Source organism: Pelobates fuscus, chromosome 7, assembly GCF_036172605.1.
Source record: "Pelobates fuscus isolate aPelFus1 chromosome 7, aPelFus1.pri, whole genome shotgun sequence".
Lineage (NCBI taxonomy): Eukaryota > Metazoa > Chordata > Amphibia > Anura > Pelobatidae > Pelobates > Pelobates fuscus.
Window position 1 is genome coordinate 125,007,701 of NC_086323.1, and position 144,179 is coordinate 125,151,879.

General features: G+C 43.8%; 2 protein-coding genes across 4 annotated transcripts; one reads left to right on the plus strand and one right to left on the minus strand.

The window, feature by feature from the left end:
* Positions 1 to 20,776: 20,776 nt before the first annotated feature.
* On the minus strand, positions 20,777 to 61,508 carry LOC134568183 (RNA-binding protein 6-like). Of its 2 annotated transcripts, XM_063426554.1 has the most exons (21): positions 61,424 to 61,508; positions 59,233 to 59,325; positions 52,911 to 55,440; positions 51,965 to 52,054; positions 48,344 to 48,410; positions 40,442 to 40,515; positions 34,497 to 34,571; positions 34,012 to 34,072; positions 33,395 to 33,610; positions 33,100 to 33,266; positions 30,943 to 31,040; positions 28,973 to 29,036; positions 28,707 to 28,764; positions 27,895 to 27,986; positions 27,005 to 27,100; positions 26,061 to 26,138; positions 25,472 to 25,789; positions 24,324 to 24,398; positions 22,421 to 22,504; positions 21,893 to 21,978; positions 20,777 to 21,041 (listed from the first exon to the last, which is right to left on the minus strand). In XM_063426554.1, the coding sequence occupies exons 2-20, from the start codon at positions 59,268 to 59,270 to the stop codon at positions 21,898 to 21,900; spliced, it is 4,362 nt and encodes a 1,453-aa protein (XP_063282624.1). In that variant the 5' UTR covers positions 59,271 to 59,325; positions 61,424 to 61,508; the 3' UTR covers positions 20,777 to 21,041; positions 21,893 to 21,897. The 2 variants fall into 2 exon arrangements, with proteins under 2 accessions (XP_063282624.1, XP_063282626.1); XM_063426556.1 differs by lacking the exon at positions 22,421 to 22,504 and having other exon boundaries at positions 20,887 to 21,041.
* A 2,854-nt stretch (positions 61,509 to 64,362) lies between these two features.
* On the plus strand, positions 64,363 to 77,122 carry MON1A (MON1 homolog A, secretory trafficking associated). Of its 2 annotated transcripts, none has more exons than XM_063426568.1 (6): positions 64,363 to 64,545; positions 65,734 to 65,916; positions 67,757 to 68,209; positions 69,572 to 70,337; positions 76,357 to 76,504; positions 76,654 to 77,122. In XM_063426568.1, exons 2-6 carry the CDS (start codon positions 65,784 to 65,786, stop codon positions 76,792 to 76,794), a joined length of 1,641 nt encoding a protein of 546 aa, XP_063282638.1. In that variant the 5' UTR covers positions 64,363 to 64,545; positions 65,734 to 65,783; the 3' UTR covers positions 76,795 to 77,122. The 2 variants fall into 2 exon arrangements, with proteins under 2 accessions (XP_063282638.1, XP_063282639.1); XM_063426569.1 differs by having other exon boundaries at positions 64,363 to 64,516.
* The last annotated feature ends 67,057 nt before the right edge of the window (positions 77,123 to 144,179 follow it).

Genomic DNA, 144,179 nt, shown 5'->3' on the forward strand with positions numbered 1-144,179 from the left:
TTTTATTGTCTCTCATGTAATTTACAAACTTAAAAATGGGAGGTGAAGGGGAATAGCCTAGGGCCTCTTTTCATCTAAATCCGGCCCTGGTAGCATGTAATAATTAACATTGGAAAGATGAGTGTACACACAACATACTTTCTCTCCCCCCTCCGCTAGACACATTGGCGGATCTGGGGGGGGGACACAACGGGGTAATTGCCCCCCGCCCTTCCCCCCCGAGGCCAGATAATGCCAGCCCTGTAATGTTCAAGGACCGGATGAGAGATCCGGGAGAGAAGACCCGGAAGTTCAGCCTGCAGCTCCTCTGGGTCCTTCTCTCGCGAGCATGGAGCGTTGTCGCTGTTACCACGGCAACGCTCCGGATCTGGCGAGAGTGAACTATAGCCCTGGAGCTGCGGGCTAGAGTTCACTCTCACCACTGGGACCACCAGCTATTCTCCACCGGACCACCAGGGATTGAGAAATGTCCCCCCTCCTCCCTCAGTAAAGGTAAGAAGGGAGGGGGTACATAAATGTATTTATTTTTCTATATAAACTTTTTTTATAAAAAAGCCCCCCTACCCTCCTCACTACAAATTCACACAATGCCCCCCACACACATTGCCCCCCCCACACACACTGCCCCCCCACACACATACACTGCCCTCCCATACACACATTGCCCCCCCATACACACACACTGCCCCTGATACACACAGTGCCACCACACACACATTGCCCCCCCATACAGACACTGCCACCCCCACATACATACACATTGCCCCCCCATACACACACCACACCCACACACCCTAAACATTCCCACACTACACTCCCCCCACACACACACTGAACCTTTCACACACACACTGCACCCCTCGCACATTGCACCACTCACACACACCACTGCTCCTATGCCCTACTACAGCCCCATATCCCAGCAGACCCCAGGTAAGTTGTCAAATTGTTCTTAAACGGTTTGACTACTTACTCTGGGAGGGGGTCCCGGCACTCCTGGCACCATAACCACTACACGGAGTTGTAGTGGTAATTGTGTATGGGTTATTTCTTTAGATAATCTACAAGTGCCCCTCCCGAGATCAGACTCTGGATCCGCCACTGGCTAGAAATTTCACAGGGGCACTGTCATTGTGCCTAGCCCTTAGCTATAATTGCAGTAAGATGATAATTAACAATATTATTCATTCTGGCCATATTTAGACAGAATATGATGGGTGTGGCTGTGGTGTACATGGTCAACCAATGAATGTTGTACACATTTGGACAAAATTTATATTGCTAATAGCAATACGCTGAGTTAAAGGGGTGGGTCTCTGTTGCCCCTTGGTTTGTGAAAAAAACAAGTTAAAATGGTTTGACGGGGGCAGAGTCTAGCTACTGAACAGTGCAGTCAAATTTTTGGGCCTAAACTTACCAATTAGGACCGATAAAATCGATATTTGGGGGGCGGAGCCTGACCAGCATCCTGACCACACGCATGGCTGCAGAGCTCCTGCAGTTAAACCCTGAAAACTGCTTAAAAAATAGGCAAAAACAGCTCTCACCCGCACAAGACTACCCTGCCTGAGCTCAGTGTGCCCCACTGAACAAAAGGATACCCGACTTGTGAGAATCGGTGCATGAAATCCACGGATGCATGAACGCGGCCTACAGGCGCGGGAACGTGGGAGAGGCGGCCGATCTCCCCATCCTCTCGTTAGCAGCACCGGTGGCATGATGCTCCCCCCCCCCCGGATCGGTGGGGGTTATCCCGATCCAAGCCTGGTTGCCCATGGGACTGTTCAGGCCCAAACAAAATGGCGACACGGACACGGCAAACCACAAGCCGCACACCAATCAAACCTCCTAGGCGAACACAGGAGTTTTATGAGCGGATCTGCTCCAAACTTTGGACAAAGCTTCATGCCCAGAGGCGACCCTTTCAGATGGCAATTAAAGCGGTAACGGCCTGGATTCGCCCGGCACTCAGGCGCCGTCTGGGCGGATATCCCTCTCGTACCTCCAGTGAGCCTCCCCGCCGGGGACCGGCACGGGGAGAAACAGCACCAGGTATCTTGGGCACCAGCACTTGCGCCCCAATGCCACAGGGAAGGTCCCACCAACACGCCCCACCTGCCCGCACCTCAGCGGCCCCAACTACCCTCCTCAAACAGGGCGCTACTACATCCTTACCAGCTCACAATACCAGCCGCGACGCTGACCGGGAGACAGGAAGGCTGGACGCCGCTGTGCGATGCGGGTGGAAAGCCCCTCCGCGGCCCACTGAGGAGAGAACTCTGAAAGACCCACAGCAGGGCGCCCGCCGCCTCCTGAAGGAAGGCATAGGATGAAGGGACATTGCACCAATCATGACATGCAACTGGGACTACTCAGCTTAAAGGACGGCATGCCACCCAAGACCCCAGACCACAGTGAACATATTACAAACCTTAACATGTTTATCAGTTGTTTAGCATAGTCTATACTAGTTACTCTACCTAGCACATAGATAGCAAGTCAGTCCCTACTTAATGCATATCTCTACTGCAATTGCGCACATTTTCACTAATCTCGTTAATTTTTCACTTTCCACTGATTCGATCCCTACTACTGCCTCAGCTGAGCAGCTTATCTATAGGTGCATTACCAATCTGTATCTAATATGTCTCCCACGCCTGCATGTCAACCAAGTACCATGTTTAATATGCCTCTGTTGCCTACTTTGTTCGTTTATATTCTTAGTTAATCAACTAGCTAATCGAACCATTGTTTAAATACTAAAGCGATGACACTCAATATAACTATTAACCCTAAGCTACTGTTACCAAGCGACAAGTAACGCATAATGACAAATGTAACTAGCCAGTTTGTACCTAGCCTGTTTTATTACCAAAAATCTGTGCGTTTCATCTAAATGCTGCATGACTGTTAACAATTCCGTGTGCTCAAACTGTCTGATTATGCTGTTGTGGCATTATTGACACGCTCATGTTATTTCTGCACAGCAAAAATAAAGAATTAAAAAAAAAAAAAAAAATCGATATTTGACAGCACACCAGGCCTTGTGCACGACAGGGGAACGTGATGGGCTGCAAAAAGCCAAGCAAGGGACCAAATATAGCAGAACTCCTGCGACAGACCCGTGAAGCTGTGAGGCCCAAAATGGCCGATGGCTTATATGAAACATATTCTGAGCTGTCTGACGACTTCTCATCAGGGGGTGAAGAGGCTGACCTACCTCTGGTGCAGAGACCGCTCCTGGGCACCCAAACCACGGACAACGCACCCTTGACAACAGCAGTCCTTAAGTCGCTGCTGGCAGACCTGCAGAGGACACTACAAGCGGACGTCGCAACGCTCCGGTCCGACATCCACGATCTGACGGGCAGAATGGGGGCCCTGGAGACAGCATCCGGCGACTGCAAAAAACAAATCACGGCATTGCAGCAGGAGGTCAAGGACCTCCGACAACAGAACGAGGCGCACGACCACCGGTTTGTTGCCCTGAAGGATGCCCGCCGGGCCAACAATATCAAGATCCGGGGCATCCCGGAAAACATTCCACCAGCAGAGATGCCACACTTACTGAGACGTCTCTTCGTGGCTCTGCTATCACCGAAACAAGCAAGAAACATCACCCTGGACGGTTTCTTCAGGGCCCTGAAGCCAGCTAAAGCACCGACCCCGGCGCCCCGAGACCTTGTCCTGCATTTCCAACTGCACGCGGACAAGGCAGCAGTGATGGCAGCGACCAGAAACTTTTCACCATATTCCTTTGAATCTATGGAGTTGTCCTTTTTTGACGACCTCACTGGAGGCACACTTGCATGGCGGCGATCACTCAGGCCTTTTACTACACTCCTTCAACGGAACGGACTAAGCTACAGATGGCACCAGGCCCGAACGCTGCAAGTCATCCATGGGGACAACACGCATGAAGTCCGAGACCTAAGAGAAGCGGCAACCTTGCTGCCCACTCTGCGACTGCCACAGGACCGGGATCAAGCAAACCACCCAACCATTGGAACCTGGAAGGGGTGACCCCCTTTGTCCCACGTGGAACCAGGGACATTCCCAGCGCTTCAGGGACTACCAACAGGCAGTAGAGTACCTGGATACCCCGGTTGTGTTGTTTTTTTTTCTCCTTGTTTTAACATGTTTTAACATGTTTTAGTCTCTTTGAATAAGTTATGACGTATCCTTACCCTCCCTAGTCAACAGTTTCGCTCCCATAAAATGCAGGTAACTCTACATTTCCTACCCTCAGACTAGCGCCCCCTTTTGCCTCCCCCCTCCCCCCCCCTCCCCGCCTGAACCTAACATGACTTGCCTTGCACGTAAGACATTGCCATAATCAGGTGTAAAAATTCACAGCAAGGCGGCTATTCCCCCACGGTGGCCCAGCAACACCCAGCCCGTACATACCTAACTTACAGCTTGCCTCTAAACGGCAACCTGACCCGAAGTGAGCTCCAACTATGCCATAAGTTAACCTCCGTACCATGCCAAAATAAAAGGTCATAATACATGTGTCTAAAGCGCTAACAACCCCTTAGTGAGCGGCCTGGTCACTTATGCCCCCCCAGCACTCTCAGGCATGCCAATTCTATTAAACGCATATACGGGTGAACTGAACCTAGCCTAACACTTTAACTCATCAAATATTTCATTTATTATTATACAGACCTGTTGACTAGCCATGCTAGAATACAATGTTTTACCAGCGCAGGCAATACGTATGACCTAACGAGGTGCAGCTATTTACTCACCTAATTACAATGTGTTTAACCTGTTTTGTTTACATGCTTTTAACAAAAACAAAACGAAAACGTGCTTGCAATCTCAACTACTCCACTGTTGTTATTGTTGAAAATGAACGCGAGCAATGCCGTTGGAGTACCTCGCGCATCGTTGTAACATTTCTATGCACGGCAAAAATAAAGAATTAAAATTTTTATTTTACAAAAAAATGGTTTGACATAGAAAATGTGAGCAGTGATAGGGTTGTGCAGGCACCATAACCACTGCAATGGTGCTTTGTTAATTTTATTTTCATATTCTCTATGTGCATTTGATTCCACCAGATATCTCTGGTGACTGATCTTGGTGTGTAACATTATATCGTTAGCCCAACTGCTACATTATATGCCTTAATTTGTATTTTTCTCATTTGGTACTAACATATGTTTAGCTATGTTGTAAATAGTGTGTATATTTATTTATTTATTCATAAAATATTTTATCAGGATGGATACATTGAGATTTCTCTCGTTTTCAAGTATATCCTGGGTCCACAAAACATTGCATTGTTACAATAGGATACAATATTACAAAAATACAATATACAAACTATATATATATATATACACACACACACACATATATATAAATTGAATACATAACAGATAATAAATATATTCAACCATGACAGGTGCATTCTGTGCTGAGGTATATTGCCATAGATCTCTTAAAAGATTTTAGATTGAATGAAGATTTGACTGTGTCCCTGAGGTTATTCCATAATTGCGGTGCTCTGTAGGAAAGGAGGATCAGGACACTTTATTTTTGTATTGCAGTATGCTAAATATCGTGCTAGTACTGGATCGGAGGTTATGGGAGGTGGGTATAGCCAGGGAGGGCATTCTACTCAGGTAGGGTGGGAACTTCCCAGAAATGCTCTCATGCACAAGGCTGAAAAGATGAAGAGTGCGTCGGGATTCCAGCGACAGCAAGTTTAGTTTTTTTAACATGTCACAGTGGTGGGTAAAGTAATTACATTCTAGTATAAAGCAGCAGAATGAATTATAAAACATATTAAATTTCATAGGCGTGCGCACAGGGTGTGCCGGGTGTACCGGGGCACACCCTAATCCCCGCGGCCCGAGCTATGGGCCTCCATGGTGGCTAGAGTTCACTCACCACTAGACCACCAGGGATGGCAGCAGCACGGTCCCCCCTCCCTACAAAAAGTAAGAAGGGAGGGGGGCTATTTCCTAAATGGTCCCTTCACCCCCACAGTCCCTCCAAACAAATACACACAATCAGCACCCTCACACACACAGCACCCACACACATACAGCACCCTCACACACACAGCACCCTTACACACACACACACACACACACACACTAACAGCACCCCTACACATACATACACACACACACACACTAACAGCACCCTCACATAACACAGAGCACACACACACACAGCACCTGTACATATACACATACACACACAGTAACAACACCCTCACACACAGCACCCTTACACACACACACTAACAGCACCCCACACACAGCACCCTTACACATACACACACACACACAGCACCCTCACAAACAGCTCCCTCATACACACAGCACCCCCACACACACAGCACCCTCACACACACAAAAATATATACATATATATATATATATACACACACGGTGTGTGTGTGTTTGTGCTTTAGGGTGCACACCCTTGTGCAATAGGCACGCATGCCTATGTTACGTTTATTAAGGTGGGTTTGCGGTGTGGGTGCATACACTATGTCCCCATAATCAATGACCGGCATTAGCATTTGTTGCACTGTTTCCTTACTGTAGGGCTTAGGCAGGATTTGTTTCTGTACAGGGCACCTAGTTTTGGGTAAAGTTTTGAAGAGTTTTTTTCAATGTGAAGGCCAAAGGATAGATTGGGGTCTAGCAACATACCTAGATATTTAAAAGAGCAGACTGCTGTCAGTGTGCTATTTGAATTTGTTCTGATACACAATTGTTGATTTTGTAGTTTACGTAATTTACGTACAGTTCCAAAGATCATTGTAACAGTTTTGTCAGTGTTTAGGAAGAGTTTGTTATACGCTATCCACTTTTCTACCTCTGTGAATTGGTTTTGGAGCACAGCCTCAAGCTGCGGTAGCTTGGGTTTACTAGAGTAGATTACAGTGTTGTCTGCATTCATGTGTACAGTTGAGGATTTGCAGATGTTTATACTTTGTAGGGATCAACGGATTATCTGTCTGGCCAATGTTATCGGACGATATTTGGTATTTTCGGCAATATTGACATCGGCCAATAAAGATACCGATATTGCCGATAATACATACCAGGACCGTCAGGCCCATGATAAGCCCTGTGGTCCTGGGGGGCCCAGCAACCGCTTACTTACCTTCCCAACAGCTCCCTTCAGCTCCCCAGGGTTACCCTGGCAATGCTCCACTCGGCACGCTGGCCGCAAGATTTACACTGGGGAGCTGACGGGAGCTGCTGGGAAGGTAAGTAAGTGCTTGCTGGGCCCCCCACTGCACAGTACATGCCACCGGACCACCAGGGAATATTATAGTATTGGCTCTAAAAAAAATCAATATCAGTCGATCCCTAATACTTTGTATGTATGTTTGATATTGGGATGCATGATGAGCCTTTTTTCACTTAATGAATATGTCAATCGTTTAGTGAATAAGTCTTACGATCGGGTTTCACTTATTGCAATTTTGCACAATTTTTTCTACATCTAGTCTTAGATATACACATGTTTTTATGCATCATTTTATTTGCACTTTTAAAAGATTAGAATAAATTATAGACTTAAAGGAACATGTATTCCTGACCCTATAGTGCAAAACCCACCATTTAGGTGGCTTGCCCCCCCTTAGACCACTTAAAAGTTAATAAACCTCACCTTATTTCCAGCACCGTGTGGGTCTGGTGGCGCTGGCCCCACCCCCTTGGTGACATCAGAAGGGGGTGGTGGCTTGGGTGGTGCCCCGTTCGTTATACGAACAATGTCCTGCGGGAGCATTCACGGATTGCTTCCCACCTCGTTCGGATCCCGAACAAGGACCTCCTCAGTGCCCCTTGGAATGTTCGCACCAATTAATTAGAACATTAGCAACTGGCAACATAAGTGTGAAACCGCAAGGTAAGTAATTCATAAGTGCTCCCCTGGGTGGCCGCCGTTTGTATAGCCGGGCGGCGGTCAGGGGGTGCATTCGTGTCCTGAAAGGAGACGTTTCCCTTGCCTGGTTTCACCCAGGGACCCCACGAGCGGAGGCTGTTCATGGCGGTTACCGTTCTGGAGGTCCCTGAGATTGGTGGGGACACTCTTTGGGGACAATGGCGGTTTGGCGGGCTTTCTGTGGCTGGGAGTCCAGGAGGCGGGAAACTTTCCCGGCTGGGGCTCCCAGGTACAGAGGTTCATGGGATGAAGACCCCCTGGTCACCGGAGGTGGGAAACTCTGAGGATGGATGGCAGGAAAAGGGGACAAATGGACTGGAGTTCTGGATCCGTTCTGCGACCCCTGGGAGGGGGAGTACCCCGGGAGGGGACATTGTCTGTATATGTGATCCACCCCTTGCATGGGGAAAAGTGTAAAGCCGAGTGTGGCCAATAAAGTTGTTGTTGTACCCCCAGGACTGTGTATCGTCCGGTCACTGGGTGGGAAATGGGGCTCTCTGTATTTTAACTGACTTCTTTTTAGGGAAGGACATGACTGAGCAGGGACAACCAGCCGGGTTGCTAGCAGGCCCGCTACAACTGGTGGGATCCCACGTCCCAGCCACACAGAACCAGCTTTCGGTAGTCGAACAGACCCATGGACTGCACCACTCTAAAGAGACAAACATTGCACGACCTGGTGGAAGCCAGAGGGTTATCAGCTGGAAGTCGTAACAAGGCTGACCTGACTGCAGCCCACACGGAAGACAACCTTACACGCAGAGAGGCAGCTGTGCCACAGTCAGAGGGCGAAGAAGATGCTATGCGTAGAGAAGTCACCTGGCACCTGTCACTCTATAAAGAGACCCCCTCAGAGGAAACCATTAATTGAATTCTCTCTGACGTACAAGCATATGTCCTCGCCCAGAAGAATGGGGCAAACCCCCCCCCAACCAGACGAACAACGGACCAGAGAGAGGTCCCCAAAAGGTCCGGTTATCCCGGCCCCAAAGCCCCAATTGCCCTTTGCCGCCTTCAAAGAGTTCAGGGAGGCAGAAGGCATCGACGACTTCTTACAGGATTACGAGCGCCAGTGTCTATTACAGGAAGTCGCCCCCGCTGAATGGGTCACTATTCTGGCCAGGACGCTAACCGGGAGGGTCGCGAATGCCTTCCGAGATGTACCAGCAGACAAGATTCGTGAGTACAAGTGCGTCAAGGAAGTCCTACTAGCCCGGTACGTGGTGACCCCGGAGTCGTACCACAGAAAGTTTAAGGGGACCAAGAAAGGCGAAAAGGACTCCCATGCTGAGTGGGCATGCCGCATCATCCGAGCCACCCAGAGCTGGATGGCCTCACAACAAGCCAAGATCCCCAAAGAGATTCTCCAGTTGTTCATGCTCGAACACTTCTACAACGGGGTGCAGGAATGGGTCAGAGACCAGCAGCCCAAGACCATGACTGAAGCAGCCAAATGGGCCGACGAGTATGTGGATACCCTGCTCTCTCTCAGCTACTGACCCCCCAACCGACTTCTGCTACAACCCAACCCAACCCCACTACCGCGGCTCCCCTTCGGGGCTTTCCGGTCCGGGCAACCCCCCAGAGAGCATTTTCCAGGGCAGACCGGCGATGCTACCAGTGCAACCAGCCCGACCACATGAAGGCAAACTGTCCCCAAAACCGGGGCAGACCACAGTCACAGTCACCCCCATAGCCTCTACTGTACCGCGAGCAGCAGCCCTCTGCTACTAAGATGGCCCCAAAGATTTCCAGAGCCCCAACGAAGAAGCCTGGACCATCCTGCAAGAGGCAAACCCAGTCCATGCCGCCCATGATAACCAGGACCACCACAGACAGCCAGTGCGGCTGAACAGGTGCAAAGTGCAGGGGCTAGGAAACACCGGAGCCACTGTCACTCTGGTGCGACCCCAGCTCATCCCAGAAGAAGAGAGGATGGTGGTACCATCGCCGTCCAAATAGTAGGAGGAAACGTCCACTATCTACCCACTGCTCATGTTCACCTTGACTGGGGCATTGGAGCCCAGAGGGTCGAAGTCGGCCTCATGGATCGGCTACCTGCAGATGTGCTGCTCGGCAATGACCTGGGCCACCTCACCTCCACCTATGTACCTGTCCGGGCCCTCGACAAAGCTCACCCTGTGATGACCCAGCCTCAGGCCCGCAACCCCCGGCAAGGCTCAACATCTGAGGCTCAGGTAGGCACCCACACCCATCCCTACGCCATCGCCCCTCGAAGGCGCCCCCGCAAGTCCCCCTATCTCGGGTCCCTGTTGCCGGCCCTGCACGCAGACCCCCTGGGCCAATCCTCCGACCCCAGTTCCTAGCTCTGCCCTGCACACCCCAGAACCCCTTCCCTGGGATACCCCAGCTGAGTTCGAGAGGGAGATTGTGCCCGACCCGACCCTCCAGGTATGTAGGGACAGGGCAGACTTGGGTCTTGTAGGGAGAGAGGGGGAGCGGTACCTCTGGGAGTGAGGGCTACTGTACCGCATAGCAGAGAACAAGTAGTCAGGTATAGCTCCTATTACCACCAAGCAGGCACCCAGGAAATAGCAACATGGGCTGCTGAAGATAGCTCACGATATTCCCCTGGCAGGGCATTTGGGACCGAAAACTTTTTCTGGCCAGGCATCTCTAAGGACATGAGGCAGTACTGCCAGACCTGGGATGTCTGCCAGAGAGTGGGGTAGCGGGGCGACCGGCACAAGGCCAAGCTCCATCACCTCCCCATCATCGAAGACCCCTTTGGCAGAGTAGCTGTCGATATCATAGGCCCTCTGGCTAAGCCTAGCCCCTCTGGGAAGAGGTATATTCTAACCATTGTGGACTGCGTGACTCGCCGACCTGATGCGAGTATTCTTCCGAATGGGTTTTCCCCAGGAGATCATTTCGGATTGGGTGCTCCCAGTTTACTGCGGCATTAAATGATGATTAATGATGTGCCTGTTTTATGTGCACTACTATCAGTTTTGAGTTACAAAAAATAATTACTTATATACAGCTACATGCAGTTCAACATAAGCAAACATAAATGTGCAAAAGTAAAGGGGGGAAAATGAAAGGCTTTATTAATTAAGCAGTGAATTTTATTGAACTGAAAATGGAATTGCAAAAATAATTTCACTGAATTCAACAATTTTTTTTAACTCTTTATTTTTGCAGTGCAAAGATAAATGTACATGCATTAAAAGACATAGGAACATAAGTAGTAACTAAGCTGCATGCTTTTTCGACTGTGAGATACAGGAACATTGCACTTTTTTTGTTTTTATAAACCATGCATTGTATACAAGAGAAATAACATGTCCAAGAGTGTGGGTTTTCTGAGATCAGATAATACAGTGAAATGCCAAGGACTTAGAAAAAGAAAGTAAAACATACATTTGCAGGCTAAGTTAAGGAGTATTACTTGTGCACACCAAGGAGGCTCTGCCATGGTCTGGTAGCGATCTAGTGGCTAGCGGAGCACCAAGAGACATAGCGATTCAGGCTTTTAAACTGGCATCGCAGCATTCTGCGGCTTTAAGAGTAGCAGTCGGACAGCCGATACCTGCCGTGGGCACCTCATTAAGTTGCAGTTCAGTGAGGAGGTTCAGGCATCGCAGCACCTGACCCATTTGTGAGAATTCCGTTCCCAGACCCAGTTGAACATGTGGGTAGGGGCATGCTGTCGGCTTGATCTTGGTAGGCTGTGTGCTTCAGGCACTTTGCTTGCAGGGTAGGGCGGCAGGTCCCGTGAGTGTGTTACTGAAGTCTTGGTCGGCTTTCCTCGCCTTGGTGCTTGGTCGCCTCCTTGGGTCTGCGAGCGCTGCTAGTCCATTTCTTTCTGGCACTCAGGTACTCACATGCGGCCTCCGCCATTTTAGCTTCAGGCCTCCGGCCCTCGCTGCGGCCTGGTACATCACGGCCTCCGAGTGCGGCTGTGGGGTGAGGACCGGGATCACCCCCCCGGGTCCAGAGGGGGGGGGGAAATCAGGACCGGACCCGCCTGTAGTCCGCTTGTGTCTTTCGGGCAGGATAGTGTCGCGGCGGCCGTCCGCTTCACTCACCGCCAGGCGAGGTCCCACCTGATGCAGCGGGCCCTCTCCTCCGAGGGACTAGAGCTCCAGGAGCAAGCCTCTACTCAGCTAAGGCAGCCCGGGTACTTGGAGGGTCGCAGGTAATCTCGATTTACAGGCTTTGTGTGCCTCTTTTTGCAGGAGCTGAGCTGTCCTGCGACCGCTCAGCTCGGCGGTCCGGCCCCGCCCCCCGAATTCACCAATTTAGCTGTTTTCCTACTTCACTATTTTGGTAGAAAATGTCATTTTTAAAATTTTTTACTAATCACAGTTTAGTCAATATACATTACAAAATGTATTGCCACATTTCAGGGGGGCGGAGCTTGACCATCAACCTGAACAGACGCCACTCTTGTATGCTCCTTTGCAAAAGCCATAATCCAAGGAATATCTCTAAATTCCATGCCCATCCAGCTCCAAAAAGTTACCAGAAAGACTCCTCAACTCATCCTGAAGCGATAGATACCATTATTTGCGGTTCCCAACCAGCCTACTGGGGCCTACCCCACGCCAACACTCCCAGGCCTGGAGGTACTCTTTAGCGGCACCGCGGCGAGAAGAGCGCGGGAAGATGCTTCCCCTGCAAAGTCAGATCCACCTGCCCACATGCCAGCCATGGGCCGCCGCTCTGAGCGACCACAACCCACAGGGCTGCGGCAGACAGCAGGGATATCGGGGCCATGCTACAAAGGCCCACACAACCGAAAAATCGTTCCCGTGGAAACCCCGTGCTCCATCGCCAACACTCACCAACCAGAGCATACTATGCCGGAGACCTCCCTGGACACTTGAATAGAACGTCCACCGCAGCCTGAAAATACCGCCGGCACGACTCCAACCACCAGGCACGACCTGAAAGTGCTGCTGTCGGACTTCCACAAAATTCTGGTGGCGGAAATGGCTCTCATCAAGAAAGATATGCAAGTAATCACAGAAAGAGTGCTGGCATCTGAAAAAGACATCACGGACTTGCAGTCTTACATGTCCGAGATCCAAGACTTAGTGCTACAAGTCTGGACACACGAGAGAAACATGACTGCACAGTTGACAGCCATAAAAGAACGTCAGCAGCGCACAAACATAAAAATAAGGGGCATCCCTGCAGAAATCTCACCAAACAAACTGCCACACTACACCAGACGCCTACTGGCCACACTTCTGCCACAAGCTACAGCTAAGAAACTTACCACTGACGAAATATATCGCTTACCCACAGCAGCAAAGGCGCCTTCAAACATGGCCCGCGACGTGATACTCAGATGCCTAACAGTCCGTGACAAGATACAGATCCTGACTGCTCTTAAAGGTAAAACACCTCTGGCCTTTGAGGGCGCTACCTTAACGTTTTTCCAAGACCTAACAAAAGCTACCCTCATGTGGTGTAAAACTTTCAGCCCTATCACAAGTGGCCTAAGAATGGCAGGCATCACCTACAGATGGGGGACTAACAGATCCTTAGTGGTGAACCGGAATGGAACCCAGCACACACTCACCTCGATGAAGGAAGCACCCACATTCCTGGAGACACTGGGACTAACGACCCCGACTGCCAACCCACCTACCTTGCACACTTGGGACCTTGATCACGTCGCCCCCTTCATCCCGAGGGCCAGGAGTTCCCAGGCTAAGGAACTAAGACTGCCTATGGGGACTGGATCGACGCCAGGTACTTGAACCCCCCCTCCCCCCAATGGAAGCATATTCCAGATCCTGGCATTGTCTCAGCAAGTCTAATGACTGCAAAAATCTTCTTGTTCAACCTTTCTTTTGTTTAGGATTATAGGCTGCTTTTCTGCTATTCTTTTCCTTGTCTGAATTTCTTAATACTCACTACTGTATGACACTAAACGCACAGGACAGCTCGCCTTATACTGTCACAGCATGCCACACATGGTTGAACATAATTATACTGGGAACAGATAGTCCCATCAAATGTATAGAATGGCAACACATACACACCTCCTACCCCCCGGCAACTTGCTTGGTCAGGAGTACCTACGCTCACGGCACAGAGTACAATCAACAGCTTGAGTAGCCACACTAAGGAGAAGCTACACCCAATCACTCTAAGCACGCTAATAAGACCTCACACCTCTATGCACTCACCGCATCCTCATTCCCAACCTCACTAAATGCATGCATGCTGACACCTCTGAACACATAAGAAGGTGCGTTCCTACGCTACCTCCTATTTACCCCCCGGCATCACGGGACATCGGCCATAGGCGAACTACACAGCTAAACACACGATTAGCTATGTTCCCTACAGAGGGACATGGGCCCACGTTCATAGCATGTATAAAATTAATTATAAAAGTTGGTGCAGTTATCCTGTTTTCCACCCATACCAGGTTACGCATTGTCTTATCTCTACCGAATATTACTGTTCAAAGTATGGTTTATGCAATGCACTGCAAAAATAAAGAATTAAATAGTTTTTTTGTTTTTTTAAATGTATATATCACATTTCATATTGATAATATTATAACCACCATTTGTGAAGCATTAGAAATATAGGTGGTTGGCGTGGGCATCAGTTATATGTAATTGGGAATTCCTAATTATTACGAATCGTAATAATTAATTGTAAAATCGCAATTATTATTAACGGCATTTATGCAGTGCCAACATATTCCGCAACCAATTACAATGTTATAAAGCAGGAAATTAAACAACACAAAATTTTACAGGTTGATGAGGACCCTGCTCAAAAGAGTTTACAATCTACAATATATAACAATTACAACTATAAAGTGGAAAAATATGATTCAAATGTAACTTCTGAATATACAGATGTTTAAAGTACACATCAAATATCTAATAAAATGTACAGCCCTAAGGCTTGTAAAATCTATTTCTATTCCCCAAAAACTGCTGCTCCCTGAAAAAACAAAAACAAATTCCACATGGAAATGCAATTAATTTATCTTACACAGAAGTGCGCCTGTCTTTCTATTTTTATTGCAAATTCCCTTTGGGTATATTTTGCAGAGCTGGTTGCTAAGCACCAATGTACTTTAAAACATAAGGGAATATTGTATGCACACATGGCCGGCGCAGCCATAAGGTGGCATAGAGACAGGGGCTGGGAAAGGAGCACAACAGACAGACAGGTGCTGGGGGGAAGTCATCCATAGGGTGCAGGGGAGGGGGAAGGGGGCAAAAAGGCACAGAGAGGCTGGGAAGAGAAACAGACAAGGTGCTGGGAAGGGTAAAAGGAAACAGACCGGGGCTAGGAAATGGACAAAAGAGACAGCGAGTGGCTGGGGAGAAAGAAACAAGGTGCTGGGAGAGGAGACATATAGAGATGTTGGTAAGGGGAGAAAGAGACACACAAATGGGGCTGGGGGGTTGAAAGAGATATAGAAAGGAGCTGAGGAAGAGGCAAAGGAGACATACAGGGGCTGGGGAGGTACAAAGAGGGGCAATGGAAAGGGCAAAAGAGACCGACAGAGGCTAGGGAAGGACGAAAGAGACACATATGGTCTAAGGGGGACAACACCCAGAGGGGCTGGAGGGAGAAGGAGACACACAAAATGGGCTTGGGGAGAAAGAGACATAGAAGGGCTGGGGAAGGAGCAAAAGAGACTGGAGCTGGATGGCAGACACCCATAATGGCTGGGAGAGAAAGAGACACACAGAGGGGCTGGGAAGTGGAGGAAGAGACACATAAAATGGGTTTGGTGGAGAAACAGACACACAGAGGGGCTGGGGGGACACAGAGACACAGATGGGGCAAAATAGATAGACATGGGATTGGGGGAAGACACCCAGACGGTCTGCGGACACACAAGGAGAAACAGAGGGGCTAGGGGAAGACACCCAGAGGGTCTGGAAAGGAGAGAAAATGGTCTGCGGGAGAAAGACATACAGAGGGGCTGAGGAAGGGTGCAAAAGATACAGCCAGGGCCTGGGGCAAATGAGACAGACAGGGGCTAGGGAAGGGTCAAAAAAGACAAACATGGGTGGGATATACCCAAAGGGACTGGGACACACAAAGAGACACAGAGGAGCTGGAGGGGGAAAGAGACATGGTGCTGGAGCAGAACCAGATTGGGGGAAAAAAAAATCAATCCAGGCATTGTGGCCCACTAAGAAGGGGCCAGGCCAGAGAGGAGGTGTTGTGACATCACCAATGACAAGCACACCCCCTCTCAAGGAAGGAAAGAGGGAGGGAGGGAGTAGTGAGGCAAAATTCACCTTTGTCTGTGTATCCAAATATCCTTGCATGAGGCCTGTATGCGCACCTTAAGGTTTTTACTCCTATAGCTTTGTAATGAATATTCCCAAATTATATTGTTTCTTTACATTGTAGTACTGGGCTGCTGTGGCATCTACAGCAGTCATATGTACACTGATTAGCCACAACATTTATACTACTGACAGTTGAAGTGAATATTGATTATATTGTTACAATGGCACCTTTTAAAGGGTGGGATTTCTTGGGAATCAAGTGACCAGTCTATTCTTGAATTTCAAGTGTTGGAAGCAGGAAAAATGCACGAGTGAAAGGATCTGAGTGACTTTGACAGATAGTGATGTCTAGAGCTCGGAGCATCTCCAAAACTGCATTTTGTGTCTCGTGTTCTTGGTATGCAGTGGTGAGTACTTACCAAAAGTGCTGCAAGCAAAGACAACTAGAGCGTCAGGGTAATAGGTGCCTACGGCTTAATGATGCATGTGGGGAGTGAAGATTAGCCTGTCTGGTCTTATCACACAGAAGAGCGAATGTGGGTCAAATTGTTGAAAAACCTGATGCTGGCCATGATAGAAAAGTGCCAAAACACAGTGCATCAGTTTATAATGTATGGGGCTGTTTAGCCATAGATCAGGCAGAGTGCCCTTGATGATCCCGGTCCACGACCATGGCACCTTTTTTTTTTTTGTTTTAAATATGTTTATTAATGTCGCAAACAAAAAAGCGTGAGCAGACATTTTACGAATCTGAAAATAACACATGGTTGCCTGCGCAGAGGCTTATAAATCATTATATACAAGCAATAGAATAACTTAGATGTACATTGACTTTGCAACATATGGTATATCAAAGGCATTTGACAGGTATAGTAACGCATTTTACAGGCTTATTAGTCCTCTGAGCAATACCCATGTCTAACTGTGCGTGGTATGGCGCTTTCAGCGTGGGTAGCCATATACGTAATTTAATAAACATGCAAACAATGAAAGTAAGTGTATATAAACTTCATAACAGATAAAACCCAATTTATGTCTGTATTGCGCCTGATAGCATTGCGCCTAGCTTAAAAGCTCTATTTATATCTAGTAGCATGTTAACATGAGCGCGGCGTAAACACTTGTCCTAGACCAGTTGTTACCTGTGCATGGGCACGTCTATCATGTCAGTTAATGTACGGTGACCTGACTTAATCTATCTAAGTATATGTTTTGTTGACTTCCCTACTAGGGCATAGTGTATGCTTTATAGTTCTCCTCACTAGTACTATACAACAGAGTATGCTGAACCATCATTTAAACATGCAATTGTTCTCATTCTTTGGCCTCCAAGGGCAATGCTGCTTGTCAGGCTTAATATGCTGTAAATAAGACTGCTGTGCAGAAATACATTATTACCTAATTTACCGCCCCGTACAGCACATCGTAGCTAAGTATGTATATTCTAAGGAGCAGTATATCGTTAAGCAGTAATAAGGGATATGAACTTAGACAAAGCTTATAAGTTTTTAAACTAGAATCCTACATGTTCCGTTAGTTCCCCACGGAAATGGGAGCTGATAAGGCATATCTTGGTGAGGTAACTGTACATGGCTGGAACATCATGTCGGCCTGGGTGACCGTCTGTGAGGAGTCTCTTACTGTGTCACCGTCGTACTGTCCCTGGGTCGCCAGGCCTCCATTAGTCCCCCTTGAGCCGACTCCCGCCAGCCAGCCGGGTCCCCCGCGGCACTGTGGGCACTCAGGAGCGCAAACCGGCCTTTGGACCCAACCACAAAATCCGCGGGTCGACCGCTCCCTGCACCTCCCCAGCTGCACGTGAGTCCACTTGGAGCACGCACTCTGCTGTCTCACCCGCTGCCGGCCACATATTTGGCGCTGGTGGCTATTCCCCCTGACCACCGGTCCGTCGGGAGGGGCAGCGTTTGTCCTGCCCCACCGGGCTCGCGACATCAGAGACAAAAGCTCTCCGGGGACCCCACAGACCCGGAGGCTCAGGCGCCCACTCCACTAGCGGTCAGGGGCCTAGCTCGGGGGTCCGTCTGGTGCCTGGAACCTCCAGGGCCCGCACGAGGTGTCCCGGTCAGCCTCCCCTGAGTAGTCTTCTGTGTTCCCTCTCCTGTGGGATAGGTCTGCAGGCAGGCCCCTGTCTGGTGGCCTTTGCCTGTGTAGGGGATCGTGTGGGCCCCACGCGGTATCTACCGCCCTGGAGTGTGTCGTCCCCATACGGCCGGGATTACCCCCACCGGCCGGGGGGGGGAGCGGGGCCGGGCCCCCCTTGCGGCTTTTGCTGTCCTCAGCGAAGAATTGCCGGGGTTTAGATGTCCCTGGCCTGTTGGGCTGTTATCCGTGCTACTACATGTGCCGTGCATGTCCAGGCTTAATGTGGCGTGTAGGCCCGCTTTAGGAGTTTCAATGTTCCCATCTCAGCACCGGGTTCAGTGTGGTATCGTCAGGTAGCTGATCTGTTCCTCTTCGGTAATATGCAGAGGGATCCCGCTTTATCGTATTTTGTGTGCTGTTTTTAGCCGTTTTCCTGGGCTCAAGGCTGGGAGATATGAGGTGCTGCTGCCATTCAGCTTGGCGGCCCGGCCCCGCCCCCGACCATGGCACCTTTTAATGGGGAACTGAGCATCAGAACTAGACTATGGATTAAGTTTGCCTAGTCTTATGACTCATGTTTTCTTTAAGATCAGGTAGATTGTCAGGTGAACGTGCCTAGTTTACCTGGGGAAGAGCTGTCCACCAGATGCACTATGGAAAGAAGGCAGTCTAACACAGGCAGTGTTTTGCATAGAGCAATGTTCTACAGGGAAACCTTGGGTCTTGACATTCATATAGATGTTAGTTTGACACATACCACCTACATACAGATTGTTGCAGAACATGTGCACCCCTTCATGGCAATGGTGTTCTGATTGCAGTGGCCTCAGCAGGATAATGTACCCCGATACATTGTAAAAATTGTTCAGGAATAGTTTGAGGAACATGACAGAGTTCAAGGTGTTGCCCTTTCATCACAATTCCCCAGATCTCAATCAGTGGGATGTGCTGCAACAACAAGTACGATCCATGGAGGCCCCACCTGGCAACTTACAGGATGTAAAAGATCTGCTGGTAATATCTGGTGGCAGATACCACAGGGCACGTTCAGAAGTCTTGTGGAGTCCATGCCTTGACACATCTGAGCAGTTTTGGCAGCACGAGGGGGAGCTACACAATATTACACAGATTGTTTTAATGTTGTGGCGGATTAGTGTATAGGGGAATTAATGTCATTGCCAAATTACCGTACTTCTAAAAAAAATTAAACAGAGGGGTATATAATGTGTACTGTTTGCACAATCTATACATAGAACACACACTGCTCAACATTCCATCCTCAGGACATCTGTACTGTTTCTCAATATCCATAGCAGACTCAAACACCATTCAGCTATCCCCATAGGTCAGTAGCTCATTCACCAAACATTTCATTAGTCTACTCCACCCAATGTTCATCAGATCCCTAAAGGTCACTAGCCTTCTCCCTCTTCCTGTCACAATCCTTTTATTTTGGGGTAGTCCATTTGCCTGGCCCTCAATGGTTATTGGGTGCCCAGATTTCCCCTAAAATATTGAACCTCATTTGATATAACCAGAGGACTTAAATATAAGTTTAAAGGAAAATTCAGTGGTTCTGATGACAGGAATGCCCTTGTGCCTCCAATGTAATTAGTCAAGCCATTTTAGAATGGCTGTTTTTTAACCTGTGGTTTATCACGTGCCACCGTTTGCCTCCAACTACAGCCTACAGAGAACCAGTAGTGCTGGCTTAGCACATTGTCCAATAATGAGCAGTTCTCAGCTTATGAGCTTGTCCTGTATTGCGTGGCTTTGCTCAGGAGAGCTAGCAAGCTCCTAAGCAAGAGCTTCTGGCTCTCTGTTGGCTGTAGTGGAGGCAGGGATGGCACCTGAAAGACCCCAGGCAGGAAGTAAAACCATTAAAAACAGCTTGACTACTTACAACGTGTGTGTGGATTCTGCCAGCATTCTGATATTGGGTACTGGTGTACCCCAGATAAGAAGTTAAACCGTTCAAAAAACAAATTGTCTCCTTAAAATTGGGGGCGCCAGGACAGACAGGGGCTGTAGGGTAATGGCACATGGAGTGTTCCTTTAAACCAAGCTGTTACCAATAGACCTGCCAGCAATAACATATGTATCTGCTTAACATTAAATTGTAGTGAATTAAAAAGCCACAATTAGATTATTTAACTCTCTGTAGAGTGTGTATATTGGCTGAAAATCCTCAGCCACTTTTGGCTCTGGAGAAGGATCTCTGAAAAAGCTACAAATCATGGTGAAACTTGGCAGGTGAGTACTTAATGCACATTGTTTATCTTTTATTATAATAATAAAAAAAAAATCTCTCTCAACAAAATCAAACTTGGAGGCAAGGGTTAATATAGGCTCTGTGTTTGCGCAATGTCCAAAGAAGTACTAACAAGGAATGTCAAACTTCAAGTAAAAATAAAATTTTTGGCTCGCTTTTCTAAATCATATCTAAGGATTCATACAGAATGGGGAGAGAAAAAAACATCAAAAAGGCTAAGAAATAAACACTTCATAGTTTAATAAAAAGCAAATAGCAGCAAAAAAATTCAAAAACAGAAATCAACAGAGAAATGTAAATGGGAACACAGTACATGGCATTGGGAAAGGATGGATTTTTATTCATTCTATCGATGGCCAACTTCTTTGTGTTTTCTTTGTACAATGTTTCCAGCAACCTTCACTTTGGTGCTGCTAGTCTTGCTATCTACAGATCTTCATTTCAATACAGCTGGATAAAGCAGGATGCGAGTTAATCAGGAATAGTGTCTGTCAAAATATAAAAATTCATTAGCAGAATAATGAGGACTGTTCTACAATGTATGTACATTTTTAACGGATTTAAAATAGCATCCAATTTTTTTTAAGAGTATATCTCTGATAGGGGGACCATGGACCTAAACAGCCACTATATATATCACTAATGTTATTTAAAGGGACACTAAAGGCACCCAGACTACTTTAGCTCATTGAAGTGGTCTGGGTTTAGTGTCCCAGCACCCTTTACCCTGCACAGGCAATTATTGCAGTTTTTTTAAAATAAACTTCAATAATTACCTTTATGGGTTTACTCCACCTCTAGTAGCGGTTACCAGAGAGCCACAAGAGGGACTTCCGGATCGTTAGGTGACTTTTGGTCACCTAACGCTGGACACGTCATGCTATACATGAGGACTTCCAGCATCACCGGAAACCGAAACTTGTGGAGCATCTACAGCTATCAACATTCTCTGTCAATTGGATGTTTCTCAAAAAGAATCATTAACCCAATACTCCTCTATGAGGAAAATTGTTATCATACAGGCAGTGATGATGCCAAACATAGACCTTCTATTTTTATAGGTGTTAATGAGGAAATGCCTCTCGTTGCTGTTTCTGTGATAGTCACTAGAGATATGTTCACCGACAAATGTAAACACTGCTTTCTTAGAAACAGTAATGTTTAGATTTGTCAGACTGCAGCAACAGGTTCTTTCCACCAAATCCACTTCATTTAGATGTATTGTTCCTTAGTTTGACTCTAAAGTAAAATAAAGTCTATACATTTGTCAGCTAACTTTATTCTCTACAAAGTAAAACCATAATATGTGTTTCCAGAGTAGGAAATATGAGGTTTTTACCTTTATTACCTGTAGGAGGCACTAGAGACTTTGTGTTTTTTTCTCTCGGGAGATTGGAAATCAATGTCGAAATATTCTGTTTTCTCCTGCCACAGAGCAAAATACACGTTAAAGCATTGTAAACATACTAGTTTTTCCAGCGGAATGAGGCAGCAAAAAGACACACAAAGCAAGTTTAAACATACAAAATTCTAATCTAGAGATCACATGTAGGTTTTGTAGACAGACCAATAATAGTTGATTAATGTCATATCATGAACACTGAGAACAAGTTAGGAACATGCAAGAAATAGTCTACATTTGGTTCTGGTATGAGGTGCAATGATGCAGCAACGTGTGAGCGGTACACGGCTAGCACGAATGTAACAGCATGCTGCAGTGTGAGATGCAGTAATAAAACTATTCGGAAAAGGATCTTAACACGGACAATGATGTTGCCATTAACACTATTTTCTAAAGTGTTGTTGACAAGCCTCACCACCCCAAAGCCAGGCATAAAATATCTGAAAACAGGAAGAGAGACTGCACCTGCCGTCCGCCCTCTTCCTCTTTTTCCAGTTCCTCCAGCTCTTTTTTTGCCTGTTGTAATCTCCTCTGTATGGACTGATTTTCCTGTTAATAATATCCACATTCAGGCTATAAACAGCTTAGTGACACCCCAGCCTTCCCAAACCCCAGGGAAATCACACGAAAACTGAATTTCAAATGTAATCTGCCAGACAAGCTAAGGAGAACATGCCATTTGGCATCTGCATATATAAAACTTGATATAACCTACTTTCCTCATTGGTTATGCTCACAAACAAATTTCCCTCACCTACTTACTCACATGTTTAAGAGCCCATTAACTGCTCGATTCTGTCAATTTATGGAAGAGAAGCTATTTCATTGAACTGTTAAAGTGGATCTGTTACCACTAAGAATTTTTGTCCCAACAAAGTAAAGTGGTACTGTCAATTCTATGAAAACTGAACATTAAAAAAAACAAATAACCTTTAAAGGGACTCCACTGCCAGAAAAGCAATCCTGCAGGATCCTGCAGTGTCCCTCTCCCTCCCATGTTGCTGAAGGGGTTGAAACGCCTTCAGTGACTTACCTGAATCTAGCGCCGATGTCCCTCGGCGCTGGGTCAGGCTCCGCCCATGCCCCTCCCCCGCTGACGTCAGCCGGCGGGGTAGACCTAATGCGCATGCGCGGCAATGGCCACGCGCGCATTAGACCTCCCCACAGGAAAGCATTATTCAATGCTTTCCTATGGGGATTCCGGATTGGGCAGAAGTGGTCTGGGTGCCTGGAGTGTCTCTTTCACCTGTATTAACTTTCAATCTGATGCTCTGGTTTACTTTTTAGTGTTTGTTAAAGATTTAGCTAACTATTTCACAATCCAGTTCAGTCCAGGCACACATTAAAAATGAGACAGTAAAAGCAGGAACATTGTTTAATTTCTCCAATTTCCTGTATACATGCTCTTTGTGAACTGCCAGGTGTCAAGGACAGAGCTTATAACAATTGTTAACAGGGAGCTAAGATGCAGATGCATGTTTTTTAGTGTTATTTTTTTTTACCTTGCAAACACATTTAAATTCTGGTAAGGGACGATTCCCCTTTAATGCCCAGAACCTTTGTATTTTTGTTCCCTTTGAATTGTAACAGACTTGGAAATATTAGGGATTATATTTATATCTGTATAATCATACACATACTTTTATTGAGAATACTTTTTTTTTTTTTTTTTAAATAACTTCTTCTGATGTTCTCAAAACTATATACACTTCCAGCGAAGAGTGGAATTAATGCGGCTGAATACTCCTACAAATCCAATCAATATCAATGACCTGGAAAGCATTAAAAAAGGCAACAAGGCCATTTCAAGGATTGCACCAAGACCCAAAGCCTGTGCTTCATATTAAAGCAATCATCCTTCAACTGTAATAATATGCATTAAAATGGTAATGTCACATCTGAATTTTCCATAAATATATAGTCACTCAAGCGCAAATCATTACAAGTCTTTTGCCTTTTGTTCACGTATTTTTTTTACAAAATGTGGCAAAGGTTTGAGCTTTAAACAGCTTCAACATAGGTTCTTTCCAGTTACCATCCGCTGTCATGAATGATTGCTGATGGGAAAAGATATCTTCTTGCACAATGGACTTGAGATGCATATTGCAAAACCAAGGGAAAACAGGAATCCTATGAAGGATTCCATTGACTGACTTGGAAAAATAATTTATAAAGCATTGTTCTCTACTCGTACTCACGTGCTTGGCCACACTGGTGATGCAACAACCCCAAAAGTGAAAATACAAGTTTAATACAAGAATTTGGCTCCAGTAATGAAACTATTTCAACAAAAGTTCCCAATACCAGATGGAAAAACTAATGATGGCCACTTTGTATCAATGGTTTATGTCCATGCATGTACACTTACCTCTCTTTCCTTCTGATTGAGGTATGCTAACTCTTTCTCAGACTGTTTAATCTTCTGGTGAATAGCCAGGTTTTGCTGCAAAGGGAAAAAAAATTTAACAAAGAAGCAGAAAGACAACATAAAGTTTCCACTTTTTCTTAGTTTTAATTAGTTTATATTTTTAATGAAATATTTTTTTATTTTTTGTGTTAAATTATACACTGCTTTCTTTTGAGACAATTTCAAGTTTATTATTAATCTCGTAGCCATGTTAGGTAAGTCTACGTTTATCTGGTCAACGGCCTAACCTGCCGGTTGGTGCAATGCTCTGTATGAAGCTGCAGCAGCAGGCACGTAAATCCAGCATGATGGTGTCAGCAATGATGTTGGCCATGCTGTAGAGGTGTCTCCAAGAAAGGCCAAAAGCAATAAAGAGTAGAAGGTAGTAGAAGGAGGGGAGTTACAATACTGTAGTACCCTGGATGGTAGCGCTGGAGCGAGAGGCAACAAGTAAAAGATTTTAACAGCTCCCTAAGCAATCAAATATATAATTTGTCACAATATGTTACTGTTTGGAGTAACTGTTATCTGTTAAAGTTAACCTGTCAATAGAGCTAGATGGTGGTTTTAACACTATAGGGTCAGAAATACATGTTTGTGTTCCTAATCCTTTAAGTAAGCCAAAATAAAATTAAAAAGACCAAAAATTAGTCTTCTGAACAGACAAATTAGGTTACTTTAAAGGGTGTGCCAGGCTCCCAAAAGTTAGGTGCAGCATCAGTCATGGTTATGGTGGGTGTTTTTTTTTTTTTTGAACTTAAAAAAATAGTTTTGCTCTATAAGCCCACCCCAATTTGCAATGCTTCCTCAAATGATACAACTGTGTCATGACCTCCTGAGAGGTTTAGTTCAGCTGTTAGCTTCTAAAGAAATTGGCTGACAAAGGTGTTGTGTCCATAAAGCACTGTTGGATAAGATTTTATGAGAAACTAAATACGGCAAAAAAAAAAAAAAGTAACAAGATTGGATGAGTCACTTTTGTTAACAGTGCTCACTGAAGAGGATGCCAAACCTGGGAAATCAAAGCATTTACAGGAACTTATAATAATAAAAAAAAATACAGTACATTTTATCTTAAATTCAATTTTATATTGCAATAGTGTGGTTACCTTGTGCAGGTCAGACAGCAGCTGGTGCCTGGTTAGAGCATCCTTGTTTGGAAACTGTCTGCGGCATAGAAGGCATGCCATCTTTTTCCAATCTGTGAGTTTTTCTGGAGCACTGCTAGCTGTTAAGGCTGGCTTTGGAACTGGTTTTGGAATAAGCTTGGGAACGGAAACAGGGGAAGGTGGTTGTGGTTGTGGTGGTGGTGGACGGGGAGGTGTCTTTTTTTGTACTGGAGGAAGCAGCAGCTGCTCCTGATCCTCCTCCTCTTCACTGTCATCTCCATATTCTCCAATGAGGCCAATCAGAGGGTTTACTTTTGGCTAGATAAAAATATATGGTAAATGCATGAGAAAAGGAGCAAAAGCAGAATCTAGAAGCACAAGAAGAAATATATAGCTTACAGGATGTGAGTGAACGAAATAAAAGGTAAGAACAAAAATACACAGGAGTGAAACGAACAGGATACCTCACATTTGACAGGAGAGATTTCATTTAAATGTGTCCATGACAGATAATCACAAATAGCATACAAAAAATAAAACCACACTTGTGTTCACTCAGTATATACAATGGCACAAGAAGAGTGGTTACCTCTGGAGGTGGCTCTTCTTTCTTAGTTGTTGAAGGAGGTAATGGTTTCTTAAAAGGTTCTTCACTGATGGCTCTCCCCTTGCACAAATCGATACAAAAATATTAATGAAAATTCAAGGTTCACACATCGATACATAATGCTTTATAACTTTGTTTGTGAAGTGTGCCCTCGATGATCAATTTTATAAAACAGTTAACTAATTACACCTTCCTGGTAGCTTGGCTATGCCTGTGATTGGTGTCGTTCAGACTTTGTCTGTGCTGTGGAAGGGCATGCAGCATTCGCAAATACTAGATCTGCAGCTATTGCAAGACAAGATTTTAATATCCCCAAGGAACAAATGAAATGCAAGTTTTCATCTGGGTTTATCTACTCACTTGTTTGCATTATTTTATGGAGTGTTCCTTTAAACACACACTAAAATGTAATTCTCGAAAATATAATTCTCACGCAAGTATAACCTTAAAGTTTTAATCATCTCATTGGGATGATTAAACATCCCTACAAAAAAAAAAAAAAAAAAAAGTAGCTACCAATTGTAAAAATAAATTAAATAAAATCCAAGAGATGTTTTTGTAAAGGTCATCATACAAAAAAAAACAGCAAATTACAAAAAAAACCTCACAGCCAGTAACTATGTGGCTAGGGCTGCTTAACCCCTTAAGGACCAAACTTCTGGAATAAAAGGGAATCATGACATGTCACATGTCATGACCCTGTGGTGCCAGGAAAACAAGTTTGTTTTCCTGGCACTTTAGTGGTCCTTTAAGCTAAAGTTGTCCTGGCATAGAGTATCCCTTTTAAATGCTTTGTTAATGAGGAATCATTCAATGCACAAATGTGTGCCAGCCCAAAAATAGACTTTACTTAAGTTGTCAAACAGTAGCCTCAGAGCAACTTAAGTCAAATTTGGTTGCTGTGCAGTAAGAAAGCAGAAACTCACTTTCTCTTTATCCTCTCTAAAACCTCTTCTCCTCTGAGAGTCACCATCCTGTTCATCTCTATCTGCCTTTCGGGATGTACCCTCATCCCTCTTTCGCTGTAGAGGAAACAACAAATGAGACACTGTTCAGAAGGTTAACAGAAGTCTGATAGTAAAATAAAGAATCCCATCACAACAAGATTATAGCCAGTTACACAAAGTGCATTCAATATAGAGGATAATGTCAGAAAGCTATTCACCAACACAATCATGTGTTTTTTTTTTTTTTAGTGATTCTTATTGTATTTTAATGTGGTCATGCAAATTGCTATACACACTCTCTTTGGTGTCAAAGTTGTTTCCATTCCAATATTGAAAGCTAGAAAACACTGCTTATCGGAACAAATATGATTTGATGGGAACTGACAAATGATGGTTTAGGCAGGGCCCCCTTCACCTACTGTTCCCATATGTCAAACGTATTTTGCGTCTTGTTTTCCTATTGCACAGTGGATTTTGTAGGCGCTATATAAATAATTGTACTTGTAGTGCAACCAAAGGGGGCCCACTGAAAATATTGTTATCCTATTTGTTAAGGGTTATGAAATGCTGAAAAGTAACTGGCAAAGGCATGGTGAAAATGGTCTTGAAATTTTTATTTTTTTTAAAAAATTTTTACAGGGCTTGATAAATTTAAATTGCACATTCTCAGTTGGAAAAGACGGCTCTGCACGCCATGCCTTATTACAGACAATATAAATTTTAAAATCATTTCATATAAGCCACAAAATGATGGTTAAAGTTTAATATGTGTAACTTTATTTTGCCCAGTTTCCTTTGTGATGGGCCTCTGGCACAATGAAATACAAATATATACAAACAAATTAATACATTTATAACAGCAGCTATACCTCAGCCTTAGGGTCATAGCACATGTCTGTCAACGGGTCAATATAGAGGCCTGTTTTTGGATCGAAGACGTAACTAGGTCCTTCATTGTCAGCTGCAAAACAGGAGTGCAATTGTTAATGGCAATATAGATACATGGGCTGATGTTAACAGAAGGAGCACATGACAGTGTAACCTGCACTCTCCTAGTCATAGCACAAGTCAGTTCTTCAACTGCTTCTCTTTTATTCAAGCAAAGCAGCATATTTGAGATAAAACAAAATGCCGTGTTTTATTTTTCTTTACTAGGAAGACGCTTTCTGCTCATTTCTAAACCTGCAATTAACTTAAAAAATTCAATATAGAAATGTGTTAATTACTAAAATAGATCATATGTATTAAGATCATGGATGGAAAGGCCAAGCTTCCTGTGTCAGAAACCCCAAGCCAGAGACTGGGGGCACATTTTCATGTATGAATTACCATAGTCTTTGTCATTTACAGTACCGTGTACTGCCCACCGCTTGAAATAATGTACATTTGTCCCTTTCAGTAATACATGGAAATATATTTACACACTTGGCCTCTCTCCTGTCAGCATTGCCCCCACTTAATTATTTGTCTGAGAATATGAATGCTTGCAAGTTTATGAGAGTGTCACATAATTCATTTTCAAGAATGTCCATATCTGCATTCTAATGAGTGAATAGGTATTTAGTGTGGCGGTGGTGGGATAAAAGGTGGATACTTTCAAGTTTTTTTCTTTTAAACATATAGTTAATAGGTATGAAAACTTTTCTTTTCTACATATTGCATATTACATGTAAGCGCTTACCCTCGGCAGTAAATCCAGTGTATGCAACACCTTTGCGCTGACCTTTTTGTCTCTTACCCTGTAAACGAGATATTGAGAATTTCAGCTACAAGTAGACAAGCATAGTAAATCAGCTTCATAACCTTTTATAAAGGTGAAGAGAAGCGATCAAAATGCAAATTAAGGAAACATAAAATGAAGGGATGTCTCTTTTCACTCGAATATTGACCTCAATTTTTTTTTTTTAGCCTTCTGGTCAGTGTTACTATAAGATAATTGCCGCTCACCTGTCCAGATATATTTTTATTGCCTTTCTGAAATTTGCCTTGCTCATTGCGGTTTGTATCCGTCCTAAAATGTGCATAACATTTAAAGTTAGAAATCTTACAAAAACATAAAACTATATCCAGAATATGTTTGGAATTCATTTGTTACAACATTTTGAAGTACCTCTCATCTAAAACTTGGGAATTCCAATATCTCTCATAAACACGCATTATTATTATTACTATAATTAGACAACTTCTGACCTACTAGACCAGGGGTGCCCAAAAGGTAGATCCCCAGATGTTTTAAAACCGCTTCCATGATGCCATGTCATTCTAACGGCATGCAAAGCATCGTGGGAGTTGTAGTTCTACAACATCTGGGGTCCTTTGGGCACCCCTTTACTAGACCAACAATTCAGCTCACAGAAAACATTTGCCTGGTATATTCAAATATGCACACAAATACAGACATGCTTTATTAAAAGCTAAATATAAGCCTTAACAATATCCAGCTAGAATGAAAAAAAGGCTATATGATATATTCAGAGACAGGAATCTATATGAAACTTGAATCGCAGCGCCACATACTGCCCATATCTTCCACATAGAACATTATTTTTAAATTAATATACAATTAGGCTATGATTTTTTTTATTTTATTTTTACATACTAACAACTAAATCCAAATACGACATTTTATCCAATATCCTGCTGTAGTAAATATATTTACACACACACACACACACACATTATATATTCACAGTTTAGTATGGTTTACGGCGTAGCTACACGCCTCTGTTCAATGGTATAAAAAAAATGTCCAAAACGGTTTATTTTTAGCATCTATCTTGAGTGACACACATGAATAAATCTGGACTACATTTATGTAAGCAAAACACACATTTCCTCGCTTGCAGTTATCAACAAATTGAAATGGAATGCATACATTTGTGGTTGATGGGTTTTCTATCATGTTCTGGGATACAGATATTAACTAAAATTGAAATCAGCAACAACCAGATCAAATTTAGATAGTTGCAAGAAATGTGGACGGCATTTTCTACAGGCCATAAACAGTTAAAACACTCATTGTCACCACTTCTAATCTCTTGTCAAACCTTTTCAATATCTTAGAACTTCTGACATACCCAGTCAGTATCTTAGCTATATGGTACATTGTATATAATCTATAATCTACATACTCTACACCTTGAAGCTTTCTCCCATATCACTATACAGAAAAAAAGAGTTGTTAGACTTAAGATTTCTTCTTGTTCTCGTATTTCTCCCGTTCCCAACATGCCTTTTGAGTGCACATTTCTTAAAGACACTGCTGAGAATATAGAAATGTCATTTATTTAGGCCAACTAGAAAAGTACCATCATATTTTCTTTGAGAATCCCATTCCATTGAGGATTGCACATGTTTTTCCTGATAATCTTCATTTGGACAGCCTACTTGTTGTTTTCTGTGCAACATGGTTATATAGGGGTGTGTGTCTCTCTCTCTCCCTCTCTCCCTCTCTCCCTCTCTCTCCCTCCCATTTGCCACTGAAGCCACATGAAGCCATACCCATTTGCCATATATTTATTAATTTTTTTGTGCTAAAACTATTTGTATCCCAGGACATGATTGAGAACTCACACATCATATATGTAGTCTTCCTGTTAAGTGAAAGAAATAGAAAGAGCTGGTTTGTATTTTGCTAATATATATTGCTTTAGTCAAGTTTCCTTAATATTGTATTAAGTCATATCACTGTTGACACACAAAAAGAAAATCAATCATTGTGGTGTGCAGGTTATAGGTTGTGTCATAGTGTATGTGGAATTTAATAAATCACACACATATATACATACACACACACTATTAAAGACTACTATTAAAGCAGTCTATCAAAAAACAGCCATCTAATTAAATAACTAAAGAAGACTTTGTTTTGATATTTTTTTGATGTGTGCGCAATTCCTGGCAGATTTCAGGGTTACCTCCGTTGTCCAACAGCCAGCTCCACAGATATTTGGTTTCCATCGATAGTGAGTGGCGGACTCATATGACGGATCAGTCCTATGAGACGCACGGCTTCCTAGGAATAGGATGAAGAAATAAACCGGTTTAGCTTGGTCAAAGTGAATAAAGATATTTATCAAGTATGCGGTTTTAACTGCTTATGTACTAGTAAATCTTCAAGCACATTAAAGTGGGAATTAATTATTTGGCAGCTTTAAAGGAAAAATGTCCCTGATTTTTTTTAACATTATAATCCTTTCAACAGTGTTTGTAAACGGACAGTCTCTATGATCTTCCCTGCACAGAAACAGGGCAGACCATAGAGATCAACTGTCTGACCCAAGGTACATGTATGTGGCTGATGGATCCGGTCATATACTAAAAGGTAGGGAGGAGTTTTTATCATTTTTGTTTACATTTACTTCATTAAAATTTCTTTCAAAACCTGATGAAATTATTGTATTAAAAATAGTTGATAGCTGATTAAAGTGGTTATTGGAGATCTGTAATGCATATGGGAAGGCCGCCAACACCACAGTTGTGCCACACCAATGCACCAAGTACATAGCTTTTAATAGACTGCCTTAACCCCTTAAGGACACATGACGTGTGTGACACGTCATTATTCCATTTTATTCCAGAAGTTTGGTCCTTAAGGGGTTAAGCTCTTCTAAAATAACTCCTGACACTTCTAGGTCAATACATTTTTTTATTTCTGTTATTTGCCTAATCAAATTTCATACAAACTCCATACAGCAATAGATAGCCAAGTATTAAGGCCATTAAGGAATGCAATTAATACCACACAATCAATTAAAAAATATATAAATAAAAACAAAACAAAAAAAACTGGGCCGTAGGCTCTAATTTACTCTATTCTACTCTAATAGCAGCCTATTAACTGATGGAAAAAGCCACAGTTTAAATCCATGGTGATTTTTGTCTACAAGTAATTGTCAGGGTGTTCTGTTAAGTAAAAAAAGAAAAACACACCTCTTGGCCACAGATGTAAGGAAACTTACTCTGTTGCCAGGGGTAGGTTACAGAGGTAATAAGGGCTTAACCCCAATTATACAAATAGACAAAGAATACAACTAATGAGGTCAGACGACTCCCCAGAAAAAGGGAGGCGCTGTACCCCACTGGAATTACCTCTAGATTAAAAGATCACCTTATAGGTAAATAAACTTTATTATAAATTGACATACAAAATAGGTGCAACAAAAAGTGAAAAGCGATAATCACAATCAATTAAAAAGGAGGGGAAACCTACATAGCTCAGTGTCAATTGTAGTAACAAATGGAAACAGTGTGAGCTACTAAAATTAAATTTAAGCTATATCCCAGATTGGTATGTATCAAAAACAACAAAATATCAAATTCAAGTGAACGGTGTATAGTATTAGAAGGGAGAAGCACTACACATTTAAATCAATCCACCTCTACAGTAGCCACAGGTCTACAAAGAAATCCTGTTGGGAAGTACTCAAGCTCTCAGGGGTTAAATTGAGTAAGTAGATGTAATTAAAATAATCTTGTTAATGTAGGAAAAATTCTTTGACTTTAATTTGTTGCAAAGCTCAATAATAAAAGGTAGTATCTCTCAACCTTATAAGTAAATAACCTCCATCCTTAGACACACAAACAAGTTATAAAATCAAGAAAATCTCGTATTAGTGCATCAGCACATTGAGGCTCTTCAGTACTTCCCAACAGGATTTCTTTGTAGACCTGTGGCTGTTTGTGGCTACAGTAGAGGTGGATTGATTTAAATGTGTAGTGCTTCTCCCTTCTAACACTATATCCCGTTCACTTGAATTTGATACTTTGTTGTTTTTGATACAGCTTAAATTTAATTTTAGTAGCTCACACTGTTTCCATTTGTTACTACAATTGACACTGAGCTATGTAGGTTTCCCCTCCTTTTTAATTGATTGTGATTATCGCTTTTCACTTTTTGTTGCACCTATTTTGTATGTCAATTTATAAAAAAGTTTATTACCTATAAGATGATCTTTTAATCTAGAGGTAATTCCAGTGGGGTACAGCGCCTCCCTTTTTCTGGGGAGTCGTCTGACCTCATTAGTTGTATTCTTCTCTGTTAAGTATATTGTATCATAATTTTAAATATTCACCTTGTGATTCTTGAGGTCTACAAATCCATAATTGGTCCCTCTGTGATCTGCATGGCGATGATGCTTTAAGATACGAACATCTCGATTAGAAAGACGTACGTAAGATTCCAGAGCCCTGACCACACTCTCATGCCGGCTACTTGGAGAAATGCCCTTCAACATAATCGCTGTAATGAAGAAATAATGAGAGAGGAAGAATGAGAAGAAGAAAAAAAAACTAAAATACAAGATGAGAGGATTTTGTCTACTTTGGAATGGTTCAAATACAATCCGTTATATAATGACCCAGACTTACTTGCACTTTCAGACTCTGCCACCTGTGCTGCTCTCTTTCCCGGTCTTTGGTTAGGCTGCATTATTTTCTCCCGCATAGGGCTTTTTTCCTTCCACTTTTCTGGACTTCTAGCGGTGGAAGCCTGCTTAGCCTTGCGCTTCTTACCTCGTGGGGATGGAGGGATAATGGGCGTCTTGACAGCTTTTAGCAGGTCTCTGGTTGGTAGGTGATCTGTACCTGTACAATAGTAAGATTAACATCACTTTTGCCACTCGGTATCAAAATAAACAAGCTATAATAAAATCAAGAAAAAATGTTGCAAGTAAACAAAACAAATGCCAAAGTAAGAAGAGCAGTTGGAGCAGGAAAGTGTTTCTGGAAGAAACAGAGGCACAGCATACACAAAATGTGAAGGACCATGAGTAAATTATATAGTGGTGTCTGGCTGAGTGGATATGGGACAATAGTTACAAAACAGATTTTCCAAGATTATGCAACTGAATACTACACTACTGGAAAACAGATGGAGAAGAAAGACTAGAAGAAATATCTATATATCTATATATCTAAAAAAAAAAAAAAAAAACCAGAAAAGAAGTTACCTGCAATGGTATAAGGCTTCAAAAGTATACACTCACCTGATCTCAAAGCACTGCACTGCCAACATCTTTCTTTAGACAACACGTTAACAGCATCACACTATAAGAGAACGTGTATGACAATTAACACACATGTAGAGTAACAATCATGCCCAGCTCTGAGTGACAAATTACATTAAGGGAACCAAACGCTGTGGCATCCACAGCTCTTCAGATAATAGATCTTTACGGTTCAGGTTTTAGATACCCTCCTTTAGGCTAAATTAGATCCATGATAGGTAAATATTTCTGGGCGGCTCTTTAAATTCAAACACTAGGACAGGGGTAGGCAACCTTTGGCACTCCAGATGTTGTGGACTGCATTTTCCCCGATGCATTTCCAGCATTATGTCTGGAAGAGATTTATGGAAGATGAAGTCCACAACATCTGCAGAACTGAAGACTGTACCCCAGCACGAAGAGATCCCTAACTAGGTGTATTCTTATTAAACGAGATGAAGGAGATCTCTGGCAATGGTGCTCACCTGTTGGCAGTTCCATCTGTCTGAATTGGGGATGTATTTCAGGGTCACTTTCTTGCCTCTGAACATGATGGAGCCCTGCAGAGCAAAGGAGAGAGATTACATGCCCTGCCTGCTAAAAATAATAATGGGGCACTAAGCCAATGCCACCCTGTAGAGGAACACATTTTCATGGCTGTGAATTTGGAGACAGGAAACAAACCAGGACCTATTCTGCAAAGGACAGGTGGACACCTAAATCACATCACACAACAGAATACTTGGCCATAACAATATAATAAAACATAATAATAGCAGCAAACTGTATACAATATAGGTTGCAGTAAAATACATTATCAAAACAGACAATCTACCCATTGTATCACAGATTAAAAACAATAAAAACACTCCTAGAGTTAGCTATATGTAGGTATGGTGTTTAATAATGCACACTTAGACCATCATGTATTTATTAACAGGCTGTGGCAATACGTAGCTCAAGGAGGACTGTAGAAATACCAACATCGCTGGTCATATTTTCAGTAAAACACAATGAAAAACCAAGACCACAAATTGGGCATTTTATTTATACCTAGAAGATGGATACATACGTGAAGGTGTAGTATATTTCAATACACATGAAATGCTATGTCCCCAAAGGTCTGTTCACTTGCATATTTTCTAGCTTTTTAAATGGATTTTAAAATTCAAAAGATCCATATTTCCAGCTTCTGACTCCAGGCCAGGCGGTTTGCCACTGGTATAATCATACGGTTTAAAACCCAAAGAGGAATGTTGTTGCTTGTATGTGTTTATTCTACAGTCAGATCACAAAAGCTCAGAACTACTGCCATCTTATAGTTGGTTCAATAACTTAACCAATGCAAGGTTAATGTTTGAGACTAACTTGCGTCAGCTGTCCAATCATACAAGTTAACAGGAAAGCTCATTTTTCTGTGGAACGGATACCTTCAAACTTTCCCTTTCAAGGAATTGCTTTCTTCCATGGCCTTTAGTTTTCCAGACACATAAGAAAACAAACTCATTTTACAAAGACCCGAATCCAATAAGCCATCAGTGTGACATGATCAAAGGATAAGTTGATTTCTTCACTCAGAAGGCAATAGACATCTTGCTTTGATGAAGAAGCTGAATATTTTCTGCAATCTTCAATTATGCTGAGTGGATTGTAGACACTTTCCAACACCATATTCATTCCTGGCAAAGCACATGTTCACATGGACGTATACGTGTTGCAGGTGGTGAAGTTAGAGATGGGCATATGTAGATCCTACATATAGTTCAGTAGTTCAGTCTAAAATAAAGTTTTCACCTACATTATGGTTGTCAATCACAGGCGGAATCTAAGGTCAATGACTTGGGCTTCGATTAAGTTTAATTTTTAAGCACAATTTTTTTTTAAATATAATTTTTAGACGTTTTACCCCGAATTAAAATTCTATATGCAAAAAGGTAGTTGACACATGAACCTAGAACAGCAATGAATCAAACATATGCTGTTGAGTCATTTTGTATCACTAATAACTGGGCCTGTTTCAGAGTAAAAAGCAATAACGCAAGTTCCTAACCGTTCAACCACTTATTAAAGCAGAAAAAGATTCATTCGACTTCTAGAGGATTGTCAAACACGAGTAAATGAAGACATGAGAAAATGATAGATTGTAAGAAAAGTGGTTGTAAGTCGTTCATGTGGTTATAAATGACAATTTTGGTCATGTGATAATTGTTGTGAAGCAGATCAATAAAATTCTATGTCCTTGCAGTCTATCTTATCTTAGAATTGTGCAGTAGGGTCTTCTTTACTGCACATATGTTGAACCATATTCTACCACACAACACACCACACAACACATAAAATGGCTGAATGACACCCCCAACAACACAACCATTCTTTTCAGTGAAGGAAAAACAAACAAACCAAAAAACCTCAGATTTCTGCCACGCAGAACCAACTACTTATTTCTATTAGAATGTCAAAATAAATTTGAAAAAAACCAAACCGACTACAAAGAAGCCACTGAAAATGATTAACGAGATAAAAAAAATATATAAAAACAGCTGAGAGGGCATGTAAATCTGCATTAAAAAAAATGTAGCATTTTTGGGGACATTGCAAAACCCAAATCAAAAAGGCATGTTTCATCAAGAAAACCCAAAGGAAACGCAGTTCAGAGCCCGAAGATCCCGAATGTGTGTAAAAACAAAAATAAGTCACCCGATTCAGATGACTGTGTGAACAGAACCATGGAATTAGAAATACGACAAGAAACATACAGAGTGAGTTTAGCATTTTTCTCACTTAGTTCAAACATATAACCAACTGCCGAATAATTAACCGGGCTAGAATTGGGTTGCACCAAGAGGAACACATCGAAAAATAACTACTTCTGCAACGTCTCTTGAAAAGAGTTAATGAACTATATTCTCAGTAATATGTACGAACGCATCAAGAAAAAAAAAAAGAAAAAAAGGAAAATGTAAACTATGCAATGAATATCTTTATAGAGAAAAGAGAAACAGAAATGTAATGATGCGTGAAATATTTGGTCTTGGTGGAAAGATTCGCAGACGAGAACAAGGCGAAAGGAGATGGTACGAATAAAAGTTTCTCACACAGTAAATAAACTTTCAAAACACCACAAAGATTTGTGGTGTTCACAGATCCAAAGTAAAGGTCATAGATGTTGATTTTCAGAAATGGATATTGGAGCAGTAGTTACAGTCAACGATGTTCAAAGATACAGAGTGATAGAGGACTCCCAGCAAACGCACGATTAAATGTGACCCACATAGTAAGTGTTTATACCGTCATGCTTGTTTTAAATAAGCAACACAATTAAAAATAATTATCCTATTCAGAAAAACAGGTCTATCTCATGGAGGCAGTAAACTTTAAAAATGGTTTCTTCTTTTACAGGTCCAACCAAATGTTAAAGACCCCCTTAGAAGGAAACTAAAAATAACTTTTCCTTTTCTTGATGTGGGTTTGGCTCATATCTGAAAATTTTCCAGGCAGCAGAAGACAGCTTCAGTTCGTGTCCACATATACGTCTCCCCACCCCCAACTTCTGTGATGAACTTCTGTAATTGCTCCTGCAATTATCTAAATTATACTTATATGCCACGTGCATAGGTAATGGTGCAAGAAAATCCCAGGGCATTATGTCCATACACACTGTTGGTTAAAAATGGTTTAAGCAAACCACATAAGCCACAGGTTAAAGCAACATTTCCCCCTGGCTTGTGTGAACTGTGCCTGCAACGTGGGAGCATTTTCTGATGATTTCAAAATATAACTTGTCTCCAAAAAAGAAGAAACCATTTTTAATGATTACTAGCATATTTGATAGTCTTATTATAGGAAAGCTGTGTTTTTTTTTTGTATTCTGTGAAGCTGCTTAAGTGACTAAATAAACATATGCGGTAATTTAAATCTATCCATCCATCAGGATACAAACTACTCTTTTCAGTCATTATAAAGCAACTGATGCAGAGATGCAGGCTCCTCTTCCAGCATTTCCTGGTTTACTTATTGGCTACATTTCTCTGAACTGCTTTTGGTAAGGGCATGTCATGGATTAAACTGTATACTCTCTAAAGACCATGTTACGGGTGTAGGTACTGTGTTCCATTTATTGCTGCTTTGCTATGTTACTGCAGATGTTAGTTACACCAATTGTCCTGTATGAGACAGCCAATGGACATTTATTATTAATCATTGACAGACTCCATACAAATAGCAGATCAGTAGGTAGAGAGGCTGTAAAATAAAAAAATAAAAAGATGAGTATGTGGAGGAGTCTGCAGCTCTGTTTCAGTTCCCTATGCACACAACAAATTTTAACTTTCAAACTTAAAGGAACATTCCCATCACCATAACAACTTTATCTAAAAGATAGTGGCACAGGGCCAGTCCTTTCAGCCTCCTCTTTTCCTCCCACCAGCCGCCGCATGATAAGGAATGTTTGTCAGATGGCCAGCGATATGCCGAGAGCATAAACCAATGCATGCAGCATATCACAGGCCACCCTTTGAAAGTCATAGTATGAGCTATTACTCTCAATGGGCAGCAAGTCACAGGCTGAAAGCATCACTTTATTTTTTTCAGCTGATTACTCTCACCCTGCAAACCTCCCTAATTACAGTGGTGGCTGGAGGAAACAGAGGGTGCCAGGGGGGAAACTTTGGGGTTAAACCAACTGAAAACTGTTGAACTCGTTCCCCCAAAAGTAAGAAAGTATTCAGATACACTTGCCACACAAGACCTTCATTTAGCTTATGTTATGTGGGTGGGAGTGTTCCTTTAAAGGGACAGTCAATTGCGACCCCCCCCTCCCCCCCCCCCCCCCCCCCCCCAAAAAAAAAGTTTTAGTAGATATACACCCAAATAAAATATGCATGCACTTAAAATTCTGCAGTTCTTTATTAGGGGTATTTCTAATAACAGCTTGAAATAGCTGCAGTTCTCTTGTCTTTGTAAGCCGTCCCCTTCTAACCACGTCCAGACATTCTGTGGCTGTCCAATCAAAGACTTCCTAATGTGAAGTCTTTGAAAGTCAGGTGCTCTGGGCAGCTCCTGCCTTAGAAAAACAAACCAGGAAGTTACATGTTGCCTGACTGACAGCCACGGGTGTGACTAGGTTCATTTATAAAAGTGACAATTTTTATTAAAACCTGCAGTTTTTGTAAAATGTAAAAAACAAAGGTGGACACACTCTTCACACGTAAAGAACACTTCAGCAAGCTGAAATGCTTTAGGAGTCTTGAGTGTCCATTTAAACATATCTATTACACATTACTGTTTACAAGACTATTTTTTTTTCACTTAAGCAGTTTAACAGAAATATGACCGTTATTATATATACTTTTTAAAGGAACCACTTAAAGCAACCTAAGCACTACAACTTGTTGTAGCGTTAAGCTTTCTAAGGTGCCCTGGCGCCATCCCATAGTTTAACATCAAGCCATTTAAGAAAGGTCTTAGCTGCACTGGTAATGTGAAATGAACACCTTCACTTTATTAATGTACATTTCATCCAACCTGAGTGACACTGATTGGCTGATGGGGGCAAGTTAGGCAAGCAATGTATTCCAGGTGGGCAGAAATTGACAAGAAGTGTTAATTCGGCAACATCAATGCAGCCAAAATAGGGGATCTCTACACCAGGGAGAGTTCAAGCTTATATTAAACCATTCTTTAATGGCCTGAGATTAAATTGAGGGACAGGGACTAAGCCATAATGAACATAACCACTACTGTGAGCTGCAGTGGTTAGGTAGCTTAGGATGTTATTTAAGTGAATCTCTATTCATGATTTTGATCATTATCACAAGGGCACAAAATTTCCACAAGCGATTGAAAACGCACCCCTGGTGAGTACCATGAACCCTACAGGCTTGTAGTGGCGAGTTAATATTAGGCCTGTCTTGTAGCATAGGAAGTGGAATTTTGAGCCTTGCTGACACTTTTTGTTATTTTCTGAACACCTGGTATGTTGTGGGACCTCTCAAGGGTTTGAGAGCTTCTAATTTTTTCACAGTGTGATATGAAGTAGGAGTATTCTGCACAGTATTTGGGCATCCCTTGGTAGATGCTTGATTCAATCAAAAGGCAGTGTAGATAAAGGAAGCTAAATATTGTGAGTGTTACTCATTAAATGTATATCTGAGCTACAAACAGCAAGGTATTTAAAATAACTTGCACAAATCTCACATTGTGATCTATTTTGTGCTTTTATTTTCCAGCAATCAACAGGGTACTTCCGCGTGCCAGTGAAAAGTAACCAAGAAACTGTACTGGTAACACGTGTCTACCCCATTGAGTGCCGTTTGGTCACATGGTGACCTTTCATGGTTTGGAACCCTCCCCATCTTGCTCCATTTCCCTCCCCTCTCCTGCCATCCTCTACATCCTTCAGCAGCAGAGCTGGGTCAGTGGATAAAGCAACCTTGTTGGCTTCCATGCATCGGACGGCCTCTTCCACGAGGGAAAACTCCACGCAGACAGAGCCGAGGCTGTAACCTGGGGACAGCATGTGATACAGACGGGACGCAAGTTAGTACTGGGTTGGAAAACGCACAAAAATTCAATAATTTACTCTCCCCCCCAAAAAACATATACAAAAAAAACAATCCAACGGATAGTTTAGTTAGAGAATCCTAGAAAGCAGCCCACCCACCTATAATTACTTATTTTTACATACAAATGATACAAGTCAATCCAAACTAGTAGGTCAGAGCAAAACAATAAAACTAGAGTTGAACTTAGTCAGAGGGACTTGCCAAGTAATAAACCAAGCAATAATAGTGAGATCCAGAATCCAGCACCAGTAAGGAGGTGTTAATCTTCAATCCTCAGATTCAATATAAGCGTCACTTTTCATGGGCCGCATCTCAGCCATATAGACTGTTTGGCAACAGAGCAATAAAAGAACTTGTAACTAAATATGTATACATGCATGCACACACAAAATGTTTTCCACCACAGAAGCAGTTGCATAAACAGACAGCAAATGTAAAATAATGGAGCTGATACCAAAATAAACATTTAGGTTTTCTTAGAAACAGGAGGAAGTAGCACTTAGCTATAAAAGACTGTCAAGAATGCGTCCAGATCAGAAGTTTACAATAATCTGGAATGACGGTTGATTAAACAGGACACACAGGTCTTACGAGCCATTAGATTTTATATACACACAGCTTCCTCTCGAAGTACATACCAGCCGGATTTCCTGGAAACCCTTCCAAGTATTAAGCTGTAAATATCCAGACTAATTTGTTTGGATCAGAGATGACATCCCAGCTGTTTCCTCAATGTTGCAATGTATGTATTTGAAACACATGCACTATAGATTCTAGAATATGTGCTTTATCACGCTATAACATGGATAGTCAAAAATATAGTCTCACTCAGCTGTTGACAAACTACAACTTCCCAAGACTCATTTGTAGACTAAAGGCTGCCAAGCATCAGTCGGCATTCGACAAAAGCAGGGGGAGCGACGGGGAACCATTTTTTGCCACTTTGTTTCTGTGCCATATTTCCATGACACAACACCTCCAGTGTTTAAAATGTAAGAAATGCCTAAATATAATTAGCTGGTATGTAAAACACCAAGAGAAATACATATATAAAAATGTTAGAGGACTTGTTCTGTATTTTCCTTCAGCAAGAAGCCTACCCTCCCAAAAACTAGGTTTCTATTGATTAAGGACGGAATAGTCCTAAACATGTTGACATGTGAGAGATTTTTGTTCTTTTGTGCGGCTCCCCTTTTAAGACAAACAAGCTTACAATCATAAGGAATTAGCTTCCTCGCCAGGTGTCTCCTCATTAAGGTAAAGGCAACCCCAGTCTGTGATTCTGTTGCACCTGAGAGTCCCCTTTGTAGAACAAACCGGTTAGTTCCCTAAATTCACATATAAAAATTACAGACTTACCGCAGTGTGCTCCATTAAAGATCATATTAAATTTAAAGGGACACAAATACAGCTTAATCTAGTGGTTCTGGTGTCTATAGCCTGTCCCTGCAGGCATTTTAATGTAAACACTGCCTTTTCAAAGAAAAGGCAGTGTTTACATTGCTCTCTGGTACACCTCTAGTGGCGACTCCTCAAACTAGAGGAGTTTCCTGGGTCAATGCTTCAGTGTGCAGCTCTGATGTTCAGCGTCCCCATGCTGAACTTTCCCCATAGAGATGCATTGATTCAATGCATCTCTATGAGGAGATGCTGGTTGGCCAGGCCTGCATTTGGTCCCACCTCCTTGCATTTCCTATTGTAATGCATCGGACTGTCGGAGATTGTAAATTCTGATGCTGTCAGCCAAGGAGGCGGATAAGGGGCAGGTGTAGGGACAGGACCGGTGCTGTTGGACCCACGCCATGCATGAAATAAAGTTTTCCTTACTTTTAAGGTGGGAAAGCGACCTAAATGGTGGTTTTAACAATCTAGGGTCAGGGTTGAAGGGAGTCTTAATCGTACCTGCACTATTACTTTGATTAGAGAATCAAAAATACAAACGATTAATCCTTGGTTATCATCAGGTTTTAGCAGAAATGTGTTATTGGGAATGTAGTCACCACCAAAAATGCCATTATAACATAAGCTCAGCAGAGACATGACTCAAAGAAACACACTTTGACAGCAGATAAGAACCAAAAGGCTCATCAAATCTGCCTATATTACTCATCAAAACATCTTCAAACCTGGTTTTCATTTAATACAAAAATCAGGAGTGTTCTCTTGGGAATGAGCCTAGAACCTGATGCAAACTTATACAACAAACTCAGTGGGTCTAAAGTTGAAGCTCAGAAGACAAATACTGACAACTGGCCAGCTATACTCCCAGTCAAACATATAAATGGAATAATATTCAAGTACAATATAAATGACTTGGTCTGGATTTGTTACTGTACAGAATTACCTGTACAGTCTATGGTTATGGCAAAAAACATTGCACAGCTAGTTTTATTTATTTAGAGAAGTAGCAAGTTTGTGGAGTCAGTTTCCAGCAGTCACTAGCTATCACATATTTTGTTTTCCAACCAACTTCTCAGATGCTAAGATATGTTAAACTGGCTTGGTCATTGGATAATGTCTCTGCACATTCACACAGCACTATAAAACAAGACTTATAGAATTGATACCAATTATCGATAACTGTTAGATCTGTTGAATAACATTCCTTCCAGTGCACAGTGGTATGATGGGTGCTAATAGTTTAGCTCTGTAAATACCCAGTTATGGCGGAGCCTGGCAGAGAACCGGAGCGGACACGCTTTTTCCGAGCTCCGCAATAATCTATGAAATCCGCGAGTTTTATGGGTGATATCGGACAAAAAAACGGTCTACAAACCCTACCTACCACAGAGCAACCAACATGGGCCGCAAAAATAAGAAGCCGAGAGCCGATAAAGACTTTCCAAGTCGGGACATTGGGGAACTGTTCCGCAATAAGCAGAAGGCCGCGTGGGACAAGATGGCGGCCCTCTGAGAGGGATCCTCATGTTCCTCAGAGGACTACTCCGCTGACCCAGAAGAAGGGGCTACCGCGATTCTCAATGCGGGCCCCAGGCACAAGACGCTGGATGACAAGGAGCAGGTTACTGCAACGATGCTGAGGGCGATGCTTGCAGAGCTGCGCGCCAATATCGCAGGTGACATGGCCCACTTCCAAAAGGCGGTAGAGACCGCGACGACTAAAATCGCCCAACTAGAGGCAGCGCATAGCACCCACGAATCAAGACTATCAGCAATGGAGAAGAGAGTGGGAGAGCTAGAAGCACTACACGCCACTACCACAGGCAGATTAGACACTCTTGAAGACGTAAGGAGACGGTACAATCTCAAACTCCGGTGGGGATCTCGGACTTACCTCACTTTCTCCGAAGATTCCTTGCGGCCCACATGCCGCCCAAACAAGCAAAAGCGGTCAAACTCGATGGTATGTTCCGAATTCCTATACCAAAGGGTGCACCTCCTTCTACAACTCCGGACATTATCGTTCGCTTCCCGTCACTGCAGGACAGGGCCCTGCTCCTCGCAGCAGTAAGGGGGAAGAATCCAATCCTGTTTGAGGAAGCCACACTGCAGATTTTCCCAGACCTCACCAGGAACACGCTGGCCTGGCGCCGCACACTGCGCCCCCTCCTACAGATCATGCGGGCAAAAGACATTGCTTACCACTGGGGGATGCAGAGGACCCTCCTATACCAGGTACAGGGAGAATCGTACCGGGTGAACACCCTGCAAGAACTCGAAGACCACCTGGGCAGGCTTGGTTGTCTCTCCCCGAACACTGCTTCTGGGTCTGGACTGGCTCGTATTGACCCGGCTAGAGTCCAGGAGTTCGTACCCCGCACCGCACGGGCCTCCCCAAAACCTGGACCTAAGACCTGACCGCACACTCTGAGACCGCCCCTACAACACTCAGCTGGAGTTTGACAGCTCCTCACTATATCGGGACTTACCTAATGATACCACCGAAATGGACTCTTTCCCTATCGTTGCCTTATAGTAGTGTTTTTTTTTGTTTTTCCTTTTTGCTTCTTTTATTTTTCATCTCGTATACTTTGCTCCATATACACACTCACATCAGCAAAGACACAGTCACATATCGGGGAGGACCCCCCCCCCCCACCCCAACACCCTATGAAGGTCCTTAACCAGTTCGGAGAACTGAACTAACCGGCCCCTAACACTCTGACGCTCTGATACTCTGTCATATGCATGACACATAATCAAACGACCCACGCCCCCCCCTCTCACTTGTATCACCCTACAGGGTCACTGGAATGCCCCTAATCCTGCCCCGGCAGAAGAGAGAGGGAGAACCCATACGTGGTGACACCTCCTGGTTCTTATACTGGTTCACCATACCACCACTGTAATGCCTTTCAAACACTTCCTTTCTTTTTGTTAAAAAATGTGCCATGACCATAATGTCACATATATGTACCATTGTTTGATTAAGAAGCTTACGTACGCCGTTGTGGCACTGTACGATACCTTGTTATTACTTGCGCAACCAAAATAAAGAATAAAAAAAAAAAAAAAAAAAAAATAATACCCAGTTATGATAGAATGCTGGCAGCACAAGGATTGGATTCTGGAGAAGTGGATTCTGTATAACCTGGATGGAAATGATGGCAAGTCCGGGGCCTACCCTGGGTACAAGAACACGCGGGCTGCCGCACGGGACCGGGAAGAAGAACTGTTAGAGCTCTACAGCTCCCCCTGGCTACCTCACAGGTCCCCACAGCACACAGACATAATGGGGCGCAGGACCCAGAAACCTTAGGCTGGCCCCAGCAAGGACTCCCACGATAAAGGGGAGATGCTACAGCGCCCGATGACACCCAAGATGGCGGCCCAGCCAGACACTGGCATGCACAAAGCAAAACCGCCAGCCGCCCTAAACGCAACCAGTGACGCCGATGCTCCCACGACTTTCTTGGAGGCACTGACTGAACAGGACCCTCACGCTTCTGCCACCAAACAAGACATCGCCAACCTCCTAAGGGAGCTGAGACAAATGTCAGCGGCCGACATAGACGCAGTCCGCAGTGATGTGAAGGCGGTGGAGGCTTGCACGCAAGTCACAGAGAACACTGTTACAGAGCTCCAACGGGAGGTATGTGAAATAAGGGATCAAATGCACAGCCTACAGCACTCCCATACTTCCCTAACACAGCGGGTTGATATCACTGAGGACCGCCACAGACTACCCAATATCAAAGTTCCAGGTGTCCCGGATACAATAAGCCAGACAGAGCTGCCACACTACTTACGGCGACTGGTAGAAACGATCCTCCCACACTCACAGGCTAAAAAACTCCAGTTTGACGGCTGCTACAGGATCAACAAATCTAGACAGGTTCCCACGGAAGGCACTCACGACATAATAGTACGCTGCCACTCGGTGTCGGATAGGAACCACCTCTTAGCAGCTGTGAAAGGCAAAACTCCCGTGGACTTTGAGTCATCCAAACTGACTTTTTTCCAAGATCTTTTCAGGAATACCTTGCAATGGCGGAAATCTCTAGGGGCAATCACGAGCCGACTGAGGGCAGCAGGAGTGGAATATCGTTGGCAACTGCCGAGAGCTCTCACCGCCGCAACAGCAGATGGCAGGACTCTTAGACTCACCTCCACAACAGATGCAGCAGCATTCCTTCAAACACTGGGGCTGAGCATACACCCAGAGGCACCTGGGGCTTTTGCCAACGCACAACCCAACGCACCAGCTAGACAGACTCATCACGCATTGGAAGAGGGAAAGGCATCAGACGCAGAGACCTAATACTCTACACTGCCTAAAGCTGTTATTAATCTCCTTTTTGTTTCATTTACTACTGCTTACCATGACGACAGTTGCCTTAACCACAACTAAGCCTTATACACACTCCTCACACACTGTGGAACGTCCTCGGAATACCCGAGCCATAACTAAACCCACAGTCTCTGCCCCACAGACGACCCACTCCCACACTAACGCCCCAATTTACCAAGCTGAGCCCCCCCCCCCCCCCGCAGGCCTCCTTGCTTAGGGGTAAGACATCTACTACACAACGTGACAGGTACCACCAACCACACTTAAGACGGTGTCACAATGACAACGTCAGACCCGACTACCTAGTGACAACTGACCCAACGTACCACTCAACCCAGTGGTACCAACACACCTCACAATTACACATTACCAAACATATCACACATACTCACAGACACGCACGAAGACAAAAATTTAAACGAGGCATTTTACGGTTGAATGTTTAATCTTGCCTTGATTACACGAGTCTGTTAATTCTCAACTTACGCTATATATAATGTATGTGTTTATCACTCTGCCTCAATAAAACAAAGATTGACAAAAAAAAAAAGGAAATGATAGTCTGAGAGCTCTGGTGGCGGGTTAACCCGAGGTACCCCAAGTTCTAAAAGGAGCTACATAGATTGACTCTTTAAAATGTGTATATATATATATTATATTACATTATAAAGCAGGAGTAGGCAACTTTTGGTACTACATCTCGCAATACTCTTAACAGCAATAATGCTGGCAAAGCTCAGGAGAGATGTAGTTCACAACATCTGGAGTGTGGCAGGTTGCCTACACCTGATATAAAGTCTGTGTTTAATTGAAAACAAACATATAAGAATTTTCACAAGTTGTTGAGAGTACGCAAGAAGCTAGCATGAAAGAAGCACTGTGACTGGTTGCAAATTTATATACCATAGCGCTCTTGGTAAAGCACAACATCAAAAGGCAAGTATCTTTATTTTTACTTACATTATCAATTAAGCTACAGATTGCTTTGACCTGGGCTTAAAGGGAAACTATAGTGCCAGGAAAACAAACTCGTTTATCTCTTCCCTCTTTGTCAAGGCCCCCTCCCGTAGCGCTTAAGGTGTTAATAACCCCTTCAGTCACTTACCTGTGTCCAGCGCCGATGTCCCTCGGCTCTTTCTCAGCTTCACCCACGCTTCTCCTCCGCCGACAGGGGGAGACCTAATGCGCATGCGCAGCAATGGCTGCGATCGCATTAGGATCTCCCCATAGGAAAATCTGACGCTGGAGGTCCTCACGCAGAGCGTGAGAATGTCCAGCATCAGATAACGGACCAAGAGTCTGTTTCAATTCCGGATGTCCCTCTAGTGGCTGTCTGGTAGACAGCCACAAGAGGAGGAGTCAACCCTCACAGGTAATTACTACAGTTTATAAAAACTGTACAGCAGAGTTAAGGGTGATGGGTGCCTACAGTGTCCCTTTAACTGGCATCCGATGGCAGACAACTGTAACTTTTTTCTGTAGCAGAATAAGAATATTTCAAGCATTAACAGTGAAAGGGGACTAGCTCATCTGTAGCATCTATAGGAGTCCAGAATTGTATTAATACTCTCTCTTTGAAATTGATATAGGCTGCAATCAACTCCGTGCTTTTCAAGAAGCCACAGGCAGTGGAGTCTGAGTGTCAAAGCTCTACTCAAATGTTACAGTAGAAAAAAAAGTTGCTGTTCTAATTTTAAATTACCCAGGGAGTGCCTAAAAATGAGGGTGCTAATATTGAAGAAGTAAGCACAGTGCTAACACCAAGACAACTTCTATGTCCTGTCTAAGAGAGGCCATCTTGTATTATATACATTCCCTCCAATGATATCAAAATTCAAGGTTGACGAAATTTCATCTAGGTATGTCAAACTGCATCCCCACGCATAGTTATTGGACTGCAACTCCCATCATGTGTGAACTGCAGTCCAACAAAATTTGGTGGTGCCTAGGTTTCACACGTTTGGATTGAAAGACATGTTTAGGAGACAGAGTAGAGATTGGAAAGCAGAGAACTCACCTGGGATATATCCAATGAGATTCACATTTTCTGGCAGCTTGTGCGCAGCGTGAAGTGCACACAGGATCTGAGGAGAAAATAAGTGGAATTAGTACATAGTGAGATACAGGAAACCTACACTAGCCCCCTGCACTCAGAATCTAACTCACAGCTCTCTGTGCTGCAACGTTTACATCCATAAGATTACCAGTAAAGCGTTGCCATCCTTCCCTCCACCACAATAATATTAACCAGTAAATCACCATTTGCGTTATATCAGCAACCTTATCAAATCCTCATCTGCATATATCTCTAACATTACTCAGCACAGAACCACCAGCCTTCACCTCAACATTACCTTATACAGTGCCACCAACAATATCATTACTCTGTAGAATACCACCAGTCTTCATCGCAATAGCATTATTCAGCAGAACACCACCAACCACCTCAATATCATAACTCTGTAGAATACCACCAAAGCTCATCTCAATATCATTACTCTGTAGACTACCACCAAAGCTCATCTCAATATCATTACTCTGTAGACCACCAAACTTAATCTTAAGATAATTACCCAGTAGAACACAGCCATTCTTCATCTCAATATCATTACTCTGTAGAATACCCCCAAAGTTCATCTCAATATCATTACTCTGTAGAATACCCCCAAAGTTCATCTCAATATCATTACTCAGCAGATCACCACACCAGCCTCCATCTCAATATCATTACTCTGTAGACCACCACCAAACTTAATCTCAATATGATTGCCCAGTAGAACAACGCCAACCTTCATTTCAAAATTAAGTCAATCTGCACCACCAACCTTCATCTCAATAACATTACCCAGTACAACACTGCTAGCATTCATTTCAGCATTTGGCGGTACAGCATTCCCAGCCATCAACTCAACAACATTAACCAAACCGCTGACCTGGATCTCAAAAACATTACCCCAGACACCGCCACCAATGTTCATCTCAATATCCTTAGGACTGTCAACCCTTAGCTAAATAATGCCATCACTAATGCACTTGTATTCCACAGTTTAATCCTTCTATTCAGGACATTAAAAACCTGATCACTTAACAGCCTAGTGCCCCTTCTGTCTCAGTGTACCTCAACCTTTGTCATACCAGCAATGGGGCCTAAGTTTGTTTCAGCTGATGCTACTGAAGCATTAACCAGAACAGCAGAGAAAGGTCAGGTTTTGGGACAATGGTAGGGGACTAAGCGCTTCAATTACAAAGTGGTAATGGTGGCAAAAGACCCTTTAACTATCCACATATGCCCTTTTATATAGGTCTCTACATAAATCGTAAGGCAACCTTGTTGTGGACTACATCTCCCTTAAAAAAGCGCTCTTAAAGCTATAATGCTGGCAAAGCATCAGGGAACTTGTCCACATCTGGAGTGCCAAAGGTTGCCTACCCCTGCTCTAGTCAATAGAATGGGGGGGAAAATGAAACAAAACAGGCAGACAGTTAATACAACATAGCACTAAATCTGGGGATAACATATACCATAAAACGTAAATGAAAGCAAGATAAAATCTAAACTAATTTTTCCTTGTGATATACTTTGATAACGCAATGAACTGCAAGGATCACTGTAAAAAATTCAATCAATACAGCTGTAAGGATAGATGAGAATATGTTACAGATTGTCACAATCATGGTTTCAATAAAGTACGGCAGGTGACTAAAGTGACAGCAATTTGTTATCAAAATTTATCTAAACAATTATGATTTCTTTTTAGCGTGGGTTTACTTTATAATTATTCTCTTCTCCCACATCTTTGCATGCCATACAAACTTTTGCAGCAAGAGCTAATAATCAACAGATCAGAGTTAGGCCTCTGTCAGCAGTCTAATGATCAGTCTCACAATCATGAGTCATGAGAAGTAGTTAGTGAGTATAACCGACTGTCGAATAATGAAAGTGGCACATTCACAAACAGTCAACTAGCCATTCCACGATACATAATGTGCGACTAATGGTGAAGAAAAACAAAAATACAATGAAAAGAATTTTGTGCAAAAAAAAATAAAATAAATAAAGTATCAATATGACCACATTCCTTGTTTTTTGGAAACTGGATGAGGTAGGCTAGACAATGTCAAGGAGTTATTTTATAAACTTCCCATTTCATACAACAAAATGCAAAAAAATTACTACGAGGCAAGAGGAAAACAAGTTGATGATGAATGCCTTCAATAATACTGTCCAAGTGAAGAGCTGGAAATGTAGGCTCAATTAGAGTGATGCCATGCTCATAAATGCAAGCAGCTGCAATGATGAGCAGACAGGGCCTGAGCATTTCAGTATGGCTCAAAGTCCCTAATACTACTATGGGCATAAAGACAACAACCCATAAACTAACTTCAGAGTCTTCAATAAGGTTTGAATTAGAGCATGGCATGCACCGTGTTAGACTGAAGGAGCATATTACAGGTGTGTATTTATAACGTTAAAACTTTTTGGTGTTTTGCCCTAGCACAATGGCTATGTACACATCCCAAACTATGTAATTTGTATTTATTTTTATTATTAAAGGAACACTATAGTCACCTAAACAACTTTAGTTTAATGAAGCAGGTTTAGTGTATAGATCATGCCCCTGTTGTATCACCGCTCAATTCTCTGCCATTTAGGAGTTAAATCACTTTATTTCTGTTTATGCAGCCCTTGTAACACCTCCCCTGGCTATGATTGACACAGCCTGCATGAAAAAAGAACCTGGTTTCACTATCAATCATATGTAACTTACCATAAACAATTGTATCTCTTGCTTTGTAATTGAACTTTAATCACATATAGAGAGGCTCTTGCAGGGTCTAGCAAGCTACTAGCATAGCAGGGGATAAGTAAATCTAAATTAAACAGAACTTGCAATAAAGAAAGGATAAACTTTAGAGGACTCTTTACAGGAAGTATTTGGGAAGGCTGTGCAAGTCACATGCATGGAGGTGTGACTAGGGTTCATATACAAAGTGATTTAACTCCTAAATGGCAGAGAATTGAGCAGTGAGGCTGCAGGGGCATGTTCTATACACCAAAACTGCTTCATTAAGCTAAAGTTGTTTTGGTGACTATAGTGTCCCTATAACCCCTTAAGGACACATGACATGTGTGACATGTAATGATCCCCTTTTATTCCTGAAGTTTGGTCCTTAAGGGGTTAAAAGGACTAGTTTTAAGTCCCGGACTCCTCGGTTTTGTTTTGCCTAGAGTTTTTAACCTTTAGTAAATCTACCAAAAAGCTTCAGGGTATTGCAGGAGAAGTCATGATATGAAAGCTATGCCACACCAACATGCAAGCTATCTGTGAAAACCAAATAATTTTCATACTGTAGCACGAGATCAGGTACAAAATGAATAGTACTGCAAACCTTATTGTGTAAAGTTACTCTTTCTCCACAAATTTTAGGCAATGCTATAATATAATATTTTCTATTAAAATGCATATCTACATACCATCAAAAAATAAAAATCCAACAAAATCTAGTATTCCAGGCAACATGTAATGTCCACTTGATTGGAAGGTAGATGTATTAAGTAATGCCTGCCTCCTTGTTTGAAACAAGACTAGCTTCATTGCAATTCAACAGAATTAAAAACATTTAACGTTTTAGTTACCTCTTCTCTAGACCCTCCAGTTGGAAGCCCATCCATCCATAATATTCTGGTGACTCCTTCAGGTAAAGAAGCTCTTCGGTAATCCTTATCCTAGTAGAAAAGTAGAAAAATATGGCTGTGGTCAACATTTTAGCTGCCAAGATGGAATATAGTATACTTTAGAAGGTTTGCCGCATCCCATTCAAGCGTTAAAAAAACCCCAGCAAAAAACACAAAAAAACAAAGCAGTAAAGAACTAAGGAGGTAAAAACAACGAATTGCCCAATGTATAGATAAAATTGTACTCCCACTTAGACAGGGGTCTCAAAGTACTGACCTGCGAACCGTGTTCACGCAGGCCACGGCATAGAGAGTCAACTTCTGTTCAACCTCGGCATTTGGGGTAAGACTGAGTGTAGTTAAAGGGACACTAAAGGCACCCACAGACCACTTCACCTCATTGAAGTGGTCTGGGTGCAGTGTCCCTGATTTCCTTAGTTCTGCAATTTAAAACATTGCCTTTTTTTGACAAAACAGAGGGTACTGTAGTGTGAGGAATACAGCTTTGCATTCCAAACAATATAGAATCCCTTTAAGGTGGACATGAAGGCAGGTTGATGCTGGGCATGCTTATAATATTTCAAAATCAGGCTCCCGCTTTCTCAAATGTTGCGATTGCCCCGATTGTGACAGATTGAGAAAGATGTGGTCTAGTGGAGGTGGACATACAGCCAAGCCTCTCCCCTCTCCATTGGCCTATAAACATATATTTTAACGGTGAGGAAACATGGTGTATCCCAGTACAGAACTGCATAGTATAAGTAGGGCTATAATAAAAGGGCATTATTTAAAGGAGTTTGTCACAAAAGATTGACAGTGGCTAGTCGTACCCAAATCTTTATAAACAATTCAACAATGTACTACTTAAAGCTAGCAAACTTTGAACCAAACATACCACTCAACATACCTTACTACCAGGCAGAATGTCTTCCCGAGATCTCTTATCCATAGACCGTTTCTCTTGGTTGTACTTGAGTCTCAAGTCAACATCATTGTAATCCATATTCCTATAGTCGGCATCTTGCCTTCCTATGAATTCAATCCCAGCATGGCCACTTGCTGTTCGCTTATCTTTGCTAGTTATGGCTTCGTCTGCAGAACTGGGAACTTTGGAAGTGTCCACCAGTGGTTTTACGGGTGGGAGAGACAGTCTCTGTGTTTCAGTTTCCGTTTTAATTGATTTCTGCCCAGCCTGCTGATTCAGCTCCTGTGTTGCCATTCGCAAGAAGTCAAAAAGCAGAGCATTCTTAGCTAAAAGTTCAGGGTTAGCCATACTCTTACCACTTCTGAGATCCTCATCCTTTTTCTGCACATAACCTGTAGTCCGGAAGTCTTGATCTCCACTGCCCCCATCCAAACTCTGAGCAAAATTTTTTTTGCTACGCATATCTTGGTCACGAGAGCCCAACATATCTGATGTTGGCATGTCTCTCAGTGTGTCTGATGCGGTCTTTTTTTCTCCCAAAGAAAGAGATTTAGTGTTAGGTCTGTCTCGGAAGTCCATGTCTAGTTTCCCAGGGTAGCCAGTCAGCTTTGATGCTCCTTCAGTAGGGTCAATTTCGAGGGATTTTTTAATCATGGTAGCTTCTGACTTAGAAGCTGCAATACGGTCTTTGTTGGTCAGAGCTGGAACCTTTCCGTGTTTATAAGATAAGAGAAGGTTTTTATCATCTCTCATTGCAAGGGGTTCTGTCCTTTTTGGATCAGGATTCAGCTGCTTATTGTAATCTATTGTTTGAGAGTCCTCTTGCTTGAGTTCTTTATTACCCTTTCTCTCCTTGTGATCATCACCTTTACTTTTCTTATCTTTGTGTTCTGTGCTCCTTTTATCTGAACCATCTTTATCACGATAATCAGAGTCAGCTTTCTTCTTTTCACGGTAATCAGAGTCGGTAGTGTCTTTACCCCAGTAATCTGCATCACGACTCTCTTTTGCACGGTAGTCTGAATCAGTGTTCTCTCTGTAATCTAGCCTTTGTATTTTTTTCTCTCTGGTTTCAAGTATTGTGCTTTTAACTTGCCCATATTCCATGAGGTTACTTTCTCTATCCCTGCCATCTATATCTGATTCTCCTAGTATGTAACCTTTTTCTGATTGGACATAATTTTGTTTAGCCAGATCTAGAGCATCTCTCTTTTGGTACTCTACATTTTTACCTTCCTTGTAAACTGTACTAGTAGTATCATGCTCTTTAAAATTTCCCCCTACTGTCTCATGCCCCCTAAGGTCCAAGTCAGCAGTATCTGTGTTTTTGTAGTCTATTACCAAAGTACCTCTCTCTTTATACTCCTGATATGTCATCTCCTGCTCTCTGTATTCAGAGACTAATCTTTCTTTTTCCCCATAAGGTAGTTCAATTTTCCTAACCTCACCATAGTCATGCACTGCCCTGCCCCAGTGCTGTAATCCAGCTTCATCTCTTTCCCTATAGTCAAGGCCTCTATCATGCTCTCTGTATCTAGGTGTAGCAGTTTCTGTAGCTCTGAATGCCAGGCCTACTGACTCACGCTCTGAATAGTGAGCAGGGATCCTTCGGTCTCTATAGTCTACGACTGGCACTTCCCTTTGTCTATGCTCCAACGATGCAGCCTCCCTTCCTCGCAGTAACAACTCTGCAGCCTCCCTCTCTCTGAATAACAGCTCTGCAGCCTCCCTCTCTCTAAGTAACCTCTCTGCTCCACCCCTTTCCCTTAAACCCAATGATGCAACCTCTCTCTCTCCAAGTTCAAGCATGGCAGCCAACCTCTGCTTAAACTCTAATGTTACCCCTTCTCTTTCTCTGTACCCCATCTCTGCTGCCAACCTCTCTCTGGTTTTCAACTCTGTTGCCTCTCTCTCTCTGAGAAATGACAACCTTTCTCTGTATTCCAAAGCCTCTCTTTCTTTGGACATAGTAACTGGTGGTAGCCTCTCCCTGAAGGCAATGGCTGATCCTTCTGCACTTCTATAATCCACATCAGGAATTTCCCGTTTAGTTTGATCCACAAGAGACCCCACCCTCTCTCTATAGTCCATATCTGGAGCTGTAAGTGACCTATAATCTTCATCAGGAACCTCCCTCTCTCCAAATCCTAAGGATGTCATATCTGTTTCATTAAAGCCTAGTGGTTTCATCTCTTGAGGCCTGTAATTCCCTGGCAACCTTTCATTCCTTGGAAAACCCTGGCTCATATTTTCATGATAGAAACCACCACTCATTCCTTGTTCATCTTGTGGAATTCCTTCACCTTTCCATGCTCCTTCGGGACCATCCATGGGCCTGTAAGCAAAAGGACCAACTCCTTGTCCAGGAAAGCGTGTATGAGAACCCCTTGTTGTATCATGGAAGGGAAATGGAGGATGTTCTCTGTCTCCATGCCCTCTGTCTCCATGTCCTCTCAGTCTGGGATGAAAGCCCAGTGGGAATCTTGGCGCAAAGGGTTCTTCGATGCGACCCCTGTAAGCATAAAAAGAAAGTTCATAGCCTGGTTTACTAAAAGTGTAACCTGAAATAATTTATGGAATAATAAAGCACACAAATATGGCAAATGTATTCAGGTAGTAGAGTAAACAGGCAAGTAAAATGTAAATATAAGGAATGTCAACTTCCTAGAGTGGCATTTACACACATTTTCCTAAACATTTTTTTTACATTTACACACTTCTCATGAAGTCCTTTTAGAACAAAAGTGATTAAAATTCATATAGTGCCCATTATTGAAATTAATGGATTAGGCAGTCGATGGATAGTTTTGGATATCTACTGCTGAAGGTACTGATACAATGAAGGGGGGAGGGGAGAGGGGACGACAACTTAGATCAACCGCTTAAATAACCACTTAACTTTTCTTTGTAACTCTGATCTTTTACAGACAGCCAAGACTGGAAAATGAAAGTCCACATGAGCTTACTGATTTTAAAGCGGTTTATCTATATTGCTCTAGATCAGGGCTGCCCAAAAGATAGATCCCCAGATGTTTTAAAACTACAGCTTTCATGATGCTTTAGCATTTTCAAGGCATGCAAAGCGTTTTGGGAGTTGTAGTTCTACAACATCTGGGGATCTACCTGTTGGGCAGCCCTGCTCTAGATGATGCTGGACTGCAAGTCCCAGGAATAAGAAAATAAATTCACTTGTAAAATGGTTTTAACTGGTCCAATCAAATGCTTTGCATAGACACTTATGTATTAACTCAAGTAGAGGCAAGCACCTGGAGACACTTCAGTATAAAAGCCTTTGAAAATAGTTTAAAATCAAGTTTGTGTATCCACACTGGGTACAAAAAATAGGGCGCCACTCTTTTGATGTCATAGTTACCGCTCAACAGATGGTAAATTGCATGTAAAAATAAAATCATAGTGTAGTATTTATTAATACAAAAAAAGAAACCAATAAAACCACTCACAAAAGTAATGGCACATTAAGACATCTATCTTCATTGTGCAGACACGTATTATAGCCTCAGATAGGCTTAGTCCCCAATGGAATAAACAGCTGCCAGTAGTACCTTTGGAAACCGGTGGTTCCAATACAAGGAAAGATGTTGAAATTCCTGGAAACAAGTCCTTTTGGTCTGGCTTGTGCTGAAGTTCTCTTCTTGTGGATGTGTTCCGCCTTATCAGAATTTCAACATCTTTACTTGTATTGGAACAACCGGTGTCCAAAAGGTACCATTGGCAGCTGTATATTCCATTGGTTTCATTTTGATCTTCTGTGTATTAAAACACACTACACTATGATTATTAGTTGTATCTTTACATGCCATTTACCATCTATTGTGCGGCAACTATAACACCACAAGAGTGACTGTGGCGCACTATACTGTGTACCCAGTGTGGATACACTAACTTTATTTTACATTTTTATGGGATTTTGGGAGTGATTTTTTTTAGTGGCTTGCCTGCACAGATTTGTTGCACTTGTTTCCACTTAAAATGAAAAGTTTAAAGCGGCACTGTCATGGCCGAATCCCATTATTTTTTTTTTTTAACCCCCCTCCTGCCTCCACTACATCTAACTGACCCCCTAGTTACCCCCAAATGCCCCTAAGCCCCCCATATTACTTATTTTTTATCTTTATTTTCTGCCCGATCTATATTAAGGGCGCCGCCATCTTTGTGTGGGTAGATGAAGTCCCTGTGGGACACGTCATCTGCCCACACTATACAGACTGAGATTCCCGCAACAGACTGAGATTCCCGCACATGCCCAGTAAAACACTTGGACATGCGAACGGGAATTTCATCTAGTCATTCATTCGTCAGAAAGACGAATGAATTAATAGAAAAATCAGACGAACAAACAAACACTGTGTATCAGTGTTCGTTCAGTTTATTACAAGGAGGGAGCTACCGGCTCGCAGCTCCCTCCTTGTAATATGTAACTATAGAAGCGGCAGGGAGCAGTGCTCCCCGCCACTTCATAAGCCCCCCAAGGTCCCCCTCTCTCACTCTATGGGGGTCAATATGACCCCCATAATTACATAAGGGAGATTAAAATCTCCCCAATGCCCCTACTCGCTATACCACGAGTAGGGGCATGTCCACGGTTTGAAAAATAACAATAAGGAGGGGGGGACCTACTGACTTTTTTCCACAAATTATTTTTAAAAAGTTTTTTTCCTATAATTTTATTAATTTTTAATGAGTTTAAGTAATCTAATATGAAAAACTTCCCTTCTCTTTGAGTGGTCCCCCACACTTAATGTTCTCCCCCCGTCCCATAGTGTTCTTTCCCCCCCGTCCCATAGTTTTCTTTCCCCCCCGTCCCATAGTTTTCTTTCCCCCCCCGTCCCATAGTTTTCTTTCCCCCCCCGTCCCATAGTTTTCTTTCCCCCCCCGTCCCATAGTTTTCTTTCCCCCCCGTCCCATAGTTTTCTTTCCCCCCCGTCCCATAGTTTTCTTTCCCCCCCGTCCCATAGTTTTCTTTCCCCCCCCGTCCCATAGTTTTCTTTCCCCCCCCCGTCCCATAGTTTTCTTTCCCCCCCCGTCCCATAGTTTTCTTTCCCCCCCGTCCCATAGTTTTCTTTCCCCCCCCGTCCCATAGTTTTCTTTCCCCCCCCGTCCCATAGTTTTCTTCCCCCCCCCCGTCCCATAGTTTTCTTTCCCCCCCCGTCCCATAGTTTTCTTTCCCCCCCCGTCCCATAGTTTTCTTTCCCCCCCCGTCCCATAGTTTTCTTTCCCCCCCGTCCCATAGTTTTCTTTCCCCCCCCTCCCATAGTTTTCTTTCCCCCCTCCCCCATCCCATAGTTTTATTTTCTATTATCTCCCTCACCGGCCCAAGTGGGCCCACAGCCAGAAAACAGGGCCGCCTCCCCATTGGTCGGCAGGGGAGATCAAAGGATCTCCCCTGTCAGGGTCCCCAGCTACTGCCCAGCATGCCTATGCGGAAAGATAGCCCTGATAGACACACACACACACTTACTTTCAGACACACACAAATTAATTTTATTCCTTGTTGCTCCTACCTTTAGGAGTCATCTGGGTTCTCTCCCCAGGGTCCAGTGGCTTTCATGATCTTCTCTGCTCCCTCGCACTGTTTAGTTATGCGGGGCCGGAATGACGTCATATTCTGGCATCGCCAGAGAGTGTGCACGAGGGAGCAGGAAGATCATCAGCACAGTCAGCGTTCCCTCGCCGCCGCCTGCTTCCTCACCCGGCCGATGTATTGCTGCAGAGTAGGAACCTGCCATCTGGGACAAGCAGGTGCCTACTCTGCCTTGCTACGGAGGCGTCCACCCTGGACCCTGTGACAGGCCATCAGCCTGCTCCGCGCGGCACCCCCACCTCCTGGCGCGGTAATTGCCACTAGAGGTGACACTAGGCAGCAATGTAAACACTGCTTTTTCTCTGAAAAGGCAGGGTTTACATTGAAAAGCCCACAGGGACAGGCTATAGACAGCAGAACAACTACATTCATATGTAGTGGTCCTGGTGACCATAGTGTCCCTTTATTTTTAATGACAAAAATACAATTCTTAAAGCTTTGTAAGATTAAAAAAAAATCTTTTTTAATTTTACTCCTAGATTCAAAGCCCTGATTTAGTGGCTTTTTAAACTTTACAGCTAAGTCTCCATTAAAGACAATGGGACCCACTTTGAGAAAAGAATGTTTATAGTAAGTATGCCAGTGGCTTTAATCCAAATGTACAAGAGACTCCTCCTTATTCCTCAGGATTTTCATTATGTATCTTTATAAGTCTAGACAACAATACTAAGGCTTTACAGATATCAACAAAAAACAGCTCACCTGAAAGAAGGGATGGGGGATCGTGGGCCTGTCCACATTTCCAGTTGCTTAGGAGGCCAGATGTGCAAGTTGAAGTATATGGCATAAGAGATCCTGTAAAGGCCATAAAAGTAACTATAAATGAACATACACATTTACAAATATATAAGGATACAAAGATCTTTAAAATTACAGGCGCACAGGGCCCTTCTACCAATAACCAATCCTTCCCCTAAATCAATAAAATTTAACATACACTTGCAGGCCTCAATAGTGTTTCACCCCAAATAGAACTTTTTTTTTATTTTATTTTTTTTTATAAATCACAGCTAAATAGATGCATTTTATTTGAAAGGCTATCAATGCTACAGCCTGGTACTCACTGTAAATCTCCTGGCATCTCATAATGCTGTGAACAGGTTTGTAAAAGTTTGTATGCATTCCCAATGCCCTTGTTGTTCTTGTATACAATACTTAGATTGAGGTTGACTACTCATTGAGGCCAAGTAAATCTAGGTTCTTGCAATGTCATATTGTATGACTTTACATATCAACCAAACAATTCTAAAATTGGAAAAAATGTGTTGTGCAAAAATGTACTAAACTATTAGCAAACTTTTTAATGAATATTTCTTCCGTCAACAGTTAACTACAAAGAACAACAGATTCTAAAATATGCATTGTACTTTATAAAAAGAACTATATTCATGATTAACAAATAGTGCTATTATACATGATAATATTGCACTGTATTGTTCCATTATCTTACATACTATGTGAAGGTATTCCTAACACTGATTAAAAGCTGCATTATTCCTCTACCTATTAGTGGGCTCCATGGGCCTCATGCTGGAACGGACAACAAATATTGTACAAGGTGGAATACTGTAGAGGAGTCTAAGTGAAGCATATTAGAACACCATACAGTTTTTAATTATGCATTCTTGATCTGCTTCAGTCATAGTCGGGACATGCATGCCTCCTGTTCTTATATTTCCATAGAGATCTGCGCATCTCCTAAAGACTGTAAGCACTTTTGTGCAGGGTCCTCATCTACCTCTAGTTCCTGTAAACATTTTTATTGTTAAATTCCCCCCTTTAATAATATTGTAAAGCATTGCGTAATAAGTTGACGCTATATAAATAGCAATAATAATAATAATAATAATAATAATGTCAGTTTATGGCAACCGTAATTTTTTTTAATTCGTAGTTTATTGAGAGCTTCTTGATTATATAATTGGGTACAGAAAGAAGAGAAGGGAGATAAAACATGTTACAATAATCATGGCACTCAACAACACACCACCACGGTATTTTTTAAGGAAATGTTTCGCTTTGCGAGACAGAAACGCGCAGGTCTCCAGCACTTTTAAAATAAGGTAGCCATGAGCTCCCCTCTGCACTCATGGCTACCGTATTTTGAAAGTGCTGGAGACCTGTACGTCTCGCAAATGAAAACATTTCCTTAAAGGATGACTATAGGGTCAGGAAAACAAAGCGGTTTTCCTGACACTATAGTGCCGTAAGGGTGCCCCACCCTCAGCGCTGAAGGGGTTAAAATCCCTTCAGCTGCTTACCTTAATCCAGCGCAGGGCTGTGTCCTCTCCTCCCCCGCCGATGTCAGCTCCCGAGTGGAGCGTAATGTGCGGCAGGTGCCGCGCGCGCATTCAAACAGTCCATAGGAAAGCATTTCTCAATGCTTTCCTATGGACGTTCTGCATTCTGGATGCGAACATTGTTTACATCTGAAGGGTTAAAACCTGAAGGACCTGGCACCCAGACCACTTCATTGAGCTGAAGTGGTCTGGGTGACTATAGTGTCCCTTTAACCCCTTAAGGACCAAACTTCTGGAATAATAGGGAATCATGACATGTCCCACATGTCATGTGTCCTTAAGGGGTTAAAAAAAATACCTGCCTGCATTATCACAAAGTGGTGTTAATAATATGTATTGGACAAGGGTGAAATGTAACAAATGTTAAGTAAAAACATATTGTATTGAGGTTTGAATCCTCGCGTATTTTTATGCTTGGTCTTTTTGTAACACAGAAACGTCTAATGTATAGGCCAGCAATGAAGGCTGCCAGATATCTCTCTTTGGTAAATACAGCCACAGAGCTACATTATTAGAAGCTGTAATGTTTACATAAATATACATTCACTCCCATACAGCACGGATACTATTAATATAAAAAGAGACTCCCTCACCCTCTCCGTGTGACTTCCCTCCGTTAGGCCCGATGGTTTTTCTTCCACCACCTCCTCCTGCTGTTATGAGATAAGTGACTTCCGGTTCTCGGCGGAAAAGGGTAGAAAACCAAGAAGTCGCTTAGCATGCCGGGAAAGTGAGTCTTTTTTCACTGTGAAGAAAGCAACAACTCCATCCATGAAACTACAAATAGAGTGATGCTTTGCGCTGCACAGCCGCAAGCGGTCCAAGGACTTGTAGTAAAAGCTAGACGTGCAGGAAGAGGATTTGAGATAAGGAAGGCATTGCTTTAGTTGCATGTCGGAACTTGTAGTCCTACTAATGTCTGTGCTGTATGGAAATTCTTGGAGAAATATGATTTATTGTTTAGAATCTATTTTGATAAAAGTGATTTATTGTTTAGAATAATAAAATCTATAAACGGCAGAATATGAAAAAATGAAACAGTTATAATTTGTCAAATTGCCAGAATACAATAATAAGTGTCAGTATACACTGCAATTTTTTGTTTGTTTGTTTTGTTTAGTCTTTATATTTTAATTTACATTCTTTGCTAGCGAAATTATTCAAATTAAAGGATTACTACAACCTTTTCAGTGATTTGAAGTGGTCATAGTGCCTAGAGTCTGTATGTGGAGCATTTCTCTATAAAATACCTACCCCCTCTGCCCCCTTCCTTTGCCCCTCCTAGCTGTAAATACCTTCACATATAACTGTCTCATCTCCCTCTCTGATCCTTAGACCTCAATCCACAAACCCAGAAAGATGCAATACTGACTCTTCATTTGCTCTAAGCACTTACTGCCCACCCAGGTTCCTACTAAATTTATAGCATGTTCCTTCAGCTGTCTGAGATCTTACTTAGTGACACCTTTATTCCCTTTACATCTAACTAGTAGCTTCAACTCTGTTAATCTCCTCAGGCCCTCACTTCCAAATTCCCCTTGCTACCTCTTGTCTCAAATTCCCATTGTATCCTTTAGATTGTAAGTTCACGGGCTGTCTGAGCACTTTGTATAAAAGAGCTTTAATGGCTAGATCTTAGTTCACGGGCAGAACCTTTTTTTACCTTTTGTATTGGTCTGTGCATATTGTATGTTCTACCCTAATTGTACAGCGCTGCGGAATATGTTGGCACCTCAGGCATCAACCTTTGGTCGTCTTTTTCCGGCTGGGTAATTTACATTTTGTGCATATTTCTATGCACAGAATGTGATTTATTTGCTAAGAGCTGTCAGCTGAGATTCTAAGCCAATGAATGGTTGGCGAATAAGCATCCAGCTTTTTGCAGCTATCTTTTCCATTACAGGACCGTTGGCCACCAGCGGAGACCCAGGTAAGAGGGCAAGCTGCTGCATAATGTATTGACCTATTTCTAGGGAATGGGGCCAGGGTACACGTAGCATCATAATCATTACAACAGACTGTATTGGTTATTATGCTTGAAGTAACCCTTTAACTCATGTATTACGCATGGTGTATGTGCGAATATAGCATTACTGAAGGAAATGTGCCTGAGAGCCCAAACAATTCACTGTACCATTCATAAACCCCACTTGAATTGCCAGCAGCTCACAGTTTAGTCAATAAGCCTATGAGTATTGTCATTTTATATTTTCTTATGGATTCCTAAAAAATGACATTTTAGAGCCACATTGGACAGAATGCATGCTGACATCTACATAATTTGGTTAGAATGTTGAAATATGAAGTAGAAAAACAGCAATAAGCTATAATGCTCATCATTTCGCCTCTAATAGCCTTTCGCCTCTAACAGTCGGTGTTACTCAAACTTAAATGGTTATACCACTCCTGCTTTTAGAAGTGCTTATGGTGGTACAAATCTGTATTTGCAGCGTTTCTGTTTGAAACGCTGCATTTTCAGAGATATTTGCACTTGTGTGCTGTGGGCTAGTTGCACCTCCAGCACGTATGACGTAGTTGTTTCCAGTCGCCTAAAGTTAACTGTTGTATCAGTCTTTTCTTATTGTATTGTCTTTTTCCCAATTGTACAGCGCTGCGGAATATGTTGGCGCTTTTTAAAATACCAGTAATAAATGAATAAATAAATAAAACTATGTGCATAAATTACATCTGTCGTCAATGCGCAAACTCCCTGCGCTGCCTGCAAGAGGAAACCTTGATGTACTCTCCCCCTCCAGTATTCAGAGTAAAAAAAATATTTTTTTTTTACTAAATCTCCACAAACCTGGTGGCATGGCTCTTTTTGTGTGCATCAAATCCAAATGGTCGAGTATGATTATGGCTGAGTTGGAATTTTGTTTTAAAAACTGCAATTGTTTTCCAGTGTTAATGTCTTACTAACCCCTTAAGGACACATGACATGTGTGATATGTCATGATTCCCTTTTATTCCAGAAGTTTGGCCCTTAAGGGGTTAAATATTGAATTCTCATCCAGGTTACAGTATAAAAAGACACACACATATCTATGTTTATTTATTTTCTGTGCTTTGCTATATGCTATAATTGTTAGTGTAGTTTTTTTTTTTTGTTTTTTTTAAAGCAGCTGTTATTCAGAAGACAAATTATTAATACCTTTAGGTACCCTTTCCCCCATAGAGCAAAATGAAACCCGTAAATAAAAACAATACAATAAAACAAATATATGTTTATGAAAAATTGCATGATGTATGAAATGGTAGAAAATAACTGTTTATCAGATTTTGAAGACTTACTGACCAATGGCATGTTTGCACAACTCTTTCACACATTATTCTAATCTGATGATAAATCAAGTATTCTACAATAGAACCTTGCAGATGCACAGGCATCTATTGAATCTACTCTAAGGATTATTTCTGGAAGAATCTGTATTTACAGAGAACACAAACTGTTCTTCCTGAGTGTTGACAGTGCTAGATGCGTGCAAGAAACAAGAAACTACAATCCCCATAATGCAATGGTGTGCAGGGAGAAACCACTAACCTTTAAAAGGCTGATCTTAGATAAAAGCTAATCGCTAGTATGTTGGAGCAGGAAATGAGTGGAACGTGATTGTGTGGGATATATGCAAGAAAGCAAAGAGTATGAAACTGGACCTGCACGGAGAAGAAATCATGAAAACTGGATGGTATGTGTGACTACACATTACACAGGAAGGTGAGAGGAGGGGGGTCACTGATGCCAATTTTGCTGTGTAATAGCGACATTTCGATTACTAGCCTAATCCTACAAATCCGTGATGACTACCCTCATGTAATGTGTGACCTACATTTCTTGTGCTTTGCCAGCCTAGAGGCTAGGCATGGTGGGAATTGCTGTACACAAGCATATAGGGTACCAAAACAACCTATAATTCCTGAACCCTGCAAGAGTGTGATTTTTTTTTCTTCATACAATTAATCATTTTGTTTTTGCAATTAAACATGCTGCAATGCTGATTGCAACATTTTGTATAATTTTAAGTTTGAAGATAAATAATAGGCATCTATGCTATTTAGTACTATCTTGGTAATGTGCCGTAAATATAATGTTATTACTAATGCTATTTATAGAAGTTAAAAGAAAGCAAAGCTTAACATCTTACAAAAGCACCTGTGATTCAGTTGATATAAATATAATAATAATTTAAGGAGGGTGACCTCTTTTATTGTAGTGGTTATGGTGCAAAGAGTCTTTGCGTGCAGTCCCAACTATTTTTGTCAAACCATTTTGAGAGATCTGACAAAAAAGGGGTTCCCCCAGCATCCAAGGTCAATCCAATCTACTGTCACAAAATAATTATGATTTTAACTTTTTTGTTATCCATCTAAAGGTGAATAGCAGTGTAATACTCTGGGTTGCCTAGCTCTTTTAGACTATCACTGATATAAAAATGTGTACTGCAAATCCGTAAGTAATATTGCTAATTATTTTGGAGGTGGCAGAGAGGGTCGTATTTAATGAGCCCCATTTTTTTTTTATATTATTGTATCCAAAAAATTTGACAGACTCCTTGCACCGAAACCACTTAAATACCCGTTATGGTGCTTAGAGTATGCCTTTAAGTCCTGGACCCAAGTAAACCTGTTGGACAAGTAATTAACTTTCATCTACATGAGCTTATTTACTAAAGAGAGATATGTACTGAAAGAAAAACAAAACAAACATCACCTTTCAACTAGTTAGCCATAAATCGCTGAGGTGGAAAATAATTATTATACTTTCAGGTTTGCCAATTTGGCCTAAATTTAAAAATTTTCACTTTAAAATTCAGCACAGCTCACTATCTCGTAATTAGATTCAATAATGTAGGGAGGAGGACTGCAGGCAGCCAGCATTGTGTAAGTCTCCGCCTTTGGTTTGCAGGGTGACCATGCCATGAGGGTATTAACATCTCTCTAGCTGCTCAGTCCCATATGCAGCAGATGGCTTCAGATGTGGACAAGATGTCAGAGCTGGAAGGTGGAGTTGCAAGTTCTTCCACGTTGACCAATGATATCCAACGTTCTGAGAGTCCGGCCCCTGCACTGGCTCAAGGCACAGAACCAGGTAAGCGCGAATGAATGCTCTGCTTTGATGCTATAGTCTTTTGAACAAAACGCTGAAAATCATCTATACTTTATTTATTGTATATTAAAAATGTAATCTCAATTCAGTTCAGGCACAGCTAGAATGCAATCTGCAAATGAAGTAGAGAAAAAGAAACCGTTTCTGATTCTCCTTTCTCTATGTTGACTGACTGGTGCAAGGGGGCAGGGCTTATATCAAAGATTGAACTGAAAGCCAAGATGGAGGCACCCAGTTCCAGGAGATAGGGGAAATAGGACAGCATGGATTCAACTTTAAACTTTACGTTTCAGATCTTACAAACATATATATTTGTTAAATCTAGAGTAATAAGTAAAAACAATCTTACCAATCCTGGGAATTTGCAGTTATCCTTTAATTGAATAGATTTACTTTTTCTATTATTATTTATTATTATTGCCATTTATATGGTGCCAACCGATTCCGTAGCTCTTTACAATAATATGAGAGGGGGTATTTAACTATAAATAGGACAATTACAAGAAAACTTACAGGAACAATAGGTTGAAGAGGACCCTGCTCAAACGAGCTTACAGTCTAAAGCTATGTGTCCTTCTTATCTCTTGGCTTCCCTCTTTTATTCGTCTTTCTCTTTTGTACCCATTGTGTTTCCTTATAACTTGCTTTCCTTTGTTGTGGACTTACTGCAGTAGTCCTTAACCTAATATCAGGTCTCTGTTGGTTGAAACAGACATATCATAGGCCCCTGACCAAAATAAATAATTTACTGTATTGATAATGCCTTCCCCGTCCACCGGAAAAAACACTGCTTTATGCCTAAACGGTACCTGTTCTGACAAATCCAACTTAATCTTAAATAATAGAGAATCAAATTACACCTATACATTGGGCTTGCAAAATTGCTAGCAAATGTTAGGATAAAAAAAAAAACCGACCCATTCCTTATAGCAAGTCTGATCGGCACAGAGATTAGAAGGTTGTGCTCTTTGCTCAAGGAAACCCCCCACTGGGCATCCCTCCTGCTTGAATTCATCCTAAGGGCAAGTAGGGGGAGGGGCAGTCTCTGTGACACCATCACCATCACAGAGAGAATCCACCAGAAAGATTTATTGCAGTAGCTTTGGACAATCTGGGAATGGAGAGCGAAAATAAAAATTTTTTACTTGCACAAAGCCAACATAAAGTGGGGAGTAAGTCTGTGTATTGATTCAGTGCTATGGGAAGGTTTGAATGTGCGCAACTGATTGCTTACATGCGTGTTAGGTCACCAATGCTTCTTTTGAGGAGCTTTGAATTGGACCATGTAGGAGGAAACCATTCCTCAGAGGGATGAACAGCACCAAGAGAGCCTTGGCGCTTTAAGAAAGTGTTGAGTGTTAAACCGTTGTCAAACATTTTAACAATAAATGAAAGTCCTAATGCGAACTCAGCCCCTGCTGGACGTATGGAACTGAAAACTAATGTGTCCGCATTAACCCAAGCAGCACAACAGGAAAGTTCGGGCTTCAGGCTGGCAAGGGACCCTTATCCAGTGATAAACTGTTTAAACAATGTTTAACGCTGTACAGGGGGACAATTCCAGTGGTTTCCACGCATTATAAACACGTCAATTATATTAAGTAGATTTAGTGCCTAGAGTATCCATTCAAGGTCTGTAACTTTTGCCATACTACATCATTTGCCATAAGGAGGTTTGTAGACCACATTCAAAAGAGTACTTTGCAAGTCAGACTGTCTTACTTTTTGTCTTCCTGATTTGCTTCAGAATCACTCATTCTATTTTGTCTGTCTTCTCTTCCACCGCATTGATCTTGCTTCACTCATCCATTTGAATCCTCAGGAGCCGGCCTGGATGAAGCCATGTTTGTGCATGCAAGATCTTATGAAGATCTCACAGGAGAAGAGGAGAACTCCGTGCCAGAAAGTCCTGGCGTCGAGGATGAGGTGGAGCCCAGCAACATGGAACAGATCAGCCAGGACTTTACCAAGCTCAGCACCCAACTAAGTGTTAGCTCCTTGCAGGATGATGAGCAAAGCAAAGACGAGTCTTCAGATCAGGGGCCAAGGGACATTTCACATTCTGTAAGTGGAGAGGAGGATGGAGATGGGGCTTTTAATGACATTGATGCCTGGTTCCAGCACCAGAAACATGTGTTTGTCATAAGTGAGGCTGGGAAACCTGTGTATTCACGTTATCGATCAGAGGAGGTGCTTTCCAGCACAGCAGGGGTGATGATGGCACTTGTGTCCTTCCTGGAGACGGAGAAGAACGCCATCCGTTCCATTCATGCAGGTGAGTAAGGATAATGCTTCTTAATTGTACGGTTCAAAAAAGGAGGTGCTGAACACATATATTTAATAAATGGTAGAAAGATTACATGTCCAACTGTTTCCGAAAAACATGTAAAGGCCGGAATTTATTTAACTTCATTCGTTTCCGCAAGCTTTCACTTGTATAATAAAATTGGATTTAGTTGTAGATGTTGTTTATTGTTTGTGACGGAAGCTCCCGTGCCACGGCATTTTGGAAAGGCTTGAAAACCAGCCTCTTGCCAAAAGACTATGTGCCTTGTTTAAAGAGTTATTGGTGCTATTGTCATTGTGGGGAGATGTATGTGGGCTAGGTTTTAGGACTTCTGGGAATTGCCTGTACTCCTTTTACAACTTGAGCGCCTGACCGGGAGATACTCTGAAACTATTCCACGGATCGGGACTGTACCATGGTCCGGTTAATTTTAAGACGGTATTGTTCACTTAAGGCATCAGAGGATATCTGGGGCTTGAAAGAGCTCCCCTCCCCTGAGGTCCAGATATGGTAACTTTTTAATACGCGGCAAATTTTTCAATCACTGCACTATTTCGACAAGAAGGGCTCTCGATGATAAGCTGACAAGGTCGATATATTGTGTGGGGGTTCGGTAAAGGGAAAGGGGCTCTGGCAGACATATTGTGTGCCGTACCTCTAGGACTATGAGGGCACCGCAGGGAGATGATTCTGTTCGCTGGGGATAATGTGATTTAGGTTTCTCAGAGTGGTGCTGGTGAGAGAGAATTGCACTGTAAATTCTACTGTATGAAAGACCCCTGCATGGAGGGTCAACATTGTTGTATGTAAATAGCTGTGTAATAATGAAAAAAAATCATTTTACTGCCTACATTCACGCTTGTCTAATTTGTAAGGAAAAGCTGCAGCAAAGCTATAATCACTGCTCTACATGTGAGAGGGTCTCCAGAGCTATATTCACTGCAACAGTCTGGTTTAGTGGAAGAAGTCCTCGGAGACCCTAGTCAAGCTACAGGACTGGATCGGAAGTGCTCCAGGGACCCTGGTAGCAGAGCAAAAACTGACCTGGCGGGGTACTTGGTCAGTGTACAGGAGCTTCATCACATTGTTGCTTTGCCCTTAAATTATTTTTTTTCTTTAAATCCAAAGTATGTTTACAGTGTTTGTACTATCAAAAACAAAACTACAAAAACTTAAATTTAAAGTCAGTCCTAATGTCAGTAATGAATGCAGCCTTGGAAAAAAACATTTGCTTTGCTTAGGTAGATCACACTTTTTAGGTACAAATAAGCTTTTATGAGTTTGGCTCAACATTTATTCTGACATTTTAGTGTGGTCTAATATGCTCTTTATTTATTTTTCTCTCTGCAGATGGATATAAGGTGGTGTTTGTCCGTCGTTCTCCTCTAGTACTGGTCTCTGTGTATCATACTCTTCAGTCAGAGCTGGAGATTGCTCAAGAGTTACTGTATGTCTACTACCAAATACTTAGTCTACTAACAGGAGCTCAGCTCCACCATCTCTTCCAGCAGCGACCCAGCTATGACTTGCGACGTTTACTTGCCGGCTCTGAAAGAATTACAGACAGCCTGCTGGATCTGATGGATATTGACCCCAGCTTTTTACTGGGAGCTGTTCGATGCCTGCCCCTTGCTCTTGCAGTCAGAGGTTATATAAGCTTTTTTCTTCTTCAGGCCAAAGCCAAGAGCCTGGTCTTTTCAATTCTTATGTCGAAGAACCAGCTGATCAGTCTGGTCAGAAAAAAGGACCAATATCTGCACCCACTTGACGTGCATTTGCTCTTTAACCTGGTCACGTGCTCAAGTTCCTTTAAGGAAGGTGAAGCATGGACCCCAGTTTGCCTTCCTAAATTCAACCCATCTGGCTTCTTCCATGCTCACATTTCCTACATTAGCCAGGACCCTGAGCTCTGTCTGCTGCTTATTTCCACTGACCGAGAAGACTTCTTTACTGCATCTGACTGCAAACGAAAAATTGTGGAGAGTCTAGAGAAACATGCATGTTGGCCTCTATTGAAAGAATCTCTGAAAAATCCCTTCTATGATGTTGCCAATATTGGGGTCCCAGAACTTAGGCATTTTCTCTATAAATCCAAGAGTTCAGCTTTCTTCACCAGGTAAGTGGATGTATTAGCAGCGTTAGAATATAAAGTAACAGTTCCAGAGAAATGGAAAGTTTTGACACATTTCTGTAAAATATCCCTAATATCCATAATGTTTAAATATATTACATAGTTTTATAGGCTGAAAAAGACTTGCATCCATCAATTTCAACCTTTCTCCCATCTGTATCTGCTGTTAATCCAAAAATAGCCCTTTTGAATTTTACAACAAACTAGACAAAAAAAATTATAATTTAAGTCCAGAATGGCAGTCAGATCTCTTCTTCGATCAAGAAGCTTATTTCACCTGTTCAGCCTAAAAAGTTACCATTAATAATAACTCTTTCTTTAAAGAAACACTATACATTCATACCAATTCATCTCAATAAAGTGGTCTGGGTGCTATGTGTCCCCCGTTTTAACCCTGCAGTTGAAGACCTTCCCCTTCTGCAGGATCGGGATGGTTTCTTTGCAGGGTTAACCTACCTCTAGTGGCTGTCATACTGACTATCTCTATGATCGATCTCGATGATCTCAACTAAAGAGATGGAGTGGCACGTAGCAGACCAGCGATGCGAAAAGGTAAATAATCACCTCTCTCTTAACCCAGCAGAGCTGGCCTCATTACCTAAACTGTAACCCAACTCTACAGTGTTCCTTTAAGCCAATGTTCTACCTAAGAACAGGAATTTTAATCTAGACCAATTTCTTTGTTTGAATACAAACCTATTGTGTGGAACCATATTAAATAAAATCCAAGTGGATAACAGCTACATACTGATTTATACTTAGTTTGACTTTAGTTTAATAAAACCATGCTGATTTTTGATCATGTTGTTGTTCCCAATGAATTTCTGAATATTAGTTGTTAATAACCTTTCAAATATTTTCCCAGTCACAGAAGTTAAGCTCACAGGTCTATCAAGTATTTTGAACCCCTTTTGAATATAGGAACCACATCTACCTTCCTCCAATCCTCTTGTACAATTCCTGAAAGAAAAGAATCTTGAAAGATTCACTTATTTCCACACGTAGCTCCTTAAGTACCTGTGGGTAGTGGCGTACGTACCACGGTTGCAGCTGCAACCATGGGCCACCACAACTTTAGGGCCGGTGCATGGCCGCACCAGCCTGGGGCCCTCGGTTGCTGGGTGACCAGCAGGAGGGGAGTGCTGTGCTGCTCACCTCCTGCCGAACTCTGTCTGTAGCGTGGTAGAGTGGATCGTGGTCTCACAGGAAGTGCTTACTGAGAGCACATCTTGTCAGACAGGGGGGGTACCACTCTGCCATGTTACAGAGTCAGGAGGGGTGAGAGGGAATGAGACAAATGGAGGGGGCAGGGGGGATTGAGACACATGTTGAGACACAGAGTGCTTAGGAGGGAGAGGGAATGAGACCGATGGAGAGGCTGCCGGGGAGAGGGAATGAGACCGATGGAGAGGGAATGAGACCGATGGAGAGGGAATGAGACCGATGGAGAGGGAATGAGACCGATGGAGAGGCTGCCGGGGAGAGGGAATGAGACCGATGGAGAGGCTGCCGGGGAGAGGGAATGAGACCCATGGAGAGGCTGCCGGGGAGAGGGAATGAGACCCATGGAGAGGCTGCCGGGGAGAGGGAATGAGACCCATGGAGAGGCTGCCGGGGAGAGGGAATGAGACCCATGGAGAGGCTGCCGGGGAGAGGGAATGAGACCCATGGAGAGGCTGCCGGGGAGAGGGAATGAGACCCATGGAGAGGCTGCCGGGGAGAGGGAATGAGACCCATGGAGAGGCTGCCGGGGAGAGGGAATGAGACCCATGGAGAGGCTGCCGGGGAGAGGGAATGAGACCCATGGAGAGGCTGCCGGGGAGAGGGAATGAGACCCATGGAGAGGCTGCCGGGGAGAGGGAATGAGACCCATGGAGAGGCTGCCGGGGAGAGGGAATGAGACCCATGGAGAGGCTGCCGGGGAGAGGGAATGAGACCCATGGAGAGGCTGCCGGGGAGAGGGAATGAGACCCATGGAGAGGCTGCCGGGGAGAGGGAATGAGACCCATGGAGAGGCTGCCGGGGAGAGGGAATGAGACCCATGGAGAGGCTGCCGGGGAGAGGGAATGAGACCCATGGAGAGGCTGCCGGGGAGAGGGAATGAGACCCATGGAGAGGCTGCCGGGGAGAGGGAATGAGACCCATGGAGAGGCTGCCGGGGAGAGGGAATGAGACCCATGGAGAGGCTGCCGGGGAGAGGGAATGAGACCCATGGAGAGGCTGCCGGGGAGAGGGAATGAGACCCATGGAGAGGCTGCCGGGGAGAGGGAATGAGACCCATGGAGAGGCTGCCGGGGAGAGGGAATGAGACCCATGGAGAGGCTGCCGGGGAGAGGGAATGAGACCCATGGAGAGGCTGCCGGGGAGAGGGAATGAGACCCATGGAGAGGCTGCCGGGGAGAGGGAATGAGACCCATGGAGAGGCTGCCGGGGAGAGGGAATGAGACCCATGGAGAGGCTGCCGGGGAGAGGGAATGCGACCCATGGAGAGGCTGCCGGGGAGAGGGAATGCGACACATGGAGAGGCTTCCGAGGAGAGGGAATGAGTCACATGGAGAGGCTGCGGGGGAGAGGGAATGAGTCACATGGAGAGGCTGTGGGGGAGAGGGAATGAGTCACATGGAGAGGCTGCGGGGGAGAGGGAATGAGTCACATGGAGAGGCTGCGGGGGAGAGGGAATAAGACACATGGAGAGGCTGCGGTTAGGGGGTGGATGAAACACATGGAGGGGGAGGGGGGGGCAATTTCTGCACTGTGGCCCTATGGTTTCTAGTTTCGCCTCTGCCTGTGGGTAAATACCATCTGGCCCTAAAGCATTTTCTTTCTTTAGATGCTGCAGCACTGTGAGTCATCCTTTCTGTACTTTTTTTTTTTTTTTTTTTTTTTTTGCAGCATTGGGTTCCTCCACATTTTTACTATTTTCTTTTTTTCTATCCATCCCAAGCAATGTGTAACTGTCTAGTCATGTGTTTAAATCTACCATGTTTCCAATTTCATTTTGCTTAGTGTATGCTATTGCCTCTAGTTTCCCCATTTTATAGAAGCTCCTTGCAAGCATCCAGGTAATTGTCATAACCCACTTGTACTGTGTGTATATATAGCCCTTTACTATTTCCCTCCTCTGTTCTAAACTTACTGTTACTGCACAATTTCCTCCTGCCTTCCCCCTCCCCCCCAGTCCCAAGCCCCTGTTCTATCTTCATTTTGTAGACTTTTGTGTCCCTCCCCATCACTTGTTTAAAAGCTCCTCCCAACCTTCTAGCCATACAGTCCCCTAGCACAGAATATTCTCTTGCGCTTTGATGCAAGCCATCAGGGCATGGCACATTCTTTAGAAAACTCTCCATTTTTGTCTGACTTTGACATTTGTACCAATATAGACCATAACAGCCCGGTATTCCCCCCAGCCCCTCCCAAAAATCCATCCACTTTATCAGCAACATGTTGGACCCGGGCACCACAAGTAAACTATCCACTTCTGGAGATCAGAGCGGAATATTACCCTGTCCACCACAATCTGCCTAGCCTTTCTTATATTATTGATCACGCATACTAGTAAGGCTGTTCCCCAGGCTGTTAGAATAAGGAGCTTCTCCAGTAAAGCTATTGCTCCTGGTCTGAAGCTCCCAACATCTGTACCCAAATGGGCAAATCTAAAGGCACAAACAATTCTAAAATACAGAGAAGTGTTTGTGGTTGGAAGCTTTGCATTCTTATGTTCCTATAAAGCAGACTTTTGCATTGCAAGAGAACCTGGATTTGCACATGGCACAGAGTTGAGACCTGAAGGTAAAATTCATATACCAGCAATTTGACAAAAGTATAATAATATGATTAACTCTGCTTGTGACTTTACAATAAAAATCATTTCACTTATACATTATCCATCCAATTATTTGTAGTGTGTGAACATACGCTGAGTGTTAACCTCCTACAATGCATATTTAGATTGATTCAATTCCAACAAAAGATCTAAGGGAGATTTAGCTGCCCTGAAATGGCTGCATCAGAAATTCAAACAATTGCTAAATTTCCATGGAGCTACTCATTGTCTAGTGCATGCTCATATAAATATGAGGGCAAACAAAGTGAAATTCTTTATTGGAGAAAAGCTGAGTGGGCTTAATGTACCAGGGAAGTCTCTGTGTTTTGGCAAGTATGCTGCAGTGGTTATTGTGCTTACAGTGTACCGTAAAGGACCACTTAAGTCACCCAGCTGACTTAACCTCCGTGAAGTGATTTGGGTGCAGTGACCCTGTCAAGCCTGGGTTATAAACTCCTCTAGTGACTGTCTCCTCCAGAACCAAGTGAAAATCGGGCTGGCATCAAATGCTGCTGATAGACGATTTTTGATTGTAGGAGTGCTGCATTTGGCCATGCATACCTTGTTCCAATCCATTGCTTCCAATCAGTGGAGTGGAGGAGATCACAGGTGACGAAGGCTTGGATGCTGACCTCATCAGATGATGCACTGGAAACGAGTATTTAAGTTAAACATACACCGCAGAGGGGGTGGAGAATGATCACATTGCTATAAGGCAATCTATAGTCCCAAAATAGCGATTAGTTTCAGGACTATAGGTTTACTTTAAAAGACGCATACTGCTAGGAAAATGTTTGGAGTATATATTCTAAAAAGCCCAAAAGAAGAACTTATAATTTACATTTTGTACTGTTAGAACTTGTGATCTGGTCACGATAAAAATAGCTTGAGACATGAAAAACGGAACCAATTGGGGCACAGAGTGCCGAATGTGACTTGGCCAAATAAATGCATTGATAATTGAAACAAATTAAACACTGAATCAGAATTATTGCAATTTCACCTTGCAGAGATGTATACAGTTACATATAGCACAATACTTTAAACCTGTGCAAGGTGCAGAAATATTCTGTTTCCATGTTGATTGCTTCATTTTAGTTTTTTTTATATAATTGTAGCCTAACAATTTCTATTTCTACCACACCCCTGTGTGCCTCAAAGTGCTTTTTTGTTTTGTTGACCATGTGTTTTTTGTTTTTTTCTGATCCTTTCTAATGTGCCCCTTCCAATTTTAATGTTTTTGTTTATGATTTAATGATCTGACTGTTCATTGGCTGCAGAGTACCTTGATTGACCGTGAAGGTCTCGAAAATACCAAATTACAATGATCCCCAATTTTGAAAAGTGAAAGCTGCCGCACATCTCTTTACTTATCGAGGTTTTACCTGCTGCACTAGAAATAATTGAACTTAGGGAAGATCTGCAACTTTGTGCCTGAACTCTGCAAGTTCATGTTTACCTTCTCACAGCCAGCCCTATAGGATGGGGCCTGTGAACTAAAGAGGGGAGGGCAACTAAAACTAAAACTATAGTAATGACTGTGGAAAGATCGCTTCCCCGTTCCCACCTGTGACCAGCGGCTTGTCCCTACCAGTGGAGACCCTAAATAGCTAAACCCCTTTGCCCCAGGTGGCTAGGAGTCCCCAATCCAAGCCCCTTAAAAATAAGGAAAATGTTAAAAATAAAATAAAAAAATAAAATAAAAAAACACTATAAAATCAATCCATCTTTGACTTGAGAGGGCTCGCCACAGACTGAGCTCTCATAATGGGGAGATCACTTATACAGGCTTTCCCACATTATATCCGCTATTGCATCATGTGGAAAAATCTCCCACGCTATGCAATATGAGTAAGAGCGCTCTGATAGGTTGGTTAGTAAGGTAGTTCGAGAGAAGTGATACCTGGGAATGCACAAAGAATTGCCATTGTGCTCAGAATTTGGTCATTTTCACTGGTATTTGTGCACCTGGATAAAATTTCGTCTTTATAGTTGTATAACTTTGTCATTCAATTAAATACAGTGAATTAGCGAGGAAGCCCCACTATGTTCTGTTCAGAGGATAAAAAACTAAGCGTGCATTCATTAAACTGTTAGCAATTCAGTGTTGATTTAAAAATGAATTGATTATTTGGCTGGAAACTGAATAGTTAAATAAAAGTAATTGTTTTTTCCCCTTAGCCCAGCAATGGATATCCCTTATCATACTGATGCAGAGAAGAAGAGGCTTCTGTCATTATACCAGTATCTACACAGCAAGGCGCACTGCAGTTCCCACCCCCTCATTACCATTTACCACGTGGGATCCAAAGAGAACATACTTGCCTGGGTAAGTCTTAGTAAACAGAATGTATTCTCGCACATAAGATAAAATATATATATATAATACTACAGCGCTGTGGAATATGTTGGTACTATATGATTACTATGGAAACTCTTTATAATGTCTGTGTCTTTTTTTTTTTTCTCTACTGGCAGGTTACAGAAGCATTCGAACTCTATGTCTGTTTTAGCCCATTGGGGACAAAATCTTCAGCCGTGAGTGGAGTCACTCGCCTTCTTCGCTGGATTCGCAAGGAAGAAGAGCGACTTTTCATCCTTAATTCCCTCACCTACTAAAACCATAGCTATTGCGACTGTGAGCCATGAAAACATGCTACAGTAGATGCTTTAACAAGTACCAGTATCCATTGCACCCGGAACATCCAATTCCAGCATCGCATTATTTGGGTGAAGCAATATTTACAGCTCATCTCGCCATATGGGAATTTATTTGTTCTTTTAGAACTTTCAGGCCACCGCGTTATTTGGTATAATAGGGATTTGGATTTTATTTTAGAAACAACTGTACAGTTTCTTTTATATTGGAGTGTGTACTCTAATCTGAGAACAGAAAATGTTAGTTCTAGGAAAGATAAAACAAAACACTAAGTGTATCTTAAACCTGCTTAATGTGCAATAATTATTTTTTATTTCTATTATGCATTAAAGGAAATTCAAATCAAACAAAAAAATGAATTAAAAAAAAAAAATCACAAAAACCTCACTTCTTCAAGAAGGCATGACCATTAACCTGTTTATACGTTCTCGCCCCCACCACACTAATCCGCTTGTTTCCTTTCCTGTAACTGCGTCACCTAAAAAATAAGACTTAATTGTAAACTCTTCTAGCTACCTACTTTTACCGTACATGAAATACATCTTACTACTCTTACCTCTTTGTCGACTGAATGTCATCTCGTTTAGGCAGGGCTTTCAGTACTTGCTGTTCCTATATGTCCAACTTGTCTTCTTGCTAATACTTACTTGTCAGTCCACCAATTTTACAGCAATGCAGCATATTTTGGCATTTTATAAGTAATAATGGTTCTTAGAATGTCCCTTTGAGGTATCTCTGCTTATCTGCATGTATGAGGAGGAGATGACAGGGACTTACTTAAGAAATTAACTTGGAGATTAAAGGTGAGAGAGACATAGACAGGAGCGATTTCATTTGTGTAGACTAGTGGTGGCTAATCTCTGCTAAACAGTGTCTGCAAAACCTGTGCTTTAAAGGACCACTATAGGCACCCAGACCACTTCAGCTTAATGAAGTGGTCTGGGTGCCAGGTCCAGCTAGGTTTAACCCTTTTTGCAGTAAACATAGCAGTTTCAGAGAAACTGCTATGTTTACCTATGGGTTAATACAGCCTCTAGTGGCTGTCTCATTGACAGCTGCTAGAGGCGCTTCCGCGCTTCTCACTGTGAAAATCACAATGAGATGACGCCAGTGTCCATAGGAAATAATTAATAATGCTTTCCTATGAGACTGGCTGAATGCGCGCGCCTTCAGCCAGGGACGTCAGAAGAGGGAGGAGAGTCCCAGCGTTGAGGGAGCCCGGCGCTGGAAGAAAGGTAAGGGATTAACCCCTTCCTCTCCCCTCAGCGCCACGGGAGTGGGACCCTGAGGGTGGGGGCACCCTCAGGGCACTATAGTGCCAGGAAAAACATAAATTTTACTTACCGAAAATTTCTTTTTCCTGAAGATTAGAGGCAGTGCTTACACCATAGGGATATCCAATCTGGAGGGAAAAACAGGCAGGCAAATCTCCAAACATTTTAACCCCTCCCCTAATTACCTCCTTTCCAATAAGTAGCAGCTCCTCCTGATCATCCCCAGACAATACATAAGCCAAATAGCTGCAAAATTACTTAGTTTATTAGAAAAAAGGGGCGGGAATTGTAGCACTGCCTCTAATCTTCAGGAAAAAGAAATTTTCGGTAAGTAAAATTTATGTTTTTCCTTTCAGATTAGAGGCAGTGCTTACACCATAGGGATATAATAAAGCAGATCCTGAGGGCGGGTTTCAGTTCACTACTGCTTGAAGCACCCTGCGCCCAAAAGCTGCATACTCCGAGGCCAGTATGTCCCACTTGTAGTGTCCTAAGAACGTATGGAGAGAGGACCGATTAGCAGCTGAACAAATTCGAGACGGAGAAGTAGCTGCACGCAGAGCCCCTGACGGCGAAACAGCTCTAGTAGAATGTTCCTTAATAGGGCCTGCAAATTCCGAGCCACTCTTAGAATAAGATAACAGAATACAATCCTTCAGTCATCTAGCCAGAGAACTCTGCGAAACCAACATACCTTTCTGTGTGCCTATGAACAAGACAAACATACCGATATCCTAACGGAAGGATTCCGTAGCTTTAGATATTGCCAAAGACCTATCGTTACGTCTAAGCAGAGAAAATTACTTACCAAGGCATTAGACGGATTACGACACAAGGTCGGCAAAACCACTTCTCGGTTGACATTGGCAACAGAAAAAACTTTAGTGATACCTGAAGGATCGAGCTTCAGAACCTCCTTGTCCTGATGAAAACCAAAAAGGGAAAATACTCCCGAAGCGCTCGGAGCTCACATACTCTTTTAGCTGACGAATAGCCATCAAAGGAAAACGGTATCCAAAGAAAACATCTTCAGGGAAACTTCTTCCAATGGTTCAACAGGCGGTACTCAAAGCGCGGAAAGGACCAAATTCAGATCCCAGGGAGGACAGGTTTCCCTAACAAAGGGCACCAAACGTGTCAGAGCTCTGAAGAACCTTGAAATCAGAAAATTCGAGGTGAAACATCTGAGGGAGAAGAAACCGATAGCAGAAACATGTAAACTATATGAAGCAGGTTTAAGACCTTTGCCAATCTCATCTGAAGGAAGCATAGAATCTTCTGGATGGACGCGGAAACAGGTTTGACTTCAAACCTACAACATCGCTGAAACTTCCAAATCCTAACGTAGAACCTTGAAGTAGATGCCAACAAAAAATTTTATAACTTCAGGATCCAGACCTTTACACTCTAAATCTGGAGTCCAGAAACCAGGCCGTCAATCGGAATCTCCGAAGGGCCGGAAGAGGCACCATGGCGTCCTCTAGAATTACTCCTGAAAAGAGGAAGCTTCCAAAAGGTGGCCCCCGGAAAGTTCAGGAGAACCGAGAACCAACTACTTCTTGGCCACCCTGGACGGATTAGGATAATACTTACATTTCCCAGCCTTACTTTTTTGAAGTATTCTGGGAATAATCACTACTGGCGGGAAGCTATATGCCAGGTTGAACTTCCATGGTAATGACAGGGCATCTATGAAATCCGGCCTGTCTGCTGGAGTTAGGGATGCAAAACGTCTTGTCTTCCTGTTCACTCTGGGTGCCATCAGGTCTATCTCCGGAACACCGAAGCGGACTGTGCTGAACTTGAAAGTTCTGCATGACAGGGACCAAACTGCTTGTTTCAAATGATGCCTGCTCAGGGCATCTGCCACCACATTGAACTTTCCTAAAATGTGAACTGCAGAGATTGACATCAGGTGCACTTCTGCCCACAGCATGATTATTGAACAAAGGCTTTCTAATCTTGTTGATCTCGTACCTCCCTGTATGTTCAAATATGCCACTGTCGTTCGATTGTCTGAACGAATTCGAATATGTTGAACTTTGACGAGAAACTGAAACGCCAAGAGTGCCATCCATACGGCCTTTAATTCCCTGAAGTTCGAGGAACTTCTCATATCCTTCTCTTGCCAGGACCCCTGCTTCTATACGTCTTCCAGATGGGCCCCCCAGGCCAGCGCAGAGGCGTCTGTTGATATGATAGTAAAGGACTTCATCCGGAAAGACAGACCCTCGTGGAGGAATCGAGAAAATGTCCACCACTGCAGACTTTTCAAAATTAGATCGTTAAACCTCATCAGCCTATCTAGGCCGAGTTCCTGTCGATACCAGATCTGCAGAATGCAACTTTGTAGAGGTCTCATTCTGGCTATTGCCCAAGCGACTGCCGGGATTGAGCTGTAAACAGACCCAGCAAGCACCTGGCATCTCTGATAGAAAACATACTTTTTTCTCAGAGATTCCGGATTAACCGCTTGATCTTTTAGTATCTTCCCCTCTGGCAGGAATAACTTCATCGCGATAGAATCCAAAAATAGACCCAAGAACTGGATCCTTTGAACTGGCACTAGTTCCGATAAGTTGAAATCTATTAGCCAGCCATGCTCTTCCAGCGAATTGATGGCTGTCCCCAGGTCTAACTGTAGTTGAACTTGGGACTCTGCAAACAACAGCCAGTCGTCCAAATATGGAATGACAGCGATGCCCATACTTCTTAGAAAGCTTGAACTACTACTCGAAGCTATGTGAATACTCTGGGCGCTGATGCCAGGCCGAAAGGTAGTGCTCTGAATTGGTAATGTATGGTTACCAATTGGCAGCACACCGCATCCGTAGAAAACTTTTGCTGGATTCTGCTATGGGTACATGAAGATAGGCATCTTTCAAATCCAGGGAAGCAAACCAATTTTATGGGTGCATAAGCAGAGCAGCCGACTTTACTGTTTCCATGAGGAATTCTTTATGATAATCCGCTTGTTTACGGCCTTTAGGTCTAGGATAGGTCCGAACGAACCATCTGGTTTTGGCACCAAGAAAAGTCTTGAATAGGAGCCTTGATGTCTTCCTTTAGAGGAACTTCTTCCACCACTCTTTTAGTAACAGAGTCGATACTTCTTCCTATAATCAAAAGGCTCTTTCTGTTGACCCTTGAAATTGTTTCTAAGAGAGGAACTTCTAAATGAGGGAAGTGTCTCTGCGTTACGGCTTCTAACTGCTTCCCATACGATACTGGTAAAGCATTCCTTCCTTCCTTCACCTGTATCAACAACTCATCCAGCTTTGAACCGAAAAGTCTTCCAGGTTCAAAAGATAGTTCACACAGTGAATTATCAGGTGTCGCATCTGCTGACCAATTTCTAAGCCAAAGTGCTCTTCTGGCGACTGTTGAAATACCTATATTCTTGGCCGATAATTTCAGGCTTTCTGCAGAGGCATCCACTAAAAATCAGATGCCATACTGATATTTTATAATAGCTTTAACGGGTCTTCCTTTTCTAGTTCTTCCAACCAAGGAAATATGGGCCTTGGCAACGGATGACCCCGTAATCAAAGCTTTAGCTTGAGCTGCCGAAGAGATGAACAACATCTTTAAGGAGGAGTCCATGCGTTCAACCATGACCTCCTTGAGGCCGCTTGAAACTCCAATTGGTAATGTAGTTTTCTTACCTATTTGAGCAATAGGAACGCCCACTACAGGGACAGTATCCAGCATACAGTCTTGTACCGCTTCTATGGAAAGAGAGAAATAAAAACTGTCTAGCCAAAAACCAGCATGTGACCTGGGAATTTTTCATTCTTTTAAATCAATACCCCAATCTGTGGGTGAAAAAGAAACCTATAGGACTTTTACCCTGTTTCTTCAAGTTCAAATGCAACTGCACTTCTTTAATCAATTCCCCAAATGGATTCTACTGGGAATGCAGATTCCTCATTTGATGAGGCACTGCTGAATTATCGCCATACTCAGAACCACTAGTTCCAAACTAGAATTGGAACTTCCCAAGATCTTAGGCTTTTTGTTAGCATGTATTACAAGCTGAGAATCCTGGGCAACCGAAGCCTGGATTGTCTGAATGCTGCTGACCACATATCCACAACTGTTCGCTGCATACTTTGTTGCAACCAGCTGATAAAGTGGACATAACTGTTCTTTGTGCTTCCTCTGAAGCTTCTTTGAACACACAGAGCAAAGTTTTCTTTTTACAACCATCTGGCATAAGATGGCCACACACAGAGCACATTAATGCTTGGCTAGATGTACATTTCCCCTTCTCAGCAACTTTATCCAAATTTTCAGGATTATATACTGGGAACAGAAAACAAACAAGGGAAAATAAACACAATTTTTCCCTAAAGATTCAGGCTAGAACCATTTAAATAAAAACTTAATCAGTCTTACCTTAAATGGCCCGAGAGTGTGTTGGAGGGCAGGTGAGAAACACACATTGCAAACCGTTCTGAGAGCTCCTGGCAAACAGAGGTTGCTGCTGGGGATGCTCCTTTTAAGTCCTGTAACCAAACAAAAACGCCCAGTTCAAATTTGGCGCCTGAATCCAGGTTCGCATTGCGCATGTGCATAGCGCTCTGCGACTCCCTGGTGGAACGCAACGCAACCTGTGTGTGCGTTCCACCGACAGGACCTCCCAGCCGACGCACGCCTGCGTCCTTCGTCAGACCGGCACCTGGCACGGCAAGAGACGGAATAAATTCTGAGGGACCACACCGTCCGGCGTGTTAAACGCTACTTACCCGAACATCAAGGAAGCAGAGCCTCCCGAGCCTCAGCCCTTCTCACCTGCTTCCTGGAGAACCTTCCTGCATAACCTCCCCTGCCGAAGGCAGGCAAAGAACTGGGGATGATCAGGAGGAGCTGCTACTTATTGGAAAGGAGGTAATTAGGGGAGGGGTTAAAATGTTTGGAGATTTGCCTGCCTGTTTTTCCCTCCAGATTGGATATCCCTATGGTGTAAGCACTGCCTCTAATCTGAAAGGAAAAAGAGTGTTTTCCTGGCACTATAGTGGTCCTTTAACCCCTTAAGGACCAAACTTCTGGAATAAAAGGGAATCATGACATGTCACACATGTCATGTGTCCTTAAGGGGTTAGGCCTTGCATTTAAACATGCCCAGCAGTTCTGATGTTGCTTACCTGAAAGAGAACATTCTGACTGACCTATCAACCTTACTGGTGTGAGCAAAGTCCAGACATGATGTTTACCTATGTTTGTTTTTTGTTTGTTTGTTTTGCAAGTTATTTTTTATTTCAGTTTTTTTTTTTCTCAAAAAGGAAAAAAGTTATACTATATAAATTAAGGCATTCATGTAAAACAATGGACAATGAAATAGGTTGAAAAACCTGAAAAGGTGATGTAGGGAAGCAGCGCCTTCAGTAATGTCCTCCAATCTAATTGAGTATAGGGTAATATGAAATAAGACAATAGAACGAAATCTAGTGCAGTATTTTCATTGCTGGTGATATTTGATAAAAATAAAGTAATCCATTTACAATTTGCTGGAGCTTCAAATCAGCTCCAGGCAGAGGTGTAACTAGATACCACGGGGTCCCAGTGCAAAAATTGCCCTGACCACCTCACCTCCCCCCCATGTTTCTCCCCCCTCCACAACCCCTTCATGTGTCACATAGACCACCCCTATCCCCTCCATGTGTTTCATTCATTCACCCCCCACCGGGTGAGTGTGGCATGGTTGGGGGGGGGGGGGATGACTATGACAGAATTGAAGGGGTTCATGTGATAGGATGAAAGGGGGCAAGTGTGAAAGAGTGATGGAGTATTAGTGAGACAGCGCTAGAGAAGGTAAGTGTGTGTGTAGCAGCCCTGAACACCAACAACGTCAATATCTTTAGCACCGTGAAAACTATAAATGACATGGAATACAAAATACATTTGCTTACAGAGTTTCACAGAAAGGAACATAAACAGTTATACAGTGTAGTTCAGTTACTTGCATACACATAGCGAAATTACATCAAATCACCTTAATGGAATACAACTCATATGTACAGTTTCGAACTGCAATGCTTCAATGCTACAAACATTAAAAAATATACAACATATCTTTAAGTTAAAGGCATGAACGCAAATAATCCTTATAACATATACTTTTACAGTGCACCTCCGCTTGCCAACGTGTGCAATTTAAAATTTTAGAAATATTAACATCGACTGTCTTCCCACGAGGTAATGCTAGCTTGTCACAGCGAGCTTTTGCCGCCGGATCTAGCGGAAGCAGGGAATACTTGGCTGTACGAATTCCGGAGCACCAACTCCGGTGATATTAGTGCGGAACAACAATTTAAATTTACTAGTGGACACTTACAGTGTGATATGGTGAATATGGCAGAGTGATGGGAGGTGAGTATGGCATGGGTGAGGGACAGGATTGGGGGAGTTATTGTGAGTGTGGCAGGGTAAAGGGTAGACGTGCAGTTTGTTTCGTTCCGAATGCAAATTCTGACATTCGGATGCTTCCGAATGTCCAAAGTGCCAAATTTTGGAATGCTGAACCGAAGTGCCGAAGTGCTTCAGATTTCTGAAAAGTGGCAAAACAGGAGAGGGTTAGGGATTGGGTTAATGGTTGGAATAGGGTAGGGATAGGGTAACCCAGCCCTATTCCTAACCCTAAACTTAACCCTGCTCCTATCCCTACTCCTAAACTAACCCTACCCCTAAACTAACCCTACCTCTAACCCTAACCTTACTCGTAAACCAACCCTAACCCTACATTCCCCAGAAGTTCCAAAGTGCTAAGTGCCTGTAGCGGAGCTCCCTGTACCCCGGCTGGGTACCTCCACCAAAGGACCGCTTCCCAGCTGGAGCAGGGGACAAACCGCAGCACAATTGCCCACAGTCGCCATGGCTGGACTGGGGCCCTGGAACCGCTCCTCCCTGGAGCCGAATGGGGAATTAGCTCTAGTCCTTACAAGGATTTTCCCTGGTGAATCTCCTGTAAGCTGGAACAGCAGACACAGGAGCAAGCCTTCTTCCCTTAAATCTCCTGCAAGCTGGAACAGCAGACACAGGAGCAAATCTTCTTTCCCTCCAATAACAGGATGACACACAGTTTTGGAGTGTAAGCAGGAACAGAATGAACTGAGGCTTTATTGTTTCTTATATACACATTTTCCCACAAGGTTACCACCCACGTGGACCTTGTGGTACACAGGACACAAAGTTACAACAGCCAATCAACACAGTACAGTCAGACATTCCCATCTAAGGCACACAAACCCTCCCCTCTGCCTGTGATATAATTACTGAACACAATAGGCTAACTTAATTATCACAGGCAGAAAATATACAGTTTTACCCAAAACACAGAAACACCCCAAAACAACAACATACCCCCATAAATCCCTGGATAGCCCTGATCTGGGTGAACAACATATCCGGAAATCACCCATATCAGAGCAGGGGTTCAAAAGTTTTATGGAAGTCACATTTGACCCACTGCAAGCATGGCTTTCATGCCCAAAACAGTTCCACAGATTTAGGCTGTGCAGCCGGTCTATCTTTGCCTCTATCCTGGAGATAATTGGCTTAAGTGGGTGTGGTAAGCAAATTATCTCCAGGTACAGAAAATATCTCTAAGTCGAAAAACTGTTACAAAAACTACATAAAAATGCATAACATAATATTTAACCTATATGTCCAACATATCCCCAGATAGTTTGGATCTGAGCGCTCAATATGTCCGAAAAACGCTCAGATCTCACAAATAAATTTGGATCGAAATGGGGTTAAACAATAGCAAGGGCTGATGAGAGGAGGGACAAAGCAGCCAGTTTCAACTGGTCTGGCAGTGTCCCAGGGACAACGCCCTGCTGGAGAACAATGGGACAGGAAAAAGGGGGAGGGGAAGAGGCATATTCTCCCATGGAATCAAAGGGGCAGAAAAGGTGTTTCAAAATCCAATAAGCCCAAATAGACATTTTAAATGGCAATACACCCCAGGGGCCATACTCACAGAGCAAGAGGCTGGCAAGCAGGCCTCTCCAAAGGTCCCTTTTGCCACAGTGCCGAACCGAAGTGCTGAAGTCCCGAATATCGGAATGCCGAACCAAATATTTTTCCCATGCATATCCCTAGTAAAGGGGGTTGACCATTAGACACACATGCAGATAAACAGACAAACACACATGCAGACACACACCATAACACATACAGATACATACACGGACACACATGCAGATACACAGATACTTAATGACAAACATTCAGATACACAGAATGACACGTATACAGATACAAACAGTAACACACATACAGATACATAGGCAGACACTGACATACAGATATGGAGACATACAGATACACATAGAGACATACATAAACACACACACATACATACAGACACATGCATACACACACACATACAGACATATATATATATACAAACACACACACATACAGAGACATACATACACACGCAAAATGTTTTAGTCACCTTCCTGTTTCCTACCTTTTAGGCGCGTAAGGATGACTTTCCCTAGGGTTGGCTGCAGCTGATGGGAGTCAGAGTTTCTACTCTGACCCCCTCCTCCCACACCGCTCTCTATGATAGCTGGGTGAAAGTGATCAGGGCTATTACTTCTTCCTAGCGCTCTGACCTCATCTCCGCAGCACTGGGCCCCCTGGAAATTCATTGCCATCGGGTGGCCCATGCTGTTAGGGCCCCTAAACACGCAGCCCCTGTGGTTCTACTGCACAGGCCAGGGCTGCATTACATGGTCTGTGGGCACTGGCTCCAGATGTATTTACTTGGACAGTGTGATCCCCGTCTATGGATATGCTGGTATAGGTCCTGGTTCTCTGTTAGGAGATATCCTCAGGCCTGTCAGCGATGGGCAGCAATTACAAGTTGCTGGGGGTGTTTTCATCCAGTGGGTTGTATTTCAGCAGCAAAGGTACACAAGCAGTTTTATTAGTAAACACAATAATAAAATCAATAATATAATGTAAAACACTGTGAAAAACATGCTCATTTTGAAATCTGAAAGTACAAAGAGCTGTTAGATAAATAAGAGCTATGGCTGTTTGTATACTTACGGGCAGGGGTAGGGGTGGGGCCGGCCTTAGGGGTGTGCGAGCTGTGCGGCCGCACAGGGCGCCATGGTGCAGGCGGCGCCCTGCGGCCGCGTAGCTCACACGGCATGTCTGTTAGCCGCAATGCTAACAAGACATTTGCCTTGGGCGGCATTTTCCAGGGAGCGGCAAAAAAAGCCGCCCCCAAATGCCCAAGGCAAATGTCTTGTTAGCCTTGCGGCTAACAGACATGCCTGGCTGCTGGGCGGTCGGGCGGCTGACGAGGGAACACTTCCTCTGAGCTGTATGCTCAGCTCCCTCGCGCGCCGCAGAGTGAGGCTGGGAGCCGGAATATGACGTCATATTCCGGCTCCCAGCCTCACTCTGCAGCGCGCAAGGGAGCTGAGCATACAGCTCAGAGGAAGTGCTCCCTCGCCAGCCGCCCGCCCAGCCCAGCAGCCACTGGACCACCAGGGAGGAAGAGACCCCCCCCCAGCATTCCCAAAGGTAAGGAGGCTGGGGGGGTCTAAATAAATGTTAAAAAATGTGTTAATGTGGGTGTGTATGTTAGTGTGTGTGTATGTTAGTGTGTGTGTATGTTAGTGTGTGTATGTTAGTGTGTGTCTGTGTCTGTTAGTGTGTATGTTAGTGTGTGTGTGTGTATGTTAGTGTGTGTCTGTGTGTATGTTAGTGCGTGTCTGTTAATGTGTGTGTGTGTGTGTGTGTGTGTGTGTCTGTGTCTGTTAGTGTGTGTCTGTTAGTGTGTGTCTGTTAGTGTGTGTGTGTGTATGTTAGTGTGTGTCTGTTAGTGTGTGTGTGTGTATGTTAGTGTGTGTGTATGTTAGTGTGTGTGTATGTTAGTGTGTGTGTATGTTAGTGTGTGTCTGTGTCTGTTAGTGTGTGTCTGTTAGTGTGTGTGTGTGTGTATGTTAGTGTGTGTCTGTTAGTGTGTGTGTGTGTGTGTGTATGTTAGTGTGTGTGTGTGTATGTTAGTGTGTGTCTGTGTATGTTAGTGTGTGTCTGTTAGTGTGTGTGTGTGTATGTTAGTGTGTGTCTGTGTCTGTTAGTGTGTGTCTGTGTATGTTAGTGTGTGTCTGTGTCGGTTAGTGTGTGTCTGTGTCTGTTAGTGTGTGTCTGTGTCTGTTAGTGTGTGTCTGTGAGTGTGTTTGTCTGTTAGTGAGTGTGTGTGTCTGACTGTGTGTGTGTGTGGCTGTCTGCCTGTGTGTGTCTGTTTGCCTGTGTGTGTGAGACTGTCTGCGCGTGTGTGTGTGTGACTGTCTGCGCGTGTGTGTGACTGTCTGCGTGTGTGTGTGTGTGTGTGTGACAGGGTGTGTGGGAAGGGGTAAGGAGTGGGGGAGGGAGGGACGGGAAGGGGGGGCGCTGTGAAGATTTTTTGCACAGGGCGCCCAAATGCCTAAGGCCGGCCCTGCTTACGGGCGTATGTGGTAATAATATAAAATGTAAGCAAACATATTGCAAAATAAGAAGCTGCTTGTAATGGAAATATAGACTGCATAGGCCCATTCTAAAGATAAGCAAAGGTTAAAAAGGAAAAAGAGACATGATGGTAAAAATGGTCCCACCTGGACACTAAGTAAGACACTCGGTGACCTTGAGTTAGGAGTGGCAGCTGGAGGTGGCAAAAAATTGTAGTTTCCGGATTAAACACTCCATTACAAAATAATAATAAAACTACTGCAAAATACCAACAGCTTAAGTGGTCGCTTTTTCCCTGCTAGTAAGGGGTTAAACTTTACTTGGTATTGAGTCCAAATTACTCCTATTAGGTTAGCGAATGCTTTAAATACAGCCTTAGGAGAAGCAATCTCTGTCTCACAGAAAGCAGTGTGACTATGTTATCGTACCTCTATCGTTGATAAGGCAAGGAGTCAGACTAGGCTCACAGGTTCCAGAACTTAATTGATCTTAAATAAAACTGTGATCAACAGGGAGATTTCAACAACAGAATGTTGTCTCTCAGAGGGCAGTCATCTTGGCAGTATATATGGCTACACGATCACATTAATTAACAAAATGGATACACATCATAGAGTATACATTTTTATCATTTAAGCTAAACAGCCAAATTGCTAAACATCCCCTCCCCCCTTCTTTAAAATTATTTATTTTATTTTTTTTTCTCTTCCTCTCCCTCTCTTTCGCCCCACACAAGTAACAGAAGCGCACCTCACACAAACAACCCCTAGAGGGTGACACACATGCACGCAGATGTACAAACATAAACCATACCCCAACTGACAACATAACCTACAATTTCGATAAATGCACAACACCATACGCTACCTACCAGCACACCAAGACTCAGGACAGATGCTACAGACCAAGCCACAAAAACGCTCTCACTATCCCAAGCAAATATGAACAGGTGACACCGCCAATACCAGAACAAATATAGGCATTAACCACCTAGATACAGGAAACAATATACTATTGCAATGATCGCACCCGATGACTAACCAGGTACAATATGCAGTGCCTCTGCGCAGGCACCAAAAGGACTAAATGTGATGTATATGCTATGACTACATAGGTGAAAAGAAAACACAATCACAACAAACTAGCCAACACAAGACTACTACAAATACCAACTAGCACAAAGCAACTACATAAACTAGCTACCACAAAGCACCTACACAAACCAGCTAACGTGAGGCGACTACACAAACCAGTCAACACAAGGCAACTACACAAACCAACTAACACAAAACTACTACGCAAACCAGCTAACACAGGACAACTACACAAACCCAAATCACACCAGGTTATACCCGCCTAGACAATGTATCTTAACCCCTTAAGCAGGGCCGGACTGGCCCACCGGGATACCGGGAAATTTCCCGGTGGGCCGTCGGCAACTGGGGCCGGGGTGACCTGCGGCCGCAGGGAGAACTTGAAAGGCGGCCGCAGGGGAAGCTTTTCATGAGGCCGGGAGCAGGCTCTTCTGGGGGAGCAGGCTGTTCTGTCTCTGCTCCCCCTCCCTCGCGCGCAGCTTAATGAGACCGGAGCCGGAATATGACGTCATATTCCGGCTCCGGTCTTTCTAGCGCGCGAGGGAGGGGGAGCAGAGACAGAACAGCCTGCTCCCCCAGAAGAGCCTGCTCCCGGCCTCATGAAAAGCTTCCCCTGCGGCCGCCTTTCAAGTTCTCCCTGCAGCCGCCAGTCTGCCCACCCACAGGCAGTGGCGTACTACTTCAATAAAATGTAAGTAGTCATTTTATGTGATGGGGCTAAATTAATTAAAAGGGGGGGGGGGGGATAATGGATTAATTTAAGAATTAAAGGGGAGGGAGGTTTAATTAAGGGGGGTGTATTAATTAAGGGGGGTGTATTAATTAAGGAGGGTGTATTAATTAAGGGGGGAGTGAGTATTAATTAAAGGGGTGTATTAATTAAGGGGGTGTATTAATTAAGGGGGGAGTGAGTATTAATTAAGGGGGGTGTATTAATTAAGGAGGGTGTATTAATTAAGGGGGGTGTATTAATTAAGGAGGGTGTATTAATTAAGGGGGGAGTGAGTATTAATTAAGGGGGGTGTATTAATTAAGGGGGGTGTATTAATTAAGGGGGGTGTATTAATTAAGGGGGTGTATTGATTAATTAAGGGGGTGTATTAATTAAGGGGGAGTGAGTATTAATTAAGGGGGGTGTATTAATTAAGGAGGGTGTATTAATTAAGGGGGGTGTATTAATTAAGGGGGTGTATTAATTAAGGGGGTGTATTGATTAATTAAGGGGGTGTATTGATTAATTAAGGGTGTGTATTAATTAAGGGTGTGTATTAATTAAGGGGGGAGTGTGTATTAATTAAGGGGGTGTATTAATTAAGGGGGAGTGAGTATTAATTAAGGGGGGTGTATTAATTAAGGGGGTGTATTAATTAAGGGGGGAGTGAGTATTAATTAAGGGGGGTGTATTAATTAAGGGGGGGTTAATTCAGGTGTGTTAATTAAGGGGGGTGTGGATTAATTAAGGGGGGTGTGGATTAATTAAGGGGGGTGTATTAATTAAGGGGGGAGTGAGTATTAATTAAGGGGGGTGTATTAATTAAGGGGGGTGTGGATTAATTAAGGGGGGAGTGAGTATTAATTAAGGGGGTGTATTAATTAAGGGTGTGTTAATTAAGGGGGGTGTATTCATTAAGTGGGTGTATTAATTAAGGGGAGTGAGTATTAATTAAGGGGGGTGTATTAATTAAGGGGGTGTATTAATTAAGGGGGGAGTGAGTATTAATTAAGGGGGGTGTATTAATTAAGGGGGGTGTATTAATTAAGGGGGGTGTATTAATTAAGGGGGGTGTATTGATTAATTAAGGCGGGAGTGAGTATTAATTAAGGGGTGTGTGGATTAATTAAGGGGGGTGTGGATTAATTAAGGGGGATGTATTAATTAAGGGGGGTGTATTAATGGGGGTGTGGGTTAATTAAGGGGGGTGTATTAAGGGTGAGTGAGGATTAATTAAGGGGTGAGTGGATTAATTAAGGGGGATGTATTAATTAAGGGGGTGTGGATTAATTAAGGGGGTGTGGATTAATTATGGGGGGTGTATTAAGGGGGAGTGAGGATTAATTAAGGGGGTGTAATAATTAAGGGGTGTGTGGATTAATTAAGGGGTGTGTTGATTAATTAAGGGGGTGTATTAATTAAGGGGGAGTGAGGATTAATTAAGGGGGGTGTATTAATTAAGGGGGGGTGAGGATTTATTAAGGGGGGTGTATTAATTAAGGGGTGTGTGGATTAATTAAAGGGGGCTGTGGATTAAAGAATTAAAGGGGGAGGTTTAAATAATGGGGGTGCAGGGTTTTTTGATTAAGGGTTGCAGTATTCTATTTATTAAGGGAGGATGTGCACTGCAGATTTTTGTTTTTTTGTTAAGGGGGTGTGCAGGTTTTTTGTTATTAAGAGGGGTTGTGCACGTTTTTGTTTTTTATTAAGGGGGTGTGCAGGGTTTTTTATTAAGGGGGTGTGCAGGATTTTTATGTGTAGGGAGTTAATGAAATTTATGCGATCGGGGTGCAGGGTTTTTATGTGTAGGGAGTGTCTGAAATTTATGTGATCGGGGTGCAGGGTTTTTATATGAAGGGCGAGACAAGGGGCTTTGTAGAAAGGGGCAGGGCAGGAGTTTTCTAGAAGGTTCTCACCAGCCCCTTTCTACAAAAGCACTGGTCTTCCCCCTTCTACAAAACTGGTGCATTTTACAAATTTTACAAGCAGTTTACAAATTTGTGCAATAAATATTATTAAAAACATTGAAAAAATATGTGGGTGTTTTCTTACATTTTTATTATGGGGGGGGGGGGGGGGGTTGCCACACTCAGGGTCCGCCCCGGGTGCCAAATGCTCTAGGTACGCCCCTGCCCACAGCTACTAAAAAATATGTATGTCAGTGGAAGTGTGTGTGTGTGTCATGCTGTGTGTGTTTGTGTCTGTCTGTCATGCTGTGTGTGTATGTGTCTGTGTCATGCTGTGTGTGTGTGTGTGTGTCTGTATCATGCTGTGTGTGTGTGTGTGTGTGTGTGTCTGTCTGTCTGTGTCATGCTGTGTGTGTCTGCGTCATGCTGTGTGTGTGTGTGTGTCTGTGTCATGCTGTGTGTGTCTGCGTCATGCTGTGTGTGTGTGTCTGTGTCATGCTGTGTGTGTCTGTATCATGCTGTGTTTATGTCTGTGTCATGCTGTGTATCTGTCTGTGTCATGCTGTGTGTGTGGGTCTGTATCATGCTGTGTGTCTGTCTGTGTCATGCTGTGTCTGTATCATGGTGTGTGTCTGTCATGGTGTGTGTGTATGTCTGTCATGGTGTGTGTGTATGACTGTCATGGTGTGTGTGTGTCTGTCTGTGTCATGCTGTTTGTGTGTCTGTGTCATGCGGTGTGTGTGTGTGTCTGTATCATGCTGTGTGTCTGTCTGTGTTATGCTGTGTCTGTATCATGGTGTGTGTCTGTCATGGTGTGTGTGTGTGTCTGTCATGGTGTGTGTGTGTGTGTCTGTGTCATGCGGTGTGTGTGTGTCTGTCTGTGTCATGCGGTGTGTGTGTGTCTGTGTCATGCTGTGTATCTGTCTGTGTCATGCAGTGTGTGTGTGTCTGTCTGTGTCATGCTGTGTATCTGTCTGTGTCATGCAGTGTGTGTGTGTCTGTGTCATGCAGTGTGTGTGTGTGTGTCTGTCTGTGTCATGCTGTGTGTCTGTCTGTGTCATGCTGTGTGTCTGTCTGTGTTACGCTGTGTGTGTGTCTGTGTTACGCTGTGTGTGTGTGTGTCTGTATGTGTCATGCTGTGTGTCTGTCTGTGTCACGGTGTGTCTGTATCATGGTGTGTGTCTGTCATGGTGTGTGTGTGTCTTTGTCTGTCATGGTGTGTGTGTGTGTGTCAGTCGTGGTGTGTGTGTGTGTGTGTCAGTTGTGGTGTCTGTGTGTGTTTTTAAAAATAGTGTTTTACTCACCTTTTTTTTTTTTCCCAACGTCGTGCTGGTCTCTGCCTCTATGACTGAGATCATCAAGCTTGATGATCTCAGCCAATCCGCACTGACACAGGAAGCGCCTCTAGTGACCGTCTGAGTGTCTGTCACTAGAGGTGTCACTAGGAAGCAATGTAAACACTGCCTTTTCTCTGCAAAGTCAGTGTTTACATTCAAAAGCCTGCAGGGACAGGCTATAGACACCAGAACCACTACATTAAGCTCTGTGTGTGTGCGCCTGCTAGTGAGCTTGCTTGCATGTGTATGTGTGTGTGTGTGTGTGTGTGCCTGCTAGTGAGTGAGCTTGTGTTTTTATGTCAATGAGCTTATGTATATTAGTGAAATTGTTTGTCTATGAGGCTGTGTATCAATGAGCTTGTGTGTGTCAGTGAGATTGTCTGTGTCTGCATGTGAGTATGCTTACTGTATAATTAAATGTTTTACTCTGAAAGGACCAATATATTATATTAGAAAAAGCAATATATATATATATATATATATATATATATATTGCGACAATATATGGCGCAATGACTTATGGGGCTGGCATAGATTTTTTTTTCCAGGGCTGCTTTGTATCCCCAGTCCGGCCCTGCCCTTAAGGACCAAACTTCTGGAATAAAAGGGAATCATGACATGTCACACATGTCATGTGTCCTTAAGGGGTTAAAGTACGCAAGGTACACACCTGTCTAATTAAACTAACTGCACATGTTCAATTTACCTGTTTCAATATTTACGCCTCTGCGTAGGCGACAATATGCTTTTACAATATTATGTTTGAATTCCACAAATACAATGTGATGACAATAAAAACGATTTAAAACAAATTGCTAAACATAAATTACACTTTACTATTTTACATAATTACCATCAAGGATGGATAGATCAGATAATCTAATCAGTTTAACTACAAAACCCCCTATCCGGGTCCTTTAGACACTCACTTCCATGTTGCATCCCCCTACAAGCAGCACTATAGATAGAAAAGTATGGCAAAGTTCATCAACCTTGAGATCTCCTAGCAAACGCTCTCCTTTCAGGTGCTCACTAGACGTGCATTTGGTATAGGACTGTAACGGCACCCCCAGGCATAAAAGGGGTTAAAAGCCGTTTAGGAGATATTCCCTTCCAAATTCACAGGCAGTTACCAAAGACACCAATCCGCCGAATAGGAAAAACCATAGGAATAGGTTTACACTCCTAGCAGTCGAACTGGAACAGCATACAATAAATCCCCCCAAGAACGAGACAAAGCTCTGTGTTGAGGGTCAAGCAGTGAACTCTCAGAGCTGTGGGTTTATTGTTCTTATATACACATTCTTACACATTAGTACCACCCACAGGGTTTTGTAAAACAACCAATAAACATGTACAATACACAATACACACTCAGACACTCCCACACAACCCCCCCCCCTCTGCCTGTGATACAATTACCTAACACAATGGGTTAATGTAAATATCACAGGCAGAGAAATACAGTTTTTTCCACATTATTCATAACTTTAAAAGTAAACATCACATTCACATAAAACTCACATTGTTATGTCAAAATCATCCAAATTGATCCAGTGGTTCAAAAGATAGATCAAAGTCCTTTGTGACCAAATGAAGCATGGCTTTTCTGCCCAAAACCAGTTCCACAGAGTCTTCTATCCTGGAGATAATTGGGAAGTAATCCAATTATCTCCAAGGACAGAGGCAAAACTCCATTGGACACATGGTAGCAAAAGACAATAGAATACATATATAATATATAACTGTGCAGCTATTGCATAAAACAGGTACATTCAACATATCCCCAGATAGCTTAGATCTGAGCGCACATTATTACTGAATGGCGCTCAGATCACATACATACAGTTCAATTGCCATGGAGCCAAAGTCTTTCACATAGTCTTTCGTTATACGAATGGGCTCCATGGCATAACTATCTGGGGTATCACTATTCAAATAGGGCAAGTACCGAATGACCCGGCTTTCGTGTCTTTGCAGGGGAAAATCAAGCGTTTCAACATGGGGCCATAGTCTAAAGGCAGCAGGCGGGCAACCAGGCTCCTCCAATGCACAGTGGCGAGATTGGTCTCGTCATAAGGACGAATATGATTTTGTCCGAATTTTCAGACTCTTTCATATTCGTTTACTATAACATAAATGAAAGTCCTACATACGAATTATAAACGAAAGGGCAAATGCTGAATGCATTACCTTTTCATTTCAGTTCGTTCGGTTAGTTTATTACAAGGAGTAAGCTACTGGCTCGCAGCTCCCTCCTTGTAATATGTGAAAATAGAAGCGGCAGGGAGCAGTGCTCCCCGCAATTTCCTAACTCCTCCCATGCCCCCACGTCATTTTATGAGCGTAAGTATGACCCCCATATTAGCATAAGGGAGATTAAAATCTCCTGAATGCCCTTACTCGCTATGCTGCGAGTAGGGGCATGTCTACTAAACAGTGAGCAGCAAAAAAAAAGGGCCCCATGGTGGGGTAGCTTCAAAAATAATGAAGAGGGGAGGACATAGTGTCCTTCCCCAGCCCCCACCCGTGTCCCGCGAGTGGGGGCTATTCAATGGAACGGGAACCTAGGGTCCCCCCTGGCCCCCACCCATGAACGGTGGGTGGGGCCCCTAAACAACAAAAGTGTGCGGCATACTGCCTATAGTCTCCCCCCCCTCCCGGCCCACACCCATGAGCAGCTGGTGGGGGCCCTCAGTGACAAAGGGGGACGACCTATTGTCCCCCCAGCACCCACCCGCTCATGGATGGGGGCCGGGGGAGACAATAGGTTACTCCCCTCCTTTTGTTACTTTTGGCCCCCACCTGCCACACATGGGTGGGGGCCAAAGGGGGGGGAGACAATAGGTCCCTCCTCCTTTTGTTACTTAGGGTCCCCACCCGCCGCTCATGGGTGGGCACCTGGGGGGTTATTTGGTGTCCCCTCCCAATTATTTAATTAGGGTCCCCATCCGCCGCTCATGGGTGGGAACCCCTCTATTTAATTAATTATGGCCCTCACCCATGGGTCACAATGAGGCTGGCGGAGACACTAGGTATTGATAGCCCCCATCCGTGGGTCACGGGTGGGCACTATGTCCTCCCCATTTTAGATATTTGGGTAGATATATGGGGGTCATAGTGTCCCTCATAGGTTGTAAGGAGGGGGGGGTAGGAATTGTAATATTTCTATAACAAGGAGGGAGCTGGTAGCGCTCATGGATGGGGGCCGGGTGGGGGGGAGGGAAAGAAAATAGGTTCCTCCTCCTTTTGTTACTTAGGGCCCCCACCCGCTGCTCATGAATGGGGGCCTGAGGGATGACAATATGTCCCCCAATTGATACTTAGGGCCCCCACCCACCACTCATGGGTGAGGGATGCGGGGAGACAATAGGTCCCCCCATTGATAATTAGGGCCCCCACCCCCCGCTCATGGGTGGGGACCTGGGGGGGACATTAGGTCCCCCCTTCATTTAATTAGGGTCCCCATCCGCCGCTCATGGGTGGGGACCTGGGGGGTCATATTAGGTGTCCCCTCCCCTTTATTTAATTAAAGCAGTGGGTGGGGACCCCTCTATTTAATTAATTATGGCCCTCATACGTGGGTCACAAGGAGGCTGGGGAGGATGCCAGGTCCCCCCCTGTTTATATTGATAGCCCCCACCCGCGGGTCACGGGTGGGCACTATGTCCCCCCATTTTAGATATTTTGATTACCCACCATGGGGGAACAGGCGGACCTGTGCCAGATCCCCCCTTATTGCAATAGCGACTTGCTGCCCAGTCACTAGTAGTTTTAAATGACAGCGAGCAGCCACTGGCGACATGCCGCGAGTAGGGGCATGCGGGAGGATTTAACCTCCCTTTTATTAATATGGGGGTCATAGTGTCCTTCATAGGGGTAGGAATTGTAATATTTTTATTACAAGGAGGGAGCTGGTAGCGCTGCCGGCTCCCTCCTTGCTTTTGTTTTTTTGGGGCATGCGCAGTGTTATTTCTGTCCTAATGGACGAAAACTAATTATTTTTTACCGAATTGTTTTTTTAATTGATCCGATTGCGGTATGTTATCTCTACTATGGTACCCATGGCTTACTCCTGGTTTTTGTACCCGATTCAGCTTAGCTTCGGTGAGTATAAAAAAACGATCTAATCCCTGTTGCCTACCTGTCTGGTATGCGATTACGTGAAAACTAATGTTTTATGGGTGAAATTTGGAATGGGCTACTGAAATTTTTATTTAGTACGAATTCATTCGAACGAAACGAAAATTTCACTGGTCTGGGCCCCCAGCCCGCGCACCAGCGGATCGACGCCAAATCACCCCCTTCCTACGATGGCCTACTCCCCAACGCCCTTAACCGTTCTCACGCAGAACTGCAGGGGGCTCAATGCCCCGGAAAAGAGATCCCATCTCCTGAGAGACCTCAGGAGCCAGCACATCTCAGTCGCGCTCTTACAAGAAACCCACCTAAGGTTGGCAGCGAATCCCCTACTCAAAAACAAATACTACCCGAACAACTTCTACAGCAACCACCCCTCAATGAGGAAGGCAGGTACTGCTATACTGATCGCAGCCGATCTCCAATTTACAGTCTCCGACCAGATAGCTGATGCCGACGGCAGATTCCTATTCGTTAAAGGGGAAATAGCTGGGAAAAAGTATACGTTCGCGAACATCTACGCCCCGAATTCGGGACAAGCTAGCTTCATCCGCAGAACGCTGCTGAAGCTAGCCAAATTCGTGGAGGGAGTCCTGATCCTGGGAGGGGACTTCAATGTCCCGCTGGACCCCCTGACTGACACATCCACGGGACGGAGCAGTGTGCCAAGCTCGACAATCAGGACCATCCTGAAGGCCCTCAGAGACCTCCGGCTCATAGATGCGTGGCGTGCACTGCACCCAGTGGAGCGGGACTTCACATACTACTCCACGCTACACCGCCGGTACTCCAGGATCGACTACATCTGCGTACAACAGGAAGGACTAACCTACCTTAGGACAGCTGACATCCAAACTACACCCTGGTCAGATCATAGTGCGGTGAAAGTGGAGATGGAGTCGCCCAACAAAAAGGACATGGAGACTAAATGATGCCTTGCTCTTCGATGAACCGACGAGACTGCAAATTGCGGTGCACATCCGTCAATACTTTTTTTTTTTTTTTTTTTTAAATTTGCATTTTATTGAGTTTTCTCACACAAAACACACTTGAATCACAGTATAAGAGGAATATGGTGTCATAGACAACGATTTAACAATTGCTTAATTCAGTCTATTCATATAGTATTACATCTATGTAGTACATCTGTGGGGGTTATGTCAGTAAGGGTCTTTGTGGGGACCAGTGTCAAAGATTGATATATGTATGAGTCGCTGTCGGTTAGGGGTCACACCTCCTTACTGGGTCTGTTACATGGTGAAAGCGGGGTTTTAACATCAACTATATACATGGTATCTTGTCTGCGTTGCTCTTAAGCTTAGGGTAATTATTTCAATCATGTGGCTATTGGCCCTTTACGATCTTACCCTCCCCCATCGAGCGAGGTTTGTATCCTGCATCGCATATAATGCCTGCCTGGAACCTGTGTGGATGCCGGGCAGGTCGTGTACCGGTCGTGTGGTGTACCCCACTCGTCGGGTGGAGAGTGTTAGCGTTTTGTGCTGGTCTTGGCCTTTTGGGCCGGCGCTGGGTTATTACTGGACCTTTGCAGGCTATGGAGGAATGCTACTTGGTCTCCGTGGGGGGTTAATGTGATTGTTTCTCCGTCCTTTTGGGTGTTTAAGTAACCCTCTGCTCCCCATCTATATTTAATGCCCGCCTCTCTTAGTTGTTGTGCCACAGGTGCTAGTTGCCGTTTGGCCGCCAGCACTGCGAACGGGAGATCCCCATATATAGCTACAGTCGATCCCTGAAATCTGACACTTTTGAGCTCTCTAGAGCGTGACATTATAATGGACCTGGCTGCAGTGTCCTTAGTGACAGCTATAATGTCTCTAGGGGCTTCCTCTGGGGCGGTTGCGGCTTTTCTGATCCGGAACGCTGCAGTCACTAGCTCCGGGTTAGTGTCTCTTTTAGCTCCCATGTGGTGCAGCAGGCGGTGTAGGTAGGGCAGGAGTTCCTCGCCTGAGATCTGTTCTGGCACTCCTCGAAGTCTGATGTTCTTCCGTCTGTGCCTTGTTTCTAGCACTGTCACACTTCTGGTGAGTGTCTGGACTTGGTGGGTGAGCGCTTGGATCTCCTTCTGTGCGGTCTGCAACTCTTGGTCTCTGGCTCTCTCTCTAGTTTCCCCGTCCGCAACTCGTGTGCGCAGGGTCCCTAGTTCCGCCTGTGTTGCTTTTAAATCAGCCTTCCAGACCTGCCTCATTTCCAAGAGGAGGTCCCTTATGTCCCTCTTGGTCACCGCTGAGGAGTCATCGTCGGAGCTCAGCTCACGGTTAGTGCAGCTTGCAGAGTTAGTGCCGGTGGTTTGTTCCGTCTCTTGTGATGCCTCCGAGGCCTCGCTGTCACTCAGCTCCGCAGGCGCCATCTTGGGAGCGACTCGTGGAGTAGGTCTCTCGAAGGAGAGCCTTATGTCGGGCATATTGCGGGATGTTTGCGTGAACGATTTTTTATTTTTTCGCCCCATCATATCAGCTGGGTGGGGGGTCGTTGCTTGCTGCTTTTGGAGCTTTTTTAAGGGGTTTTGTTTTCTATTATTCGGTTTCTTCGGCGGAGCTCCGTCTAAGCACGTCTTGCTTGCTGCTCAGTCAGCCACGCCCCTCCGTCAATACTTTGAGGAGAACGCGACGGAGGAACTGTCAGGCATGACGATATGGGAAGCGCACAACAGTGTCCTCAGGGGCCACCTAATTCGAATAGCAGCACAAAAGAAGAGAGACGAAGGACGACAGCTACGCAACCTCACCGAACAGATAGCGACCTTGGAACAGAGACATAAAAGATCTCTACGAGATCAAACATTTAAGGATCTTGTCACAAAAAGGAGACAACTGACTGACATCCTAGAACGCAAATATGCGAGACAACTACAATGCTCCAAAGTATTCTTTTACAGGCATGCAAACAAAGGCGGGAAACTGCTGGCCCAAATGTTAAGAGGCCCGCAAAACAGGGCTCAAGTACACACCCTGCGCACCAGACAAGGAGCACTGACACAATTCCCCGAGGCTATCGCAAAGGAATTCAAGGTCTTCTATACCAACCTCTATAACTTGGACGACTCACCTGAGGGCCCCATCGCTGCACGCAAACAGAGGAACACAATAGACTACCTAAGGGACTTCAACCCTGACACACTCACCCCTGAGGAAGCAGAAACACTCGACGCACCGGTGACGGAAGGAGAGGTCAAACTCGCCCTCAAGGTAGCCAAAAATGGTAAAGCGCCGGGCCCGGATTGCTTCCCGGTAGAGTACTACAAGAAGTTCGGGGAGGAATTGATACCAAGGCTGGTTAACGCACTGAACAGCCTACGGGAAGGTGCATCCTTTCACAAAGAGTCCCTGGCGGCAACGATAACGGTGATCCCGAAACCGGGTAAAAACCCGGAACAGGTTGGTAACTATCGCCCAATCTCGCTTATCAACACGGACGTCAAGCTCTTTTCGAAAGTCCTGTCCTCTCGCCTACGACAGTACATACCACAACTGGTCCACCCGGACCAAACGGGATTCATTCCCGGGCAGGGAAGCCAGAGATAGCACCCTTCGACTCTTTGTAGTCCAACATGTGGCGAAACTCCTTCGGAAGAAGCTACTTCTGCTATCTACGGATGCAGAAAAAGCATTCGATAGAGTGGATTGGCGATTTATGATGGAAACGTTACGGAAGACGGGCATAGGTGACCAAATGCGACACTGGATCGAAACGCTATACCACCAACCGAACGCTAAAATTCGAGTTAACGGGGCACTCACAGAGAGCTTCAACATAAAGAACGGGACCAGACAAGGCTGCCCACTCTCACCGCTTCTCTTTGCACTCACCTTGGAACCGCTCTTGGATAAAATACGGAAAAACCCCAGGATACTTGGCCTTAGAGGTGGGACACAGGAACACAAGGTCGCTGCGTACGCAGACGACATGCTGTTTTTCCTGGCTGAACCCCTTGAATCAATCCCCCACCTTCTGGCGGAATTTCAGACATATGGTGATCTATCAGGGCTCAAATTCAATATGCCCAAGTGCGAGATCCTAAACGTGACGGTGCCGGAGGAGGAGTGTGGGCAGCTGAGACGACAATTCCCGTTCCACTGGTGCGCAGACAGCATGCAATACCTGGGACTCCAGGTCACCCCTGCTGCGAAGGATCTCTACGCACATAACTACACGCCCCTTCTGTCCACAGTGTTAAAGGACCTCGGGAGATGGAACTACAACCACATCTCCTGGCAAGGGCGAATCGCAGTGGTAAAGATGAATATCCTCCCCAGGATACTCTATGTCTTCCACACGCTCCCATGCCTCATACCCCAAACCTTCTTTAAAACACTCCGGACAGCGGTCCTTAAGTACATATGGAAAGGTGATAGAGCCAGGATAGCTCACAGTAAGCTGAGCCTTCCCAAGTCATGGGGGGGACTCGCCCTACCCGATTTCAACAAATACCACCAGGCTACGGTGCTGCAGCGCATTAGGGAACTCCACGTAGCCACCCCTCAGAAACGGTGGACCGCACTATGTAAAGACCTTACCCGAAACCAGCTGTTCCAATACATCTGGCATGATGGAAACGATGCCACGAACCTAGTAGGGGATGAATCCCCCATCACTCAGGACCAGACTGAGGAAGGCATCTTACATCTCCCCCTCTCCCAGCCCACTGATCCCCATCACCCACAACTCGAACATAGGAGATAACCTCTCACCATCAGCGTGGCCACTGGAGGCCCACGAAGGCTACATCCCGCTGCATCTGGCGCTAACCGACACTGGAATGAGAACCATACGGGACCTATCGGACGAACGGACAATTACCCCCCTACACCAATTCCATTATGCGCAACTTAAGCACTTTTACCACAACCTCCCGAACAGAGACAAACTGCACAGAGACCTAACCTGGTTTGAACGACTCTGCTTTCTGACGCCTGAATCGAATGGCTCAGTCTCGATTATTTACCAAAAACTGGTGACGGGGGACAAAGACACAAACGATCTGTTTAAGAGGCAGTGGGAAGAACTCCTAGACACCACATTCACGGAAGGTCAATGGGAACAAATCCTACTGCGCCAGCATAAGAGTTCATCAAACACCAACTACCAGGAAATGAACTATAAGTTACTGTCACACTGGTACCATACGCCGTCCCTCCTACATCGAATTAACCCAAACATACCAGACACTTGCTGGAGATGCGAAACTGAAGTGGGAACCATCAAACACATCTGGTGGGACTGTGCCGAGATTCAACCGTTTTGGAACGAACTTGAAGCGGAGATACGTGATATACTGAGGGAACCCGCAACCTTAACGGCAAGCCTAACCCTATTACACCACACAGAAGGCACACTATCGGCTTACAAGAGATCGATTCTTAGACACCTGCTGAACGCAGCTAAGGCTCTGATACCGTTATTCTGGAAAACACGAACCCGTCCGACCATTGGACAGTGGCGACTTAAGGTCGAGGACATCCACAGAGCCGAGTCCACGATAGCCTGCCTGATGTGGAGACAGGAGAAACACGTAGAGCAATGGGCGCCATGGTATCTCTAATGCTCCTAGGCCTTAATTACCACCCAGCCGGGGGTCGAGCTGCTGGTGTGGGTGTGTTGGGGCGCCCAGAGTCGCCGGACACGGCTCCACAGGTCGCACCCTAAAACCCCGCAACCTACCGATGGAGGCGCACTGGGGACCTAGGGGGGCACACACCCATTCCACATGAGTAACCAGGCAAGATCCAGACATTAGACAACAGGGACACGTTAGGGCTCCGGGGCGGAGATTGGGGGACAATATTCCTAGCCACCAACTTGGCGGTTACATACACGACCCCTGAATCAAAGGGCAAACACTCAGCATATGGGGGGGATACCCGGGGTTAGCAGTAACAGCAACCACTGACACAAGACTACCGTACCCTAGGAGACACGCAAGACGCCCTAACACGACCATCGTGAAATCTACCCAGGCGCATTCACGCTCCCACGACCCCATCTCTAATCCCGAGGCCTTTCAAGAGAGACTACGACGAAGGATCCCACTAGCTTGCAAAGCATACACCTAGCCCCACCAGGCAAGGCCCATACCCAACGGCTACCCCCACGCCCACATAGCTATTTGTCACTGGTGTGCACTGGAGGCTAAGAGGTTGAAAGGACACCCGAGACGGACCTAACCCTACCCTGATTCTCACATGACGGCCCTAACACCAGCACCACTAGACCAGACGCAAGAGGTTGGGCCTCTCCCCCAATCCCCCCCTCCTCCCCCTCCCCAACCTGTTGGGGCTGAGATAACCGACAAATCTGATATATAGACATCAGGGTGAACCCAGTAGAGGGCGACGATGCTCCGCAGGACTAGTTGCTCCTCAGACACGACACCACACACACTGACCACCACAACTGGCGGCGACGCCACACAAGACCCTAAGCTGACCATACTGAATATGCTGATAACGACAACCATACATGTTTAACTAATGTTTAGCTGTTGAAATTACTACTGAATTACTATTTACTAATGCTATGATTCACTTACTGTAGCCATGTTAACCTACCCTTCTAGGGACCTCTGCGTCCCGTAATTCATTGACGATTATGCTGTTCTTTACATAAATATTCGTATATGTATAAAGACTAACTGGTCCCTATACACACCAGGACCATATAGAGCAAAGCAGCCATCCTCGCGTTACATTCATTTTGTAAGCCTACCTGCTGTGGATCTGCGTATCCATCATTCCTATCGCTGATGTATCTTAATTGGAGACCTGCGTGTCCCACTGCTAAATTGTTTGACAGTTTTGTTTGCTCCTTTATTTTGTCAACAGACCACAATAAAAAGTGACTTTACAAAAAAAAAGAAAATTTCACTGGTGCACATTTCTAGTGCTCACACATTCAATTCACAAGAATACATTAAAACTCTTACACGCCTTCTACATGCCCCTCTTCTCTCCACCCTTCTATAGGGTCTTCTTGCTTAGCATAAGACACTTTTATTTGTTGTTTTTTTTAAATTCTTTATTTTTGTCACACTGCATTTGTGTTGCACAGTACATATCGTGATTGAAAAGCAATGCGACAAAGACATTTCTCACAAGGGTGATACAACATAAGTGGAACAATATATACAGTATGAATTTTATAAAATAATTACATAATGAGAGATAGCAAAGCATAAGACAGTTTAAACTTCTTCCGACATCTTCTTGCACCTTGTACACAGTTCTTTCAGGAAGTCCTTATTACAGTTCAAAAATGTCATCCTTGAAAAACTTTTTTTTTGTGTAGCATAAGCAATTTTGGAAAACCGCAAATAAACTTCTTGATAAGTTGTATAATAATAAACTCAAGATGGACCATAGTTCCACTTGCTCTTGGCTCCAGTCAAATTATCACAGCTATAGTATATACTGAAAAGTTGAGAAATCTGAGTGAAGGTTTGGCAGGTTGTCAGAAGGACAAGACCTGGAGTGAGAGAAGTCTTTTCCTCTCGAACTATGTTTCTGTTAGTTTAACAAAGAACCAGCTTATCAGGCCAGTTCTGTAAGTTTCCTAAACTGGAGGAGGTTTTTGTTATCACATATTTTTGGTTGTATTTAAAAGGCAAGTATGGTGTAAGTCAAGCATGTCAAACTCAAAGTCTAGCACGGGCCACATAAACAAGATTTATGTTTATGTGGTCCGCCAAAAAAAAATACCTTACATTTTCATAGAAAGGTAGGTTTATTTAAGTACAGTATAAAAAAAACAAAAAAACAGCATCCCCCTCTACTAAACCACAGCACCCCCTCTACTTGTCAGGGTACCTGTAGTCTCTACCTCAGAGGAGGTGAGAGACTTAGACGTTTATCCTCCCAGAGGGGTTGTTTCTTCCGTTCCTCGCGGTCCTCTCGGCCATTTACAAGCCGACCGCGAGGGATCCACTTCCTTATATGACGCGACGCTCAGTAGTCGACGTCATGACGCCAACCCGGGTCGACCTGTCAGTCAAGTCCCAAACACTAATCAGGACTCGTCGGGGGCGTGATTACCCTCTAGAATCAAGGTATAAAGTAAGGCTTTCGGCATCTGCTCATTGCCCTGTCGTGGTTCTAGCCTGTCTAGTCACTCAGTGCTCTTGTATTCTAGTTGTCTCTTTGGTTCTGACCCGGCTTGTTTGTACTACCCTGTTTATCTCTGTTACCCTTTGACTCGGCTTGTCTCTCGCTTACCTGTCATCTCGTTCCCTCGACCTCGGCTTGTTCCTAGACCATTCTCTACTTACTCCTTACGTTAAGTCCGGCCATTCTAAGGTCCGGTATATGTACCTACCACCTGTTTGTACTCTGCGTGTTGGATCCCTGTCCCGATCCTGACATTACGACAGGGCCAATGGATCCTGCAGGTACAAACACTCAGGTTGGTCCTTCTGACTCTAGGTTCGACGCCATGGATCACAGAATGGACCAGATGGCTCTAGCACTACAGGCGTTACTATCTCGTTCTAGTAATCAACCAGAGGAGATGCGTAATACTTCTATCTCCCCTGTGAGTTCAGGTCTAGAGGTAGCCACTGTAGGTGCTTCTTCCCGTATCACTCCACCTGTACGTTATGGTGGTTCTCCAGAGAAGTGTCGTGGTTTCTTAAACCAAATAGGTATCCATTTCGAATTACAACCCCGCTCCTATCCTACAGATAGGGCGAAGGTTGGATTTATTATCACATTACTTGTTGAGAAAGCTTTGAGATGGGCCAATCCATTGTGGGAAAATGATAATCCGTTAGTATATAATTAAAATGCGTTTGTAGCTGCTTTCAGAAGAACTTTTGACCCTCCAGGTAGAAAGGTCAATGCAGCTAGATTACTGTTGCGCCTTAGACAAGATAACCGAACACTTGTGGATTATGCACTAGAGTTCAGGTCCTTGGCGGCAGAAGTTAAGTGGAATGAACAGGCTTATATAGATGTATTTTTAAACGGGTTCTCAGACATAATCCTTGACGAGGTTGCTACTAGAGAGCTTCCTGAAAATTTGGAGGATTTAATTTCTTTTATTTCTCGCATTGATGAACGTTTAGGAGAGAGGCAGAACACTCGAGAGAGAAACCGTAGACCTTCCTTTAAACTAGCTCCTTCATTTCAAAGTTCTGAATCCACAACCTCACTTTTTCCAGAACCTATGCAGATAGGCAATACTCGCCTCTCAGAAGAGAGAGACAGTACAGGAGAAGGGAGGGGTTGTGTATGTACTGTGGAGTCAGAAGTCATTTACGCCTAAATTGTCCTAATCGCTCGGGAAACGCTCGCACCTAAGTTTCTCTAGAGGACAGGCCTTGGGTGTTTCTATTTTGTCCTCTAATCATAATTATAAAGATCACAGGCTTCTGCTACCCGTTTCTTTAACTTGGGAGAAGGGAGTACTAGAAACTATGGCATTGATAGATTCCGGAGCTGCTGAGAGCTTTATCGACCAAGTTTTTGTTACCAAACACGCTATCCCATCCCAGTTAAGGGAGACACCCTTGGCCGTTGAGGCCATAGATGGTAGACCTTTAGTTGAGCCTGTTATTTTTCGTGAAACCATACCCGTTAAATTAACTGTTGGTATCTTACACGAGGAAGACATATCTTTATTGCTTATTTCGTCTCCTTCTGTTCCCATAGTCCTGGGGTATCCTTGGTTAAAAAAACATAACCCTATTATTGATTGGGAATTAGGGGAGATAGTCTCATGGGGTCAGGGTTGTCAGGACAGGTGCTTACGGACAGTGTCACCGCTTTGCGCAGTTAACACACCGATTAATTCTACCTACTCTACAGAGGTACAAATACCGCCCCTGTACCTGGATTTAAAGGCAGTATTTGACAAAAAGAATGCTGATACTTTACCTCCACACAGGTCTTTTGATTGTAAGATTAATCTACTACCTGGTACTATGCCTCCCAGGGGTAATGTATATCCTTTGTCCACTAAAGAGAACTTAGTCTTAGAGGAGTATATTCGTGAGAACCTTGAAAAAGGATTCATTAGGAGATCCTCCTCGACCTGCCAGGGCTGGGTTTTTTTTTGTTAAGAAGAAGGATGGTACACTAAGACCTTGCATTGATTATCGAGGTTTGAACAAAATAACCATTAGAAATGCCTACCCAATTCCTTTGATTACCGAGCTCTTTGATCGTCTAAAAGGCTCCAAGATTTTCACCAAGTTAGATCTCAGAGGGGCGTATAACTTGGTGAGAATTCAGCAGGGACACGAGTGGATGACGGCGTTCAATACCCGTTATGGGCACTATGAATACACAGTAATGCCTTTTGGTCTCTGTAATGCACCGGCAGTATTTCAGGACCTGATCAATGAAGTTCTTAGGGAATTTCAACATGACTGCGTTATTGTATATCTGGATGATATACTTATACACTCTAGAGAGATTGAGACTCACCACAGACAAGTCAGAAGGGTATTGCGCAAGCTTCTTCAACATGGCCTGTACTGCAAATTGGAGAAATGCAGCTTTGACCAATCCCAGATAAACTTTCTTGGTTATGTGATTTCTGGGGAAGGGTTTAAGATGGACCCGGATAAGCTCCAGTCCATTTTGGATTGGCCTTTACCCAGGGGCCTCAAGGCCATTCAGAGGTTTATTGGATTCTCCAACTATTATAGGCGCTTCATTAAGGGATACTCTTCAATTATAGCTCCTATTACCAATATGACCAGACAGGGGGCTGACACTAAGAACTGGTCTACTGAAGCCCTTCTTGCCTTCAAAACACTCAAGGAACTGTTTGCTTCTGCACCAATTTTAGTTCACCCTGATACGACTCTGCCTTTCCTACTCGAGGTAGACGCCTCAGAGACAGGTATAGGTGCTATCCTGTCCCAAAGGTTAGGTGTGGATAAGCCCTTAAATCCATGTGGTTTTTTTTCCAAGAAACTATCAGGTCCTGAGAGCAGATATGACATTGGTGACAGGGAACTACTAGCAGTTATCATGGCTTTAAAGGAGTGGAGACATTTATTGGAGGGCACCTTACATCCTGTTACTATTTTGACAGACCACAAGAACTTGTCCTATATTGGGGAGGCCAAGCGCTTGTCCTCCAGGCAAGCTCGTTGGTCTTTATTCCTCACGCATTTCAATTACGTGCTCACTTATAGACCTGGTTCTAAGAATTCTAAAGCCGATGCTTTGTCTCGCCAATATGAACCTTCTGCGATATCTGAGCCGGTTTTGTCTTCTATAGTACCCAGGTGCAATATTATCGCCAACACGAGTCTTAAGATTCACTCTCCGTTGCTTGGTCAGATCATGAAGTTGCAGCATCTGGCGCCTAGACAGACTCCTGGGGCAAGGCATTTCGTTCCTCCTGAACTCCAACTGGAACTCTTACAGTGTTTTCACAACAGTAAGGCGGCTGGGCATCCGGGTATTCGCAAGACATGTTCCTTGATCTCTAAAGATTTCTGGTGGCCTTCTTTACGGAAGGATATTAGGGATTTCATCGGAGCATGTGAGGTATGTATGAAGACTAAGCAACCTCATACGCTTCCATGTGGTTTGTTACATCCCTTGAACATTCCAGAGAGACCATGGTCCTGTTTGGCTATGGACTTCATTGTAGATTTGCCTGTTTCTAAAAAACAGACTGTGATCCTCACGGTGGTTGATAGGTTTACTAAGATGGCTCATTTCGTGCCCTTAACTAAACTCCCGACTTCTCCTGAATTGGCGGAGATATTCGCGAGAGAGATTTTTCGCTTACATGGGATACCTTCCGAAATTGTTTCCGATAGAGGTTCCCAATTGGTTTCACGTTTTTGGAGATCCTTCTGTTCTCAACTAGGCATCAAATTGAATTTTTCTTCTGCCTATCACCCTCAGTCTAACGGAGCTACTGAACGTACCAATCAAAAGATTGAACAATATTTGCGTTGTTTTGTTTCTGAACACCAGGACGATTGGGTCGGTTTGATTCCTTGGGCGGAGTTTGCACACAATAATCTCGTTTGTGATTCTACTCGTTCCAGCCCCTTCTTCATGAATTATGGCTTTCATCCTTCCATTCTTCCCTCGGTTTCTCCTTCCCAAGGGGTACCGTCGGTTGATGTTCATGTTGCCAATTTGAGGAAGTTGTGGGATCAGACTCGACAAATTCTCCTACATAATTCCATGTTGTTCAAGAAACACGCTGATAAGCACAGAAGGGCGGCTCCGATTTTTGTTCCAGGTGATAGGGTATGGTTGAGTACAATAAACCTTAGTTTAAAGGTTCCTTCTATGAAATTCGCTCCTCGTTACATTGGCCCTTACAGGGTTCTGACTCGAATTAACCCAGTTGCGTATCGCCTAGCTCTTCCAGCTGCCTTACGCATTCCTAACTCCTTTCATGTTTCCTTACTGAAACCGTTAGTCTGTAACAGATTTTCCTCCACTATATCCTCTCCTCGCTCTGTTCAGGTTGAGGGTCAGGAGGAGTATGAAATCAACTCCATCATCGATTCTCGAATCTCCCGGGGGAAGTTACAATATCTTATTGACTGGAAGGGATATGGTCCTGAGGAGAGGACTTGGGTACCTCAGGAGGATGTACATGCTCCTCGCCTCCGCAGGGCTTTTCACTCCCGTTTTCCATCTCGCCCCGGTTCCTTCCGCCCGGTGGGCGTTTCTGAGAGGGGGGGTACTGTCAGGGTACCTGTAGTCTCTACCTCAGAGGAGGTGAGAGACTTAGACGTTTATCCTCCCAGAGGGGTTGTTTCTTCCGTTCCTCGCGGTCCTCTCGGCCATTTACAAGCCGACCGCGAGGGATCCACTTCCTTATATGACGCGACGCTCAGTAGTCGACGTCATGACGCCAACCCGGGTCGACCTGTCAGTCAAGTCCCGAGCACTAATCAGGACTCGTCGGGGGCGTGATTACCCTCTAGAATCAAGGTATAAAGTAAGGCTTTCGGCATCTGCTCATTGCCCTGTCGTGGTTCTAGCCTGTCTAGTCACTCAGTGCTCTTGTATTCTAGTTGTCTCTTTGGTTCTGACCCGGCTTGTTTGTACTACCCTGTTTATCTCTGTTACCCTTTGACTCGGCTTGTCTCTCGCTTACCTGTCCTCTCGTTCCCTCGACCTCGGCTTGTTCCTAGACCATTCTCTACTTACTCCTTACGTTAAGTCTGGCCATTCTAAGGTCCGGTATACGTACCTACCACCTGTTTGTACTCTGCGTGTTGGATCCCTGTCCCAATCCTGACACTACTAAATCCCAGTCCCCCCCCCTCTACTAAACCACAGCAGACCCCTCTGCCACCCTCTGCCATATCTGATCTTGAAACCCTGTGAAGGTGGAGCACGTCGATTTCATGTGGCGTTGCGTGCCTCCATGCACCTCCAGGTACTCCACTGTCCAGTAGCAGCCAATGCAATACTGACCAACACACACACACACTCACTGACAGACACACACACACACATATACTCACTGACAGACACACACACAGACACAAACACTGACAGACACACACATACTCACTGACAGACACACACACACATACTCACTGACAGACACACACTGACAGATAGACACACACACTTACACATCATTTTCTTTATTGCTCCCTACCTTTGGGAGCCAATGTGGGGCCTCTCCCTGGGGTCCAGAAGCCAGGAAAACCACGAATTGGGAGCAGGATGTCAGAGGGTAAAGTTCAGAGACAAGAAGCGTGGTAAGGTACAAAACCAAGTGTCAGAAGCTGAGAAGATTTTACCGGGATTCAGGAAGAAGAAATAGGAACCAGGAACAAGAACCAGGAACAGTAACTAAGAACAAGAATCAGAAACCAGGAGCAGAAGACTGGGGCAAGCATGAGAACGATTTGGGTATTTATAAAGTGAGCTGATCACATGACCGGTCCCACCCCCTGTAGGTGGAGCCCCCTGTAGTAGTAAAGGAGGAGCATGGACCTGGCGCCATCTTGGTTCCGGCAAGGCTCCTACTACTGCTCCAATAGCACCCAAAGTGGCTCCACACATCACGTGAGCATCCACATGGCGGCCAGCACCCCGAGTATTTATAAAGTGAGCTGATCACCACACGAGCGTCCACATGGCTTCCATCACCTTACTCCTCACTGCTCCTTGATGTCATATTCCGGCGCCCGGCTTCACTACAGACGGCACGCGCGAGGGAGTAGTGAGGAGCAGGAACACTGGCCATCCTCCCCGGCCGGGTAAGTTTTAGCAGAGTAGACACCTGCAATGTGGGGAAAGCAGGTGCCTACTCTGCTGTAACACCAGCATGACATGCATGGTGTAAGTAGTAAAACAAGTATTAAAACCTCGGTTTCACAAATAAAAGAAACTAAATGAAGTGCATTTTGGAGTCTGGTATGACTTTTGCAGCATTGGCCTTACCACACAATATATACATTACAAATGTCTGTAAAGGAGACAACCAGTGCAAAGTATAGAGGTTTAGACACACTATGGTATCTGAGATCACTGGCCTATAGAATATAGTCTCTGTTGCTGAGCTTAGGTTACAATGTATGCCATCTTTGACAGCAAAGAGTAGTGGAGATCCCCTTCTGTAAATGATACCTGCATCCAATAAGGTCCCATAAGCAACCTAGTGAAGATACTACAGTGGTTATGGTTCTTGCAGTGTTTCTTTAAGTTTCTTCCTGCAGCGCCTGTAGGGTTCAATGTCCCAGGTTTCCCTCCGTTCCAGCTGGGTTGAATGCTGCGCACTTGACCTCCACCAAGTCGGAGGCTCTGCAGGGTTCTGCACGTCAACGATCTCACAATGTTGCTGTATCACCATGGCAAACTTGCGTTGCTTACAGACGTCCTTAAAGTTATAGGACCCTGTAATTTCAAGTAATTATATAATAAAAGTTTTAGAGGTCACATTTGTTGGTCACATTATCTACCCTTCTAAAGTCACACCCTATTTGTGGTTTGGTGCAGGGTGATGGTGTCCAATAGTATTGGGGTTGTCCCTATAAATACTTTCCTCTTTCTTAGGATAATTGCCCTGTCATGGTTTATTATTGCACAAGAGTGCGTACTGATTGGTGTTTCTTGTTATTGACCCACATTCATATTGTCCATTCTGTTATTCTGTATCCTTGACCCTGGCTTGTTTAATTGTGTGTTGAGTACCTCTGGAAATCTTGGCTTGTATACAGACTGAATTTTTTTTTTTACATTCTTTAATTTTTGTCATTGATGTCAAGGCATTAAAAGTAAGATTTTGCAAATGTGAAACAATGCATGGCTAACTTTTCATCTGTAACACCCAATACCTTAAAAATGCACTTCTAAGCAAATAAAGCAGTCTAACATCAACATTTCTTATTATAGTTAGGTGTGTGGGCTTTGTTACCCAGGATCTTAAAAACATAACCTTTATTAAAACTTTTTTGTTGGATCTGTGAGTAACGTGTGCGCCTGACTCTGTATTTTTGCTTATCAATGGCAGATGTTAAGCCTGGCCACTCTAAGGACCTGTATACTTATCTTGCTCTTTTTATGTCTTAATTCTAGCTTTCCCTCTCTACGCATAGGGATTACCCAATCCTGACATCTTCTACCTAAAAGCATTGTTCAGTGCTTCCATGTTAAGTGCTAGGTCTGATTGTGAGCAAGTCCATGATATCTCTCTTCTGCAAATGGTACATGTGAAAAAGCTCTGAAGTCCATTGGATTTCCTCAATCATACAATCATCTCATGGCCACCATTTCCTGAAGCGGAAGAGTGGGCATCAAGTATTAGTGTAAATTTTGATCTCAGCCTGCGCTGAAACTGCGTGCTTATTTCTGGATTTGTTGCTTAGTACGGTCTTTAGTTTCTAGTTTCTGTTTTTACTTTCCTCTATTAAGTAATATCTGCACTTACAGATTTATGGGTACAATAAAGTAAAATATATTATTGAGAAGCCTAAAACGCTCCTTACTTGATATCTTATCATTCTTTGATCCCAGCAGGAGTCAGAGGAGATTTCCAAATGGATTCGAAAAATGTGAATTGACATTTTGTTTTCTTATGTTTCCTATACTGCATATCTATAAAATATCCCATCGTATAGATAGCATGTATCCTTTTGTCACAGTGCCCACCTTCACCTACCTGCTCCAGCATGCCCATGGAGTTCTGGGATCAGGTGATCGTGACTTCTGCTCCTGTGGTGCTTCCTGCAGTCTAGTCGGGCTTTCTCCATCGGTGACGGGCTTTGTGATGGTGCCGGCACCATGTGGACGCTCACGTGATGTGTGGAACCACTCGGGGCGCTGGCCGCCATGTGGACGCTCACGTGATGTGTGGAGCCACTTTGGGTACTATTGGAGCAGTAGGTAGGAACCTTGGCGGAAACCAAGATGGCGCCAGATCCCGGCTCCTTCTTTACTACTACTGGGGGCTCCATCTACAGGGGGTGGGGCCGGCCATGTGATCAGCTCACTTTATAAATACCCAAATCGTTCTCGTGCTTGCCCCAGTCTTCTGTTCCTGGTTTCTGATTCTTGTTCTTGGTTCCTGATCCTGGTTCTTGTTCCTGGTTTGTGATTTTAGTTAATGGTTCCTGTATCTTCTTCCTGATTCCCAGGAAAATCTTCTCGGCTTCTGACACTTGGTTTTGACCCTTACCATGCTTCTTGTCTCTGAACTTTACCCTCTGGCATCCTGCTCCCAATTTGTGGTTTTCCTGGCTTCTGACCTTCAGCTTGACTCTTGACTTGGCTGCTTCCGGTCTGCTCCATTTTGGCTTTATTGCTTCTTCTGTAAATAAAGACACCCATGTCCTCATAAATCTTCCAGGCTCCCTATCACTATCAGGCACCTGGAAAGAAAGTTCCTCTCTAAGCAGTCACACATTTGCAGGAAAACACAGTGATGGTATTTAAACAACAGGAATATCACAGGAATAAGGTATTAAATGAAATAACAGGTGTGCAAAATAAATGTTTTTGTAGGGTCACTCCTGCCTTTAAGACCACTTCTACTTTTAGAACTGGTAAGCAATCTGTATGTGCAATGTTTCTGCTTCAAATGCTGCACATACAGAGATATCTGAACTTTAAAAATAAAAATTATATATATATATATTTTTTTTTAACTAACCCTTTCAACTAATATCCACAGCTTACTACCAAAAACGGATGCACTGCAAGTATGGTGTTCACATTACAAGCCCAAAATCATTGTGCTCTCTGAATCGTGGCAGACCACAAAAATACCTGACTCTGCTATTGCAATACATATGTATTCATGCCATAGAAATTCCATAAAGTTCACCCCCTTACAAAACTTTAGCTCTCCTGCCTCTTTTGATTTCCTTTCTAGCACAATTGAGATCCCGTGCAGTAAATCAATCACAGTGGCAGGAAACTACTGCCCACCTAGCTCCCCAGTGCATTCCCTTTCTGACATAGCCCATCTCCTTAGTGAGACCATAGCTCAAAACCCAAAAAGTGAACTATTGGTCTTTGTAGATTTTAATATTGATTGGCTGAATCCTAAAAATAATAGTTCTTGCACGCTGTTTAAGACTTTGCAGCTAACGCAATTAATCTCCTCCCCGACACATAAACATTGAAAGCCAGAACCATACCCTGCTCGATTGGATTCTCTCCACTTCTCCTGATAGAATCCAGGAGGCAGGTGTTCTCACCAACAGTTTCAGTGACCACTGCTTAGTGTACTGCATGTGCAAAATAAAGGCTACTAAATCATCTCCTAAGGTTAAAATCACCAGGTCCTTCAAAAAATGTAATCTTGAATCCTTTCTTAATGACATCAAGAAACTCCCATGGCACACATTAAACATTATCCCAGATCTAGACTGTGCAGTTGAAGTATTTCAGTACGAACTTCTACAAGTTTGGGTTTACATGTCCCACTGCGTAAAGTGAGAGTAAAAGGGGCACATATGAACTGGATCACAGCTGACTTCATTCAAATGTACCAGTTTCGGGATTCATTGTGGTCAAAGTTTAAGCGTACTGGCTCTATGAACGATCACTGTGCATATAGACAACAGCAAAATATATGCACAAAACAAACAAAATTGTCCAAGGCCCAATAGTTCTGTGAAAATCTGAACAATAACATATCAAACCCTGGAACTTTTGGAAAGTCATAAATAAATTATGAACTCCCCCAATTCACTCCCAACCCTCCACTGTCAAAGTGGATAACCAAACCCTGCATCTTCCCTTGGATGTAGAAATTGCATTTGACAATTATTTTGTCGGATGCTCCAACACCCTGATTGCCAAGGTAATAAATGACACACATCTTGAAACTACAAATGTGGATCAGGCACCACTAAATTTGTAAAGACCCAATATGGAGAAGTTATATTATAGACCTGTACCTATTAGTGTCATCAGGGCCGTCTTTAACACAGGGCAAAAGGGGCAGCTGCCCCGGGCCCAGTTACTCCTGGGGGGCCCAAAGCAACTGCCCTGTGGGCCCACAACAATTTGGAGGGGCCTATCAGGTGGCCCATGCATTTAGGGCCACCCGATGGGTATCTCTGAACAGGGACCCAGTGGGGTGCCATGGCCCTTTAAGAGCCGACCGGCCCCTGTAGTATTAGCTGGATGGAAGGAAGTGACAGCCAATCACGTCCTCCCAGCTTCAGAAAAGAGCACCGCTGGAGGAAGGAGGTAGAAGCATGGTGAGAAGAGGCAGGAATGGGCTGCTGCTCATTCCCACTCCCATCAGCCTCAGCCAGCTCTAAGCTGAGTTGAAGGTAAGTGTATCCAGTCCCTGATCCTCTCCTTCTGGGTGAATGGCTGCAGCTAGGATAGTTTTAGAAAAACCACCCCACTCAATGCCCCTGCCCTGCTTTCCCCCACTTACTGCTTATCTTCTCTGTGCCCCCACTTACTGCTTATCTTCTCTATGCCCCCACTCTCGGGCCCTGCCCTGCTTTCCCCCACTTACTGCTTATCTTATCTTCTCTGTGCCCCCACTTACTGCTTATCTTCTCTATGCCCCCACTCTCTGGCCCTGCCCTGCCTTCCCCACTTACCTCTTCTCTTCTCTTTGCCCCTGCCCTGCCTTCCCCCACTCACTTCTTCTCTTCTCTATGCCCCCCACTCTCTGGCCCTGCCCTGCCTTCCCCACTTACCTCTTCTCTTCTCTGTGCCCCCACTCTCTGCCCCTGCCCTGCCTTCCCCCACTCACTTCTTCTTTTCTCTATGCCCCCCACATACACCAACTCACAGTTGCACACCTGCATTTAAAAGTCAACAATACATACAAACACGCACCACTGCATTCAAACGCAAACACTACACACAAGTACACCTCTGCATTCCAATTGTAATAGTACATACAAATACACCTCTACATGCACACATACACTCTATACAATAACAGGCTTACATTCAAATGCACAAACACTGCACACAAATACAACCCTACAAGGATGGGCAAAGTATAGATCCCCAGCTGGCATAGCATTGTGGGAGTTGTATGACAGATGGGGATGTATCTTTTCGCCACTCTTGTGCTAGAGGGGGAGGCCCAAACAAATTTCTTGTACCAGGGCTTCTCTGCATTAGTTCCTCCACTGGGTTGGAGTGTAAGGCATGATTGCATGCCAGGGAGTGGGAGGGCAGCAGGGTCCAGGGGGCCCAAGCAAATGCTTGCCCAGGGTCCAATCACTATTAAAGACGGCCCTGAGTGTCATTAAGAAATATCTTAATAATCTAAAAATGAAAAACCAGTCTGGACCTGATTAAATCCCAGCAATGCTGTTGAAGCTCAGTGCGCCGGCAATTGCGAAACCAGTCACAACACTAATTAAAAGATCCTTGGTGTCTGGATGTATACCCAAACTTTGGAAGACTGCGAGAGTAGGTCCTATCCATAAAAGTGGTGACACTACTTTGGTTTCTAACTACCACCCAATATAATTTCTTTGCAGTATTGTCAAAAATCGTAGAAAAATTTGTGAGTATTACCAATAATCAAGCTATCTGACTCCTGATCAATCGTGTTTTCGCCAGAATCACTCCACTACAACTGCCTTCTTAAAAGTTTGCAGTGACATCCAAACTGGCATGGAACAATGATTCCTAACTGGAGCTATTTTTCCTGATTTTGCAAAGGCCTTTGACACAATAGACCATGACATTCTACTGCACAAACTAAAAAACTCAGGTAAACCGTTAACCTGGTTTCGATCATATGTATTGGATCGCTCACAATATGTGTCTATTTCTGACAGTGACTTCCTCCCTCTCCCAGTCACGTGTGGTGTTCCCCAAGGTTCTATTCTCGGCCCCCTACTATGCAAGCAAATCCAATCTACCGCAGCTTGAGGCTATGCTCCAAGACCAGTTCCCAGAGGTAGAAAAGTGAATCACAAAAAACAAACTCTTCCTAAACACTGACAAAACTGTCACAATGCTCTTGTGTAGAACAGTACCTAAATTACACAAATTATACAAATTACACAATTCCCACCTATCCATCAAAACAAATTCAAATAGCACATGGACCGCAGTCCACTCTTTCAAATACTTGGGTATGTTGTTAGACCCCAATCTATCTTTTGGCCTCCACATAGAAACACTTGCATCTAAACTTTATCCAAAACTAGGTGCCCTGTACAGAAACAAATCCTGCCTAAGCCCTTTAGTAAAGGAAAAGATTGTACAGCAAATGCTGATGCCAATCATTGATTATGGGGATGTAGTATATGCATCTGCATCGCAATCCCACATTAATAAACTTAATACATTGTAACTCATTCTGCTGCTTTGTGCTACAATGTAGTTACATTACCCACTATTGTGACATGCTGTCATTATCCTGTCCGGATCCTGTCCTGACAAGCAAGACTTTTGTTATGTATATCCTGTTGCTTTAAAAAAACAAGTTTCTACATTGATTTTGTTTTACCACTAGTGGCCTCCCTTGCCTCTAGTAGGATTGGGTTCCTACAAAAGGAAACGCCCAACTCACCACTTTGCCTTGACATTGAAGTTGATGATTGTCTGAAAGATGTCATATCCTGGCTCCTGAGTTAACCTGTGGACTTTCCTTTGGCTTCATAACCTGCTATACTCACCAACCTGCTCCAAACTTACCTGTGCAACTCTTCATTCCTGCCTTAACTACAAACCTGCAGCATACCAACCTGAACTCGATATATTCCTGCTGGACATCCAACTTGCTTAAATCAATACTGGACTTTAATTTACTTTATGGCTATCTATGTTACTCCTACATCGGATTTACTGATATTCCAAATATATTTGCATCTATGAAAAAGGACCTGCTACTACTATATAACCTCTTATCTAAAGAGACGGAACTAATACAACCCTATTTAAGTATTATTTCTGTTTAGTTGTTTCTTTATGCTGTTCTGGGGCATATTTCCTGAATCCTGTTTCCTATTACCCCTCTATATTGTACCTATAATCTCTCTTATAGGTTTATATTCAATTATCCTTCCTATAAATTCTTTTATAGGTTTACCTTATTTCCACTTTGGGCTTGTAGTCTAAATCCTTTATTTCATAGGCTACATACTTTCCTGTAATAGCAGACATTCTGTTCTGTTCACTATCTTTCTTTCATATAACTACAATTTTATAGGATATCCTGTTCTTACTAGAATGTCTAAGATAACAAATAAAGACCCTGAATTTAACCCCAGTTTCAGTCTCATCCCTGACCTGCACAAGATCATGACACATGCTAAAAGAACTAAACTGGCTGTCCCTGGAATCCAGACGCACCCTTCATCCTACCAGCCCTGTGTTTAAGAGCTTCTCTGGGAAACTCCCACCCTACCTGAGCAGAATGCTCTCCCCGGCTGTTCCCACCTCCTATAACCTCCGATCCAGTACCAGCACTTTATTTAGTCTACCTTAATACAAAAAGAAAGCAGCCTGATCCTCCTTTTCCTACAGAGCACCATAATTATGGAACGACCTCCCGCACACTTTAAAATCTTCCCCAAGCATAAAGTCCTTTAAGAGAGGCTACATACCTCAAAACAGAATGCACGTGTTATGGTTGATTATATATTTCCTACCTGTTCTATGTTAAATTTTGTATATATTGTATACTAATATTGGTTTTGTATTTTATTGTACCCTATTGTATCAGTGCAATGTTTTGTGGACCCAGGACATATTTGAAAACAAGAGAAATTTCAATGTATCATTCCTGGTAAAATATTTTATAAATAAATAAATAAAATAAAGGGACACTTCAGACCGCTAAAGCACTTCAATTTGCCAGAATAAAAAAAAAAAGGTCCATCTGCCTTCTGCTGGTTATGTGTTATAATGCATTGCTCACAAAAGAATGTATGGAATTCAGTGGTTAAAAATATAAAATGAAAATCTCAGTATTGAACAGTGTGTTCACTCTGCTAATTTAATTGATAAACTCACAGTTATAATCACACTGTAATTTTGTAAAAAAAAAAAAAAAAAAAAATTACGCTGGAAGCTCTGGCAACCCAAATCCGAGCAAACACTGGCGTCAAAGGGGTGAAAATAGGTGAGATCAAACACAAACTCAGTCTCTTCGCAGACAACGTCCTCTTGACCGTTACCGAACCCGAGACCTCACTCCCAGCCCTCAAGGACATACTAGAAACGTACAGCAAATTTTCATATTACAAATTCAACACGACAAAAACACAAGCACTACCACTCAACATACACCACACCACAGTACACACACCCAAACAACATCACGACTTTGACTGGAGATCTGAATACCTCACATACCTGGGGATAAAAATCACCAAACACCCTCATGACCTATTCAAAACCAACTATACTAAAACAGCCAATGAAATAGAACACATTGGATTGGCCAAATAGCGGCATTTAAAGTGATGTTGCTCTCGAAACTCCAATTCCTCTTCAGGTATCTGCCCATAGATGTCCCCACGTCCTTCTTCACCAACATACAACATCATGTCAATCACTTCCTCAACGGACACCGTAAAGCCTGGAAAAAGTCTGACTTTGGTTTATCTCCATCTATGCCTGATTTCCAGTACCACGCTTCCATCTAAGGTGTATATGTCCATATACAAAATTACAGAAATAATTTCATAAATATACACATAGACTTTAAATATATAAATATGTATATTTAAATTTTACGTGCATATTTATATAATTTTATTGATTGCTATTTGAGGGACCTGCCTGACAACCCAAGCCGAAAGTCCAGAGAATTTAATTTACTAGCACTGTGTTTAACCCTGTTTTACTCGGGAAACTTTGCTGAACACAAATATTAGTGTTTCAAAATAGTAAAACATATCATAGCAATGATATTGTCAGTGGAAGTGACTTTTTTCTAATTTTTCACACACACAAACGACACTTTTACTGATGATATTGTTGTGATACATTTTACTGTTTTGAAACACTAGTATTTGTGTTCAGCAAAGTCTCCTGAGTATAACAGTACCCCCCATATAGAGGTTTTATAGTGTTTTTGAAAGTTACAGGGTCAAATATAAGACTTGATTTTCCTTTTTTTTTTTTTACATTGAAATTTGCCATATTGGTTATGTTGCCTTTGAGAGCGCATGGTAGCCCAGGAATGAGAATTACCCTCATGATGGCATACCATTTGCAAAAGAAGACAACCGAAGGTATTGCAAATGAGGTATGTTCAGCCTTTTTTAGTAGTCACTTAGTCACAAACACCGGCCAAAGTTAGCGCTCATAATAGTTTTTTGCATTTTTAACACACAAAAAATATAAATGCTAACTTTGGCCAGTGTTTGTGACTAAGTGGCTACTAAAATAGACTGGACACACCCCATATTGAATACCCTGGGTTGTCTACTTAAAAAAAATATGTACATGTCACAGACACCGGCACCTACCTGAGGCGAGGAGTTTATACCCTAGATGGCGGGAGGTCATCCAACACCAGAGTAGCCCCCTAACACGGCTATCCATACATCAAAGACTGATGCCCACAAAGAGACTTGATACTCTTTTTTTTTTTTCAATTCTTTATTTTGATAGTGCAATGGGGTTAACAGACATGCCCGCAGTGCCACAACAGCAACTGCTGGCTGTTTAGGGTATACAGTGTCATAACATATTCATATATTGCACATTTTGATAGGTTAACTAGTCGATTCAAATCGTACCATATAACATACAATGATTAGCAGTAAGTAAACATCTAGATATCGTCAACATTTTCCTCTTTATAAAAGGCTTCAACGGTTATAAAATAATGATAGGTCAGAATGTTAATGTAATAGTATAAATATAAACATATAAAAAAATTGATAATAGTGTCTTGGGTATGAGTGGGCTAAGGTCGGTTTGGGGGTGAGCTATGTTTGGTGAGGGGCAGGAGTCCTGTCCAGCTTTCCAGTAGTCGTGTGTTGGCTGTCAGGAGCTGGCAGTGTTTGGTGCCTTACTTTCCGTCGCTGCCAGTGTTTGTTTAGAGGTTTGTCACTTGACTTGATACTCTTTTGTTCGCATTCCTTCACTGCCTTTTTTCGTTGTTTTTTTTTAACTTTCTGCTTTAGATTTATTTACTGTTTTTGGCTACACCAAGCTCGGGCTCCTGCCGACTTTTTAGGCCTCACATACCCACACAAGATCACCACAGGCTAGACAGGGCTCAGTTGGCTTGCTACAACACCCAGATAGCAGCGATAGTATACGACCACACCGGTTCCCAACCCCCCCGCCTCGGTAATATATGCCGGGGCGGAAAACATAAAGCGGTTGGCCTGACAAACAGAGCACTCACATAGTCCCGGCTTGAAAGACCAGGCCAATGCCCGCGCATCAAGTCTTCACGTTAGCCTATAAGGCAACACAACTACAATCTAAGACGGCAACTATTCAGCCCCTAGCGACACACTACAATAAAACTGGTCCTACACCCTACTATCGGGAGCACCCCCCGTACCCTGAGACGCATGAACAAAAATGCTAAATCCAAAATAAACAATAAAAACGGGAACTGCTCCCTCACCCACTAACGCCACGCAAGCCATGGACCACACATAGGCACGAACACACATACCAGACAATAGCAATTCCTCATTTACTCAAAACCCTTAGCTCTGTACTATCTGCAGACTTATGTTCAATTCAAAGGCTAATATCTGATTGATGTTGAATGTTTTTACAATGTTTGTACGTAACAAATATATGCCCTTCTCGCACTTATGAGCAGGGAAAAATAAAGAATAAAAAAAATAAAAAATATGTACATGTGAGGTGTGATTCGGAGATTTATGACAGATAACGGTGTTACAATGTCACTATTGATAAATTTAAAAAAATATATATATTGAAACAGCAATTTCCTACTTGTACTTATAGCCATATAACTTGCAAAAAAAATAAAAGGAAAAAAGCATTGTATTTAAACTCAGGACAAAATTTTGAATCTATTTAGCAGTTTGTTTTCATTAGCTTTTGTAGATAATTAAAAGATTTTTCAAGTAAAAGTCCAAAAACATGTTTTTTGTAAAAAAAAATCACCATTTTTTTAATATTCTTTATTTTTGTCGTGCAAGAATTACAACAGTGTCTGCGTAGCCACAATAGCCATATCAGACGCAATCACATGTAACATATAAAAACAGTTTAGTGGCATAATTAAACTCAGCACTTTTTGTTATATAATGTGTCATGCGCATAAACATAGAGCAGTGTACCGTTCGACATTCCTGCCGATACGAGTTTGAAGTTATCCAGGACTTATGTTGATCTGTGAATTTGTTAATTTTGTATCTTGTTAAGTAAGATGTTGCAGGATTCTCAATCGCTGCTATAGAAGTGTGTTACCCGAATTCTAAGTAGTGAGTCGTGGCGTTTGAGTGCACCCTTCGTTATATATAAGTGATAAGCTTGTCTATAATTTTTTTCAGAGTAGTGGTAGGTATGTGTTATGTGATGTAGCCGTGGTTGGTTACGCTAGCTTGGTTGCTTCGTACTAATATTTTAGCGTATCGTTTAGTTGTAGCCGTCGCCTGCGTGTGGTATGAGTGAGTCCTTTTCTATAGACCTATGTCATGGAGGCCCATAGGCTGATGGTTTCGCCTTGTCGTGCCCGTGTCTGCGGGTGACAGCGCCAGTCCATCGGTTAGTGTAGTATTTACATTAATGGTATACATAAATGCACACTTTGACAAGGTGGTAAGCTCTGCTCGGTCTTAAAAGGTGGGGTTACCCCTAAATACCGTGTTCTTCGTCAAGGTTAATACATTTGTTCATTTTAACTGTGTCTGCAGTTGGCCAGGTTGACCTTGCAGTGTGGTTAAATATAGAAATTTACCTGTCAGTGTATGCTAGCACGGGCCATTGGGGTGTGTGCATGAGACCTTTTTACCGACTTTAGATCTGTCCTAGCTAAGTCAATAGGGTGTGCGGCGCTCCGTCACTTTTGACTGGTATAAGACTGCCACTTCATATAAGTTTAAAAATACCTCTAGTATCTAATCAGGGCTACATTAGTGCCATAACAAAACAAAACAGTGCAAAACAAGGGGTTCAACGCAGGTCGAAGACATGGGCAAGAAGACAGATACTCTAACCGGTTTTCTGTATAAGCTTAATAGTAGAGTTATTGTGGGTGATGCGGGGATAGTCTCGATCCACTGCCCTCCAATGTTGCTAAGTTCGAGGGCGTCCGGTTGGCTTGTGCCCATCTTCTGCCGGTGGTGGTTTCTCGGTGTGATTAGAGCACTGTAAAGTTCGTCAGGGAATCGTGTCCATAAGAGGTGGGGGGTAAGTCAACAATTAAAAATCCAAATACAACTTTTCATTAGTCCTGCCTGGGGGTTTGTTGTAGTTCGGGTACCTGCCCCTCAAGTGTCCGCTTGGTGTCGGTTTACCCGTTGCGCCTTATAAGCAGTGGAGGGCGCGGCGTTGGAGGTTGCGGGTAGAAACGGTCTTACGTTTGCTACATCCCAGGTGTGATGGGATTTTGGCCTCTGTTCGGTTGTACCTTGTTCCTGTCGCTGCGGTAGGCCCAGCGCTGCCAGTACTGAGTCAATTTGTGATAATTAGGCTTCTGGGGTATGCCCAGCGGTATGGGATTGAGGTTTGGCGGAGAGTGGCTGTCAGAGGTTTGAAGAGGCTTCTCCACAGCAGCGTAGGCCTAGATAGGTCCCGAAAAAATGACAGGCTGGCAAACTCAAAGATGTGGGATGCTTTCCCCCTCACCACTGCCATGAGTGTTGCTTGGCCTGTCCGTGTTTGAAATTGGAGGATGATATCTCTCGGGGTGTCCGCTGGGGCTCTGGCGGCCCTCAGGATTCGGTATATCCCGTCTGTAAGGGCCATCTTCGCCTGCTGTGGCGTAAGTAGGAGGGTGAGGAGTCTTCCAATATATCCCTGTAGGTCATCCTGGGTCACTGTCTGAGGGACCCCTCTTATCTTTACATTCCGGCTTCTGTGCCGGTCCTCTACCGCATCCAGGCGGTTGGTGAGCAGGGTCTGGGTGTGCTGCAGCTCTGTGTTTTGAGCCTCTAATTGCAGGCAACGTGCCGTGAGGCCCTGCGAGTCCACCTCTGTCTTTTTTACTCGCCCTTCCATGGTGTGGATCTCTTCTCTCAGGACCGCCATGTCGGCCGCAAAGAGGGAGCGGATATTGCTTAGGAGGGCTTTTATGTCTCCCTTAGTGGAGGGCAATTCGTCTTCGTCTGAAGATATGTTGTGTAGGCCCCCTGTGCCGGGGAATTCGTCTAGTTCATCTAGGATCTGTTCTCCGGAGGAGGCTGAGGCCGAGTCGCCATCTTGGTTTGGCGCGGGAGTTTCTGCGGCCTTGGCGGGTCGGAGGAGAAGTGCTCCGATATCACGGGTCCCTGCCGGTTTTACGACCCCCTGGTGTCTAGATTTCTTTCCTATCTCGTGGGGCTGTATTTTAGGTTGCTGTAGTTGAGTTATAAGCAGTTAATTTGCGGTTTTCAGGCTTTTGGATGCGGAGCTCTGGTGATGCCCGTCTGCTTCCGTACCTGACAATCCTCCAATCCTTTTCACCATATTTTTTTTTTTTTTTTTTAATGTAAACTATATGACATGATACATATAATGGTATGTAAAGAAAGCCCTTCTGAAAAAAACAATATATAACTTGTATGGGAACCGTAAATGAGAGAGAGGAAAATAACAGCTAAACACAAAACACCACAAAAGTGTTAAAACAGCTCTGGTCCTTAACGTACAACATGGCCAAAACAGTCCGATCCTTTAGGGGTTAAATATTTGGTTTCAGCTGCTAAACATTTGTTTTCTTTGCTTTTTCCCCCCCTGGGTATATCCCTCTCATGTCACCAAAGACCCCCACTAAGATGCAGGCTTGCAAGGTCTTCTCACAGCTGGAGTAATCAGAGGTTAGCCACACCGATAGAGCCCATTGTGCTCATGTAAGGATTGAGAGAAACTGCTCACTCAGGAATCCTCAGGAATAGCATGAGGTAGCTGTGTAGCATACCCCAGGGCCTCTTTAGGGAACCTGCTTTATGAATGGTTAACCATTACCTGGGTCCACCCATTTATAGCCATTATAAATATAAAGTGGACTTGACAAGTGAGCTCCAGAGTTGGATATCTATCTGTTAGCCTGCATTCATCTGTCCAATCACAGGGGGTATCTGGTGCAGCACTCTCTAGTCTCTAGTAGTTTTATATCTAAAAAGAAATGGTTGAAATGACTGCAAGTTTTATTAGTTTACTCAATGTTATTTTGGGGGGGATTCATAGGCAGTCATCCGTACAGTTCAGTGCAGGCTCTCTCAGACAAACTATAAGAGAACCTGCAGCGGCGTACACATGACACATGGGGCCCGGTGCGAAAATTGATCCGTGGGCCCCCCCGCGCTTACTCTGTGCGGGCCAGGGCCGCAACACATTGCGACCCCTGCGACTGCGGTTTGTACGCCACATTTAAACCCTTAAGGACCAAACTTCTGGAATAAAATGGAATCATGACATGTCACACACGTCATGTGTCCATAAGGGGTTAAAGGACCACTACAGACACCCAGATCACATAAGCTCAATGAAGTGGTCTGGGTGCCAGGTCCCTCTAGTTTTAGCCCTGCAGCTGAAAACATAGCAGTTTCAGAGAAACTGCTATGTTTCACTGAGGGTTAATCCAGCCTCTACTGGCAGTCTCATTGAAAGCGGCTAGAGGCACTTCCGCGATTCTCACTGTGAAAATCACAGTGAGCAGACACAGAACATCCATTGGAAAGCATTGAGTAATGCTTTTCTATAGGCGGTTTGAATGTGAGCGTGGCTCTTGCCGCGCATGCGCATTCAGAGCTGAGAGGCGGAGGGATCCCCAGCGCCAAGGGAGTCTGGCGCTGGAGAAAGGTAAGTGCTGAAGACACACACACACACTCTCACGAACAGACGCATACACACTAGCTAACAGACACACACATTTACTGACAGAGACACACTCAGCGACAGACATACATACACACTCACTTACAAAACATACACTCTCACTGACAAACACACACTCGCTAACAGACATCAAACAGACTCAATAACAGACACGCACAAACTAACACACTCAGTAACAGACACACACAGTAACACACTCACTGACATTCACTAGCAGACACACACTCAATAACAGACACACTCACTGACACTCACTAGCAGACACACACACTAACACTCACACACACTCACACACACACACTCACACACTAACACACTAACACAAACAAACACACACACACATGTTTTTTTTTTTTATTTAATCCCCCCAGCCTCCTTACCTTTTGGATTCCCTGGGGTCCAGTGGTATCACCGGGCGGCCGGTCCTGCGGGTGCGCGAGGGAGCACTCTCCCTAGCTGAGTGCTTCCTGCTCAGCTCCCTCGCGCACCGCGTAGGGATGCCGGCGCCGGAAGATGACGTCATCTTCCGGCTCCGGTATCAGTGCGGTGCGCGAGGGAGCTGAAGAGGGAGCACTCAGCCAGGGAGCGTGCTCCCTCGCGCGCCTGCAGGACCGGCCAGCCGGTGATACCAGGGCCAGCCTCAGGGGGCCCTGAGGTGGCCGGCTCCTGGGCCCCCCAGGAGAAGAGGCTGGCCCAGTGGGTACATACCGGGTCACAGGGGCGGCTGGGCCCCCTGGTGGGCCGGGCCCGGTCACAGCCGTGACCCCGGTATGTACGCCACTGAGGACCTGAATAAGTCACTAAGGGCTTGTATTGCATTTATATTCAAGGCAGGGGGCTGATCAAGGTGCTACCCTGGCATTAATATTTTGTAAAAATGTATCATGCAGCAACAGTTGGGACTGTTGGGCCCCGGTGTAAGAGTCAAAGTAATCTCCGCTCCTTGTGTCCCCCCATCTAAGCTATAATGATTGTGAGTGGATGACTGTGTGTAATTGTGCAGGGGTTGGTTGAGTGTAATAGTTTGATGTAAATGTATAACATAACATAAAATGTTTTCTCTCCTCTTGCTTACCTTTTCCTGCAGGAACGAGCATAAAGTCTGAGCCTCCAGTGGGTGCAAACCACAGAAAACACACTTCTGGGTCTGGGATTCAGGCACGTTGGTATACAGCAGCGTTTCCCAATTAGTGTTCTGCTGAACCATAGGGCTCCGTAAGAACAAAATTGGGGTTCCGCAGCGATTTGCCCGTCGGGTGGCTTAAGCATTGATAGCCACCAGATGGGTATCGCTAAACAGGGGTCCGGTCAGGCGCCACAGGCGTCTAAGACTGCGACCAGACCCATATTGTATACTGGGAGGTGACAGAATTTCCTCCCAGACAGAGCGCGCCAGCTGGAGGGAGAAGGTGCACAGTGGGGAGTGAGCAGCTGCTGACCTGGCACACCATCCTCAGCCAGCAGACTGCAGCAATAAAGGAAGAAAAAAAGTTAACAGCATATATAAACATAAAATAAACATAACATAAACATATGTGTAGGTGTCCCTGTGTCACTGTGTATATCTGCCAATGTGTGTGAATCTGTGTGTGTATGTGCCAGTTTGTGTATCTGTGTGTGTATATATATGTGTGTCAGTGTCTCTGTGTGTCCGTGTATCTGTCAATGTGTGTATGTGCCAGTGTGTGTGTGTGTGTGTGTGCCAGTGTGTGTATCTGCCAGTGTGTGTGTATGTGCCACTGTGTGTCAAATTGTGTGTATCTGTCAGTAAGTGTATCTGTGTGCCACTATGTGCCAGTGTGTGTGTATATGTGTGTGTCAGTGTGTGTATCTGTGTGTCACTATGTGCCAGTGTGTGTGTGTGTGTGTGTATATATCTGTTTCAGATACATACATAGATACACACTGACACACAGATACACACACACTGGCACATACAAACACAGATACACACGCCTTGACACACACTGGCACATACAAACACAGATACACACACCTTGAAACACAGATACATACAGGCACACACACACACTGTGTGTCAAGGTGTGTGTATATCTGTGTGCCAATGTGTGTGTGTCTGTGTGTCAAGGTGTGTGTGTGTCTGTTTGCCACTATGTGCCGGTGTGTGTGTGTGTGTGTGTATATGTATGTCTGTGTTTCAGATACATACACACACACACAAACACACACAGATACTGTCACAGGTGACGGTACTGAAACCTGGACCCCTGTGTGCCTGATGATGATCGGAGTCAACCTCATGGAAGTGAAACAATCAGGGCCTGGTGCAGGGTAACCACCCGCCCCCTGGTGTTGAGCACCAGGGCTTGTGTGGCCACATACCAGGGCCATGATGCAGCTTCTGGGGATCCAGGATATACAGGGAGTGCAGAATTATTAGGCAAATGAGTATTTTGACCACATCATCCTCTTTATGCATGTTGTCTTACTCCAAGCTGTATAGGCTCGAAAGCCTACTACCAATTAAGCATATTAGGTGATGTGCATCTCTGTAATGAGAAGGGATGTGGTCTAATGACATCAACACCCTATATCAGGTGTGCATAATTATTAGGCAACTTCCTTTCCTTTGGCAAAATGGGTCAAAAGAAGGACTTGACAGGCTCAGAAAAGTCAAAAATAGTGAGATATCTTGCAGAGGGATGCAGCACTCTTAAAATTGCAAAGCTTCTGAAGCGCGATCATCGAACAATCAAGCGTTTCATTCAAAATAGTCAACAGGGTCGCAAGAAGCGTGTGGAAAAACCAAGGTGCAAAATAACTGCCCATGAACTGAGAAAAGTCAAGCGTGCAGCTGCCAAGATGCCACTTGCCACCAGTTTGGCCATATTTCAGAGCTGCAACATCACTGGAGTGCCCAAAAGCACAAGGTGTGCAATACTCAGAGACATGGCCAAGGTAAGAAAGGCTGAAAGACGACCACCACTGAACAAGACACACAAGCTGAAACGTCAAGACTGGGCCAAGAAATATCTCAAGACTGATTTTTCTAAGGTTTTATGGACTGATGAAATGAGAGTGAGTCTTGATGGGCCAGATGGATGGGCCCGTGGCTGGATTGGTAAAGGGCAGAGAGCTCCAGTCCGACTCAGACGCCAGCAAGGTGGAGGTGGAGTACTGGTTTGGGCTGGTATTATCAAAGATGAGCTTGTGGGGCCTTTTCGGGTTGAAGATGGAGTCAAGCTCAACTCCCAGTCCTACTGCCAGTTTCTGGAAGACACCTTCTTCAAGCAGTGGTACAGGAAGAAGTCTGCATCCTTCAAGAAAAACATGATTTTCATGCAGGACAATGCTCCATCACACGCGTCCAAGTACTCCACAGCGTGGCTGGCAAGAAAGGGTATAAAAGAAGAAAATCTAATGACATGGCCTCCTTGTTCACCTGATCTGAACCCCATTGAGAACCTGTGGTCCATCATCAAATGTGAGATTTACAAGGAGGGAAAACAGTACACCTCTCTGAACAGTGTCTGGGAGGCTGTGGTTGCTGCTGCACGCAATGTTGATGGTGAACAGATCAAAACACTGACAGAATCCATGGATGGCAGGCTTTTGAGTGTCCTTGCAAAGAAAGGTGGCTATATTGGTCACTGATTTGTTTTTGTTTTGTTTTTGAATGTCAGAAATGTATATTTGTGAATGTTGAGATGTTATATTGGTTTCACTGGTAAAAATAAATAATTGAAATGGGTATATATTTGTTTTTTGTTAAGTTGCCTAATAATTATGCACAGTAATAGTCACCTGCACACACAGATATCCCCCTAAAATAGCTATAACTAAAAACAAACTAAAAACTACTTCCAAAAATATTCAGCTTTGATATTAATTAGTTTTTTGGGTTCATTGAGAACATGGTTGTTGTTCAATAATAAAATTAATCCTCAAAAATACAACTTGCCTAATAATTCTGCACTCCCTGTATGCAGACCTCCCAGGATCTGGATAGGGAGGCTCTGCAGCAGATATGTATCCACTACTAGAAACAAGGCAAGACTAGAACAGGCAACAAACAAGATACAACAAGACAAAACTAGTAGAACCCAGAACCAGAGAAGGATAGAAAGCAGAACATGTACAAAGGGCAGGACAGGACTGTACATGAACTGGGAAAACAAAATAAAACAAGACCAGATGTGCAAGACAAAACAAGAGGAGACAAAACTGTCCAAGATGTATGCAGCCCACCAATGCGCCAAAGTACTCCAGTTAACAGTGGGTCCTATCTGCCTAGATATGCATGACCAAATAAACAATAATAAAACACACACAGTACTTACCTGCAAGAAAGGGGCAGAGAACTTGGAGCAACTGCCTGCAGGAACCAACTGAAACAAAAGGGATTAATGGAAATGGAACGGGTGTGGCAACAAAAAACAAACATTTAAAGGAATCCAAGAGACTGGGAATTCCAGGAACGGAATACAGGAATGAAACCAGAAAACCCAGCATAAAGAAAACCAAACATGGAATAGAGAACCAGAAAACTAAAAATGAAATGTAAAAAGAGTACTGGATACCAGAAGCCATTGCCAGAAATGATCCGCAGCAGAACGTGACAGATACACACACTGGCACATACAAACACAGATACACACACCTTGACACACAGATACACACACATACACTGTGTGTCAAGGTTAGATAGTTACATAGACAGAGAATTCCACATTCTTATTGTTCTTACAGTAAAAAAAAACTTTTCTTTGCCTTAGACAAAATCTTCTTTCTTCCAGTCTAAGCGCATGACCTCGTGTCCTATTTAATGTCCGGTTTGTGAATAGATTTCCACATAATGGTTTGTATTGGCCCCGAATATATTTGTATAATAGTATCATATCACTTCTCAGGCAATATTTTTCTAAACTAAAGAGGTTTAAATTTGTTAACCTTTCTTCATATGCTGATATGTTCCATTCCTTTTATTAATTTTGTAGCCGCCTCTGAACTTTTTCTAATGCCTGAATATCCTTCTTTAGAAGAGGTGCCCAAAATTGCACAGCATATTCAATATGTGGTCTTAGCAGTGATTTATAAAGAGGCAAAATTATATTCTCATCCCGAGAATGAATGCCTCTTTTCATGAATGACAATACCTTATCGGCCTTAGCCACTGCAGATTGACATTGCACATTGTTGCATAGTTTGTTGTCTATAACAATTCCCAAGTCCTTTTCGTGTGTTGTTATCCCTAATTTGTTTCCATTAAGGGTATACGTTGCTTGTGCATTCTTTACGCCGAAGTGCATAACTTTGCATTTTTCAACATTAAATTTCATCTGTCATTTGAGTGCCCAGTCAATCTAAATCCCTCTGCAGCAAGGTAATATCTTGCTCACATTGTATTACTTTACAGAGTTTTGTGTCATCTGCAAACACTGAAACATGACTTTAAATGCTTTTTTCAAGATCATTTATAAATTAGTTAAATAGAAGGGGTCCCAGAACAGAACCCTGAGGGCCACCTCTGTCCAGTTTGACAATTTACCATTAATGACAACTCTTTGTACTCTATTTTTAAGCCAATGTTCTACCCAAGAACAAGCATTTTCATCTAGACCGATTTCCTTGAGTTTGAACACTAATCTTCTGTGTGGAACTGTATCAAATGCCTTGGCAAAATCCAAATCTATACTTCAACTTACTTCTTCGTAGAATGCAATCAAGTTAGTTTGACATGACCTGTGCTTCATAAAACCATGCTGATTTTTGATTATAACCATGTTCTTCTCAAGGAATTCTTGAATATTATCCCTTAATAACCTTTTAAATACTTTTCCAGACACGGAAGTTAAGCTCACAGGTCTATAATTTCCAGGCAAGGATTTTGAACCCTTTTTGAATATAGGAACCACATCTGCCTTCCTCCAATCCTCCGGAACACTTCCTGAAAGAAAAGAATCTTGAAAGATTAAAAACAGAGGTTGACTTATTTCTACACTTAGTTCCTTAAGTACTCGTGGATGAATACTGTCAGGCCCTGGAGCTTTGTTTATATAAACTTTCTTTAGTTGCTACAGCACCTTGTCTCGAGTTAACCAATTACAATTTTTCTGCAAGCTTTTAGCAGCAATCATTTGCACATCTAATGCCATGGGTTCTTACTTAATATATTCGGAGGAGAAATAGTTATTTAAAATTCCTGTCTTTTCCTGGTCTTCATTAACTAACACCCCCATTCCAGTTTTTAGTGTACCTACACTTTCATTATTTTTAAAAAAAAATTTATGTACTTAAAGAATGCTTTGGGGTTGGTTTTGCTCTCTTTGGCTATCATTTTTCATTTTGAAGTTTAGCGTATCTAATCGCCTTTTTGCACGCATTATTGGCTTCCTTATATCTTTTATAGGATGCATATGATTTGTCCGATTTAAAGGCTTTAAATGCCCTTTTCTTATTTGTAATCTCTTGTTTTACTTCTCTACTAAGCCACATTGGTTTCAATTTGTTTCTTTTATATTTATTACCCAATGGTACATACTGAGAAATGTACCTTTCCAATATTTGTTGGAAGATTTTCCATTTATCCTCAGTGTTCTTTTCACTAAAGAGTTTATGCCAGTCAATATATTGTAAAGCTGCCATTAACTTATAGAAATTGGCCTTTTTAAAATTATATGTTTTAGTATACCCCATGTACTTTTGTTTTTTTGAAGTTATTTTAAAGGACACTATATTGTGATCACTATTTCCCAAGTGCTCACCTACTTGAATGTTGGTCAAAAGATCAACGTTATTTGTTAGAACCAGGTCCAGACAAGCGTCCTTTCTAGTTGGTGCTTGTACCAGTTGTGACATGAAGGTGTCATTTAACAAGTTCAAAAACCCAATTCCCTTTGCTGAGCTACTAGTTCCTCTGGCTCTGTCCCAATTTATATCTGGGTAATTAAAATCTCCAATAATTAAAGTACTACCCAGATTCGTAGCTTTCTCAAACAGCTGTTGTTCCTCATCAATATTAACATTAGGTGGTTTATAAAATATCCCAACCAATAGTAGATTTCCCTTCTTTTCCCCCCAAGCAGATATTTACCCATAAAGCTTCCAAATTTTCCTCATCACAATCCACTCAGGGGTGGGGGCCGGGGAGAACAATAGTTTTTTTTTTATTTATTTTTTTAACAGTGAGCAGCTACAGGATGCTCACTGTTTAGTAGACATGTCCCTACTCGCGGTATAGCGAGTAGGGTCATTCAACAGATTTTAATCTCCCTTATGCTATTATGGGGGTCATATTGAAAGTGGCGGGGAGCACTGCTCCCTGCTGCTTCCATCTTTACAAGGAGGGAGGTGCGCGCTGGTAGCTCCCTCCTTGTAATAAACTGAACGAACAAACAAACGAACACTGATATTCAGTTTTTGTTTTTTTCGTCTGACATTTCTATTCATTTGTCTTTCTGAGGATGAAATTCCCGTTCGCAAGTATTTAACTGGGCATGCGCAGGAATTTCACAGTGCTATCTAGTGTGGGCAGATGACGTGTCTACCCACACAAAGATAGCAAAGCCTAGAACATAGGTCCGGGCACAAAAGATAAATAGGTAATATGGGGGGCTTAGGGGCATTTCCACTTATAGATTTGGCTTTAAGGTGTGTGTATATCTATGTGCCAGATACACACACACGCACATACAAACACAGATACACACACCAGCACTTACAAAAAAAGGTTTATGCAACGGTGCAAAATTGTTTTTTTTGGAGAGGAGGGGGCTCCACGATGTTGATACACTATGTCAAACGGTTCCGCTGGAAAAAATAATTGGGAACCCCTGGTATACAGAAACATATAGACACACACAAATACACAGGCATAAACAGACACATATGTAGATATACACAGGCGCACATATACAGACACATTAACACAGGTAGAGCACATAGATTGGATACACAGACACAAGCACACATAGACACAGGCATACTCATACAGTGACACTATCATGATGAAATGTTTGTTTCAAGTTTCCCTACCTGTGCTCTATGAAGAGGGCAGGAAGTAAAGGCAGGCAGCCACAAGCCTCTCCCTTTTTTTTTTTTTTTTTATTCTTTATTTTGGTTGTGCAAGAAATAACAATAGGAAAAAGCATACATTGCCACAACAGCGTATGCATGCTTCACAAGTGCATATTAATATACATACGTGACACTATAAGCATTGCACATTTTTATAGTAATAGAAAGTTGTTGTCAAAAAGGCATAACAATGGTGGTGATGCGATGAGATGAGATCTAAGAGGTGCCACCACCTATGGGGTCACCCTCTCTATGGGGTATTATTAGGGGGCTCAAAAGTCCCTATGGGTTACGATAAGTGAGAGGGGGGGGGGGGTTTCAGTAGATTATGTGTCATGCTGTAGACAGAGTATCTGCGTGTTGGGAGCCGGTCTGGTCTGTGTTCCGAGCTGGATGAGCAGCTTTGCAAGGCGAAAGGGGGGGGACAATCTCTCCCCGGCGTATGTGACTATGTGACGTTGGTGTTGTATGTGTGTACATGTGACAGAGCTTAGCAAGTAAACATTACATTAGTCAAAAGGGAAAGAAAATAAAAGAAAATAAAAGGCCATACGGTGGTAATAATACTAGGCAGGAAAAAACTATTAGGGTGGTATCATTTGGCAAGTCCCGGTGTGTTAAGGGGTGGTAAAGCCCCTGCAGGCTGCTGTAGGGACGGCCTCGGGTTATGCAGTCAGGTTGCAGGTCCGGGATTTGGGGTGACCCGGGCAGTGCGGGGTACGAACTCCTGGATTCCAGCCGGGTCGATACGAGCCAGTCCAGACCCAGAAGTAGCTGTCGGGGAGGGAAGGCCAAGCCTGTTCAGTTGTTCTCCAAGTTCCTGCAGGGTGCTCACCCTGTATGATTCCCCCTGTACCTGGAAAAGGAGAGTCCTCGGCATGCCCCATCGGTAGGTAATGTCCTTTGCCCGCATAAGCTGCAGGTGAGGTCGCAGGGAGCGGCGCCAGGCTAGGGTGTTCCTGGTGAGGTCCGGGAAGATCTGCAGCGTGGCGTCTTCAAATTTTATCTGGTTCTTCCCCCTTACTGCTGCGAGGAGCAGGGCCCTGTCCTGCAGCGACTGGAAACGAACTATGAGGTCCGGGGTTGTAGAAGGTGGAGCATTTTTCGGTACCGGAATCCGGAACATACCGTCAAGTTTTACCGCTTTCGCTTGTTTAGGCGGCATATAGGCCACGATGAACCTCCGAAGAAAGTGAGGTAAGTCGGAGACCCCCACAGATTCCGACACACCTCGGAGCTTGAGGTTATACCGTCTCCTCACATCTTCAAGTGTGTCCAGTCTGCCCGTGGTAGCGGCGTGTAGCTGTTCAAGCTCTTCCACCCTCTTCTCCACTGCGGATAGTCTGGAGTCATGGGTGCTGTGCGCTGCCTCCAGTTGGGTGATTTTTGTCGTCGCGGTGTCCACCGCCTTTTGGAAGTGGGCCATGTCTCCTGCAATATTGGCGCGCAGCTCAGCCAGCATCGCCCTCAGCATAGTGGCAGTGACAGGTTCCCCGTCGTCCCGCTTCTTGTGCCCGGGGCCTGCGCTTAGATTAGCGGCTGCCCCTTCCTCCGGGTCAGCAAAGCATTCCTCCGAGGAACAAGAGAAATCCCCTTCCAGGGCGGCCATCTTGTCCCATGCGGCCTGCTGTTTATTGCGGAACAGTTCACCGATATCTCGGCTTGGAAAGTCCTTATCAGCTTTCGGCTTCTTATTTTTCCGGCCCATGTCGGTTGCTGTACGGTAAGCAAGGTTTGTGGACCTTCAATATGCCCGTTTTCTCCTGCAAAACTTGCGTTTATCGTAGATTATTGCGGAGCTCGGAGAAAGCATGTCTGCTCCGGTGCTCTGCCAGGCTCCGCCCCGCCTCTCCCTTTTTATATTACATACAGAGCAAGGGAGAGGTGGCAGTCAGCTCTGTATGCTATTGGTGTCATGCTCCTCTCTGTCCTGCTATGTAAACTGTGCTAGTGTGTTGCTCCACTCCAGGACTGCTAAGACTTGAAGAGACATGAAGAGCACCATGGGGATTAAAGGCTCCACATTGCTGCCCTTCTCCAGTGATGCACCTAATTGTTATATAGTATATTGTCCAATTGACAATATACTCAAAAACGGTTTTGAAAGGGGGTCCCCCATCTGGCCTGGGTCCCCACTTGACATTCCGAACTCCAGGGCCTAGATTCACTGAAAAGTTCTGGGTACAGTGGCTCCATAATTTTAGCCCTGCAATGTAAAAACTGCCATTTAGTAGATACAACAATGTCTCCATTGCAGGGCTAAGCACACCTGACCTCTAGTGGCTGTCTTCCTAAAGGACGCTTGCTGAAATGCTTTTTGTGGGATGAGTGTGGCCCCCTTTTTTATTTTACAAAAACTGCAGATTTCTATAGAAATTGGCTTTTTTTTTTTTTTTTTATAATTTTTCAGAATTTCAGATATAGTGTACACTGGATAGAAATTGGCAGTTTTTATAAATTAACCTGGTTACAGCCCCCTGGTTGTTAATCAAACAGGCCCTGTAACTTCCTGGTTTGGTTAGCCCAATGGAGGTAAACCCAAGAGAAGCACCTGCCTTGCAAAGACTTCTTATTGAGCTGCATTAACTAACTAGCCCTAAATCTAATTAGTGAATTAGACACTATAGCATTAGGAATATATGTTTGTATCCCTAATGATACCGGAGAAACTGACGGAAGCCAAGCACAGAGAGATGGACACAGGTTTCTTCAGGAAGGAAGAGATTCTTTATTGGATCACCGATCGGGACTCAGAGGGACTAATGTCACCAAAATACAGCAAGTTCTGAGCCCCGGACAATAGTGCAGGCTCCTTATATAGGCACATAACTCCTCCCATATTAAGCTCCACCCGCACATTCTCTTGACCAATCAATACAAATAAGAATTAACTTCCTGCTTGACCGCATGGCCTGTCCAGCACAATGGAGGAGGGGAATACTACATCCTGTATTCTTGCACATGCTCCGTACACTACTGATCGTATCTTGCCTTGTGCAACCAACTGATCGATACGTCAGCATATACACGTACACATGCCACGTGGTAATCTCGGCCTACTAAATTTATTTTTACCGAGATTCCACCACATTCCCCCCTTTGATGCCTCTTGATATTTCACAATTACTTGAGGCATCACTTAACCTTAGTTTGCATACACCGCAAGTTACCTTGAACCAGACCAGACTTATCTTATGATGTGAATCTTCAACACTCATCTTCCTGCATTGGTTCTCCCTGATCTAGAGCCTTATATTTATAAATTGCCATTATCTGTGCAGCAGCCTTCCTCTCTGCTATATTTTCTATCAGGCTTTGCACAGACCTAACTACTAAGGGTATAAGACACGGCAGGAGTAGACACAACATTAAAATCAGTAGGACTCCACCTACCACTGCCTTAAGCCCTCCAACCCACTCATACCAGCTACCAAACCAACTGCTTGGATTATACCCTTTCCATACCTGAGTAGGCACATGCGCTAGTTTAACCATATGGCTAGTAAGCTCAGCCATTGCTTGCCCCTCGTCATCTATTTGAAGACAGCAATTGCTCAGGTTAAACTTCCCACATACACCTCCCTCTACTGCCAAAAGGTAATCCAAGGCTAATCTATTTTGGTATACTGCTGTCCTCATCCTGGTATTATGCTTCGCTAGAAGATTGAGCGCTTGTGATGTCTCGTTAGTAATGATCTCATCCACCGCCTGTAATCTTATAATACGGTTGAGCATATAAATAGGGGTTCTATAACCAAAGGTACCATCTTCTGCCCACGTGGCTGGCCCATAATAATCTATAATACGCTGGGGAGGCCATTCATTATCTTCCCAGGTGCCTATCTCTATGGGTCCCCTTTTCTTCCTATGATTCACATCATACACTTTAACACCTAAAGTCTCACCTGTTTCGATAGGTAACAAGAAGAAGGATGGTTTGAGCATACCCAACACACATGCCCCTTCCCAGTCCTGTGGCAACTCCGAATAGGCTTTCTTACCACAGATCCAGTACAAATTTGCTGGGGCTCTCCAGGTAGATGTGATGGATAGGTCAAACCACACATCCTTTAAATTGGCGTATCTAGCAAACGGGTTAGATGGTTCTGAGACATTTGAAGCCGACCACCAAGTTGTATTCTTTGTATCATCATCATAAGCTTTTTGCCCTAGACAAGTTAATTCTCCTACAGAAGTATTATACATCATTCCTTTCCTTGCTATGCAAACATAACCTATGATGGAGGTCTTTAATCTCCACTCAGATTTACCTCTAACACTCATATGATAATCGGCTTGTGTAGATATTAATTGGTCAACTGCCTCAGAACCGGACATTACCTCCTTTGCTTCCCAAGGCCATTGGTCTCCCATGTTAGTACCTCCACACACATAGCAGTTGGTAACATTAAGACTACCGGCAATACTTTCGGCTAAATCAATAAACGGGTTTTTAGCATTATGGGGGATCTTATTATCTATGCTCATCTCTTCATAAAAGGAATGGTATACTTGATGTGTCTGGGAGGATACCGTATCAGTCTCTATCCCTATAAACAATACTGTCCCAGGATCTAAACCCGTCCCATATATTTGAAACCCAAATAAATTACCATATTTATCTAAGAACTTGTCGGGGTTATTTATAAGTATATGGACTGGATTGCATTCCATAGACTTACAATATGGGCTGGTAGGCAACTTAGTCACTATCATGTCCTTGTCTACTGTCTGTCCCCAAGTTGCCCACCCCACACAAGACCAATATGGGCAAAAGTTATAATCTCTATTTGGGCATCTAGGACTCACATATTTATTTTTACTACTGGGACAAATATATTTATCGTTAGACCCATACGTCCTCTCCCATCTAAGATCCCCACATACATTCCACGGCTTTCTAACACTTGATATCGCCTTACACGCATCAAATAGCAGAACAACCGAAGAATGTACGGATTCTAATACTGTCTTGTTAATTAGGGTCCCCTGAGGATCTCCATTCCTGAGAGTCAACCAAATTGTACGAGGTTGATACTCCGGACTGAAGCACTTAGGTTCTCCTACTCCTAAATGGCACACACTATATTCTATATTTAGGTATCTACATCTTGATACATCTCCTTTACACTCATATTGCGAATGCCAAATTAGGGTCTGGGAAATATGGTTACCTGTTCTTGTAGTCTTAATGCATACCTCACAGCTAGGAGTGTCGGTACCTCTACCTTCCTGAATATAAAAATACACATAAATAAACATTATCAAGAACACATCTTTCGTCGTCATCCTCAGTCTTCGTCCGTGCGAAGGCACCTCAGCTTCCAGGATGTAAGGGCTGCAGGGAATGGAGTTCTGCTCGTCTTCACAGGAGTCCCTTCGAGACTTTTCCTGGCTTATACACTATACGTCGGTGAGCGGACAGGCTTTATTATGGCCCTCTCACTCCCGTACCAAATCTCTGAAACAATAAAATTTTGTAATCCACAAAGTTCCTCGTCACTCCGACTGAGTCGTGCGTTTTAACCGGATCTTGCAGGGATTCTCTGGATCTGCTGTAACTTGCCAAGAATCGACTGCTGCTGGTTTAACCCTGGAGTGATGTATCCACGGAGTCACTTCGGCTACTTTTATCGCTGTAGGGGTAGACAAAAGAACAACATAAGGACCTCTCCACTTGGGCCCTAACGGTACATTGTTCCACTCTTTAATCCACACTTGGTCTCCTGGGTGGTAACTATGAACTGGGGGATAAATATTCACAGGTAATCTATCTTGTACCCATTTCTGTACCTCCTCCATAGTCTTACCCAACTCTACAACCTGCTGCCGGGTAATTCCTTCTCCCAACTGACTCAAATCCCCCCTTAAGTTACCAAGTACGGGAGGTGGTCGCCCATACATGATTTCAAAAGGAGAGAGGCCCATCCTTCTGGTAGGGGTACTGCGGATTCGCAATAGAGCTATGGGTAAGAGAACGTTCCACTTAAGTTGGGTTTCCTGACACATTTTAGCCAACTGATTCTTAATAGTTCTATTCATTCTCTCTACCTTACCAGAACTCTGGGGTCTATATGCCGTATGAAGCCTCCACTTTATACCAAGCATATGAGTCAGTTGTTGTAGGCACTGATGAACAAAAGCTGGACCATTGTCCGATCCTATAGAGCAGGGTAGTCCATATCGGGGTATTATTTCTCGTAGCAGGAATCTCACAACTTCTCCTGCTTTCTCTGTACGAGTAGGACATGCTTCTACCCAGCCTGAATAGGTACACACAATTACCAGCAGGTAACGATGTCCACCCGATTTAGGCATCACTGTATAGTCTATTTGTAAATCGGACATGGGGAGTCCCCCCATAAACTGGACTCCTGGTGGCTTTACTGGTCCTTGCCTTGCATTATTTTTAGCACACGTTACACATCTTCGTACAATGGCCTGAGTCAAGTTGGACAATCTTGGTATGTAGAAATGTTTTCTGAGAGATTCTTCTGTGCTGTCTCTCCCAGAATGTGTCCCGTTGTGATAGTTTTGGACAATTTCTACCGCTAGTGATGCTGGAATGACTATTCTTCCATCTTCTAACTGATACCATTTGTTCTCCAAATACTTTCCAGGTTCAGTCTTTAACCACTCCTCTTCTTGAGCTGTATAAACTGGAGTCCATTGAGACAGTGGAGTTGGTATAAGAGCAGCTATATGCCCCACATATTCCTGTCTTCCCGATTCAGCGGCACGCTTAGCTGTACTGTCTGCCATCCGATTTCCTTTGGTTACATCACCATCTCCTCTCAGATGCGCTCGACAATGTATGATACCGACTTCTTTCGGCTCCCACACTGCTTCCAATAGTTGTAGGATTTCAGCTGCATACTTGATTTCTTTGCCTTCTGAATTCAATAGTCCTCTTTCTTTATACAAAGCTCCGTGGGCATGAGTGGTTAAAAACGCATACTTGGAGTCCGTGTAGATGTTCACTCTTAAACCTTCAGCCAATTGTAACGCTCGTGTCAGTGCTATCAATTCTGCCTTTTGTGCTGATGTTCCTTTTGCCAGTGGCCGAGCTTCTATCACCTTGTCAATTGTTGTTACTGCATATCCTGCATAGCGGATCCCTTCTTTCACATAACTACTGCCGTCAGTGTAATATTGAACATCGGGGTTCTGGATGGGAAAATCACGAAGATCTGGTCTACTTGAAAATACTTCATCCATTACTTCCAAACAATCATGTTGACTTTCAGTAGGTTGTGGCAAAAGGGTAGCTGGATTTAAGGTGTTTACAGTCTCTAAATGCACTCTTGGGTTTTCACACAACATTGCTTGATACTTGGTCATACGGCTATTACTAAACCAATGATTTCCTTTGTAATCCAACAACGTCTGTACTGCATGTGGGACTCGTACATAAAGTTCTTGACCCAGAGTGAGTTTATCGGCTTCAGCTACCAGCAGGGCGGCTGCAGCTACGGCTCTTAGACAAGGTGGAAGTCCGCTGGCCACTGCATCCAGTTGCTTAGACATGTAGGCAACAGGTCTTTGCCATGATCCCAAGTACTGTGTCAATACTCCCACAGCCATTCTTCTTTGCTCATGTACATACAGGTAGAATGGTCGTGTGTGATCAGGTAGACCTAATACTGGGGCACTCATCAAAGCCTTCTTCACATCTTCAAATGCCGTTTGCTGTTCTTGAGTCCATAAGAAGGGGTCGTGCTCTGTACCTTTGATAGCTGCATACAGAGGTTTTGCCAGTATCGCGTAGCTGGGAATCCATATCCTACAGAAGCCTGCTGCCCCCAAGAATTCTCGCACTTGTCTTCTATTCTTGGGTATCGGTATTTGGCACACAGCTTCTTTTCTCTCTGGCCCCATAATTCTTTGACCTTCAGAGATATGGAATCCCAGATATTTGACAGTTGGCAAACACAACTGAGCCTTCTTTCTAGACACCTTGTATCCTGCCTTCCAGAGAATGTGTAGTAGATTGTGCGTTGCTTGCTGACATATTTCCTTTGTAACTGCTGCTATCAACAAGTCATCTACATATTGTAACAATACACACTCTCCTGGGATGGACTCGAAATCCAGTAGATCTTGACTTAGAGCTGAACCAAATAGGGTAGGTGAATTTTTAAACCCTTGGGGCAGTCTTGTCCAGGTCATTTGGCGTTTTGAGCCCGTTACAGCGTTTTCCCATTGGAAAGCGAAGATACATTGACTTTCTGCGGCAATTCGGAGGCAAAAGAAGGCATCTTTGAGGTCTAAGACTGTAAAGTAAGTAGCCCCGCCCGGAATTAAAGCAAGCAGGTTATATGGATTGGGTACAACTGGATGTATACTAACAACCGCATCATTGACTGCTCTCAAGTCCTGCACAGGTCGATACTCATCTGTACCGGGCTTTTGAACAGGCAGCAATGGGGTGTTCCAGGGGGAAGTACAGAATTTTAGGATACCATACCGTATGAACTTATCCAGATAAGATTGGATGTTCTTCTTAGCCTTCTGCGGGATGTGATATTGTCTTAGGCTCACTGGATAAACACCAAGTTTTAGTTCGATTTTAATAGGTGGAATATTGCGGGCCAGTCCTGGTGGGTGTCAGGGTACCTGTGGTCTCTACCTCCGAAAGAGGTAGAGACTTAGCTGTTCCTCCATCCAGACGGTCTGATGGCTCCCTTCCCCGCGGTCTATCCGGTCATGCTAGGCCGGCCGCGAGGGAGTGACTGCCTTTTACAGCATCTAGGCAGGAAGTAGTCATCAGGACACTCCCCCGGTACGACCTGTCAGTCAATTGCTGCAGGACCAATCAGGACGCCTCGGAGGCGTGGTTACTGCTCTGAACAGGGTATTTAACAGAGCTTCTTTCATTAGCTCATTGCCCTGTCGTGGTTCTAGCTTGTTCTAGTCACTCAGTGCTTGTGTTTTCTATTATCCCTTTTGGTTTTGACCCGGCTTGTTTACCTTACTCTGCT

Excerpts from the sequence above, each read along its gene's own strand:
- LOC134568183 (XM_063426554.1), bottom strand. The coding sequence starts at position 59,270 with ATGTGGACAGGCCCACGATCCCCCATCCCTTCTTTCAG. Across the intron at positions 28,765-28,972 it reads ATAAAAATATATCTGGACAG|GGTAAGAGACAAAAAGGTCA; the intron begins GTGAGCGGCAAT and ends TCTCGTTTACAG. Across the intron at positions 24,399-25,471 it reads TGCTGTCTGACCTGCACAAG|CAAAACCTGGCTATTCACCA; the intron begins GTAACCACACTA and ends TTCCCTTTGCAG.
- MON1A (XM_063426568.1), top strand. The coding sequence starts at position 65,784 with ATGCAGCAGATGGCTTCAGATGTGGACAAGATGTCAGAGCTGGAAGGT. Across the intron at positions 65,917-67,756 it reads GGCTCAAGGCACAGAACCAG|GAGCCGGCCTGGATGAAGCC; the intron begins GTAAGCGCGAAT and ends TTGAATCCTCAG. Across the intron at positions 76,505-76,653 it reads AAGAGAACATACTTGCCTGG|GTTACAGAAGCATTCGAACT; the intron begins GTAAGTCTTAGT and ends CTCTACTGGCAG.